A 128,151-nucleotide genomic window follows, 5' to 3' on the forward strand; every position below is an offset into this window, starting at 1 on the left:
TCACTAAGGTTGTACAACTTCGATTTGGTCCAACCGACTACGAGGACCCATCAAAAGCTCTGAATCGCCTTAAACAAATCACAACCGTAGCAGCTTATCAAGAAGCTTTTGAAAAGCTTTCCCACCGAGTGGACGACATGCCTAAAAGGTTTCTAATTGGTTGTTTTATTGCAAGACTCCGAGACGACATTCGCATAGACGTTAAAATTAAACAACGTAGAACCTTGGCAGATACAGTAGGAGTGGCTCGTCTAATCGAGGAATGCAACCAGCTATAGAGGCGACCAAACCACCAACTACTTTCCCAACCAACTTTTGTGACACCAAAGGTCTCATCGAACCCAATAGCAGGTGTGCTAGGACCTCCACCAACCCAACGCATAAACCAAAGCTCCAATACTCAACCAGCAACCTTCGGCCAAATAACCAACCAAGAGGCACGAGAACGTTGAGAGAAGGGGTTATGTTATTATTGTGAAGAGAATTTCGTTCCAAGCCATCGTTGCGAACGACCACAATTATTTATGATCGAGGATTCACCCCATACAGGCATCGAGGATGTTGAGGGCGATCAACCAGAACCAGACCCTCCATAAAGTTTGCCCAATGTTTCTTTGTTCCATACAAAGTTATTGAGAAAGTTGGTCCGGTAGTTTATAAACTAGCTTAAGGACAAGGATCCTATCCTGATTTCATCCTTGTGGACAAGATCCTTAAGCGGTGGGGTATGATATGCCCACTTCACACGGAGCAGACCACGAAGACCACGAAGGTAGTGGCAACGTGGAAGACGTGGCTGGTTCAGTTGTTTGTTTAGTGGTTTGTTTAGTTATTTAATTATTATTTACTTATTGTTCATGTCTGTTTTTCTGGAGCCGTTGTTCCTTTTCCTTTGTAGTTGTATGACTATATATAGCCTGAATGAATTCAATGGAGATATACGATTTCATGCTCAAACAGTTCCTCCTTCTTTCCTAAATTCCTTTGTATCAGATGGCTGTCGAGACTATTGGCCAGGCAGCGTATGAATGAGAGGGAGGTAGTGGCGATGGGAGAGTGCGTGGAAGTCATGGCCGATAGTGTTCGCTCACTCCAAGATTCATTGCGGTGGAGGAGAACTAAGAGACAAAAGTGACCAGCAGACTCAGTGATGATGATCGGTTGACTACTAAACATATCCTAAATCAAGAGAAAAATGATATAACATGTACAACGGAGCAGATTTTTTTTATGAGGATTTGTTCTCATGAAAATAAATGAGGAGAAATTTATTTGTTTACGCACGTACCTCTTTGCGATCAATTGGAAAGGAGGGATAGAGCCTGGGAGCTTATGTAGATGGTCCATCTTCTTCACCTCCTCGGGTATGAACACCACCGGAATATTATTTGCCACGTCCTTACTGGTGCGGCTGCTCCGACGGGCAAATATGAGGGCAAGCATGTGGTGAGTCTGGTGCCCTACGCGGTCCGAAACGGCGCCAGCTCCACCGTCTTTGGTTAGGCTTTCTTTTGGCTTCCGGGTTTGGGGGTTTCCATCCTCTTCAGGATTCTCTGATGCAAAGCTTTGATGACGTCTGAAATGTGATTTCTGCTACTATGATTCACTTCAATCCTGTAGCTTTCTGAACTCCGGTAGATATAGATTTAAAATCTTAGATTATCTTGACTTTCCTTCCGAAATCCGATCCCAATTTCTACTCCATCCTACGGACCCCCTTGAATCTCTCTGATCTAATCTCTCTTTAGATGTCTCTGTGAATATGAATAATAATGCAAGTTAGTGCATATGAATAATTAATGAACACTTCAAAATTTTGAACCATGCACCTGGATGTCCTCGTGGACGTCAACACTTGCACTTTCACCTTCGGCACCATCTAGGCTTCGTCCACCATCTTTTTACATTAATAAGTGCTTCTAGTTTCACATATAAGAGATTTTGCTTCTAGTTTCACATATAAGAAAAAATCTCGTCTCAGTTTCGAAATTTAGAAAAGACATTAATTTTTTTGTGGAGTTTCATCCAAATTATTCTCATGTGAAGGATACACCAGTCAAAAGAATTCTTCGATACCTTAAAGGTACTATAGAGTATAGATTAGTCTTTTCCAAACCCTTCTCCCTGAATATTCTTGACTTTTTCGATGCAGATTGGGGTGGTTGCCTACTAACAAGGTGATCTACCATGGGTCATGCCATGTTCTTAGCATCAAATCTTGTATCTTGGTCTGCCAGAAAACAATCGACCATCTCTCGCTCTACTACTGGAGCCAAATACAGAGCAATGGCTTCCACATGTGCTGAAAGCACTTTGCTTCAATTTCTTCTCAAAGATTTACACATATACTGTACTAAACCTCCATCTCTTCTATATGATAATCTAAGTGCTACTTACTGGGCTCACAATCCTTTTTTTTACTCTCGCAACAAACATATTCCATAGACTATCATTTTGTATGTACTAATTTTTAACATGTAACTACTATCTTTTACACGCACTAAAATAAAATTTGTTTGCAGTAAGCATCAATTACAATTAAATAAGTTTCTGCACATCAGACTCATCAATGACTCGGTATCCAAAGTCGGGTTCTTGTCCAGAAAAAAAAACATCTAATTAATGCATTATATGTAGAAATCAGAGGCTCAAATCCATGGCCTGTTCCATCAAGGGCTTACACGGAACGGAAAAACTCCCAAGGGCTTACACAGTCTGCACTTCCATCAGCTCCGGAACGGAAAAACTCCCAAGGGCTTACACAGTCTGCAGTTCCATCAGCTCCAACAGTGATAGTGCCAGAATCATCAACCGATCAGCTCATTATAAATTCTTACTCTTTATAAATTCCTCTTGGTGCATTATTATTTTTTTATTTTTTTTCCTTCCAGAAAGTTGCTAGCTAGAGCCGACTCAGCCCGTCCGATCCGTCTCAAATCGTCCGAGTCGACTCGTTTTAAAAATGAAACCCAACCTTATGTTTCAATTTTTTTTTTTACCGCGCGCCTGATCTCTTCAACCTCCGAAATGGCCTCGACGACGTCGGCGCATCCAACGCCACCCGGCGCATTCCGACGCACGGTGCCAGGTTGCGAAACGCCGGCCGACGCGCGCAGAGAGCACAGAGCCTGACTCTGTTTTCTCAAAGGAAACGAAAACATGATCAGATTGGAATAAATAAATAATGAATTCATTGGGTTTGGGTGGGTAACAAAGAATGGATTCATTTCCTTTCGATGTTCATCTCTCTGTCTCAAAGAATGGATTCATTTCCTTTCGATGTTCATTTCTCTCTCTCAAAGAATGGATTCATTTCCTTTCGATGTTCATCTCTCTGTCTCTTCTCCTCCGTTCATCTCTCTGACTCTTCTCCTCTTCTCCCTATAAAGGTCCCTTCCATTGATCAATCTGATCTCAGTCTCGGTCACTGTTCATCTCTCTCACTCTTCTACCTATAAAGGTCCCTTCCATTTATCAATCTGATCTCAGTCTCGGCGACAATGACGGTCATAGTTTCCCTTGTCTTTGCTGCCTTTCTGTTACCTTGTACAGTTTTCTCCGAGGAGGTCCATACATTCTCATTTTATGAGGCAAAGAATGGATTTCCGAGTTTGTTGTCGGGTAATGAGACAAGGCTTCTTGAATCACCTTCACCATCTTCTCGCGCGAACCTGGTGGTGGCGCAAGATGGGTCCGGCAACTACAGGACCATCGGGGAAGCTTTGGACGCAGCCGGAATGAGAAGAAGGACCGGGAGGTTTATAATTTACGTAAAGGCTGGGACTTACCAAGAGTATTTGGTAGTTGGTGTTAACCTCAACAATATCATGTTAGTGGGAGATGGCAGAGAGAAGACTATAATCACCGGCAGCAGGAGTGCCGCTAGAGGAGGTCATGGCACTTACGGTTCTGCCACAGTTGGTATGCAATATTCTTACCCCTTTTTTTTTATTTTCTTTCATTTTCATTCATCAGTTTTCAGTAACAAATTTGAGTAAGGATGGATCGTGATCAGGTGTCAACGCAGACGACTTCATCGCTCAGGGAATTACGTTCCGTAACACAGCCGGCCCACAGAATTATCAAGCCGTAGCTTTGCGATCAACCGGTCTTAGAGCGGTCTTCTATCAATGCCGATTCGAAGGATACCAAGATACGTTGTACGCCCACGCTGGCGACCAATTTTACAGGGACTGTGAAATTTATGGCACAGTAGATTTCATCTTTGGTAATGCACCGTTTGTTATTCAAAACTCTATCATCTACGTAAGAAGACCTCTAAGCCACCAGAAGAACACCATTACAGCTCAAGGGAGGAATGGAGCAAGAGAGAATACTGGCATAATTATTCAAAATTCAAGGATCATGGCAGCTGATGATTTGAGGCCCGTCCTGGGTTCTGTTCAAACTTTCCTTGGGAGACCATGGCAAATGTATTCACGGACTGTTTACATAAACTGTGTTATCGATGACTTGGTGGATCCCGCTGGATGGCTGGAGTGGAATGGAAATTTTGCACTAGCAACTCTCTTCTATGGTGAGTACAGAAATAGTGGAGCCGGAGCTTCGACGGCGAGAAGGGTGAAGTGGCCTGGTTATCATGTCATTACAAGTCCATCTGAGGCTTCTCGGTTTACCATTGAACGCTTCCTAGAAGATGGAGGATCATGGTTGCCGTCGACTGGGGTTCCTTTCACACCTGGCCTCTGAAAAATTAATATGAGTGTCTCATTTGCTTCATTTTCTCTTTTAAGGTTACAGAATTTGACAAGCATCGAGGCATGTATCAGATTCCATATCAACATTCACTTCAAACCATTTTCTTATATAATCGGCTGAGTGAAGCGCTATAAACCTTTGGACGTTCGAAACTTTCATTCTGCTTCCAGTTGATCCATATCTAAAAAAGAATTGGGGAATGAACTAAAATGGAGTAGAGAGAGATCGTCTCATACGTTCTATCCCCAAAACTTCTATTCAAAAGGCTAAAATCCGAACTGCTACTACTTGCCCATTTGCCAATTGATGCTTCTCAGTCCTCTAGATCCCAATTCTGTCACTTATAATGCTTTGAAGTTTGCACACAGCACACCCTGGTCAATTGCAAAAGGCTCAAGAGCTTTATTTTCATGCCGTCACTGTTATACTTAAACTTTATGATAGTTTTGTTACTGTAAAATAGGGAAATTAACTCCAGCAGAAAAAAAGTGCTTGAAGCAAGTTATCCATATGGGTTATTTGCCTTGTAAACCTAGGTACAGTTTTTTTATACGTGAGCTCTGCATGGTAAAGCAATTCTCACAAGCCATTGATATATTTTCCCAAACATTTGAGCTTGGCATTCTTCCTGATTTCTCCACTTATAAATTTATAATCACCTGATTGATGGTTTTAGTTCTGAGAGAAGAGTGGATCAGGCTCTGCATGTGTTTGGTGTCATGGTTAGTACTGGGACCAGCCTTCACTCCACTTCTACCAATCACTGGTCCATACTTTTGTGCGTTGAAGGGAATGATAGGTGTTTCATGTAATTTGTTGGAAAAACAAAATACACTAAGAATAAGGGGAGGAGTAATTTTAAAATTTTCTGGTGATGAATAAGGGAAACATGACCCATCAAACACAACATGCCTAGTGATAAAACCTTTATTTTTTTAGGAGAGGATTCAGCAAGACTGCCGTCGTAGAGTATTTTCGGCAAGATTGAAAGACGATGCCAGCGCAGAACGGCTGAAGAGATGCTGAGTGAGGATGATGGAAACAGCAGCAGAGACCGCTAACGATGCACGCAAAACAGAAACTCTCTACTTCTCTCGCAGCTCCCGTCGGTTCGCCTGGGTAATTACAGCTTACTGCTTGGTCTGGACCTGCTTTCCCGTCTTCAAACAGTCTTGTTCTATCCGCCAACCATGAGACCAAAAAAGGACATATTCCAAATAAGGCATCCTTAGCTATCGTTTTTTGAAATATGTTCATGTTCTGAAAGTAAATTATGTCTCCAGAAAAAAAAGTTCGTTATTTTACCACGATATCTGCCACATAAGCTGACACGTCATTAAATAAAAAAATTAAATGTTTTAAAAAAATTAAAATAAAAAAATCAAATACATATCATGCCACGTAAGCCCTCACTTGTATGTTATTTTCTCAAAAATCTCTCTTCCTCGATCTTTCTCCTCGTGTCTCCTCTTGCCCCCTCTCCTCTAGCCGCTTTCGCCGCTCGCTCTCCTACTGCCGCCGCTCGGCCTCGGCCGCTTGTTCTCCTGCTGTTGTCACTCGGCTTCGGTCGCTCCCCTGCTGCCGCTCACTCTCCTGCTGTCGCGGCTCGACATAGCCTTCAATGCCCCCCCCCCCCTCTCAACCGCTCTCTCTTCGTCTCAGCCTCATCTCTCATTATTCTTCTCCGCTCCCCTCTGTTCATCCTCTCACCATCCCTTTCTCAAAAAACGAAAACTATCATTTCATCTCTTCATCACCCTCTCTCTCAAAATCGAACCCTATAATTTCCTCTCAGAGCCCCCTCTCTTATTACCCTATTATTTCACTCTCTCGCCGCCCCTTCTCTCAAAACCGAAGCCCTACTCACCCTCCACACCCGAATTTGAATTTCAGAAACCGATTTAGCAAGGTGATTTTTTAGGGTTTTTGTTAATTGAATCTAATTACTGTGTTTAATTACTGTATTGGTTTTTTTTGTGAATAACAGTGGATTGGGTTTTGTTTCTGAATGGAACGCACTGTTTTCTGATGGATAAATAGTGTTTTATTGCATCGACATTTTTCGATCCTTAATAACGACGGAATCCGATCTGTTGTTCTGTTCAATTTTTTAACCTTCGTAGACTTCGATAAACCCTTTTCAATCTGTAGGCACAATTTTTAAGTGTGGTAATTATAACTAATTATTTATTTTACTATTTTATTCTGTTATAAAAAACTAACATAAATAAAAATATTAATATTTTGTAAATATTTATTAATTTACCCTTTTATTATTTATCCAATAAATTTCATTTTATAAATATTCTTTTCTCCGTATGCAAGTAAAACAATCCTCTCTTTATAAATAGTGACGATTTAGTCTAAAAATACTTGCTTGAAAATAATTTAATAATATATTAATTAATATGTTAACATGACTAATCATATTATTTTAATTTATATAGATTTTAATAAGATTTATCAGGATTTTAAGTAGAATTTTAAAATTTCATTTGTCAAATAATTAATTTACAAAAAAAATTACTTTTAAGTAATCAAAATTATTAATAATTTTGGTTTTTTCTATTTTTGGCTTCGAGACATAACATTTATTACTTTTCCCAAAGATAAATGTCCAATATTGTAGATATTAGGTAATAAAAAATGTATCTGATTTTTTTATTTTGTTTTTAAAAATTATTCAAAATTTTCATTTAATGACGTGGCAGCTTATGTGGCAGATGACATGGTAAAATAATGGCGTGACAGACGACGTGTCGATCTATGTTTACTACATTGATGACGTGGTAACACATAAGTAGTCAAAGCTTACGTGTCGCTTTTGACTGCACACAGGCATTTGACCTGTCAAAGTTGGGTAGTTTTAGAAATATTTTGATGACGTCAGTGTTTTTGAAAATAATTTATTTTAAATGGGTATTTTAGGGAAATTCCTTTTTTTGAAATATGTTCATGTTCTGAAAGTCAATTATGTCTCCGGAAAAAAAGTTCATGTTATGAAGTTGTGGCTTTCCTTTGTTATTTGAATCTGAGACTCCAAAACATGAATTAAACAAAAGAAAGTGTGAGTGTCGTAACTAATTCCAATTATTCTAGATGAAAAGGAAGAAAGGTCTCATAGTTATTAAAAAATAGAAAAGTTGATGATGTGATTATTTATGTATTTTTCGTCAATGAAGTCATCAGTTAAGAGAATTTAATAGTGCAATTATTGTGTAATTAAATTTAACTAATGGAAAGTAAATTCAACAAATCAACAATTAACATAAATTCAATTTAACTAGATCATAACATGAAAATAAATCAACAAATACAATTAAATAGGGAAATTAAATCATCACAGCAATAAAAGTAATAATTTAAAAAAATAACAGATATTCAATATCAATTTCAATTAAAAAAAATTGATTCAATATCATCAACTCAATGAAATAAGACATAATTTATTTATACAAACTAATTCATTATCAATCAATTTTGTTAAAAATTTAGTGTTTTATTATCAACATAATTTATTAAACTAAGCATTCAATATCGACCTTAAACATAGAAATTACAAAAGAATAGTATCGAACAATTAAAGAGGAAACCCTAAATTTGTATAAATTAAAAAAATTCACAGAAATTAAAAAACAAAATCTAAGATTAGTGCTAGAGTACAATACCTTTAGTGACATGTCAGAAGTTTTTGAATTTCGGGTTACAATAATTGAGAGAAATTTTGGGTGGGAATGATAGATTTAGGGTTTAGGTTAGAGAAATTGAGAGAAATATAGGGTTGAGGGTACAAAATAGGGGGTGGTCAAGATGAGGTGAGAGAAATTAGGGTTAGAGAGAGAGGCGGCGAGGTTGAGATGATAGAAATTAAAGGTTAGGTTCTGAGAGGGGCGACAAGAGAAACTGAGAGGGACGACGACGACAGGGGAAAACAGAGAAGAGGGAAACAACGAGAAAAGAAGCCGATTTAAGCAAAGAGGAAGAGAGACGGTTGCAGAGAGGAAGATACGCCGAAGAGGGATGAGGTCTCTAAGGAGAACCAGAGAGAGGGTTAACATGAAGATGAGAAGCGATTGATGGACGACCAACACAGGTAGAGGAGAGAGCAAGAGCCAAAAGAGTGAAATTCGTTAAGCTTCTCAAGGAGAGATTTCAGTTTCACTCGTTTTTTTACTTGTAAGAGTGAAAGTGAAATACCTGTATAATTTACTTCCACTTGCCACTTACACAACGCACTAACGCTTTTGAGGGTACTTTTTTTTTTTGTGAAAATGGATTTACTTTCACTTACACAGTGCACAAAAGTTTTTGGGCCACTTATTTTTCAGTGAAAATAGATTCACTTTCACTTACACAGTGCACTAACATGGCCTAAATATACCAAAGGAACGAACAGGTGTACTTGTCCCAAATGACTGTCAACCACAAGCCCAGTGCACAAATTTGGGGTTCACTTGCTGTTTCAATTTTAAGTGACACCGGGAAAACAAGTGAAGAATTTCTTTTTGCTTGGTCATCTTCATGGCCCTTGTAATAGAAGAAGGTCGGCCATGAGCTTATGTTTTTAAGGTTTTGGTTCATGCAATTTAAACGCATTTGAGAAGATATGTTGGGGATACCAACAATACGGGTTGGATACGAAAATCTGAATTGAAGTTCCTTAATAGTAATTAAAGTAGCCTCAATATAGAAATTTGGAATTTCCCTTCTCAAGTGCCTTAACAATGTCTCTATTAACCACCATTGAACAACAAAAGTAGTCTAATACATAGTTTATACAGTTACACACCACGTCCACTCAACAATCAGTACATGAGTACATAAACTTCAGCACCAATAAAAAGAAAAAGAAAAAGAAAATAAGAGACTTGCATTATTTAAATAAGCAAATCACAGAAAACAAGAAACAGATCAAATCAGCATATGAAATCATTCACAGCGACATATGAAGAGAGATGAGATCAGGGACATGAAGAGGGGTCATCAGGGTGGATATCGCATGCAAATCTAACGACGAGATCCAAAGCTTTATCGGTCAACTGATCATCAACACTGAGTCTACTGGTCACTTTGTCTTTCAGTTCTCCTTCAATGTTAAGTTCTGTGAAGCCGTCTATGCAGGTACCGTGGTCATTCATCGATTCAGTAATCCACTCATTCATATCGGATAATATATCTCTATCGTCTGACCCTTTGACAAGCCGCATCTCCCGCAACGCCGCTCGGAGTGAGCGAACACTACCGGCGAATAAATCCATGCACTCTCCCATCGCCACCTTCTCCCTCTTAGTCATACGCTGCCTGGCGAACAGTCTGGACATCCATCTTGCTGTGTGATGAACATGGGTGGCGGCCACGGATAGCGCAGTATGCGCCTCTTGTCTATGGATGCACACACGTGGGTTACTACTGGTGACTCCGCACTTTGATTTGATCAAGTGGGTTCTGCTCGTTAGAGCCGCAGAGCAGGAACCCAGATGGAAGGAAAACCAAAGGAGACAGACGAGAAGTGCAAGGAGACGCGAACCCATTTTCTGTGTCTGATCGCTTTTCCAAAGGCTACGACGAGTCTAGCTATCCATACATTAAGAAGGAAAACGGGAGAGAAGAACGGGTGAGGAAACAACGAGAGAGAAAGAAAAATAGAGCCGTAGGGGATTGTATTGCTCAACGGATAACAGAGGAATGGAGTAGAAATCGGAATCGGAATTCGGATGGGAAGTAAAGATAATCGGAGATTTTAAATCTATATATCTACCCGTTTCAGAAAGCAACGGGATTTGAGTGAATTATAGCAGCAGAAATTGAGTTTCAGACGTTCCTGAAGACGATGGAAACCCTCAAACCCGGAAGCCAGATGATGTGGAGCCAGAAGAAAAATAGTACTAATTTTTATTTTCATTTCTATTGCATGCATAAAAAAAAACTATATTTCTTTTCTTAGACACTCAAACAAGAATAAAATAGAATCAATTTGAGTTCACATAAAATAGAATCAATGAAATACCCAACTATTAAAAAATAAAATTGACACAAAAATCAAAAAATTTGATAAGACTAACTAAAATATATTGTTAATCGAAGCTTCTTTTTTTGGTCGATCCAGAGAATTGATCTCTATGCAAATGTTGACATAATTGCATGCATAAACATGGATTGTTTGCACTTGGAATTCTTCCAACCGAATAATCATGGGCATGCTCCAGTCTCAGACTGACCCCCTTCTTCTCGACTGCCTCAATGTCACAGGTGGGCTCCTCTTCAAAGCCGGCTCTAGCAACATCCAGCCTGTAAAGGTCGATTGAAGGATTTGTGGAAAGGAGTTATGCTCTGTGTTTTTTTTTCGTTTATGTATATAGATTTTCTATATTTTTTTAGTAGATTAAAAGTGAATCAAAACCTACCTTTGGTGAAGGTTGATGAGCAAATATGTTATAGTTTTACGTGACTCTCAAAATAAGAAGTCTTTTAGAGCCAAAATTATTACGGAACGAGGTTTCAATTTAAAGGTGTTTTAGTTATGTTAGTCTTCTATTTATGTTGAGTTATTTAATAATGCTAGGACTTATTTGTAATTGGAATAAGGGTAGTTTAATTGTAATTGGACTCTTCAAAGCCGACAGTAGCAACATCCAGCATGCAATAGCCATCTCCTCTGGTCGGCCTGTTGGTCTTCTTCACATGTAAAGGTTGATTAAAGGATTTGTGGAAAGGAATTAGGCTTTTTTTTTTTCGTTAATGTATATAGATTTCCTTTATTTTTTTAGTAGATTAAAAATAAATCAAAACCTACCTTTGGTGAAGGTTGTATAGCAAATATGTTGTAGTTTTACATGACTCTCACAATAAGAAGTCTTATAGAGCCAAAATTATTATGGAATGAGGTTTCAATTTAAAAGTGTTTTAGTTATGTTAGTCTTCTATTTATGTTGAGTTATTTAATAATGCTAAGACTTATCTGTAAGTGTTAGAGTTTGGGCATAATTGGGACGAGGGTAGTTTAATTGTAATTAGACTCTACTACTTTCCTCTATTATAAATAGGGGTTTATGTGCTCATATTACATCAAGTGAATGAAGTATTTCTCTTTTCCATAAACTCAACAATGAAAGAGAATTGAAAGACAATTGTTCTTTTTTGTTCCTCTTAACAAAAATGTGTTGATATTGATTGCAAGACCGAGAGAAAAGGCTGATTTTTTTTTTTTTGGGAGGGGGGGAGGGGACGGAGATGATGAGATATACTATGAGCAAGGGCTATATATAATAATTTTTTAGAAAAAATTCAAGATAATTTAATCTTATCGTTCTAACTCAAAGCCAACCTTGGACTAATCTTAGGCACCCCATTTATTGTATTTCATAATTTGTTCTTTTTACCTCTTTTATTCATAATTGGAACATTTTATAATATCTCATTATCTTAGAAAATCAAGTATAAATAATTAAAACTTAAAAAGACATAAATATTATAAAATATAAACATATTAATTTAATTTACAATGTAAATATATTAATTCATATTTTTAAAGTGAGTCAAATTTTATTTAAAAATATTATTAGGTATTAGATGAAAATAATATTGTCCAATTTTTTGTTGCGTGTTTATGCAATTAAGAATAATTCAGCAAAAACTGCTACATAATGGATACATTATACCACGTCATATGACACGTCAGGTGTAAAAATCTTGACAGCCGTACATGTGAGTCTATGTAATCTATTCTTGACATCTTGCGGAGGTCTTGTCTCTCTGCAACAAAGAGTTTCCAGCGAGGCGGTGGTGTCTTCGATTTGAAGGCACAAGGGTGTTACACACGGAGGAGATGCAGCAGAGGAAACCTTCTGCCGGGAGGCCGTCGGGAACTGATGGCTCCGATTTCTCGTATCGAATGCTGGTTGATCAAAGTAAAATAATCGAAAATAATTCTGCCCTCTCTGTTGATCGGTCCATTTCATTTTGGAAATCGTATACTGGGGAAAAGTAGTTTATTGTTTTTTCAGGTTGAATCTGCAATCTTAGTGCAATTGACTCCGGTTTACCTTAAATCGTTTTTCTCTTGCTTTAGGGTACCAAAAGGTTGCTCAGGAAAAATCTCGGCTGCGTGGTTTGATTATTGCACAGGTCTCGTTCTTCTCTCTTTTTACTTACGGATTTACACGGCCATGACAGAAATTATAGCTCGTGCGGTCCAAAAGGGGACTCATCCTTCGTATGCTGTTCTCTGTAGAATCTGTAGCTGGGACTAGAAATGGGCAATGGTGGCAGCCTGGGAATTTATACTTACTTCACCAGCATTGAAAAAACAGATCTTTTATTGTATTTCTTCTGTGTATTGATATTTCTGGTTTTAGGCAAAATTATTGTCTCGCTCATCCTTATATCTTTTTTATTTTTATCCTTTTATCAGGTTGTGAGTCTGGTGATTGGAGGAGCATGGGCTGCGCTCTCAGCTTTACAAGATCATATTTCCAACACGCTGACTATTGTCTCTATCCTTATTTATGCCCTATCTCTGATTATTGGAGATTTAGGTTCCGTGCACAGCATTCATGATTTACTCTGTTTTGATTGTGCTGAATTCTTTTTCTTCCTTTTTTGACAATTTGCTTTTTGTCTGGGAAGGACGCAAGAGGAGCCGTAAGAATCTCTTGAAGCTATACATTGTGGCCTCCTCTGTTGCCTCGATGCTTTCAGCTACCTGCATTGTTACTAGTGATCTTTCATTTGGGGTAACTACCTTTTTCTCCCACATCTCGTGAAGCCGAGTTTATCATGATTATGGTTCTGGAGATTCATGGCTATTGCTGCTGTCTTCAAATTATGGATCTTGATCAAATGAAGATTAGATATTACATAGCAAATCAAGTTGTCATAATCTAGAAATTGTGAGTCTGTTTTATTGCTGAGTGTTGTTTAGAAGGGTTAGTATGACCAATGTTATGCTAAGATGGGCACTTAGATACAAGAAATAAAAGGGGATAAACCAGTTATGGTACAATTAAATCCTAACTTGCAAGACCATAAAGACAGAAAAATCACGTGAAGTACTATTGATTTCCTGCTTATGTTTTCAAGATGATTCTTGGATTATGTTTTCAGTATGATTCTTCTTTCTATTTATTTGTGTGCCCTTGGGTTCCATATTTTATAAAACCCATGCAAGAATAGTTCTTGACAAGTGTAAATGCTGTGTTTCGTTCTTTTACTTTTTCTAGACTTGTTATTGTTACTCAGGCCCTCCAGGATCAGAACGCACCCATGCTGAAGAAGTTTGAGGCGATCGAGGCTGGTCGTGTGCTGCTAAGTGAGTTTTGAGCACTAACATATAATGTTTTATTGTAATCTCTTCCCACCATTTTGGAGCTTTATGTGCAACTATTGTGTTCATCTTCTTTTTGCTTTTAACAGGTATTTTTGTGCAAATATTTGCCATCATAGTTACGGTTTCACTAGTGCACAACATGACTCCAAAAAAAGTTTCTTGAAGGGCTTACACAGTCTGCTGTTCTATCAGCTCCAGCAGTGATAGTGCCAGAATTATCTCACATCAGGGTTCAACCGATCAGCTCATTATAACTTCTTACTCTTTATAAATTCCTCTTGGTGCATTTTTTTCCTTCCAGAAAGTTGCTAGCTAGAGTGGTACTCCTGAGCAGGGAGTCTTTTCTTAACGAAATCTTGGTTCTCTTAGTTATAACAAAAAAGGCTTCCTAACCGTGGTTGTACTCTTTCATCATAGTTATCTTTTGTAGGTGTAACTTGTGCATAATGCAATTAGTTTGTGAAGGCCCTCTACCTGAACATTTGACTTGAAACATCAGCACTCTTGTTTTCTTTAGTCCTACTACAAGTGCAAAAGCCAACGAGTGGCGTTTACCTCCTTATATAAGAAATTACAGATTGCTTGCTTGTGCTTTGGACCTGCATTTTAGATTACTGGCATATTCCATTTCAATTCATTCTTTCTACTGCGTTGTTTGATGAAAAAAAAAAAAAAAAATGAACGAGGTTTTAAGAATTCTCAAGGCAAAAATAAACTTGATCCGCTTATTGGCAACTCGCTTTACTCAAAAACCAAAGAGTTCTAATTACACTTTCATAATGTAAATTGATAACGTAAAACATTGCACACTCTTGGACTTCATTTTTATAAAAGGAAAAGCCACTGCCAGCTCGTGTATCAGTCATGGGAATCAATTGAAATCAAGCAGCAACAGCTTCCTCTTTGGATGAAAGCTGGTTCTGAATGTGCTGCGGAACCACATCAAACTTCGCTAGCTGCATGGTGTAAGATGCACGGCCTTTTGTCATCCCACGGAGTGTACTCACGTACTGAAACATCTCTGCTAGAGGTACCAGAGCATCCACTACCTGCAAAATTCGAGGAAAAAATTGTAAATCATCAAGTTCCTTTCAAAAACCAGAAAATGTCTATTTCATCATCAAGATCCATTCAAGAATCACAGGGGAGCCATTTTTCGTACCTTCAGACCACCAGGCTTATCATCGAAGCTGTTAATTTGGCCTCTCCTCGAGTTAAGGTCACCAATAACATCACCCAAGTGCTCTTCAGGGGTGACAACTTCAACTTTCATTATTGGTTCCAACATTCTAGGAGCTGCCTTTCTCATACCCTCGCGGAAAGCGCCTCTTGCCGCCAGTTGGAAAGCCAGCACACTTGAATCGACATCATGGTAGGATCCGTCGACCAAAGCAGCACGGACATCCACAACTGGATAACCAGCAAGGATACCATTGCTCATGCACTCTTCCAACCCTTTCATCACTCCAGGTATATATTCTTTAGGAACTGCACCTCCCTTTATTTCACTCTTAAATTCATATCCACTACCAGGTTCCAAGGGCTCAAACCTTACTGTAATATCTGCAAACTGCCCTTGTCCTCCTGACTGTTTCTTGTGAACATATTTCACTTCAGATACCTTGGAGATGCTCTCACGGTAGTTAACTTGTGGCGCACCCACATTTGCTTCAACCTGGAACCAAAAGCATGATATTAAAGTAATTGTCATGAAACACACAGATTGAAAAGTAAGAAGGAAGAATAAGTCAAAAATATTAACCTTGAATTCCCTCTTCAGTCTATCAACAATAATCTCCAGATGGAGTTCTCCCATTCCTTCAATAATGGTTTGGTTGATTTCTTCATCTCTTGAGAAGTGGAAAGATGGGTCTTCTTGAGCTAGTTTAACCAGCCCAACTCCCATCTTATCGATATCAGCTTTAGTTTTTGGCTCTATTGCAACTTTAATGACAGGGTCAGGGAAGTCCATCCTTTCTAAGACAATTGGATGGTCTAGATCACATAGTGTTTCACCAGTTATTGTATCTTTCAGACCCGCAAGGGCAATAATATCACCAGTTAAAGCTACCTTAACATCCTCCCTACTGTTTGCATGCATTTCCAGAAGTCTACCAATTCGTTCTTTCTTCCCTTTGTTTGCATTTAGTATATAAGAACCAGCAATCAGCTTACCTGCATACACTCTGACGAATGTTAGGGAGCCAACAAATGGGTCACTCATGATCTTAAATGCAAGTCCAGAAAATGGCTCATCATCACTAGCTATCCTTTCAATAACCAACTCAGGGTTCTCAGGGTCAGTTCCCTTCATTGGAGGCACGTCAAGTGGAGAAGGTAGGTAATCCACAACAGCATCAAGCAATGGTTGAACACCCTTGTTTTTAAAAGCAGATCCACATAATACAGGGACAAACATTGCTCCAATAGTTCCCTTTCTAATAAGTTTTTTTATGGTTTCTTCATCAGGTTCAACTCCCTCTAGGTAATTTTCCATAGCCTGATCATCCAACTCAACTAACAGCTCAATCATTTGTGTTCTGTACTCCTGGGCTAGGTCTTGGAGATCTTGTGGTATCTCCTCATATACAAAATTTGCACCCAATTCTTCTCCAGACCAGATAATGGCTTTCATTGTCACCAGATCGACAACTCCTTTAAAGTTATCTTCTGCACCCACAGGAAGCTGAATCACCAGAGGCTTAGCACCCAAGTTCGAGACTATCATATCCCTTGTTCTGAAAAAATTTGCTCCTAGTCGATCCATTTTATTGACAAAGCAAATCCTAGGAACTCCGTATTTGTCAGCTTGTCTCCATACCGTTTCAGATTGTGGCTCAACACCAGCAACACTATCAAACAAGCAAATAGCACCATCCAGCACTCTAAGAGCTCGCTCAACTTCAAGTGTAAAGTCCACATGTCCAGGTGTGTCAATAATGTTGATTCTGTGTTTGTTCCAAAAGGTGGTTGTGGCAGCAGAAGTTATAGTGATGCCTCTCTCTTGTTCCTGTTCCATCCAGTCCATTGTTGCAGTTCCTTCATGTACCTCACCAATCTTGTAATTCCTTCCGGTGTAGTAGAGAATTCTTTCGGTTGTTGTAGTTTTCCCTGCATCTATGTGAGCCATGATACCGATATTACGATAATCTTTTAGTGGCACTGCCCGCTTTCCATCTGACAGGATATGAGAGACGCAACTGTTAATACCTTGTACATTATCATACTTGCAGTACTATAAAGTAAGACAAGAATAGCCCACAGGACAAACAGCAAACAAATATCAATGAGAAAACTTCATTCTTTTGTTTAAAACTCTTTTGTCAAGTGGGGTCTGGTCCAGTGAAAGGTATGCTGGACCTTTTAAACTTGGGATTCACACAACAGAGTGAGAAAATATATAAGATTCTAAACCCACCAAGAAGAGTTATTTTGGAAATGCTCTGGCTTCAAATCTAGCAATAGATTTCTTTCTGTACTTTCTTAATGCCTTTATTACATATCATAGGAGACTTTCTTTCATTCTCTTTCAAAAGAAATAAGACAGATCACTGTGTCTAGCTTTCCATTGAACTATTATGGGAACCTTGTTTTACTATTTGAAGTTGTCTCTTGAGGTTGGCGTTGGGTTTTGTCCGAAATGATTGTGTTTTCATATGCAGCCATAAGAACTGGAACTCATCTGCTGTATTGTGGACCAGAATTAACAGACTCCCTACCGCCAACCAGCCACCCTACCTGCCCTTCAAATATTTCGCATCTTAGATTTTTTGTAGTGATTAACACATAAATAGGGGATTTTAAAATCTTTGTATTTTTTGGTATTTGGGTACATTGAGCAATTTGTTCAAAGGCAGCAAAGACTGACAGCAACCAAGAAAAGCCTGTAGTACAAACAACGGATGAATATGCAGAATACACTTCAGAGATGGGCACTCTCTCTGGGCAGTATTGTAACTCAAAGACTTGGACAAAATTTGCCATGTAGAAGAACAATCATCCATCCAGTACGCAACAAGATCATTAGCAAAAGGAGGATAAAAGACGACAGCTTTTTGTTAATTGTGACAGTGCTAAGCAAAATGATACTAACAAAACGTCTGTGAAGAATAGAGACTGCTCTTGGAGCCATAATTTCTACGAGTTAAGAGTTAAGAACTAAATTAAGAAAGATAAAAGAATAAAACAAGTCGGCAAACTCAGAAAGGACTAGCCTTTGAGTTCTGGGCAAGAATTCATTTCACAGGAGAAAGGAAATCGAAATCCGCAAGAGACACACTGGCATTTGCGCCTTATCCATAAAATTTAAACAAAAATTGGCATTCTGTTGGGCATCATTACCATTTGACAACTGTCAGTAAACTTCACTTATTATTTATCACTGAATAAAGAAAACCATCACCTCTGGTACAGAAAGCAAGAAGAAAATACAAGAAGAACTAACCTTCCGCAGCCATGGCGACAACAGAGAGCCTGCCCTTTCGTGGTTGCAAGATGGGTAAGGACGATTTCGACCTGAGACGCACGTTTCCAAACAATTCCGACTGTGCGGCATGGGGAAAGCCCCGCCCGTAGTTTCTGAGTCCGAGAAAACCATTGGAAGGGAGAGGAAGGGCCCTCCGAGGAGAACGCAAGTTCCGGACAGCCGCACCAGAGGCGGACGACACCGAAATTCTAACGGATTCTGCCGCCATTTTTATGGCTCCCCTGCTCTCTCTGCTAGATAATGGAAACTACGAAGCTCGCCTTTAGCCCATTCGAATCAAGATAGAACGCAAAGACTCGCGCATATAAACCACATTTGGTGATTTGGCCCTGTCTTGACTGAAATACCAAAAATGCCACGTATCCGATTCACGTGGGTCCCAAGAATGTATAGTTAGAAACCAAAAAGGGCCCACCTGAGGGGAAAATTTTGAAGATGGAAAATCGTTAGCCATGGGCTGGCATATGCCCACGTCAGGGGGGTTTCTCTCCTTGGGCCTGGTGTTTTCCCCTGCCCCATTCGTTAGGCTTATAAGATAATGTCTCATTAATTAGCTTATTTTATTTTATTAATTTACTAGATAAAATTAATCCTTGTGACACTTGACCAAATTAATTAACTAATTAAAATTAATCATTGTCACATTTGGCCTTGTGATGCGTTTTAGCATAAGATTGCAATTAGGAAAATTTATTAATATGGTAATTTGTATTATTCTTGTGTAATTACAATGAAGCCTAAAAACTAGGGTTAAGTCTAAGGGATAAATGCAACATCAACAATGTGACACAAGGGAAGGTTTTTGTACCTGCCCGCCCACCGACACGTCAAGGTTATAACGGTTTGCCTTATAAGAAGCTCTCCTCCCTCTTCCCTCTCCACACCCCAGTCCCAGCCATTTTCTTCTTTCTTCCTCTTTCCTCGCAGAAAATGGAAGGTGTAAACAGAGTCGCCAACACCTCTCTTCTCCTTGCGCTTCTCTTCTGTCTCCTTTTCTTCTCCTCCCATCTGGGTTCCTGCTCCGCAGCAGAAAGTACTAGCACCGACTTCATCAAAGCACGATGCGTAGTCACCAGGTACCCACGTCTGTGCATCGAGACTCTCTCCTTCTACGCAGAGAAGATTGAAGAAAACCCCAGACGACTAGCACACACCGCACTTTCTCTTACCACTACCCGTGCTCATTCCACCTCCAGGTTGATGTCCAGACTGCTGGATGAGCAGGGTTTGAAGGCCAGGGAAGTCGCGGTGATGAGAGACTGCATAGAAAACGTAGGCGAGTGCTTTTACGAACTCAGGAGAGCGTTGCGGGAGATGGGTCATCTCAATGGATCAGAGAGGAGGCTCAGAATCAGCAACATACAGACGTGGGTCAGCGCTGCTCTCACCTACTACGATACATGCACGGACGGCTTCACAGAGCATGGGATTGAAGGAGCACTAAGAGATCGAGTGTGGAGCAGAATCGATGGAGATGTGCAGTTGACTAGTAATGCTTTGGCTCTATTCAATAGCTTTGCGAATGGAGCTCCCTGAAATCTGTTTTTCTTTCTCTCTTTACATGTCTGTGTGAGTGATGTTTGTGTGCTGATATGTTTTGGTTTGTTATATGTTTTTTCTTGGTGTAACCAGAGGGCTTCCAATACGAAAAATCATTTGGTGAAAAATATACGAAATGCCTATGTCAACCGTATGATCATGATCAATGGGTAATCGTTTCACACCAAATAGCTTTTCGTATTGGATCAACCATAAGTATGTCTTTGATATATTAATCCACGTAAGGTTTGTCATCAAATTGCTTTGAAGTCTCAATTACCTTAGCTAAATGAACCCTTAGGTTTGAGGGCAGTGATCAAAGAGAACATCACATCACTTCAAATAACCTATTGACATATACCAAGAAATTCAATTATGAAAGTATGAAACCATTAATGGGGATTCATTCTTTTTTAAAAATATACCCTCTTTCAGTATTTGTGGCAATAAAGAGAGTACTTTGATGGCTAAAGAAAGTATATTGGGAGCGTCTAATGTCTCTTTCATGGCATTAATACATGGATGTTTACTTTGTTTTGGTATCTATTAAACCTGAAAGGGAGAGAGTGTACGCTTTATATTTTACACACTCACATACGTAGCCTAGACGTTTACTTCTCTTTGTTATATGTTTGGACCACTACATCCAGCCATTCAATTCTGCAGAGTAGGATTGTTTGGTATAAGGTTTCATATTAGGACCCCGAGTTGTATTGATCCAGCTTGGGTATAAAATTACTTGGTTGAGATATTATCTGTCTTGGATATTGTATCGGTATCTTCTGTTAGGTCTAGTGAGGAACAAACGTTGGGGGTGAATAGGTCTTTTAACTTTTGCTCATAGTTTAACCCATTTCTACTCACTTCTTATATACGTGTATTTATACTTTCAATTAACTCTATGTGCAATATTAAATTTAAAATTCACGCTTAGGCACGAAGATCAAGGTACACGTGGAGACAATTACATACAAAGTAAATACAAAAATTTTAAGTGGTTTGCAATCCTTATGTGGATTGTCAACCACCCTTCAAGACATTTTAGCACCTTGAGACTCCACTAAGCTTGTGTTGTTCTACTATATCTATAGTAAATTGTTTCTAAAGCTAAATACAATACTGCCCACACAAGAATTTATGTCATTATTAACCACAATAACCAATTTACAATAATATATCTTTACTGAGATTTATAGTAACAAACTAAGCACACAACTTAGACCCACAAAGGAATTTTCTTACAATGAATTAGTTACATAAATAAACCTAGACTTACACAATGATTTTTCAACAATTCACTAGGCAAGATCACTTTGGAGCAGGTTACTAGCGTATACAAGGTCTTACAACTTACAACAGCTAATGTCACTTATCAACATCTACTCTTCATCAACAACGACTTCATAACTTCTACAACTCATTTGCAACAACTTCTCAACATCTACACCTGAACTCAAACTATTTCTTTTACACAATTTTCAAAAACTAATGCACCTTTCAGTCCTTAAATTTTAGTATTTGGTAAAAACCCTTTCAAATGGTCCACCAAATTAGAATACTTGCATATATGAAATGACATGAAAATAAAACATCAAACAAGTTTCATCTCAAATGGAAGTCAATTACACAAATACTTAAAAACCACTTTCTGAATCAAATATTATCTTACAATTACTAAGCATATGCCCAACAAAAAGATATCTAAGTATTCAATCAATATTTGAAAAAATAAGTTTTGGAATACTTAACTCAACGGAGAGAACTATCAATTTTGACTTCCTTTGGAGCTTGGGAGATGGCAAAATATTCTCAAATCGTGTGTGAAGGGTTAGGATGCCTGGAAAATAGTTTGACCAAGAGAAACAATCTTTTGGGGTTGAGTTTGGCTTAAATAGAAGGCTCTCCGACGTTAAAAAAATTAGCCATTAGAACTACAAAATGATGTTTTATCTTTTAGCAAAACCAGGTCAAAATAGGTCCAAACATTCTGAAAAAAAAAACATCAAATCCTATTTTTACTAATTAACACAATTATAGGTTACTCACAAAATTTGGGCACCAAATGAGCTCAAAGTGAAGTTCAATAATTAGCCCACACATGTTATCACACAACCGAGCCGACTCCAATGCTAAGGGTCAACTCCTCTCTTCATTTATTCATCTATAAGAATCAAATCTTGTACTAAGAGGTCCAATCTTCATGTTGATTAACTTATAATCGCTTCCTTTTGCTCTTCTGTTATAACAAGGACTTCAGTTCTATAATAAGGGGTCGACTCCTCTGATGGGTTCAATAATAACCTCCTACATAAAAGAGAAGAGGCAGTTATTGATCATTCACTCTTTTTTTCCCCATTGTAAAACACAGCTCAAGTGTGTACTCATCACTCCATTAATGGGGGGCATTGAATGTATTCAATTGTTCAAACATAACTTAAGAGTTTGTTTTAATACCGACCTTCAATGGTGACATTTGACAACCTTCTCTGATTCAATGAAGGACTTCAATTGTGATAAAACTTTGATAGTGATCAGGTCCGTGATAGTGTGAGACATCTTTCTTAGCCCATCTTGCTTATTTTGGCAATGGAACAATCATAACTCTTGAGCATGATCGGTGACCAAACTTTTGGGTGCAAGTGGCTTACTTCAATTTGTTGTTGACAAGAAATAGTTGGATGAAACAAGGGTGGGTTTACCAGTCATACAATGTGTGAAATGGAATACACAGAGAAGCCACCATGGGAAGGAGCTTGATATAGAAGAGGACTTCAAAAACATGCCCCAATCGACGGCAACCATGATCCTTCTGATAAAAAGCGTGCAATGGTAAACATAGAAGTCTCAGATTCACTTTCAACGACGTGATACCCAGGCCACTCCACCTTTCCGCCGTTGACGCGCCGATTAATAATTTTTTTATGTTCACCCCTTTAATCTGTCTCTCTCTCTTATTAAGAAAACTTATTTTGTTCTAAATAACACGAAATTAAAAATTATAGGATCAGAGAGAATGTTCTGGATTTCTGGGTCTTCCATGGCCTTTGCTGCCTATCTTTCAGATCCTCCGGACTGATATCTCCCTTGTTGGTTTTATTTATCTGTTCTATACGTCTGCAATAGAAATCATCAAAAGACACTTCAGCACCAAGTCGAAACCATGAAGAAAAAGAATTATACGTCCACCATACCTTCGCACGCCGTCAGTCAGCTCTTGGTTGCTTGGATCATGCTTTAGGCCCTCTTGGTATGTCTCCAGAGCCTTATCATATTCCTTCATAAAGAACTGGATCGCACCTTTCCTTTTGTACCCCTTTGAGAAAGTCGGATCAAGTTCGATGCACGTTTCAGCATCTTTCAATCCTTCTGGCAAAGCACCCAACTTTGGGTAGCATGCAGCCCGGTTACTATACATCTGTCATCACCACCTCCATTAGAAAGTCTAACAATGTACTTCCTCTGCAAAACACTAAATGGAAGTGGATGGTCTTCACTTCACATAGATATTGATATTTACCCGTGGGTCTTTTGGATTTCTTCTCAAAGCTTCAGTATAATGCTTCACAGTTTCAGGATACTTCTGCTGCTTAAAATACTCATTGCCTGCATGTCAACAAAAAATTTTGCATCAACAACAACAAACCTAATACAACTCCATCTTATAAAAACCACTGCCCAATTGTCAGAACTTCAACAAAATCCAAACGGATTAGGGGTAAGTTACCAATTGTAGCTAGAAAAGCAGTTACCGCTGCAGCCACCATGCAGATAAATGAGTAAACGCAAAAGCCAGTAAGTACCAGAAAAAGAGGCACCCTGTTCCAAATTGTTGCACATTAACAAGATTGAAATTAGGCACATCCAAAAATAACCAAGTAGATTCCACACCCAGCTACATAAAACCTTGACAAGTAGAGCAGAAAATGCACTATGCACATCAGTAGAATGTAGTTGAAGTTGGTTAAATCTCGAAATCTATAGACCTCTCTCAAAGAATGTTAACTCAGTAGACCAAAATTGGGTTACACATGCACTGTAAGGATAACATGGACACTCACCAAGTATAGTTCCAGTGCAGCTAGTCAGATAAACAGCTGCTGCTCATCAAGGGTTGTTTCAGTAACAATGAGAATGAGGATTCTATTAAGAGATCTCCCAAATGAATGCTTATCATCAAGTTAGTACATGTGAAATTACAACAACATGTGTCTAGCAAGAAACACCCATCACTCAGTAATTAGTTAAGCTCCAAGTAGGATCAGCAGCTGCTGATGAAACTCATACAACGAGATCACTGCAAATCTTTTTTATTATCTCTCAGTTTTGTGGCTTGGCTAACCCCCACCCCCCACCCCCCCAAACCAACACACACACACACATGTTTTTGCCCTTTTTGGGCCCTGTCAATGAATTGCCTGTTCTAAGTGCTTTCAAAGAATAAAAAGACCGACCGGTGCCTATAATCTAAAGGTTTAGGGGGTTGAGAACTACTGGATCTTGATTCTATGATCAAGGTGCATTGAATTCAGAAAACCTGCACATGTGTCCATAGTGTAGGTGTAAAAGAGATGTATGTTAGCTCAAGAAATTTGATTGCGTGAGTTTCGCATCAAACATATGTTGTCAACCTATTTATCCTAATTTTGGTATGAAAACGAGTTGCCTAGCTCAGTTTGATGTTCTCGGATCCACATCTAAGTCATAGACCTACCAACTTGACCTGTGCATTCATAAGCAATTGAGCTTTTAGTAATTTTTTTGTTACTATTTGCATAAATAATTGAAGCCCAAGTTCTGGTAAGATCACACAGTTTATCATTAATTACTATAAAAAAGAACCAACCATGCAAATCAAATGCCATTGCACGTGTAAGAAATTTTCTTACTAGTACTTCCGCCTCATGTGTGTGTGTATATATATAAGTATGTTTATATAATGCATGTGTTCGTTGTGTGACAATGAGTGCAAATATATAATGTGAACCAACAAGGCAAAATCACACAATTACCGCAGAAGCAAAATTAGTAAACTAGAAGCCCTTATTAAATGTTACATAGTATCAAGGGAAGAAAAAAGAGATGAAACTACACAAAATTACAGAAATGGGTTAAGCAATTGATCAGGACAGTCAAACAATGCATACAGCAAATAGACCTTGAAAAATATTTACCTTTCTCTCGCTCCTCATCAGCTAATTTAGGATCAAAGTACTCCTGTTGTTCTAACTCCTTTGCTCTCTCTGCTTCATTGAGCTTCTTTAGTGTATCAGGGTTGCGGTGCTCAGTAAGGGCTTTCTGGAAAGTTTCAATAGCTGGCTCATAGTCCTTAGAGCATTTGGCAAGTTTGACCAAGGCTGTTCCTTTCCTTGTCAATGCTCTAGAGATCATTTTAAAGTCTGACCGAAGCTCTCTACCCCTTTCAACAGCTTTATCACAATCCTTGATGCATTCATCATGCTGAAACACAGTAGTAAATAGCTTTAACTCTAGTATAAACCAGAAAAAGAGGCACCCTAGCTACCTCAAAATGGCCACTAATATGGTATAACCATTCTGATCCAATTTTGATCGGCAGACCAAGAGCTTAGCCATTGATCATGAGTTCCCTTTTCCAAATTGTTGCACATTAACAAGATTGGAATTAGGCACATCCAAAAATAACCAAGTAGATTCCACACCCAGCTACATAAAACCTTGACAAGTAGAGCAGAAGATGCACTTTGCGCATCACTAGAAGTCAGTTAAATCTCGAAAACTATAGACCACTCTCAAAGAAGGTTAACTCAGTGCTGCTAATCAGACAAACAGCTTCTGCTCATCAAGCGGTTTTTTTGGTAACAACAAGAGCAAGGATTCCATTAAGAGATCTCCCAAATGAGTGCTTATCATCAAGTTAGTGCATGTGAAATTACAGTAACATGTGTCTAGCAAGAGACGTCCATCACTCAGTAATTAGTTATGATCCAAGTAGGATCAGCAGCAGCCGATGAAGCTCATACAGTGAGATCACTGCAAATCTTTTTTCTTCTTTTTTTATTAGCTTTCAGTTTTGTGGCTTGGATCTGCCAGCTGGTCCGACCAGTTTTCTTGGATTAAACAGTTTTTAAGAATGAAATAAATTTATAAAGGCCGTATAAATTCACTTTCTGAAGATAACTCCTTACTATTTCTAGCCAAAACCAAGGTTATGACTGACCCTCACCTTATCTAATCACCACCACCTTGAAAGGATTTGGAGAAAGACAAATTTCTAAAGCACCTGCCTTCGTGGACCTTCAGCGCCGACCCTCTGCAGCCTCCTTCACCAGATCCAACGATGCCAGTGACCGACGAAGCCAGTCAAATACCCCCAGTGCCACTGCAAAACCTCGTGCTGCCTCAAACTTAAGATGCAGAGAAAAACCACACCCTCTGCCGTTGCATCCGGACCTTCAATTAGCAAATCCAAGATGAAATTCTTTGCCACCAGCACTTTATCCTTTGCATAATCTAGAGTTTTTCTTTTCTTTTTCTTTGCCAATCATATCAAACACAGATAGCTCCACAAAAAGCTAGCTCTCATGAAAAACAATATTATCTTGAACTGGTAAACCCAAGCTGAACCCATTCATCAATATCTTCTTTGTACTCTCATCTAGTGTCTTTCCCTTTTTGAAAACTGTATCACATACTCTGTAAACCTCCTCTAACCTGTTCTCTTCACTTAGAATCAAAAGCAATCTGTTATAACTGAAACTACTTGGTACATAACCATGATCAATCAGCTCGTCAAAAAGATTGAGAGTGAAGTCACTAGGATTTTGACGCTCAAAGAAGCATTCAAGTAATTTACTGTATGAAGTCCTGTTGGGGATAAGGCCCCTCTTTTGCATACATTGTGAAACAGATAAAGCCTCCAGTTCTCTTCCTCCGGTGCAAAGACCCTTAATGAGCGAGTTATATGCACCTTTATCAGGAATACATCCACTTCTGTTCATCACATTGAATAGCTGAACTGCTTGATCAAAGTCACCAAATCTGTTGTGCCCATTAATGAGAATAGTGTAAGTGACTTGATTTGGCCAGCTACCATCTTTCAGCATCAACGCTAGAAGCTTGTATGCATCCTCCATCCTTTTCTCCCTACAAAATCCATTCATAATTGCATTATATATACGTATGTCAGGAGTCATATCAGAATCTATGATCATTTGCAGTATCTTTAGAGCGACATCAATGGACCCTTGAGAACTGAGAGAAAGAATGTCTTGCATTTCCATTGGAACTGCTGTCGTTCGAGGTAACAAACTGAAAAGCCTCTGTTTGGCTTTCTGGTATCTTCTAGTAATAAGAGGGTCTCTCACACGAGTACGTGTAATATTTCGGCAAAGCCCACTGATCAATGATCCATACGTTTGCAGCTGGGGCTCGATCTGATTTTCACCCATCAGATTGACCAAGTTGAAGGCAAAAATAATATCTCCTTTCCTACAGAATTGATTGATCAAAATAGTGTATAAAATAGTGTTCGGTAAAAACCCATCATCCAACATTTTCATAAGATATCGGCATCCCTTCTCAATCATGTTTTTCTTAATCAATCCATTTATAAGGGCACAATAAGTAGGCAAATTGGGTAGGAAACCATCCTCTACCATGGCATCGAATAGATTGCAAGCATCAATGGCTCTTCCATTTTTGGCATAGCCATTAATCAACGTTGTATATATGATCTCATCCGGCATAATCCCTGCTTCTAACATTCTCTTGAACATAAAATTTGCTTCCTGCAATCTTCTCTCATCACATAAAGTACTAATTATTGTATCATAAATAGCAACTGTAGGCTCTATTCTGCTCTCAATCATCTGATAGAATAAACTAAGAGCCAAATCTATGTTTCCATGTTTGCAGTAAGCATCAATTACAATTAAATAAGTTGCTGCGTCCGGGAAAGCCCCTCTGCTGCACATCAGACTCATCAATGACCCGGTATCCAAACTCGGGTTCTTCTCGAGAAAACATCTAAGTAATGCATTATATGTAGAAATTAGAGGCTTACAGCCATGGGCCACCATTCTATCTAGGAAAAGACATGCAATGTTGGCCTTCCCTTCTGCACAAAAGGCATTTATAAGAATATTGAACACCACCTTGGCAGGAACAACATTACTGCCCACTATTTGATTGAACAGGTAGTCAACTTCTTTCTGCGTGGTACCCGTCTCTGTGGAACAAGTCAATCTAGAAATCACTGATGAGTCTATATTACATCCATGCATGGCAATGGCCTTCAATACCTTGAGGGCTAAAATTGGCTCCTGATCTTTTTTGAATCTTTTAATTAGCCGTAGAAACATTAAATGGTCAGGAATCACACCACAATTAAGCATCTTATCAAACAGCTGGTCTGCCTCATTTAGCCTATTCTCTCTGCTGAGTGTAGAAATCAAAGTAGTGTAGCAATGGACATTGGGAACTAACTTACAACTGATCATGGTGTCAAAAAGTTCCAAAGCACAATCAAGCTTTCTATCCTTACAGTACCAAAACATCATGATAGAGTAAGTTACAACGTTAGGGTCAACCCCATTCTCCACCATCTGATGGAAAATTTCCCAACTGGAATCCACATTACCCAATCTGAGAAACCCATAAATCAAAGTGTTGTATACGTAGCTGTCAAGGCCACACCCTTTCTCTTGCATTCTTCGGAAAACTTTTATTGCCTTTTCCATCTTTCCTTCCTTACAATATCCATACATGAGGGAAGTGTACATAGGACGACTCGGAGCAAAACCATGTGAGTCCATTGTGCCACATAGGTTCTCTGCATCCTCAATTCTCCTAAGCATGCAGAAAGTATGGACCAGTGATTTGTATAAGTGGAGTGAAGGCTGAGTCCCAGTACTAACCATAACATTAAACACATAAACAGCCTCGTCCACTCTTCTCTCCGAACAAAGACCATCAATCAGATGATTATAAGTGGAGAAATCAGGAAGAATGCCAAGCTCAAACGTTTGGGAAAATATATCAATGGCTTGTGAGAATTGTTTAACCATGCAGAGCTCACATATCAAAAAATTGTACCCAGGTTTACAAGGCAAATAACCCATTTGGACAACTTGCTTCAAACACTTTTCTGCTTGAGTTAATTTCCCTGATTTACAATAACAAACTATCATACAGTTCAGTATAAAAGGATCAGGATCAATACCTCTATTAGTGATGGCATGAAAATAAAGCTCTTCAGCCCTTTGCGATTGACCAGTCCTCACAAGGGTATGCAATGCATTATAAGTGACAGAGTTGGGATCCAGACCATGGGAAGCCGCAAAACTGATGGTAGGAATCACATCAGGAAGAGAACAGTAACTGACAACACGTGCTATGACTTCATGTGCAGCAGAGAGGTTGCCTCGGGCAATCAAGCATTGTACAAGAGAAATGCAGCGCTCCCGGTGCTTGCTGGTAGAGGATTGTGAAGCATCAATTGGCAAAGGACAAGTAGTAGCAGTTTGGATTTTAGCCTTTTGGATAGAAGGCTTGGGGATAGAGCATAGGAGACAATATCTCTTTACTCCCATTTCAGGAACAAAAATAGTTCATTCCCAATTTCTTTTTTAGAAATGGATCTACTGGAAGCAAAATGAGAAGTTTAGAACGTCCAGAGGTTTAAAGCGCTTTAGATGTAGGACTCAGCCGATTATATAAGAAAATGGATTGAAGTGAATGTTGATATGGAATCTGATAAATCCCTCGATGCTGGTCACATTCTGTAACCATCTCCTGAAAAAAAAAAAAAAAAAAAAAAAAGAAGAAGAAGAGAGAAAATGAAGCAATCAGTAGCTTAAAAAGGATGACCGTCGCCAAATATGCAGTGAAATAGTAGCTTATAATCTTTGTTAGCCATTCAGACAGGTTTAAAAGCCAAAATTGTAGAAGCTGCTATGTTTGCTAAACAGAAGATAAAGAAGAGAAGTATAAAATCGTTCATGACCTAGTCGGTACAACATATTTCTCTCAACAGCTCGTCCCTCTTCTGAAGAAAATGGCAAAGAATAAAGCATCGTTAATGCCCCTGGTTGGAAATTTATATCCCAGGAAAAGCTAGAAATGTTTTTCCTAGGATATACATTTCCAAGAAACCTTCAGTATAAAATCCTATGTTTTACAAGGAATTTTACATGAAGAATTTTAAAGTTTCCTTATAGCTATTTAGTGCATTTTCCAAAGAAATAAATGAAAATTATTAATCAGTCTCATAAAATTAGCTGGAAAAAGGAAGATTTTGAGAAACTAATTGGTGGAAACTCATTTTGTAGCATAAGTCTGAAAATTAAACAGAATAAAGGACACCACAGAAATATAAAAAAGAGAGTAAATTAACGACTCTGCATAAAACATTGAATCTCAACAAATAAACAAGCTACCTGAAAATGAAACTGAGGAAAAAGAGTCCCATGGGAATGTCCAGTTAAAAAATTGTAAAGATGATAAAAGGAAGAAAAAAGAAGGAAGCAAGGCAAATGGGGTTGATTTGAAGGGAGGAAGGTGCTGCGATCCTTCACTTAGCAAAAAAAATGTTTAGCATGGGTCCCCAGTATCAAAGCAGTCTACATAGGAAGATGAGATTGTTGTGTCCATACTCTCCCATGAGCTCACTTACCACTGTTGTGGCTTATGCTGGGGATGTAACTGGATTCAGGCATTTCTACAAACAGTTATGGTTCCTTTCATAAACCAGCGGTTTGCTAAGATGGGACTTAAGTAAGCCAATGCTTTTTCAGAGTATAAGTGAACCAGTATTTCATCTAACCTGGAAAAGACAACAATATTTCATGGCGGATTCACTATTTTAAGATAATTTATTGGTCGTTTCAGCCACTTCTGGAATGGACGAAGACTAGGGGTAGCATCGACCCGAGCCGAGCCCAAACATGCCTATGTTCGACCCGAACTTGATTTAAATATTTCGAACTCGAGCTCGAGCCCAGTCCAGCCTCGAGCCTAAAATTGTTATCGAGCTTAAGACCAATAATTTTAACCGAGTTCGAGCCAAGCTCGAGCTTCAACATACATTAAAAAAAAAAACTTTTCAGCTTGGTTATATGATTGTATTCAATATCTTGGTATTTCAGATTAGGAGCTGCTATACTACATGCCAGTGGGGTAACAGAACTAGTTTGAGTATCTGCAGAAATGCAGCAAGCAATAGAAATGCAGGAAACTAGAAAACTTTACCTCTGACTATTACAGTATCCTCAGGGAAAACTAGGACTCTGCTTTAAAAACACTAAAACCTGAAATAGCCTCTCTCTCTCATATCAGTTGGGTAAGAATTTGAGGATGACAAACTCTTCAAACAATGAAGAACTAACCAAATATTATATTTAGAATTTTTTTTTTGCAAACTCAGGAGACAAAACTAACAGTTCTTACATGCTCAAGGCATCCCATATAAAAAACTTCAACCAGAATATAAATTTCTAGAATCCTTATGGAGACTAAATGTATTGGGTTATTGACCAAGTTCTTACTAGGACATTCCCAGATTCCAGAAAATGCAAATGAAATCCCCAAGTTATTTAGAAAATCACTTGGACCTTGCAAGAAGATTACTGAATGAGTAATACTGTAAACATAAGGTGGGCTAAATCACTTGAGTTGCCAACTAGTTACTGGACCATGGATATGAGGATGCGGTGTATATAAGACAATATATCTTATAGAGAACCTTCATAGACAAACTGTAAAATATTTTTGTTCTCTTGAACAAAGGTACCAACAACATGTATCAGGAGTTTGGTGTATAAGACTTCAGCCATCAGAAATAAGTAATAATAAGAGCTGAAGTTACAGAAATTTGGAGTTGATCACATGCTATACAAATATTTAAAACAACTCTAGATTCATCATTAATCTTCATGCATAAATGAAATAACAGTGTAAATAATCAGCTCATAAAATTTGTGTTAATAAAGAACAAAAATTTGCAGATGCATTTTACAAATTCTAGGAAAAGGGACTTACAACCCAAGATGGCATCAAAGGCCTACGGCTTGTGGCTTGCGTGATAAGGGAAACAGAAGACGTCCCTCAAAGCCCTTAGAACGATCCCTACGTTTACAAATTACCAGAAGCTCTTAGCTACTCTACCATAAAGGCTAAGTGGTCAGTAAACAGATACTTAGTAACTAAGATGTCTAAATAGCAAACTTTGCTGCAACAGGAGATTTCTTGCCAATTCTACCATCCAATCTCTTGTTTCTCATTCTAAAAGAAAGGTAGGACTCTCATCCAATGAAAAAACAAAGTTGTAGATCAAACAAGGTGCATTTGCCAATTCTCTTTATTGTTTTGCATACTCTACCATAATTAAACAAAGAAAGTTCTCAATTTTTTTTTCTCCTTTGATCCTCAACCATATGATATTGAGAATATATAGTGTTGATAGTTAACTATACAGGGTTTCCACAAATCCTTTAGCAAGCCAGCATGCACTCTTTATTTATCTTCATATTAAGTAAGGGCCTACAACACCATGAAAAAGAGTATATACTGGGCTCTAGAAGAGCCCTTCTCCTCCATCGTACAGAGGAATCTATAGTTTCTTACATGACAAACAGAAAGTTATTCATTCTCAGTGCCCTCTTACAACAGACTAACTTCTTCATGTTCAGAATTCAAGAAGCATGTTGTTGCTTTCACTTAAAGAAAAAACTTAATACTATAATCTTTCAATGGTTCTTGCTGAGTCACTACCACGTCCAATTCCTCCTCACGTTATTCAATTAACCCCAAAGAAGAGAATGAAGCTTCTTCCCAATAACAATGTTACTTAAATTAGTGCAAAAAAAAGAACTTCAGACCAAAACATTTCCAAAAGCCTTTCCAAGAATGAAGGAGCGCTGCTGAAACAAAGCGAGAGTTAGAGCTTTTGTATGGTTAGAACGGCGACGAAAACAAAAACAGAAGATTAAATAAAAATCGTACCTCCTTCCGTCGGACCGTCGCTTTCGTCTCGTCGGCGAGGAAGAACTTCGGATGAAGAAATTGAAGAGGAAGAAATAACAGAGGAAGAAATCGTAGACGAAGAAATCGAATAGTCCGAGACAGAGAGTAAGGAATCGAAGAGGGAGAGGGAAAACGAGGGATATGAAGACCAAAATCTCCCATTTCAGATGAATCCCCGTTGACGGACAGCGATTTTGATCAATAATCCACGATTTCCGTGAGAAAATCGCATGGAAATGGCAGAGACGGAATGGAAGAGAGTCCCGCGACGCGACTCTCTTCTCGGTCCCGAGACTCCCGAAATCCCAAATCCCCCGATCTCGAGCTCGGCTCGAATACCGAATCGAACCGAGCAGGCCCCGAGCCGAACTCGAGCTACTAACGAGCCGGTTCGCTTCGAAACCACCCTAAGTCGAAGACCCATACCAGAAAGTTGCCACGTGCATACAACAGTGCCTAATAGGCACATAATGCTCTTACTATTAAAAACTGAAGAAATAAATCAAATGTTTAGCATGGGTCCCCAGTATCAAAGCAGTCTACATAGGAAGAAGAGATTGGTGTGTCCATACTCTCCCATGAGCTCACTTACCACTGTTGTGGCTTACTCTGGGGATGTAACTTGATTCAGGCATTTCTACAAACAGTCATAGTTCCTTTCATAAACCAGCGGTTTGCTAAGATGGGACTCAAGTAAGACAATGCTTTTTCAGAGTATAAGTGAACCAGTATTTCATCTAACCTGAAACGCTCGCATTCTAATCAGCTAATTCGTGTTCTCAGCCAAAAACGACAGCCCCGTTAAAGATTGAAGGACGAATTGTTTAGGATTTCTTGTTCTAAGTTGAGAGCAACCGGGAACAGAAACATAGTGGCCAGTAAGATTACATCTCTACGAATACAGAATGGAAAAAGACTGAAGAAATTATTCTAGTAATCGCACGAACATAGATCCACCTTGGGAAATTACGAAATTATTTTCATTCTCTTCAAATTTCACTAATTACATTTATCTCTATTTTTGAGACTGAAGAGAAAGAACATGCCCATGTTATTCACTCTATTTAGGAGAAGCCAACTGAAATGAAACGATGATCAGAGAGGAATAAACAAAGAATGAATTCATTTCCTTTTGATGTTCATCTCTCTGACTCTTCTACCTATAAAGGTCCATTCGATTGATCAATCTGATCTCAGTCTCGGCGACAACGCTGGTAATAGTCTCCGTTGCCTTTGCTGCCTTTCTCTTCTCCCAGGAGGTCCATCCATTTTCATTTTATGAGGCAAAGTATGGATTTCCTAGTTGGTTGTCAGGTAATGAGAGACGGCTTCTTCAATTACCTTCACCTGCTTCTCGCGCGAACCTGGTGGTGGCGCAGGATGGGTCCGGCAACTTCAGGACCATCAGGGAAGCAATGGATGCAGTCGGAATGAGAAAAAAGGAGCGGGAGGATGGGTCCGGCAACTTCAGGACCATTCATCAGCTGCCATGGACCTTGAATTTTGAATAATTATGCCAATTTTTCGCAGCTGTAATGGTGTTCTTCCGGTGGCTTGGAGGTCTTCTTACGTAGACGAAAGAGTTTTGAATAACAACTGCTGCATTACCAAAGATGAAATCTACTGTATCGTAAATTTCAGTCCTTGTAAAATTGGTCGTGAGAGTGGGCGTACAGCGTATCTCGGTATCCTTCGTATCCGCATTGATAGAAGACCGCTTGATCCATTGCTTCCCGCTCCTTTTTCTCATTCCAGCTGCATCCATTGCTTCCCTGATGGTCCTGAAGTTGGCGGACTCATCCTGCGCCACCACCAGGTTTACGCGAGAAGCAGGTGAAGCTAATTGAAGAAGCCGTCTCTCATTACGTGACACCCAACTAGGAAATCATACTTTGCCTCATAAAATGAAAATGCAGGGACCTCGTGGGAGAAGATAGTACGAGGTAACAGAAAGGCAGCAAAGACAAGGGAAACTATGACCTGACCAGCTTTGTCGGCGAGACTGAGATCAGATTGATATATCGAAGGAACCTTTATAGGTAGAATAGGAGAAGAGTAGGTAGAATAGGAGAAGAGTAGAGAGAGATGAACATCAAAAGGAAATGAATTCATTCTTGGTTGTCCACACAAACCCCGTTACCCACCAAACTCATTACATACATCTCTTGCCCACATAACTTCTAACCAAAATCTGTTCATGTGACCTATTTCTTTCAAACTTCACGTTGCATGACGAAAGAATAACATGAAAGGCAGATTACTAGGTGAGGAATCAAACGAAGGAAAGAACTCCCTTCACCCTCGGACCTGAAATTCCTACCACATGATACTTGATAGACAACTTTGCAAGGTATCTAGTAAACCCAAATAACATGAGAAAATCTGTTTCGTACAGTAGGCTTTCACTGTTTCCCCTCTGAATCACATCAAGCATTACGTAATATCGACCACAATGATTGATCAAACCTCGTTTTAGCTCCGTGAAACTGGGGACCATATTCTGGTAAAAAAACGATAGTGAAGGAAGAGCCTTTCGAATTTCCACCAACGTACAGAAAAAAACACTCTTACAAGGAAGAAATCAGATACTGTTGAAAAGGTCAAATCATTAAATCAACCAAGATCCCACGAATAATGTGTATAGTTCACCATTGCACTCCAAAATTTCAAATTTCAAAGATCATGTGTTGTCTAAATACACTCGTCTAGGCAAGGAACACTATGATTTTCTAGAATTCCGTCCTATCTAAGCTGGACTATCCCTGCACTCACCAACTTCTGAATCTTGTGCATCACCTCAGGATTCTTGAGATGTTTCTGTGCGGACTTGGGGTTCTCCTGGAAGTCTACTAATACCTGCCACATCAAAAAAAATTTAGCACAGAAACATTTCTTATTCTTTTATTAAGAACAAAAAAAAAAAAAACTAGTAGCACATAATCGATATAAGCAGTCCTTAATGGCCAACACTGAACCTGAGAAAAGAGACTATCGCTCACCCCATATACATACCTGTCTCATTATAGGATCAGAGAGAATGTTCTGGATTTCAGGGTCTTGCATGGCCTTTGCCTGCCTTTCTTTCAGATCCTCCGGACTGATATCTCCCCTGTTGGTTTTATTTATCTGTTGTATACATCTGCAATAGAAATCATCAAAAGACACATCAGCATCGAGTCGAAACCATGAAGAAAAAGAATTATGCATCCACCATACCTTCGCACACCGTCAGTCAGCTCTTGGTTGCTTGGATCATGCTTTAGGCCCTCTTGGTATGTCTCCAGGGCCTTATCATATTCCTTCATAAAGAACTGGATCGCACCTTTCCTTGTGTACCCCTTCGAGAAAGTTGGATCAAGTTCAATGCACGTTTCAGCATCTTTCAATCCTTCTGGCAAAGCACCCAACTTTGTGTAGCATGCAGCCCGGTTACTATACACCTGTCATCAGCACCTCCATTAGAAAGTCTAACAATGTAATTCCTCTGCAAAACACTAAATGGAAGTGGATGGTCTTCACTTCACAGGGCGAATTGACAGAGACATTAAATAGATATTGATATTTACCCGTGTGTCTTTTGGATTTCTTCTCAAAGCTTCAGTATAATGCTTCACAGCTTCAGGATACTTCTGCTGCTTAAAATATTCATTGCCTGCATGTCAACAAATTTTTTTACATCAACAACAACAAGCCTAATACAACTCACATCTTTTAAAAACCACTGCCCAATTGTCAGAACTTCAACAAAATCCAAACGGATTAGGGGTAAGTGACTAATTGTAGCTAGAAAAGCAGCTACCGCTGTAAATGAGTAAACGCAAAATTTGGCCACTAATATGGTATAAGCATTCTGATCCAATTTTGATCGGCAGACCAAGAGCTTAGCCATTGATCATGACTTCCCTATTCCAAATTGTTGCACATTAACAAGATAGGAATTAGGCACATCCAAAAATAACCAAGTAGATTCCACACCCAGCTACATAAAACCTTGACAAGTAGAGCAGAAAATGCAGCATGCGCATCAGTAGAATGTAGTTGAAGTTGGTTAAATCTCGAAATCTATAGACCTCTAGACCAAAATGGGGGTACACATGCACTGTAAGGATAACATGGACACTCACAAAGTATAGTTCCAGTGCTGCTAGTCGGATAAACAGCTGCTGCTCTTCAAGGGTTTTTTCAGTAACAATGAGAACGAGGATTCTATTAAGAGATCTCCCAAATGAGTGCTTATCATCAAGTTAGTACATGTGAAATTACAACAACATGTGTCTAGCAAGAAACATCCATCACTTGGTAATTAGTTAAGCTCCAAGTAGGATCAGCAGCTGCTGAAGAAACTCATACAGCGAGATCACTGCAAATCTTTTCTATAATCTCTCAGTTTGAGCCCCCACCCAAAACCAACACACACACACACACATATATGTTTTTGCCCTGTCAATGAATTGCCTGTTCTAAGTGCTTTCAAAGAATAAAAAGATCGACTGGTGCCTATAATCTAGAGGTTTGGGGGGTTGAGAATTGCTGGATCTTGATTCTATGATCAAGGTGCATTGAATTCAGAAAACCTGCACATGTATCCATAGTGTAGGTGTAAAAGAGATGTATGTTAGCTCAAGAAATTTGATTGCGTGAGTTTCACATCAAACATATGTTGTCAACCTATTTATCCTAATTTTGGCATGAAAACGAATTGCCAAGCTCAGTTTGATGTTCTCGGATCCACATCTAAGTCATAGACCTACCAACTTGAGCTGTGCATTCATAAGCAATTGAGCTTTTAGTAATTTTTTTGTTACTATTTGAATAAATAATTGAAGCCCAAGTTCTGGTAAGATCACTCAGTTTACCATTAATTACTATAAAAAAGAACCAACCATGCAAATCAAATGCCAGTGCACGTGTAAGAAATTTTCTTACTAGTACTTCCACCTCACGTGTGTGTGTGTATATATAAGTATGTCTATATAATGCGTGTGTTCGTTGTGTGATGATGAGTGCAAATATATAATGTGAACCAACAAGTAGAAGCCCTTATTAAACGTTACATAGTATAAAGGAAAGAAAAAAGAGATGAAACCACACAAAATTGCAGAAATGGGTTAAGCAATTGATCAGGACAGTCAAACAATGCATACAGCAAATAGACCTTGAAAAATATTTACCTTTCTCTCGCTCCTCATCAGCTAATTTAGGATCAAAGTACTCCTGTTGTTCTAACTCCTTCTTTGCTCTCTCTGCTTCATTGAGCTTCTTTAGTGTATCAGGGTTGCGGTGCTCAGTAAGGGCTTTCTGGAAAGTTTCAATAGCTGGCTCATAGTCCTTAGAGCATTTGGCAAGTTTGACCAAGGCTGTTCCTTTCCTTGTCAATGCTCTAGAGATCATTTTAAAGTCTAACCGAAGCTCTCTACCCCTTTCAACAGCTTTATCACAATCCTTGATGCATTCATCATGCTGAAACACACAAGTAAATAACATTAACTCTAGTATAAACAGTACCAAAAGATGTTATCAACACAAGACCCCCTTTTTTTTAAAAAGCATACAAGGATAACTTTGAACAGAACTAACACATATTGCACATTCCTCTATCTCGTAACTTCCTGATAGGAATGCAACCATCCATAAAAGAAGAGCTTTATGCATAATTTCATATCGTCAATGCACATAGGATTGTAACAAAAATTTATAATTGTTATAAAAGTTGATCATTTTCATGATACACCTTTTTGAACTCAGTCACTGTCTTCCTTGAGAAGAAAATTCTAATCCACAATCAGTGTTAGAGGTCTTATACAACATGGATACTGTTATGATATACAAGTAGGTAAAAATTTAAGTCAGAAACAATCTTTCATTTTATGAGTTACTCATTTGTCTACTTCTGATTTTCTCCATCATTCTTCTCTCTCTCTTCCCCTTAAACCTTTTCTTTCCTTCTTATTGCCTTATCCACATCACCCCTATCAGTTCTTTCATCCTCATCCCTCCCATTTGTTCAACTCTGCTAGATGTATGGGTGTAACAGAATGACTATAAGCTCATGGTCAGCCAGCTGTGAAGGATGGATAACCAATAGGGCAGTCGATACAAGATAAAAAAAATGGAGAAAGAAGGGTACAACTTGCAAGAAAGACAACAGGAGGAAAATTCTAGATTTTCTGCTGACAAGCTTATCGACATAGCATGTCAGGCAAGTGTTACTTCAACCAGCCTTCTTATGTGTAAATTTTTTTGGGCTTATTCACAATGAGATATTATTACAGCTCCCAATGTTTTGTTCTCTGTCCCTCCGTTTGGCATGGCCCGGTTGGTAACAACTGTAAGCAGTATGTGCATAAAAAAATATAAAAAAAGATAAAAACCTACTGTAAGTAGCATGTTTGATATCTGAGAAACTGTATTTGTTTACCACTATACCAATCATTATTACTCAACCTCGAAAGATAGCCCCCCTCCCCAACGTCAGATCATATAAACCAAGAAATCACATTATAGTGTACAAAATAAAACCCATTGGGAAAAAATATTGACTTTGCATCACTCTTAGCTTGAGAGAATCATCTGCTCTCCATTCAAATTTTTTTAAGTATGCAGCGACTAGTATCAAGACGGACACTGGCAGCCTCAATCCAGAAAAACAAGCAACGGTGTTGTGGAGATTATTGACAAAGAGCAACAAGCAGTGTAACAATGATCACCAGAAACATCACTAATAATTCTCATAGGGAAATAATAGATTTTTCTTTCGACAAGAGCATCCAATTCCAATAAATTTTTTGAAAGAAAGGAGAAAAAATTTACCTTCCCCATTTCCAAGTAAACTGCCGCCCTGTTAGTGAGAAAGGAGATATCCCCATCGTCCAACTCCAAAGCCTTCGTGTAATGCTGAATTGCTGCCTCAAAGTCCTTCTTCTTATATGCCAAGTTTCCGGCTTCCTTCTCTTTCTGAGCAGTAGCCTTCCTCACCCTAGTATCCTTCTCCTCCTCGGATATGCCCATAGGCTCCGGCTCAGGTTCAGGTTCCTTGGGCTTCTCCGGCTCCTTTTCCGGTTTCCTCGCTTCAGGAGGCATCACTTCCGACATCGGCACATCCCTCTCCATCTCCTCGGGCGCCGCCGTCTTCATCTTAACATTCAGCAAAACCCCCAATACCTGCATCATCCTCTGGTCCTGCAAGTACTTGTTCAAATTGTTAGGGTTTCGCTGTAAATCCTGTATCATCATCAGAAAATCCGGTTGCTGCAAGTAAGCCCGAGTGGCGGGATCGGCAGTAAGTTTGGCCCAAACATCCGGCCCTTGGAACATATTACCAAACGAATCAGACGGAGGGGTGCTGGCCCGGGCGGCGGCCGACTGCGCATCGGCAAGGCCAGATTTAAGCGCCTCGTTGTTGGGGTCGAGCTCGAGACCCTTATTGTAGGAAGAAACAGCCTCCTCGTAGTTACCAAGGCCGAGGTGAGCAGCTCCGAGACGGCTGTACCCTTTGGACCAGTCAGGCTTCAACTGAACAGTCTTCTGCGCATCCGTTAGCGCTTCGGAGTACTTGTGCAGTGACGCATAAGCAGCAGAGCGGTTGGAGTAGAGGATGTGATTAGAGGGCGCCAGATCAATGGCCTCCGTGAAGAATCGCACGGCGTCGTCGAACTTGCCTGCGGAGAATGCAGCGTTACCTTTGGCTTTCGCCTCGTCAGCCATTGACGTTCCGGCGAATCAACGATCTATTATCCCGGCTTACGAGCAAGAAACGAATTCGAGAAGAAGGTAGGAAAAGAGTGATGACGACGTGAAGCGAGCAGCCCGCGAGGTTTATGTAGAATCGTGAAAAAGCTATGAATGACGCCTACTAGAGACTTCCATCCGAGAGTCAGGTTCTAGAAACCATGAATTTGAGTAATGCATTATCAAAGTTGAATTGCCTAATTAGATGCAAAACAATCATGATACACAGTTAATAGGATTTATGTTAATCACTAAATTCGTTTTAGGAAAAAAGAAGTGACCAGGAGAAGCAATTAAATAAAAGAATTTTTTTATTTTTAATAAATTCTTCATACACTTTACATAAAATTACACTACAGGGAGTTAGTCCACGTAGAATGAATTCCCCCTGTATTTACCTAGTTCATAAAAAACATGGCGTTAGTGTAAAAAGACTTAAATTGAAGTGAGATTACACCATTTCATTCGCTCGGGCAAAAACAGGGAAAAATTATTTCCTACCTATTTTGCGAATCATCAGCTTTAAACCATTAGTTTTTCATTTTTGTGTTAATATATTATTAATTAATAATATGTAAAATATATATTATGTTATTGATAAATTAATATATTTATTTATTTATTATGTATTTTTTATTTTGTATTAAAATAGTGAGTTTTAATGTTAAACTATATCTTATGTTATTAAAAAATTATTTATTTATTTATTATATTCACTTATGTTATTTTTAACTTTTTTTTATTTTAAATAATTTATTCTACTCACACGTAATTAGTATATTAATTTATAATAAATTGTAACCATTGATTGGTTTAATTATCCAATTTTTATAATTAATTAAACCATTAGGTTTATTTATTATATTCTCTTGTGTTATTTTTTAATTTTTTTATTAATTTTATATAATTTATTCTAGTCACAAGTAATTATTATTTTAATTTATAATAAATTATAATCATTAAGTAACATAATATTTTTTTATTAATTAAAATATTAATATATTATAATACTACACATTAAATCACTTATAAATAATAACCACTTTTATTTTGTTAATTATATGTTTAGATATATATTCTATTTAAGTATATTATAAAAGATTACTCTGCTATTATCATATTTTTCATTTGGGGCACTAATACTAGAATCTGTTGTCCATCCCCTTTGAACTCGTCTAACACTCAAAAGTTAAATCAATTTATTTTACTTTATTAATTCAATTATTTCCTTCCGTTCAAGTTCTCGGTGGACTAAACCCCCTAAAATACAGAAAAATACATTTTTTTTGGAAAGCAGACGCAGCATTACGGCTCTGCCTCCGGTTCAAGGGGGAACGACGAAGTCTATGCATCCGTCACCCAACAACTCTTGTACTCAGGAAATCGCTAGGTCTACAATGGCGGAAGAAATCACAAAGGAAGTAAAGGACGAAGACGAACTTGAAACCAAAGAGCGAGTTCTCCAGAAACATTTCCTCCAAGAATGGAAGGTCGTCAAATCTATTCTTGACGACATCGTCGCCAATGGCGGCGTCACGGATCTGTCATCCGTGGGCAAGATCCGTTTCGTTGTAAGTGTAGTTTCCTTGCTTTGTCATCAATTACGTATTTCAGAATAGGTGTTTCTTCATGTGGACGGGTTTCTCAGTTGGGGCGTGGGTAATAGAGTTGATGAACTGATAAAAAGAATTGCTTGTTGGAAGGCCATGGTATTTGTTTATTGAAAGTGATTAGCTTTGATTTTCAGAATGCTCATTTGTTACTGTGCAGATGGATAAGTATCAGGAACAGGGCCAACTGATAGAGCCGTTCCTCGAGATAATGGTTGCTCCAATAATGCAGTTAATCCGCACCAAAACAATTGAACTGGGTGCTTCTGACGAAGTTCTCGAGATAATCAGGCCCTTGTGTATTATTATCTATTCACTGGTGACAGTCTGTGGCCACAAGACGGTTACTAAGTTCTTTCCGCATCAAGTTTCGGATTTGGAACTTGCCGTATCTCTGTTGGAGAAATGCCATGATACGACTGCTAAGACCTCGTTGCGGCAGGAAAGTACTGGAGAAATGGAGACGAAATGCGTTATACTTTTGTGGCTTTCCATACTCGTTTTGATTCCGTTCGATATCTCTTCTGTGGATACTAGTATTGCTACTGCTGGTTCCTATGATGGGGGGCTAGAACCGTCTCCATTGGTTGTGCGGTTACTAAGTTTCTGCAAGGATTACCTATCAAACGCAGGCCCCATGCGGAGAATGTCTGGGCTGTTGCTGTCGAGGCTTCTAACACGTCCGGACATGTCGAAGGCCTTTAGCAGGTTTCACTACTAGAAATGCGTACTTTTCATTCTCTTCTTTGTCATATTGCTTTCTGTTACAAGGTGTAATAGTGCAAACTACATAACTGGGTAATGATTTCGTTTCTCGTCTCGTGTAGAGGCTTCCACACTCAATCATATTTCAGCAGAACTACTGAATTTTTCCCTTTGCCTCCGTCCTCTTTCACTTGACACCTTTTCTTCACTGGTTAAATACTCAGTTGACAGAGAGCCATATGTGTTAGTTGCTCCTACCAATAGCAAAATATGATTAATTGAAGTAAACAGCTTCGTTATTTAATTTCATCTGGAAGCAAATAAGGTAATAGTAAAGCAAAGATGAAAAAGCTGATTCAGATACTATCAATGCAGTGGAAATGATCAAATCTTATCTTTGTCAATCTTAAGAATAAGCAACTTTAGGTGAATGCAGGGACTGCATGTTGGCCATAAGTCAATGATAATGCAAAGTTAAGTTCTTTGTTTGTTTGTGTTTTCTTTTTCTATTCTATATTATTGTTCAAATACTGCTTATGCTCTAGATGATTTTATTTATTTATGTAATCAAACACTGCAATCTGTAACCTTTAAAAGTACCTTCTTTTATTTTATATCATTAATGTCATAGGGCATGTCCATGGTGATGGATCACCCCATATTTTAGGTTGGATACCCTAAATATTTAAAATGTTGCCTTCTGTGGCCTGATAGAACAACAATGAGTTGTCTTGTACCTTGGCTCTTTTGAACCCTCTTAATGAATGCTTTTGCTCATAATTTTCGAAAAGAATTCTCACGATTCTAGTTTTGCATGTAGCATTCAGTTCAACAGTTATTTTGTTGAAACATTTCTTCCTTCCCTACATGATTGTTTATATGTGCAGTAGCTTTCATTAGAATTTAGGCATTCATTTTGATGTCTGAGCTTACATTTGGCCCCTTTTGGAATCTTCCTCAGCTTTATTGAATGGACACATGAAGTTCTATCTTCTGTAACAGATGATGTAGTGGACCACTTTCGACTTCTTGGTGTTGTGGAAGCATTGGCTGCAATTTATAAGGTTTGTTGCTATTTCAGTCCTGTTTTTGTACTGTTCAAGTTGAACATATTCGTCTGTTAGACTGGTTGAATAAATCTTATTATTTCTGTTACCTGTGCTTGTAGTATCTTGTCCTTAGGTAGCAGCTTTGTCTTTTTAATGCAGGTTGGAAGTCGAAACATTCTACTTGATGTGGTGCCCACTACTTGGAGTGATACCTCCACATTGATGAAATCTACCGTAGCAACTAGGAGTTCATTGCTTCGCAAATTTGTAGTGAAGTTAATCCAACGCATTGGGCTTACTTGCTTACCACATCGACCCCCCTCATGGCAATATGTGGTTAGGGTCAGTCTTCTAATTTATTTCACTTGTACATTTTTCTTCCAATTTTTGGTTGATTTCCCACCCTGTTTGCCCCTTTTTTTTTTATTCTCTAACCATATTAGCATCATGATCTTCTTAAACATGCATGCTTTTTTTTATATTCTTCATAATTCTATTTAAATAAATATTCTTCATAATTCATTTCATGTAACCAAATCTCGCTGAATTGTTTTATGATGTAGGGGAAGAACACCAGACTTGGAGAAAATATTTCATGCAACAGCAGTCAAGATGACAACACCCCAAATGATCTAGAAATTGCAAAATTCAAGGAAGAAGAAGATATGGACATCCCTGAAATCATTGAGGAAATAATTGAGCTTCTCTTGTCTAGTTTGAGAGATAGGGTATGAGTATGATTATGTTGCTCTGAATTTTCTTTTGAAGGAGTTGCTTGTAGGCCTGTGTCTCTCTCGCTCTCCCTCTTTTTCTCTCTGTGTTTATATAGTAGCTGTCAACACCCAGAGTATATGGGGTTAGATGGGTCTATGCTGTTCATGGCTGTAGTTTCTGTAAGGCAGAAATATGCAGTTTTTGAACAAAACACGTTCGCTCAAATGTTCCCATAATTACATGCAGTAAGCTCCATATACCATCTTGGTTTTGAGCAAACAATATAAAAGTCATAAATACTCACGGTTGTCGAGTAAAGCAGTGATGTAGATATAACTTTTTAAATGAATGTTCTAGACTTATTTGGCCTTTTATTTTTAACTTTACATTCAAATAACTTTATTTGACAGCACAGGACACAGTTGTACGATGGTCAGCAGCAAAAGGTGTAGGACGCATCACAGCACGTTTAACATCATCCCTTGCTGATGAAGTCTTGTCTTCCATTTTGGAACTTTACTCACCAGGCGAGGTTTGATGCAGCTACCCATGACAACCATTTACTACCTTATTTTTGGTATCAATAGTCAATGCAGCTGGACACATATCATGGTTTTACAGGGTGATGGCTCATGGCATGGAGCTTGCTTAGCTTTAGCTGAGCTGGCTCGTCGGGGATTGCTTTTACCTTCTAGTCTTCCAAATGTTGTTCCTGTCATTATAAAGGTAAGGGTGCCTTTTTCCCTAGAGACTGGGATTTGACCTCAAAAAGTAATAAAAAGTATTGTGTTCACTGAATTTCTATCAATATTTCCCGCTATTTAACAGTCTTTTTTCCACCATCTTTGTTATTTGGTTTTCACTTGTAATACCTGATAGGTATAACCAAAGGAACTGCTTTTGCTCAAGTTTTTCTTTTCTTTTATCATTTAGGACAGCATATCCAATTTTCCTGGTTATATTTGAAAAGAGTAAGGAGAGAGAGATGGAGAGATGGAGAGAGAGAATGAGAGAGAGAGAGTGGAGAAGAAAGAGCTCCAAGAATAGAGCTGTGTTGGGGTTCGTGCACGACCGCCAACCTATTTATTAAAGAGTTTTGAGTAGAATTACAAATATACCCTCACTTAAGTGAAACTCTAATCACCTTATATCTCCCATTCTACATGTTCTATATACATGAAAATTGAACTATATACATAATTCAACATAAGGAACAAGATCACATCAAGACACATGAATAAAGATAAAGGGAAATGACCAAAATGCTACACTCCCCCTCAAGTTGAAGTGTATGTATCAAAGAGTCCCAACTTGCCCCAGAAGTTAAAAAATTCACGCTTCCCCAGCGCTTTAGTGAAGACATCACCGAGTGATTACCAGACCAAACATATGGGGTTGTCACCTCCTTCTTCATCACTGTCTCCCGAATGCAATGACAATCTACCTTATGTAATTCATTATCTCATGAAACACCGGATTGCTAGCAATAAAGATTGTTGCCTGGTTATTACAATTCATAGTCATAGGATCCTTTTGATAGAAGCCTAAATCCTGGGCAACAAATTTCACCCACATTAACTCACTTACAGTGTGGGTCATTGTTCTGTATTCAACTTTTGCACTATACTGAGCAACCACATTCTGTTTCTTACTCTTCCAGTTGATTAAGTTTCTTCCCAGAAATACACAGTACCCAATAGTTGATTTTCGGTCAAGCTTGGAGCCTGCATAATCAACGTTAGAGAAAACCAATCCTCAAATGATCATTAGGTCTAAAGAGAAGACCTTTTCCTAGTGCTGCTTTCAAATATCTTAAAATTCTCTGTCTAGCCTCTAGATGAATTTTATGCGGATGCTCCATGAACTAATTGCAAATGAGATATTTGGTCTAGTAATTGTAGCATATATGAGTTTGTCTACTAATCTCTGATACATTGTTTTATCTTTAAATTCTGGATTTTGATCATCATGGAGATCATATCCTACCTCCATAGGTGTATCAGTTGATTTAGCTCTCAAAAGTCCATACTCTTGAAGCATGTTAGTGACATAATTCCACTAGGTCGAATCAGCTCCCTTGTTTCTTGCAACTTCAATAGCCAAAAAATATTTTAGTTGACCCAAATCTTTAGTCTAAAAGTGATTAGCCAAGTGTGATTTTAATTTCTTCAATGCCTTATATCTCCTTGATAAGATGATATCATCTATGTACACCAATAAGACAATAATCCCATATGATCTCTTCATAATAAACAATAAATGATCACAATGACTTCTAAGAAATCCAAGTACATCTACTAAAATCATCCATGAACAAAATAGAATACCTATGACCGAATTGACTAGTCATAGGACAAGGATTCCAGACATCTGAGTGGACAAACTCAAATATTTTAGTTGCCTGATGAGATGAAACTGGAAAAGAACTATGGTGATGCTTGCCTAGTTGACATGACTCGCATTGAAAAGTAATGCTGGAAGGAAGTTTTGGAACTACTTGAATCAGTTTTGTAGTTGACGGATGACTTAGTCTATGATGCCACTGTAGAAGTGAGTCAGTTGTGTGTAGCGCATGTAGTGTTATCTTGTTTGTGGCCATCCAAATAATACAATCCCCTTCTCTTACGAGCGGAACCAATCATCTTTCTCGTCATGAGATCTTGAAAAACTCAATGAGTAGGGTATAAGGTTAAAGAGCAATTCATGGACTTAGCAACTTGACCGATGGACAACAAATTCAAATGAAATTTGGGAAATGTAGATTGAGGTGAAAGAAAAGAAGTAGACGTGACATTTCCCACTCTTTGTATTAGTGAAATTGATCCATCAACAAGATTAACATGCTTAACAAGGAGAGACTCTTTTAAGTCAGAAAATAAGGAAGACATACCTAACATGTGTTTTGTAGCTCCGGAATCAAGTACCCAAGATAGGGAATGAGACAAAGTAAAAACAAACATACCTGTGAGAGGAGTAGTATAAGCCAAGGATGCAAAAGGAATGGAGAGTTGTGCCATATGCTATGAAATCTGTTGCTGCTGCTGAATTTATTGCTACAATTCATCTGTGGCACCAGCTGAGACAGGTGTTGTAATTTCGGGCACAGGGACAATACCCTTGTGTGTAGTAGCGTGTGCCCATGCAGGCTTCCCAAACATTATCCAACATCTGTCCGAGTAATGATTAGTGTGTTCACAATTAACACACTTTCTTTTAGATTTGCCATCCACTCGGCCTCGGCCCTACCATGAACCATCTCTACCTCTGCCTTTGCCAGTCCCTGTGCATTCCCTGGATGACTCAATGGAACCAGATGCTGCAACTGATGTATTAAGGGTAGTGGTTTCACCCACTTTAGCATCTTTCCCTACTTTAGACACAATTGTCTTTTCAACTCTCATTACCCTATTAAAGATAGTAGGGAAGTTAGGTATTTCATAATAGGCTAGGACTTGTGCCTTTATATTATCAAATTCAGCACCCAAACCATCAAGGAATTTCGCCAGTAGGAGCTGACTTTGTTGATTCATGAGTTCCTATTCATTTGTAGTAAATGGATGATAAACATCGATTTCTTGCCAAATACTAAAAAAAAAAACTATAGTATTCCGTCATTGTCTTGTTACCTCGCTTCAAACCGAAGAAGTCTGTATATAATTCATATACCTTGGAAGATTGCTCTCTTGAGCATATAAAGCTTCTAGAGATAACCACAGTTTTGGCAGTTTTAAAATTCATAACCTGACTCTTAAGAGAAGAGTACATGCTATTGACAATCCAAGTTATTACTTGGCTGTCTTCTGCTTCCCAATCATCATCTTGAGGGATAGGAGGATTATCCCTAATAAATTTCAGTTTCTTCCTGCCTTTTAAATATGTTCAAACAAACTTGGACCAAGTAAGATAATTATAACCATTCAATTTTTCTGAAATGACCATTTCAAAAAAAAAATAAAAAAATTCTGAAGTGATAGTGATAATATTTTTCCCATCAGAACTATAAGTTTCTTTAGACAGAGTGTAAATTTCACCAGAATCAGCCATAACGAGTATATAGAAACACCAAATAGTTCAAATAAACCTTCTACTAAATTCAATATGATCTGCTTAGGTGGTCCCACCACATGGAAGTAGGGTTAGGGCAGTTACTATGATGTGTGCAGATAAAAAAATACCAGAATTCCTGATCAAATAGTGCAAAAGATCATCAAATAGGACGGACATCAGCAGATGCTGAGGATGATGCCAGCTCAGGTAAGTTGGGAGTTGGCGTATTTCTCAAGATCAGCATAAAAAACCCTTTTGGGATGAAAATGATTTATTAAGATCTGTTCTAGTAAAACAACAAAACTAGTAACCCTAAGGTTATGGCAAAGAGAAAAAAAGAAAGCCAGAAAACCTGAAAAAGATCATTTTTTTATGTAGACGTCTGCTTCAAAGAGATGAAAATGATTTATTGCTATGATACCATGAAAAAAGTAAGAAGACGAAGGGAGAGAATGAGAGAGAGAGAGAGAGTGGAGAAGAAAGCTGCATTGGGGGTCGTGCACGACACCCGACCTATTTATTAAAGAAATTTGAGTAGAATTAGAAATATACCCTCACTTAAGTGAAACCCTAATCTCCTTATATCTCCCATTTGAAAATTTGAACCATAGACATAATTCAATATAAGGAACAATATTACATCAAGACATATGAATAAAGATAAAGGGAAATGACCAAAATACCATTGTACTTTTTTTCAACGATATATTTTATTTATGAAGATCATTTTATAAGTTAGACCTGTTATTTACTGTCAATTCATTTTCCTTAGGCGCTTCATTATGATGTTCGAAGGGGCCCACATAGTGTTGGGTCCCATGTACGTGATGCTGCAGCATATGTATGTTGGGCATTTGGTCGGGCATATTCGCATTCAGATATGAAAAGTGTCTTGGAACAGCTTGTGCCACATCTTCTGACAGTTGCATGTTATGACCGGGAGGTTCTAATTTCCTCTTACACTACCAACTTTTACTCTTTATTTAGCTTAGAGATGTATTTAGTTAAAATTTTCTTAATTAAGCTCAATGAAAATAAAAACCATATTTTGCAGGTTAACTGTAGGAGAGCTGCAGCAGCTGCTTTTCAAGAGAATGTAGGAAGACAGGGGAACTTTCCACATGGGATTGACATAGTGAATACTGCAGATTATTTTTCCCTCTCCTCCCGAGTGAACTCATATATTAATGTTGCTGTTGCCATTGCACAGTACAAAGTGTTTCTTCGTCCTTTTGTGGAAGTTCTGGTGTCCAATAAAATTTGCCACTGGGTATGACAATTCTATATATGGTGCAATTGTATCATTATTTTTCTGTCAGCTGGCATTTGTCTTGGATATTGTCTGACATCTGGACCTATGGCACCTTGATAGTTTCTCATATTTGTGGATCTATACAATTAAATAGTTTAAGGAAAATGTTCAAAATGCACTCTCAATGGTACACGATGTTCCATGGCTTGAAATGACTGTTAAATTAACTTGTCCAGGTTGAGGCTTAGCTACTTTTTCCTGCTCTTCTGTGCTGGTCTTACTAACTAATCCTTAATGACCTAGGACCAAGGCTTGAGAGAGCTGGCTGCGCAGGCTATTTCTGCTCTTGCAAATTATGATGTTGAGTACTTTGCTGATGCTGTTCTCGAGAGATTAGTTCCGTGCACCCTCTCTTCTGATTTATGCATGCGTCATGGGGCTACCCTTGCTGCAGGGGAACTCGTTTTGGCTCTCCATAAATGTGGCCATATCTTATCTATAGGTTGGTAATATCTGTTACTGTTTTATGACATACCCTTGGTTTGGGATGAAAAATAATAGTAGTTGGATACTGTAATCTAATCTTTTGATTACATTCTCCATCATTTCTAGTTATTTCATCAGTAACTAGATTTTTTAAGATAGTGTCGTTCTCTTTGTGCAAAAACAAAAAAAGGAAAAATATTTGCTAAATTTAATTTTTAAAATTGTTTTTCACCCCCCCAGAAAAGCAGAGATCTGTTGCCGGAATAGTTCCAGCTATTGAGAAGGCTAGACTTTATCGTGGGAAGGGTGGAGAGATCATGCGTTCGTGTGTGTCACGGCTTGTTGAATGCACAGCTATTGTTCAGATCCCCTTGCCAATTAGGATTAGAAAAAGTTTGCTTGATACCCTTACTGAGAACCTAAGGCATCCCAATGCACAGATACAGGTACTCACTTCTTCTGTATTTCACTTCTTGAAATAGTTCTCATACTTAAAAAGAAAAAAGGATGAATCTCATAATGCAACTATACTAATGTACTTCTAGTATTAGATGGATGTCTTATAAAAGTCTATCATAATTGAACCCCTTCTGTTGACATACAGGTTTCTGCTGTTGAAGCACTAAAACACTTTGTCCCATCCTACCTTTCTGCAACAAATGGAACAGGGAATGATATAATACATAAGTATCTAGAACTCTTGGGTGACCCTAATGTGGCTGCAAGGCGTGGAGCAGCACTGGCTCTTGGTGTTTTGCCTTTTGATTTTCTTGAAAGGAAATGGGAGGAAGTGATGAAAATGCTATGTAACTCTTGCTTAATTTCGGTATATATTAGTTTCATGGTTTTAGCATCAGTCGTTCCATTTCATGAAGTACTGTAAATCTTTGTACTGCAGATTTAGTGTATTAACAATCTACACTGCAGGATGATCCCAATGATCAAGATGCTGAAGCACGTGTTAATGCCGTTCGAGGTCTTGTATCTGTTTGTGAAACATTAGCTGGGGCAAGTGTTAATTCCGGTCTTATAAATATGGATGCCAAATCTCTATACCAGCTTATTAAAAATGAAGTTATGCCTACTTTGTTAAAAGCTCTTGATGATTACTCTGTGGACAACAGAGGGGATGTGGGCTCATGGGTGCGTGAGGTTGCTATGGATGGGCTTGAAAGATGTACATATATCCTGTGTAATGAAGAATCTCTCAGGCTAGAAACAGATGGGACTTTTGCTCTGTTTGATGAAACTCTAGTCACCAATGTGATTGGAGGTATTTTGAAACAAGCTGTGGAAAAGATCGATAAACTACGAGACATGGCTGGGAAGATTCTTCAAAGATTACTTTACAACCCTAAGTATTTTGTTCCATTCATAATTGAGGAGGAAAAGCTGGAAGTGATGGTTCCAAATGATGCAAATTTAGAGTGGGGTGTAAGTATATCATAACCAGTCATGTCTGACACACGTTTAGTATAAACTATCTGATGTGGTTTATCATTCCAATTTATTTTCGCAGGTTCCTAGTTTCTCTTATCCACGGCTTGTGAAAGTACTTGAGTTTGCTTGTTATAGCAAATCACTGCTTTCTGGGCTAGTCATCTCAATTGGTGGACTGTAAGAATCCTTGAGAAAGGCATCACTTGCAGCTCTTTTAGACTTCCTGCAAGTTTCAGAACCTGATAATAATGATAAAAGAATTGCAAGAGAACATTTGTTGAGTAACGACTTCCTTTGGGTACTCCGCCAGTATGAAAAATGTGATAGAGTTGTTATACCCACTTTGAAGGTGTGGAAACTTTCCTTCCAGCATAATTCATGCCAATTGCTTTTTCGAGTTTGCTTCTCTATTACCCTCAGTTTCATTCTCGATTTAATTGTTATGTTGTAGCTAAAGAAGATTCTGAAACCATAATCATTTCATTGGCATATATGTATTCTATTGAGTACTCGGAGTTTTAAATGATTCTTCTTGCCATCTGTGCATGAATGAGTTCAACAATCTGGCATGCATCAGTACTTCCATTTCTTCTGATGATTGGTGATTTGCTTTTTGAAAACTCTTATTAATGTATTTCTTTTTTCTATTTTTTATTTTTTTCCAGACCATTGAGATTCTTCTTAGCAAAAAAGTATTCATGAGCCTGGAGGTCAGTTCATGTTTTATACACTTTTCATTATGTTGTTGATTTGCTTCTCAGTAAAAATGAGCATTGCAAAAGTGGATGGATAGTAACGAACTGGGAAAACTGAAAGAGCAACTGAGAAGCATGCTCAAATGATCTCTGTCATTGCTTTTATTGACTTGCAATCACATATGTCGCTTCAACTGTGTCATCCAACAGATTCGTACTCACGACTTCGCTGCTGGTATATTGGCTTCGCTGGCAATTGAGTTGAAGGGATCAAGGGAATTCTCTAAGTTGCACTCTGGTATTTCTATTCTTGGATACCTGACATCAGTCCAAGACCCCATCAATTCACAGGCTTTTTCACAGCTTCTGTATTTTCTAGGCCACCGCTACCCAAAGGTACATGGTCAAAAGTGGTTCCGTGGAACCTCATGCCTTTTTATTTAGTATTGGATCTTTCCTAATTTTATCTTTTCTTTGTTATTTAAGCTATTTACTCTCCTCAATCATGTTGATGTAAAACTACTTCTATCTTGTTGCTCAGATACGGAAGGTGGCAGCTGATCAAGTCTACCTTGTCCTCCTCCAAAATGCCAAGCTTGTTGCTAATGATAGAATTGACCAATCACTTGAGATACTCTCGGAAACTTGCTGGGACGGTGACATAGAAGAAGCAAAAGTGCAAAGGCTACAGTTACGTCAGATGGCTGGTCTGGAGACCAGAGTCCTTGGCAAAGTGAACAGCTCTGAACCAGACAAAAGAGGTGCTGGAAAGAGAGCGAGTGCTGATGAAAACGAGTCCTACGCTGCATTAGTTGGTTCCACTGGCTTTTGATATTCTCGAAGCAGATTGGAAAATATTGTTTTTCTGCTTGCATACCAGTCAGATTCTTATCCTTTCATGTGAAAAACAGTTTATACAATTGCACATAATGTTAAGAGTAAATGTTATTTGACTTACAAATACGAGAATGTGAATGAATGTAGCTGAATAATCCGATCCTGTTACTGTCTTCACTAATATAAATAGGTAAGAGATTAAGAGGCAGCCACATCCTCTCCACTGCTAAGGTTGTAACATCCAAGAAATTGCATCCAAGAATCTAAGCACTCAATTATCAAGTCAATCGGCCAAAAGATTCGGTGCAAACGAAAATATTCTTGAAGATGATCATGGGCTTAACCAAGGGAATATCTTAGGTGAAGTGGGTAGGCGAGCAGTGAGCACCTCAACTCCACTTTCTGTCACCTGCAATAGAGTGGTTGATGACTAATTAAGATTTTGAGAGAGGAAGAATACAAACTACCCACAAGTAGAGAGATCATAAGCTGTGCAATAGTGTTTTACATTATTAACAAGCTATGGAAATACCAGAAGGTGAAGCCATCAGTCAACTTAAGGACTATGGATGACAATAGCTCCATTTGTTAATAATGTTCCTTTTTTATTTCTGATTCATGATGTCAGTCCAAAAACTCAAGCTTCTTGCCCAAGTTAAACTTGTCTCCTTTCAATACATATGACTTCCATCATTTGCCTATACAAGCATTGCATCACTTCGACTTCTACTAAAATATAAAAAGATCATGGCATGCATAGAACATTGAGAGAGAATCTGGTCAAAATAATGTGAAAAAAAAGCTTTACCAACAGAGTATGCTCAAAATGAGCACTGCGCTTGCCATCCGCAGTTACATCAGTCCATCCATCAGGCCACATTCGATCATGCCAAACTCCTAGAAAAAAGTTCTCTTCAGGATATACATCGTGATAGGGAAGTCATTAATGCAAAAATTAGCTAGCAACAACATAAAGAAAAGGAATTCCATTACTGCAAACTAATAGAACCTGCATTAATCATTGGTTCAATTGTAAAAGTCTGTCCCGCTTTCATCACACCCACTGCTTTATTTCCTTTGACAAGTTAAGGAACATAAAGTACACTTGCAATATAATAAATGGCATGAGTATGAAAAGCGTCATGCTTCCATCAAATTTTTTTTAGACTTTTCACCTATATTCCAGTCTTACTTGAGTTGCATTTGTTTGTTATTTTATTGGGTTTTCTAGTATGCAAGTTGGGCCCTGAACTTTCACAAAGGATCTGTAAATTTGCCTTGTCATGAGAAAGTTCCAGAGCCACTGACCCAAGCTCCACTTGAGATCTGAAACCATGAACCAAAACAGAAAGAGCTTTCAGAAAGGATACTTGCATAATGAGGAATATTTGGAGCACAGTGAAACAGTTCACCAATGCCATGCCCACAGTAGGATTTCACCTGCATGCATGAGATCCACAGTGAGGATATTTCAGACAACTATCTGATGAAATAAGGGAGGATCTCTTATGTCACAGTAATTTTAATGTGTATGTCAAAAGACATTTAAGTTACCACAGATAATCCAGACATTGATGCATGCCGGCTAATCACTTCCCCAACTTCACGGAATCGGACACCTGGTTTAACTGCAAAAAGGAAAGAGTATATATCATTATGAACTGAAAGATTTATAAAGACCAGAACTTTTCAGAATAAAGATTGCTTATAGATTTCAACTAGTACCTATAGATATAGCTTTCTCTAAGCACTCATATGTACATCGAATCAGCTGCTGAGATGCTTCATCAACATTTCCCACAAAGTATGTCTCATTTAGATCACCTACAGATTTTGACTTACATAGTGAAACATAAACATCTCCATATACAAAATATGTTACAAAAGTTAGAGCCAGAAGTATTGCTCACCATGAACTCCTTTATAGCAGACAGTCACATCAACATTAACAATGTCACCATCTTCTAATCTCCTGCAACAACATAATGCCAGTTTAAAAATTGTCTATCACGATAACAGAGGGTAATCCATTAAAGGAGAAGCCAACATAATGAGCTAAAATGTCTATATTTAAAGAACATCAACAATAACAAAGTCCACATTAATGATGGCAAAAATTCTGAAAAGAGTTATGGATGCTAGGGGTGTGTTTGTATTGACTTCTGAATGTTAATTTTTTACTTTTCATAATGGATCATCATCCTTGTAAACTTATTTCTATTATGCTGGTTCCACCTTTTAAGCTAAAAGCAGAACTTAATTTGCTTAGTACATACCTAGCATCTGGAATTCCATGGCAGATTACCTCATTAACCGACCTGCAGAGAACAGAAACATGACTACAAGCTCCAGAAAAGGAAAATGAAGATAAATAACATAATTTTCTTTTAAACATGATATTAATGTTTAGCATGCCTTTAAAATACCCACAAGTTTGAGAACTTGGGCTGTAGCTCAGTAGTCTAATGGGGAGGGAGATGCGGTTGTAGATTGTGGTGGTTTGGGTGGGAGGGATTTTCTAGGGAGGCCTTGAGTTCATTGTAATGAATTGAAAAAGAAAAAAGAAAAAGCCCACAAGTTTGATGAATATTTTAAAGTTTACCTGGGGTTTCACGTATTTTAGCTAAATAAGGCTCTAAGTGACCGCACTCTGACAGGATAACACTTTTGGATTAACAAAGTGTGTGTTTTACCCTTGATTAGGAGTCTATATTTTTTAATAATAAAAATGCAATTTGAGAGGCAACATTTTTTGAATAAGAGAGACAAGGAGGCAGTAGAAAATTCCTCATTTTATTTTATATATCCATACAAACACATGAAGAGTAAAATGTTCATTTCTAAGTCATAACAACCTTCGGCTGATTGCCAGTTAGTGCAGGATCAAACCCTAGGCCATTTAAAAAATAATGAAATTTGTTTCCTATTTAGATAGGAAAAAGGCAACATAAAAATAAGATACATAAGTACCTACGTGCAGCAAGACTTTGGGAAGAAATGATAGTTCAGAGGAGAAGGATACCCGCCTGCAGAATGAATTTGTGATTCAAAGACCAAATGATTAGCCTGAACACAAAACAACAAAAGGATAAAAACAACACCAGTTTTGACAAAGACCAAGTCCCCAACAAATCATATAAAACAAGAAGCAGGGAAGTGTAACTAACTTTAAAAAAATACTCCAAACAAGACACACACAATTTGAAAATGATATTACCATGATCATAATAATTTTATTAAAGTTAGTACAGGGCAATGGGAGTGCTCAATCTTCTAATGAACAGGGTATGGAACCTACCTAATAAGTAAAAACTATTGTGCAGAAAATACCCTACCAGCAGCAATTGTGGCCTGATGGACAACCTCATCAATTTCATCAGTTGTCACTCCAGGATGAATCACACGAGCAGCAGCATCTAAAACCTCCCTTGCAATCTGAAGATCGATAGCTTTCAGGAAGAAAATTCCATATCCATTGAACAAACAAACCAGCAAAATCACAACCATATCTCCAGATAAGGTGGATCAACAGGAAAGAGCAGAATAACAGTCAGATCAGCTCCCTTTTGATTAATATTGAAGGGTAAGTACATGCTACTCATTTCACCATTTCTTGAAACTAGTTCATAAAGCCAGTAATAAATTTCTATGTAGTAGGGATGAGGCTCTTCATGATCATGAGATTATAAAGCAAGCTAATCAATGCTGAATATAAGTCTAATTTCCAGTTATTGTAGTGCATATGTGCTCAGACATGTTATTAATTTTCCTAAGGCAAAAAATTCACCCTTTAGATTGCATAGAAAAAAATTGTGCAAAATGAGATGTACAACACAAAAGTAAAAATAATAAAAACCAATTTTATGGAAAAGAAAGGTGAACATTATGGCAAAACCAAGTTAAAAGGGAAGTGTTAGAATCTTCGTGAAACCAATACGCTCAGTACTACCTAAGGCTTTAGAAATTGCATACTGATAACAGTTCAATAATGATAAAATTAATTACACCAACGCTTTAGAAACTACATACTGCTAACAGTTCCATAGAGGTAAAACTAATTACACAAGGGCTAACAGAACAAAGTAAAAAATTCAGTGGTATAACAATTGAGTATCAAATAACTTTAGCCAATGTAAATTACGTAATAAAGATTCACACTTGAACCTGGAAATTAAATAGAAAATAAAAAATGACACAAAGAAGTACCATTACATGAAGTCATTATACAACTACTTACTCGACATGTTTCTCTCATTCTTTCTATCTGATCTTTTGTTTTGATCTGCATAAATTGCCACAATAATTGAAATCAAAAGAAATCTCATCTCAGCAATAAGGTAATATAGAAAGGATGTTGCATTTGAAAGGCAATCAGAAGTTGTTCACAGCTGAAGCTTACCTCCGCAATATTTTGCAGGTCACTACTGGGTTCACTCTTTGGAATTCCCTGCAGCAGTTGAAAAATTGTTTACATTAAATGGTATGCATGAAGTGTCAATGAGCATGCACAATAAATAAGAGAGATCTTTGTGCTAGAAACAATGGTATGAAGAGAAAGCATTGAAAACAGGTAAAGAAGTAATAGAACTCAAGTAAATGCCGCTAACATCAGAGGCCCAATCAGGTTTCTCAATATTTGAAGGTACAGCACGTCGACTTGAAATTGGATAGGGCCTTAGCGGCCTGCACATGACAAATAAGAGATTCAAATAAGCACAAGTAGAACAGCAAGACACAAACAAGTTGGAAGGAAAAAGGAATACTGAATAAGCATCGCAGTACAAGCTACAGAGAACACAAAAGGTTGTCAATGTCCAAACACATATAATATGAAATCCACAAAATATAATTTCTAGCAACAGTGAATTGTAAGAAATTCAGTCAGACCTATTTAAAAGAGCATGCAGACAATAAATAACTGAAGGAAGAGTACCCAGTCCAATCAAAATGAGGGAGTTTTGATGCTCGAGCCTGGCCCTTCTTTAAGCAGTAAAGCCAACCGTTATTTAATGCTGCTAGAATTTGCTCATCTTGGGTACTTGCAACAAGTGCAGATAACTTTGACTTCACATGAACAGACTTATGAGAGCTCCATGATGCCTTGAAACAATCCTGAGTGCTGTAACGCCGAAATACATAATATACATAAAAACATGCAATTGCCAGTGCCTAAAATTTCAAACTGAGAAGAAACAAGACATTAGAAGTGATAAAACATACTAAAAGAATATTTTCTTTTATCTATTGTTGATGAACACATCTTCCCCTACAGCTTGTTCCGTGCACAATTAGCTGCATTACTTTTAAATCAGCATTTCTCAAATTTACTTACTCTTAATCTTACCTATATCTTAGGTATTGCTAGCAATCAAACCATGGTTTTTTATGACTCCAATAAGAACCTGTTTTTGAAGATTATCTGTATAAACAATTCTTGCAAGTTGCCTTCTTTTACTTACATCAAAATAGAAGACAAGAAAAGAGGTTCATCAATTAAGTTTCTATCCCTTAACACACACCAGTAAAAAGCTTAGATATGGTTAACCATCCCATGGCCGAACAGAGGAATCAAACACAGCAAATGATTACGAACCAGAAAGCAGAATCTTCCTTAGACAGCTTCAGCTCTATACACTTGGGACATCTGCATACGGGAGTAACAATAGATTTACAGGGGTAAGAATTTTTTTTGAAGAAGCATAAGTAAAAACTACTGCCAGAGAAGATAAGAGTCATACCAAACAAAATAAGAGTTATATTTGATAACTTTTACAGACTCATAACCTAGTAAAAAGTCGGGTAGATAACTGAATTTTAGGCTCCAAAGATTCATTTGTTCATGAAGTCACAAAAAGTTCCTACACCATAATTAAGTCAAAATGGTAATCTCTAAATGCGTAGAGAAAACCATGAACGCAATCAACTCCAACGATAACTAGCAGAGAACTCTGTGAAATGGATGCTCATTCTTCCAAATCACCAAAAGACGAATCATTTCAGATAAGTCTCAAACTGAATGTGAGCTTCACAGTATCGACTTCACCACTTAATGAAACTTTTCCGTTTCTGGGTAAACCAGAAAATGCAGCTACCGAAATACCAAGGCCAAATTAAGATAAAAGTCACAAGCATATAAGAACGTACTGAAGATGAGCTGGCTTGCCACAGCGTGCACACGATACAGTGGACTCCGCCGAAACATTTGAACTCCCATCCATTTGATACAAACTTCCCCGTTGTAAAGACCTCTACAGAAGACATAATGGTAAGCGGAAAAGATCAACCATTAGCTCGCAGGCGCGCAGTTGACATATCCAATCAACAAGGAACAATTTAACAGCTGTACGAGAAATTGAAACTTCATGCATGAAGAGGTGATATAGATTCGGGGGGAGGAAATAAAAATCGCAGGCGGCAGTTCCATACTTGCCTTGAATGGTGGAAGATGGAAGAGTTGAATTACGAGAGCCGAGCCCCACGGAGCACGCTGATACACAGAGAGAAGAGCGCAGAGGCGGACGCCTCTAATGAGGGTTTTACTTATGCCGGTCAGCCGTTGACCAGGTGAGGTTCTGACAATAGATGGGGCGCAGGCCCGTTTAGGCCCGATACGATTAATGTCTGGTTCGTCCTTTTATTTTAATAATTAAATAATAATAAAATAATTATTTTAATTCTAATTATTTTCGAGCATAGGAGTCGGGGCGATCTGTTTGATAGCGAAGCTTGCCAATTTCCAACTCTCTTATTATTCCAATCTCTAACTCATACGTATCGGTTCCGATACATATCCCCTGATACGCGATACAGCGGTATTTACTTGACTTGCTTCTACAGCCCAGCGAAGAAGGGAGCCCCCGTGCCTGGTATCCATGACTCTCCATCGATGAACTTACTAACAGTGAAGCTACCCGCATCAATGGCGTCCTTCAACACATGAAATCCGGGCCAGTGAACTCTCTTCTCTGTCGCCACTCCCACTCCTGTGTTCATGTACTCGCCGTAGTACAGCGTGGACAATGAGAAGTGGCCGCTCCAGGGTGACCACCCTTCAGGATCGATCAACCCGTCGAGGTCAGTCTTCATCACCACTGTCCTCGAATACGTCTTCCAAGGCCTTCCCAGGTAGGTCTTGAAGCACCCTTTCACTGCTCGGAAGCCCGACGCTGGGGCAACTCGGCAGCCGTGGATCGAGATCCCGGTGGCAGTGATCATGTTGGCTTGGTAATCCATGGGCCTTCTGACGAAGATGTCGCAGTTCTGTAGCACAGTTGCAGCGTCGCCGAAGATGAGTCGAAGGTGCCGTAGATGTGGCAGTCGCGGTAGAATTGTCTCTGGGAATGTACTAGGAGCGTGTCTTGGTAGCCGCGGAAGTTGCATCTATAGAAGACGGAGAGGTCAGAAGCCGCGCTTAGCGCTACCGCGTGGTGCTTCTTGGGACCTGCCGTGTTCTCGAATGTCATTTCTCTAGCCCAGAAGCCGTCCCCTGAAACACCTGTCGTGACCAGAAGTCAACCATTGAAAATTTCTCTGGATAGCAGGCGATAAATCGATGATAAATCGATGATAAATCGATTGATGGAGTGGGCCTCAACCAAAGGTGGCTGATTGCAAGGTGACAACCGTTCTATCGATTCCATCACCGATGAACGTTATATCTTTCACCTCACGGTCTATCTCTACGTTCTCTACACACTAAAATCCAACACGGTTCGTCTTCTCTCGAGGGTCCGGTAGTGGAATAAAGGTGATTTAGTTCAAGAAGATCATCAAACCATTCTTCATTCTTGTCGCAATAATTTCGGAATGGATCCAAGTATGTATCCTGAATCTTAATATTCTAACGAGATAAAAATTTTGGATTATGATTTAAGATTACGGTTTTCTAACAAATATCCCTAGGTTGTTACGAAGATTTAACATAAGAGTAAATTTGGATTATTTGTAAATTAAATTCATATGTTGTATAAGCCATAGCTTTATATTTTGAAGAATATTTAATTAAAAATTCATGTAATTAAAAAAACTTTAATTTGAAAAAATATTCCCTTATTTCAGTTTTCACCTTTTTTTTATTTTAAAAAAATATTAAAAAATATTACCTTATTTTAGTTTTTCTATTTTTTTCTTTAGACAAAAGTGGCGAGGACACACCATTCCTGCAAAAGTCTAAACAGACTTTTGGACTTGCGCGAGCTTTTTCTCTCTGCCACTTCAGCTTACGGAAGAACAAAACTTACGTGAGAAATAGGCAACGTAGGGATACCGTTGATCGTATCTACGGCCAGAAACGTAGGGGGCCCGCCGCTGAGGAAAACGGCTTGAAAGTGACAAAGCAAAAGTGTCGAAAAAGCAGAGGTGGGACCCGCGCCTAATTTCGACGTGGCGTTGTCTCATTTCTCTTCTTTGCATGGCGCCCTTGGCTTCTTTTGATTACAAATAGTGTTTCTTCTCCTCCTCAACTCGCCTTTCTCCGCCTTCCTTCACGCCATGGAGAAATCCAGAACGATAAGGCTCTTCTTTCTGATCCTCTCTTTTTCGGCGGCCGCAGCCTCCGGCAGGATTAATCCCTGGGACTTGACGATACGAATGCCGTCGGAGGTTGAAGATGAACAAGATGAAGTTGGCACCCAATGGGCGGTGCTAGTCGCCGGCTCGTATGGTTTCGGGAATTACAGACACCAGGTAAGTGACTGAGCTGTCGGGTTCTTTCATTTATTTCATAAATCAAATGATGAGGGATTTTTATAAATTGGGTGTCTGAATCTTGAACACTGAATCGCAGGCAGATGTTTGTCATGCGTACCAGTTGCTTAAGAAAGGCGGTCTCAAGGATGAAAACATCGTCGTCTTTATGTACGATGATATAGCCAAGAGCGAGTATAATCCGAGGCCCGGTGTAATTATAAACCATCCTCAAGGCGAAGACGTCTATGCCGGCGTGCCCAAGGTAACACGATGTTCTTGTTCTTCTATCTTCTGTCTTTTTGTTCTTTTCCACTTTCTTGAAGGGGGAAATCGATGGAGAAGTAATTGTGGTGTATTTGTGTAGGATTATACAGGGGAGCAAGTGACTGCCAAGAACCTTTACGCTGTGCTACTTGGGGATAAGAGTGGGGTTCAGGGCGGAAGTGGGAAGGTGGTGGAGAGTAAACAGAACGACCGAATCTTTATATACTACTCTGACCATGGCGGTCCGGGAGTTCTTGGTATGCCCGACATGGCTTTCATCTTTGCTGGGGATTTGGTCGATGTGCTGAAGAAGAAACATGCAGCTGGGACCTATAAAGAGATGGTGAGGAAGGATTGTACCCAGATGGGTTAATTCGATGAAAAATGTCTTCAAGTCCCTAATGGAGGTTGCTGATGAGTAAATTTAATTAAAACCTATGCAGGTTATATATGTAGAGTCATGTGAGAGTGGCAGCATTTTCGAGGGATTGATGCCGGAGGATCTGAACGTTTATGCGACGACTGCGTCGAATGCAGAAGAAAGTAGCTGGGGCACTTACTGCCCTGGAATGGATCCACCTCCTCCGCCTGGTTATCTGACTTGCTTGGGGGATTTGTACAGTGTAGCCTGGATGGAAGATAGGTATGTGAGCTCTTTCTTCCTTTCTTGCTCTCTTTCTGTACGATTTTATTCAAGAAATCTATAGCCAGTCACAGTCGAACAAATACTTTTTATCAAACGATCAACAAATAGATTTCGAGGAGAACACGATGCTGTTCAAAGCAAAAAAAAAGAAAGAAAAAGAAACAGTCATAAAAAGGAAAAGGGGAAAGGAACTCGAAAGAATGATGCCTGTGGTACGGAAACTCTTCGAGGGTCCCTCAGAACTCCGCAGAGCTTGTCTAATTTGATATGTAGAAGATCTTTTCGCTTTACTGAATGTCTACGCTTATGTAATTCTGATAAATGCTTTTTCATTTGCAGCGAGACTCACAATTTGAAGAAGGAATCATTAGAGCAACAGTATATAACTGTAAGATTCCCAAAACTGAAATAATTTGGAAATTCAGCATTATCTGTTCACCCTTCTGAGGCACTTCTTTAAACTGATAGAGATGTTGAACATAATTGTTGCAGGTGAAAGATAGGACTTCCAACTACGACACATACAATGCTGGGTCCCACGTAATGGAGTATGGGAATAAAAGCATCAAAGCAGAGAAGCTTTATCTCTACCAAGGTTTCGACCCTGCTAATGCGAATGTTGATCAAAATGTTCTTCATCGCTTCAGTCATATGGAAGTAGTAAATCAAAGAGATGCAGACCTCTTATTCCTTTGGCATACGGTAAACATTTGAGGCTTTCAACTTCTTACGAATGTTAATAGAATTAAAACTGCTTCTTCCTTTCACCTTCTTTAGATTATTGAACTTCCAGAATCAGTGCTTAAAAGTGATGTTCATTGGGAAATTTACAGCTAAAATTCTTACATTGCTATGTTCTCTGTTTTTTATTACTGTTCAAGCGCTGCAAAATTGTACTCTACTTATAGTTCATTGTTCTTCTTTCAGTTTTGATATTATACATAAAGAGTGTTCGACTACCAGTGACCAATTTTTTCCATCAGTATTTTATCCTGTAGTAGTTAAGAATTTTTTCTCTTCATTACTAGAAGAGCTGTAGATATGCTGTTTGATCTTTTTAGTTATTGGGCAGACAAGTTGAAATTTGGTATGAAGAAGCAAACTTTCCTTACCTCGAGTGAACATGTTTGAGGAATCAAACAGACAAACTTGGGACAGGACTGAACTTCTTTTATGGAGTTTCAGACGTCTTTTATGGAATTCGTTTCTGACTTCATTGTAATGAGAACGAAGATTCATTAGTCCATACAGAGATAAAATAGAAGAATTATTAGGAATATGATGAGGCAGGTAAGAACATAAAGCTGCCACAAATCCTTTTCCAATTATACTATAAGAGATATGGTCCATGAGGAATCTTTGTCTTTCTTTTCTGCCTACCTTTCATTGAAAAATGTGAGGAGGGCCCTCTGTAAACAAATGTGCCAAACGCCCTCATATGTAATAGATCATCGGCATGAAATAGGAAGTTACTTTGGAGGAAAGAGACTTAAATCTTGTCTGCTGATTCTTAGAAACTCAGTATTTCATTCTGCTGCCGTAGCATCTCTTAACGGTGGACAAAAGGCACTAGTGATGTTAACCGATAAGTCCTTGATAGTGTCTCTTCAATCCATGTAATTACTGTTCTGCATTTGTTATCTTCTTGTTCTGTACGTAAGTCTTATCGTTGCTTGTTGGAATCTCCAGTACGAACGACTAAAAGAAGGATCTTCGAAGAAGAATGAGCTTCTGGAGGAAATCACTCAGGTGATGACACATAGGACGCATCTTGATTCTAGCATCGAACTTATTGGAAAGCTTCTCTTTGGATCAGCAAGAGGTCCTTCCATCCTCAAAACTGTGAGACCATCTGGTCAGGCTCTGGTTGATGATTGGAGTTGCCTCAAAGCTATGGTATGTCTTCTTTTATGCTTTCAATGGTTAGTCTCCAGGCAGTTCAACATTGTTGTTGAATTCGAGCAGGGATCTCCTGGATCGTGCAAACTGCTGTATAATGGATACCCATCCATATGGGATAGGTCCCTTGAGTGCAGACCTTTCCTTCTGAGAGTGAAAAGGTCCTATGCATTCAGGAGACCAACCCTGTGAATGGGTTTCCATAGCAAGTGATGTTAACAAATTGGCTGAATTCTGAAATACGAGGCACTTGAACAATCTTATCCAAGTCCTTTTTGTAGAAGATTTAGTGACGATGAGGCAACAAAATTTGGAAAACAGGTTCAGGTATTCGAGTCTGAGTGTGGGTTACTAGCCCAATACGGGATGAAACATATGCGTGCATTTGCTAATATCTGCAACGGAGGAACCTCCAAGGAGGCCATGAAAGAAGCTTGTAATGAAGCCTGTAGCAGCTCTCTCTCAAGGTCGAGGAACCTCTCTATCCGTGGTTACAGCTCGTAATAATACATGATTTCTAAGACTTGGGTTTGTCTTTTTGGTTTCTTATAGTTTATGTAATTAGAGTACTATACATTAGTTATGAAAGCTCGTTTACTGTTTCATGAATTCTCGAGTATTTGGAGAACTAATGCAAATGAGTAGCAGCTTAATTTGGAAGAATCCCGTCTCTGCTCCTGTTGCACTATCTTAGAAAATCCAGGTGAATAATTGCGGTTTCATACCTTGTACTAAAAAACAAAAATGTCATAAATTTGGAAGGAATTACAATCCAGAACTTTCTGGCACATAGAAAAGCAAGAAAGCTATCTCTTAAAAGGACTGGTTTAGCGAAGACTAATGCAAGTTGCAAACCAGCCCTTGATAATGGATAACTTTATCAGGGATAAGCATTCCTTTTGTTAAGGCCATGACAGTATAAATAAATGGCATGATAGATAAAAAGAAGATCTTTTGGCATAATATTCAACACAACCCACCAACTACATTGCCTTCCAGAGGTGAAACCCAACATCTTTTGCCCCTCTAGCCTGCACGAACAGAATCAATTTCTTATTCAGGATGGATAGTGAGAGCAGAAAGAAGAAATGCAATTTAAAAAGGAGAGGCGGGAGTTACCGATTGCTCTTCTGAGGAAAGAAAGAAGAACAATGAAAACCGCCAGTCCGGCGAGTGAGCCTACAATTATTGCCACCGTCTTTCCCACTTGGTCCTCGCCGGTAGAATCTATTCGCTCAGAAAGCAAATGAGTTTTCAGTCTAGCTACAGATAATAACGCATAAAATATTTGCAGTATTCAGTGCAAGAGCGATCACTCCTGAAACGGAGTTACGTTATGATAAGCCATTTTCCAGATTTCCATCTTGTGCTGTTCGAGCTGTTCGGGCACAGTTTTCTACAGTCGACACAGCCCAGAGTTTACAGACCAGAAATGCCGAGAAAATGGAAAGAAGTTAACCTGAATTTCTCGTTTATGATCTTTAAACCCAGGTATCCTAATGATTTACCGAGCAAATGAAGGGATTTTCTGGTAAATACAGACAAAAATGACAACAAATAACAGAAAAAAAGAAGAAATTACCATCTTTAGTTCTAGTATCTTTTAACAATTCAAACACTGCAGTAAAACAAAAGAGAAAATTTGCTGAGAGGAGAGTGTTTGCAACCTGCGTGAGAGTAATACCCAGATGCCCAATATCGAGCATAACACTGCGACAAGTAGACATCAGCTGCCACTGCGGAGCCACAGACGTTTTTGAGCTTTGCTACAGCTTCCGACAGGCATTTGGAGCAATCCTCTGAGCTCAAATCCCCTAGACACTGCGCAATTCCTTCCACCACCCCGAGACTTCTAACTCTGAAACCGATTCCTGCTTGCAAGTCAGCAAGAACATCATCTCTCCTTCTGAAGAACTCTTCTTCGTCACTGGTCTTGGGACTGCATTTCTTGTGCACAAGCGTCGTGTCCAGGTTCCCCAAGAAGACCATGTTCTCGTACCTGACATAGCAGCCGTCCAGCTCCAACCGAGCTCCAGTGGAGTCGGCGCATACCAATCCCAGTTGTCCCACCGCGTTCTGTACACAGTTGCTGCAGCTGTTCAACTTTAAGTCTCCTCGGCATTGGTAGAGGCCGTATGCAGCGGCATCAGGAGGTCCCGAGGTGCCATTACCGATGGCAAAACTGTTGTACAAGGACTGACTGGAAGAACTCACTATGGAAGAGAGTAAAGAGTTGAGGTTGCCTTGAAAAGGCGAGTCTTGCTGGACTTTGGTCTGGGAGCAGCCAACGTAAACGAAGGGTTGAGCAGAAGCCAGATGGGTGCAACCATGGAGAAGAAAAAGAAGAAGAAGAAACTGAAGAGATGGGAAGAATTTCAGAGCTCGGTTGAACCTTGCTGCGCAATGGCTGTGATGGACCTTGAGCATTTTTCCTTCTTTATTGGTGATGTCTTCTTTATGTCTCAGCTTTGCTTTTTAAGGGGAAGGAAGCTGTTCTTGAGGGGGGTTCTTTACTAGAAAAAGAACTTGCCATGAGATAATTGGAAAAGACTAAAGAGAACAGAGGAAGGAAACACACCTGCTGTTCAATTTGTTGTACAAACTAGTCCATAGTCAAAAGGGCCACCATAGGTGTCAAAGGGAAAAGGGAAAGTTATTTCTTTTTCTTTTATTATAGGGAAAAGAGAAAGATGTGAGGGTTGAGATTGGAATAGAGCTTTCTGACACTAATTCAGGTTTTCAGTGGTGTCAAAGATGAATCTGAGTGATACAGAGAGAGAGAGAGAGAGAATAAGGGAATTCCATCAAATGGGCATCTTAACAAGTGTTTGGGAGATTTCCTTTTCCAATTTGCCACTAAGACATCATCATTCGAATGCCATAAAAGAGTAAAAGAGTATAAGGACCACTATTCTGTAGCAGTTTGTTTTGTTCGTATTTGCTAAATTTTCACTTCCTTTTACTTAAACATGCTGGTTGCAACTGTGTTCTTGTTGGTATTCAATTCTGTATATCGGTATTTTATCAGATACAGTCGAGTAAAACAAATAATGAAAGAATTAGAACATCACCTCAAAATCCAATCTATCATTTGATAGAGGGAGGAGCGTCTTCTCCCCATCGCAAGATCTTCTGTGAGACCATCAGAGTTGCGAAAACAATAACAAAGCATGGGATTGCGAAAGAGATCCTCAGAATGCAAAACGCTGAAGAAAATTTAATACATAACATCGAGATAAAAACCCAAGAAAACAGTCAACAGAGGCCTTTATCTGCATGGAATTCCAGGCGCTATGAATTCCACTAGTTCTGTAAAAGAGAAAAACTTCTAATTACAAGCATTTTGATAGTTTCTAAATACATGCCCAACAATATACCTAGCAAAGCTGCATTCCAGTTGGATTACAATCTCTTCTCTTTACCCTTTTCTTCATCATGTCAGCCCACCTTGAAAATAAATTTGCATCCTCAAATTTTCCTGCAAACTTCATTTTCTGTGACAACTCACTGAGAACATCAGGTTTCCCTGCTCTAGAAAAATCGGCAGCAAACTTATTGTAATCAAGTTGAGGAGCCTTCATCCCTTTGTTTAGCATTTCCTCTATATATTTACAAGCCTCCTCTGATCTCCCATTGCTTATAAGCCCTGCTATAAAAACCGTATAAGAGTTGTCATCAGGGCAGCACCCTTTCTTACCCATCTCCTCCCAAACTGCACTACCCATCTCGCAGTTCTTCATTCGGAAGTATGATTTCATCAACATATTGTATGTGTGGATAGTGGGCTCAAAACCATTCTGAATCATCTTTTTATAGATCCTAACAGCATCATCTGGCATGTTTCGATTTGTCATCAGTTTAATTAAAGCATTGTAAGTCCGACCATCAGGTGGGCAACCTTTTTCTTTCATTTCCTTTAACAGTCCATAAACCTTGTCCATCTTCTTCTCATTTCCATATCCCACAATCAAGCAAGTATAAACTGCAGGATCTGGTTCACAACCACGATCAAGCATTTCATTGAAATAATTAACAGCAGCTTCCATCTTCCCTTTCTTGCACAAATCCCTTATCACAATAGTATAACTTCGGACATTTGGACCTGGGCCTTTGGCTTTCATTAGCTCAAAAAGCTTGATCGCTTCAGGTCGTCTTTGACCACTGAACAACCCTTCCAGCAGGGTATTATGAGTAACAATATCAGGTTTCAAGCCTTTATCAATCATCTCATTCCAAACTTGACCTGCTTCCATTAAGTTCCTCACCTTGCACCAGCCAGAGAGAAGGACGGAATAAGTTCTCAAATCGGGCTGGAACCGATCCTTCAACTTTTCAAACAAAGCCTGTGCTTCCTTGGCAAGCTTTGCTCTCCCAAGTGCATCAAGTAAACAATTAAATGTATCAATTCCAGCTTCAAAATTATACCTCCTCATCAATTCAAAAATCCCCACAGCCTTTTTCATCTCTCTTGCAGAAGCAAAAGCCCTAATGGAGATGATAAATGTTTCAATTGTTAGGAAGCCCTTCTTGCCCATCTCCTCCAACATCTCTACCATGCTCTCAAACTGCCTGGTCTTGCCAAGGATACCCATCATTAAATTGTATGTGTCAGAATTGTGTGAGAACTCGGGTTTTTGGGCAGCCCAACAAAAGAACCGAAATGCAGGTTTCCTTGCATGGCGGAATCGGGCCAGTATATCCACAACAAGGGAATGGGAGAGATTGATGTTGCATTGATCTAGAACAGCTTCCATATTACGGTCTGACGCAAATAAATCTTCAATGATTTTGTAAACTCTCTCAACCTCTTTAGGGTCAGATCTAATATTCTCCGTACAATCAGAATTGACCTCATCATAGTCATCAGCTTCTGTTTCTGACCCAACATTGGAAGTGTTAGAGAAAGCCCTACAATTGGAAATTTGGTTTTTTGTTGTTTCTCTCCTGTGAATCTTAGGAAAAGCCCATGAATTCAGAACTTTTGTTTTTCCATCATATGAAGCCCAGTGAGGGGGTGGAGATCTGGAAAATGTAAATTTCCGTATTTCACCATTTGAATTTCTCAGGAGTACCCCATGAGTCAAAAATTGCATGTGCTTACCTTTAGGAACCCTTACTAAATTCCAGCCCAAAGGTGTCTCTTCTTCTGCATTTTCACTGGTAAAACTAGAGAATTCTCTAGAACTCAAAGATGACAACTGCTCTAAGTCTCTAAAAGTAAACTTGGCGAAAATCCTAAAATTCCAACAATAGATTTTGGCTGCTGGTCCACTCAGAGCCATTTATTTAGAAATGAAAATCCTGAACTTTTCAATCAAAACCAAACAGAAACTCTCAGACTTCGTTGAAACTAATTGTTTTAGTAATTGCAAACCCCTCTTTCTGACCCAGTAGAGGAGCAGAAACTCTTGGCTCCACCAAAATGTCCGTGTGTTTTGGAATTTCAGATGAAAATCCAGAACTCACAAATACTGACATTTCTTTTTAGAAAACAAATTCTGTATACTATGCAAAGGAGTGTGACAAAAGATATGGAGTTTCACCACGAGAACAATTGTAACAACGATGAGTGTAATTATTATGATCACAAGGCAAGGGCAGAGAGCTACTATACAGAAAGCACATTTGCTATCTGTGGAATCATCCTTGTCATTGTTCCGACTATCTGTTTCATAGCTTGGGAGAATAGAAGATGATGCCATTGAGTTTGGTGGAACCAAACTGCTGTTGCCTTGTCCTATCCCTATTCACTCTATTACCATTAGAGTGGTTAAAGTTGGGGCTTATAGGGTTTATCCAGACTGATCTGCAGAAGAGGATACATACAGAGCAGACGAGGAATAAAGCATCGGCTTCAGATGCATCAAATTGAGTAGTCCTGCAAAAGACCATAGACTGTTAAACAACCAACACCCTAAGGCCATCTTTGATTTAAGGAGAATGACAAATAAAAGAAGCAGAAGAAAAAGAAGAAGAAGAAGAAGAAGGAAAGAAAGAGTTCAAGAAATGAAACAAAATGAAATTGGAATTATTTTCTCTCAATTAGTCTGACAGTAAAAACTAGAAAAAATATGTACACTAACACTTTTAAATCATCAGCTAAAAAGTCATACAGATTCAAACATAATATGTACGGTAAACAATAACAGACAGAGAATGGACAGTGCTATTCTTACAATTTAATACATCAGAAAAATAAAAAAAGTCTCAAACCGCATACCATAGAAATTTAACAAGAAGAATTTGCTACAGGATCATGCAATTCATACATACGCTTATCACCATGTAAGCCCCACCCAGTGTCAAACATTGTTACAGAGAAATAGGGGGAGAGAGAGATTTTGCAACAATGAAGAGAAGAAAAGAGATCACCACTGATCTACGGTGGGCGTAACGACAAAGGACACAGATCGAAGCTGGAGAAGCCAAACGTCCTGCTGGCCAAGGCAGAAAGGGACGATCTTGAATGCTTAAAAACTGAAGAGCCAGTGATGCTAGACACCACCACAGATCTCTACTTCCTCCGAGGAAACAGACTGCTGGAGTCGAAAAAAGGGGTTTTGGGAGTTCCTAAGAAGAGGGGCTGACGAAAACCGGAAAATGAAAAATGGCTCCTCCTCATTTGCCTGCAAATCTATAAATAACTAAACAAAACCAGGCAAACCGACCTTAGCTCAGTTGGTAGAGCGGAGGACTGTAGTTTGTTTGGTTAGTAATCATTCAGAAATCCTTAGGTCGCTGGTTCGAATCCGGCAGGTCGGATTTTTCTTTGTCTTTTCTTTTTGTTTCCCCCACCTAAAAGGCAGCTAACAACCTCTGTGGGTCCAAAGGAGGGATTGAGATCTCCATTATCCTTTATCCTGAAGCAGCCTAACAAGATTTATAAGCATGTAGCTGGGTTTGCTTACAGACTACTACTGCGTTTTCGATTACGAGCCCGCAAAATTCAATTTTTGATGTGGGCGAAAGAGAGGAATTCGGATTTCAGCGTACGGCGGGTATTCCCGGAGCCAGTCTCAGAGGAAGGAGTTGCTTACCGTCGCGGTTGAAGACGTAAGTGAGAGACGTTGGTTCGCACGTCGTCCGACTCCTGAAGTAATCCGTTTCAGATAATTCCAGTTTTATTGCTCACCGCTGTAGCCTCCGAATGACAATCCCTAAGAACAGAGCCGTCGATCGTGTACTTATCCCTTCACTTGCACTCTAATCCCTACCTTAAAATACAGAAATTACTCAAGTTTAAATCAATATATGACATAACAAATTGACCTATTTAACTTACAACTATTAAATATAACAAAGCAAATTCCCTATTTAACTTATTTAGCCTTTATGCCAATAAGAAGAGTTTTCCTGTGTCACTTTTAGGTGTAAGTGAAAGTGAAAGTGACTCCAAAAGCGTTAAGGCCCTGTTAGTGCCCAGCGTATTTCACTTATGTTGGGTAATATATGCTAAAAACTGTTAGTGCCCAATGTAAGTGTAGGGGGGAAAGTAAATTACAAATATATTTAACTTTCCCCCGTTTTAGGCAAAATGGGAAGGAAAGTGAATTCAGAGGGGTCGAGCTCTGAATTCACTTTCCCTCCCTCAAGTACATCGGGCTCGTACTGTTGGGGAGGCTCTGTCGAACGAGGGTTTCAGAGAAAAAAAAGATTTCTCTAGCTCACGACCAACCATCGGTGATTTCAATCGCCCTCTGTGTGACCTGTCTCCGGTGCTCGACTCCATTCCTTTTGCCGTCTCTAGCACCGACGACCTTCTACGATAACTCTTTTCACTCAAGCTACTAGAAGAGACTGAAAAATAGAGGAAGAAAATAAACAAGGAAGAGAAAGCAGAGGTGTTGAATGTGCTGTCGTGTCAAGAACCGAATTATCGGCTCCAACAATTCGTGATTTGCTCATTTTTAGCGTCTTCTTTGCCGTAAATCGGTGACATATACATATAATCAATTAGGTAGATAATGAGCAATTAATATGCACACTTTCACCCTGTCAACAAGGACAACTCTGTGCTCTTTCTTTTCTTCTGCACTTCAGCCTTCTGATTTCGTCCATCACAATATGAATGCCTTAAAACTGGTCTAGCCTTCTCCAACAATTCAATAAATTTTAACAATTAACAACAACCTCACCAAAAATAAAAAAATGGAATACATTGGATTATAAATTATTATGTTTGGGAAGCATTTTTAAGAAAAGAAAAACCAGAGAGTTGAGGGAATGGTGTAAAAGACAAGAGGTAAACAAACCACTACCTCTGAGTCAACAAATGTCACCTACAAAGATATTTTATTTAATAAATAATTTATCTGTACTTTAGACCACAATTTCCATTGTGCACACTAATACAAACAAGTACTTTACATTATACTTTACCTTGTACACACTAACACAAACAAGTACTTTACATTGCGCACACTAACACAAACAAGTACTTTACTTTCCCTTTTCATTGCGTACACTAATACAAACAAGTACTTTACTTTCCCTTCCACTTTCCCCCTGCACTTATAATGTGCACTAACCCCCCCCCCCCCCCCTTCCATTAGTGTTAGATAATTCACTTTCACTCGTTTAAGTGAAAAAATGAGTGGAAGTGAATTCACTCCATCTGACTAATGATTTCACTTCACTAGACACTTAATGGTGAGACTCCTCTTTCTTCTTTTAACTCGTCTATAATAGTCACCAAATCCAAGATTCTGAACATACACACCAAAAGCATAAATTAATAGGCCCTCGGCCGAAAGAGTAATGAAGATGAGCTTCTTCCCTTCATCACCAGCTCCATCACTTGCTAATCCTCCCACTCTGTCGAGTTGTCCCAAAAAAATCATATAAAGTGAATGATAGTGCAGTGGAAAGTGAAGATAAAAGTCAATTACTTTTTTATGTTAATGTGTTTGATGGAAAGTGCACTCGAAAGTATTTTCTTGTATTAGTGCACAAAATGGTAAATGTAGCGGAAACAAGAGAATGCATTATTTTTTATAATATACCTAAACAAATAATAAACATAAACAAACATGGTTACTTTTATAATTAGTAATTTAATATAAAATTAAAATATATTAACATAATAAAAAATTAAGTAGGGAATTTTATTAATAAATTAAGATATATTGTAATTTACTCTAAATTAGTATAATAATTACAAGTTAAAATAAAATTATTAATTTAATTAAGTATAAAATTGAATACTTTAAGTAAAAATGTTTACTTTTACAATGTCTAAATACTTGATCATAATCTTACTTTAACAATATCTTAATTATCACGTTAAATTTTATATAGTATTAACAGTAATAAATATAATAAATAAATATAATAAATTAATTAAATAATTTATTGATAACATTAGATAGATTTTAGTGTAGTATAAATTAATAATATAATTAAAAGTAAAATAAAATTATTAGTTTAATTAATTATAAAAATAACAAATAAAATACCTAAACAAAAGGAAGAATGGTAGGAAGAAACAATAAAATGTAATTAATTTGTCTTGGGAGAACGAGGAGAGTGGCTTGATTTTCCCAAGTTCATTTGATTCACAGGACACCTACAGGCTTAAACCCCATGTAGTTAACCTGTACTCATAAACCCTTCCCCCTTTCCCTAAAAACTCAGACCGAGTGAGCCAGCCAGTCGCGGTTTCTTCTTCCAAGTTCCATGCGAGCCATGACAGGGGGAAAGAATCGGTAAGAAGATGTACCCACTCATTTGCAGTAGTAGCCGCAGGAATTTATTCTCCAATCTCTCCGGTGGCATCTCATTCATCGTAAGATCTTTCAACAAACCCCAAAACAGCTCCAACGAATCCGCTATCATACCTTCGATAACTACATGGATATCAACAAAAAGATTATTAAAGTCCTCAAATTCCAGGATCTGATACTCTCCCAGCCCAACCGGTACATCTCCATCTCCCGTGTCGACACTCTAGAAAACGCAGGTTCGGCTTCAAGCAGTACGAGGCCGGGGCCATTTTTCCTTAAATTTCCTCGTATATTCCACATTTACGAGCACCCAGTTCAGCGAATTCTCTATTGTCGCCTCTCGCCTGATGCCCACCGGCAAATCGCAGACGAGAATGCGGCGCTGGATACCCAAATCCCTGATGCAATCACTCGCCTCCGGAAGCTCTTGATGCCGTCCAACTCGAGTCGGCTTCGCCTTGAACACATACGGGTGGCGAGGAAGGATTTCGGCCTACAGTATAGTACTTATTCTTCGGCATCAGGGAATAATCAATTCTCCCGAGCCAGAGAAATTCATTGATGGATTTCTTATGAAGAATAATCAGGCGAAAAATATCACAAATCACAAAACCCAGTTCTTCATTACAGTCAACTACAGCACTTAGCAATAAAATAGAACCTTTGAACTGTCAACTGTAGAATGTTCTTGTTTTACTTCGCCTGTTATCTGCCATATGTTTGGAAAAATCAATCCTTGCTTCACACGGTCATTTCAGAATTTCAGATCAGCTTTCAGGAAGGGATTTCATGGCAGGTCCACTCCTCTGTTCCATTAATTCCTCCGAGTTTCAATGATTTTACTCTATTTCCATTCCCTCCACGTTTTATTTTACTTAAAGCAATAACTGATTCTGCAAATCCAATCGTTTGAGTTGATAAAGCTAATTAGAAACATGGTTTCGAATTTGAATCTGAATGATCCATTAACCCACAGCTGAGCCGGGTTACAGGTTACAAGGAAAATGGTGTTTGAATTTTGGTTTATTAAGTAATTATGAGCACCAAGACAGCCAACTGACCTCTGTTTACAGCCTTTTCCTCACTTGCTTTTCCTAGTAATGGCACTGACGATCAAATTTTTGATGACTGGTTTATTGTTGTCTCTGTGAGGACATGGAGGCCTACAGGATGAAAAGAGTCCACCACGATGACCCCGGAAAGGACTTTCTTTCATTCAGCAGGAACTCATGAGAGGTGGTAGAGAATTAGCACAGAATCGACTCAAGCATGTTTAATTTTTTTTTTCATGTTATTTAGGTGTGGTAGAGAAATAGCTTCGGTCGAAATTGTTTCTAAATATTACGTGACGTGGGGCACTGTCACAAGTCTACTTTGGCAGTTTCTGCAAAAGGATGAAGGGATCCCTGTGGAAACTTTGTTCGTTCAGTGACCGTTGCCAGAATACTTTATCCAGCTCCAGACCACTGCCAATGTCAGCTTTCCCGTCTCCCAGAAAGCACAAATAGACCAGCTTCTTCTTGGCTGTCTATTCAGAGACCCAACAAACCCAATTTCTCCTGGACCACTTCCCACCCCATGCTCAAAGCATCTCCATGAAACAGGCAAATTTCTTCAGAAAACAAACCCCTGCATTATCACTAAACAGCTCTGCTCCACCTCAAATCCCATTAAAATGCCACTTAAAAGGTAAACCCCGGAGACTGCCCATCTTACAATTCCTCCATCCCAATCTGCAATTCTGAACTGCCTGCACCCACTATGCAAACTCTGTCTCTTGCTTGAAGAGACTTTATTATCTTTCCAGAAGAATCCAGTCAAGGATATCAAACAGTAATGGCCAAGAAATGGAGCTCATAACATAATTCTGCTCTCTGTCTACTTCTAACTCTCAGACCCTGTTATGTTCCAAGATGAATTTCAAAGCCACCACCATATTTACCATTTCTTCTGTCCTCAAGCACAAACAGAACTTCAGTTGTCAAAATAGAGTCACTAAACACTCTGATTAGGTAATGAGTTATCAAACATAACAAATGCAAAGAACCCGATGTTGTGTACAGATGGAAGACCATCTGTCTGATTGGAACTTGTAAGTAAAGAGAAAGGAAAAGTGATGATGGAGAAAAGAAAGAAAGAAAGAAGAGAAAAAAAACAGAGCTAATATAGATGCAATAATCAAGTAATGAAATTTTCTTATAATTCATTCTTGACTTAAACAGTGTGTGTCTTTCACTCTTGTCTCAGCAAGAAATAAGAACTTTCCTTTACAATCAGCTCTACCTTGTTATTTCTTACGAGTTTCAAAGTAAAGCTTGAGGAGAAGGATAAAAGAAAACTCTGTGGTATATTACAAAAGCCACAACACACTAAAGCTATCTGAGTGTCTTCTCGGTGTCAGTCTCCAACTTCAAGCCAGTTAGATACACATGAGACTGGATCACTGTCATTCCAACCTTAAATCCTGGAATTACAGTAAACCCAACCTTTGCCCTAGTCTTTCCACCGACCGAATCAGCCGGAGCTATCCTTTGGGTAATATTTTCCATATAAACCATAGAAAAATCAACTCCCTTCTCAACCTGAAAAATTCCAACAGTGGGATCAAACGAGAATGCTAACTTGTGTAGCATCCAAACCATGCTTGCCATGTTTACAAACGCCTCATATAAGGAGCCTGATGGTTTCCAAGAATCCAAGCCTGTCTCCTCCTCATCTAAATTTCCCAACAGAGAAGACTCCATGTTTGAGTGGATGAGCTTCCGGTACTTCTTCTCGCAAAATTGTGCAAAGTCGCAATCAGGATTTGTCTCTAAGAGTTCTAAGGCATCAATTGATCCATGCTCTACAAACTGTAACAAAAATTTTCTTCTTCGATTACCGTGATTGATTTGCTCAGACTTTTCATTCCCTTCTAACCCGAAATTCTCTGAACTGAAACTTCCAAACATTCCTAAACAAACGTATGATAGAAAAGCATACCGGCTATGCCCCTTCTTGGCATATTCAATCCCAGGATAAAATGAATTCGCTGCCAAATCCAAATCCCATCCCGCGTTCTTCATCAGATCGATCAACAGTTTCGTAAAGCTATGAGTTGACCGGCAAACGTCCTGCAAAACAGAACGGAAGAGCCCGACAGATAACAGAAGCTCCGGCGAAGAAGAGTCAAAGCAGTCCAATCGCCTCTCCAGTCTCCAATTGCCAGCTTCGAGTTTCTCTAATTGTTGACTGAGAGTCGACACTTCAGCATCTTTGCGGTCAATCTCCGACTGCAAGCTGTCGACCATCATACCGAAAGTGCGGAGGAGGCTCTGGTTCTCTTGCACCTGAGCTTCGAGGTGTGAGGCGAGAGGGATATTAGGGTTCGGACAGTCAGGATTTTTAAGGTAATCTTGATAGAAGTGTTTCAGCTCTGAAAGCCTTTGAAGTTGTGATACGGCGGTCCGGTCGGCAGCTTGAATGCTCTCACCGTCAAACGGCGCGTGCGCAGTCTGCAGATGAAGATATGAGGCATTCAAGGAGGAAACCGTGGCGAAAAGCGAAGAAACTAGGGTTTGAAGCGTTTCAAGCTTGTCCGGTTTGTCAGGCTTGATAACGACGACTCTTTGACCCGTGATAATTTCTTCAGAGGAGTCAAGCAGGGAGAGATCAATGGTATCATCCTCCTCGTCACCTCCCGCCGCTGCCGCTGCCGCTGCTTCGTCTTCCTCCGCGAAGAATTCGAAGGTTTTTGTTTTGAAAGCGAGGGCGAATTTCTGGAACATTTCGGAGATTTGAGGAGTCTTTACGGACCCCTCCATTTCTACCATTTCTTCTGATAGTGGAGGGATCTCTTCCTTCTTTCAGCAAATTACCAAGACATGAAGCAAGAGCAGGAGAAATCAAAAGGGTATTCTCCTCTCTTGCCTTTATTCTTTCGGTTATTTCAAGCAAGGGATGTCTATTCAGTGGAAGAGAAGGAGGAAAAGAATTCGGAAAGGATGTCTACAAACCTGACCACAGACGTTTTGGGTCTACTTCTCCTCTTCAGGCTAAGCTCTGAATCTTTTGCAGGTCGACAGTATAAGTTCTGGGGATTATAACAATCATCAAATTAACCTCTTTTTCCTCCTTTTTTTATGTTTCCGCTTCCAGAGAAAGCCTTCGCAACAGAACTCCACAGCTGCTACATTCCCCTTTGACACCTTTTAACCATATTTTCAACCTTTTAATCGATTCCTTTACTTGAACTAAAGCCAACTTTAATATTCTTTGATCAACTGCTTTCCGGACACCCCACCCTCTCTCTCTCTCTCTCTCTCTCTCAAACCCATATTAAATCCTTCCAACAGTGAAAGAAAACCCAAAAAGAAAAGGAGAAGATGAACCTACTCCTACTCACAGTAGTTTTATAATGGAATCACTGAAAAGAGAAGGAAAGGTGGGATTAGTGGAGATGATGGTGTTCTGGGCATAAGAGTACCGACCAAGGCAAAGTCAAATGCTTTAAACAATGCATCAGAGCTCATAAATTCCAGTATTCATCTCTAAACTACTTTTCTGCAAATTGCCGAACTGGGTTTTCACAAGAGTTAAATTAACTACTAGTATTAAATATGGAGATGATGGCCGTCTTGGTGAGAGTTGGGCCGCGAATCAAGGGCAAGTTCTATATTGGTCTGTACAGCGCTAATCACGGAAAGAAACATCAAATTAATGGCCGTCTTGTATTCGTTAACATTTTAACTACCCGAGTTGAAAAAATGACTAATGATAAAGACGCCGGCTCATCTTGAGAATTGGTCCTGGATGTTTTATTCGTTTTGTAGGCCTACTGGGTGTCTAGAAGGAAAAAAAATATACAGAGTTTGATTACAGTAGCGGGGATGGCGTCAATGGAGGAGAGCTGAGAAGGAATGATCGTGTCTGCTCGAGCAGGGAAGAGTGCATATGAATAATGATGACAGGACGAAAGCAATTGAAATCGTCACTGGTAAGTGAAGACTCCTTTCTTCTTTGTTTTTTTGGCAATCTCACCGAATGATAACAATATGAAAGGCCCATCTGGTTAATATTACACTCAGCTACAGGGGGCAGTAATTGATATCATGAGGTCCAAATCTTTCAGTCCATTAACTAACACTGAGACTAGTCTGTTACAATCATACAATCCACTGACTAACACTAAAACTAGTTTCTTACTAGACAATGAGTGAGCCTATTTACGTTTGGAAGGATTAGCCCTAATACAGATCTATGGACTTCCCAAATGGAGGAATACAAGGAACTGATCGATGTAGTATAAAACTTTCTCACAGCTACACTGCTTACAAAATTTCACGCACTGGATGGTATGTATAGAGATTGACTTGTTCAAGATTTATAACATGGGAGATCAGGAGTAAATAACACATTTGAGACAGCAGATGAAAAGGAACCTAAAAATCAGTACACACTCCCCATCTTTGAATCAGAAGATTCTATTTCCATTTCTGACCGTACAAGAACCAGAATTCATTACAAGGTGCTGCTGTACTCAAACTCCAAAATAGGTAGTGAGACCCATTAACGAACCTTCTCCTCCAGACAACCAACAAATAACGCAATTCCATACCTGGCGTTAGCACCTCCCTTGACCACTCAAAATACCAACAAGTAACATTATTTAGGACTTGGAAGAGCCAGGAGGAAAACGGAAAAAGAAAAACATAAAAACATTAAAAGAATTCACAAAGAGCATAGAAACTGGGTATATGCAGTCAGTCAAATAGAAATGAAAGAATGATGGATTCCTCCTAACAACACAAACAAAAAGAAATCCAGGAGCATCCCTAACATGGGACAAACAACCATGTTAAATCACAGAACCTTCATATTAACAAAAACCAGTTCACACACCTAGCATTCTAAATTCATATCCTCATGGTGGAAAACCTCCCCGCAAATTAAGTAAGAGTTCACTCAGTTGCCAGTAATGCTCATTAGAAAACGGCAGCAAAGAGCAGAAGTGCACAGACAACCAACTTAACTTTTCCGGCCATCATCAATGAAGCAGAAGATTTTGATCCATGTGGTGTTTGAGCTCTGGAAAAACAATAAAGTATGAACTACAATCAGTTGGAAGAACAAAAATAGACTTAAAAAAACCGAGTAGGTTCAGCAATTGCAGACTCACTTCTGCAAATAGGCGAGAGCCCCACATTTGAGGGCATTTTCTGGCAAAGGCAACTCAGTTTTGTTAGTAGCTTCTGGATTGACTACCCTTAAATAGGTTTCCTGACCTAGATACCATGTATCTAGATTCTCTGTCCGAATATTCCACACACCCACATTATCTAGTGAAGCCAAAACTGCAGTCCATGCTCCTGGAAAAACCTATAAATGAAAACTTGCGATTTAGCAATCCTCCTCTGCCACCCCCCCCCCAAAAAAAATGGCTATGAAGAAATTAAAAGTTTACCAATTATCTCATGATCCAAAACTAAACAAACATGCATAAATAAGCAAATATTGATTTTTTAACCACCGATCTCAAAACAGAAAATACTGTACATGCAAAATTTAAAACATTCAGTGTTAAAGACAAAAACAGATAAAACATCTGGCAAATGCACTTTTCAAATCATGCCTTACGGAATTTCTAAAGCACACAATACTTGTTTCTTTTTATACATAATACTTGAGATCAGTCAATGTAAACTGTTTTTGACTTATCTAAAAGAACCAGGCTCAAAAATATGACTAAGAGATTTTTGTTTTCCGAAGGTAACCAACACAAATTTTTGGAACCAAAGCTAGCATATGTGCTAAAATGGTGGGTCTAGTAGGCCCCTCTACAGAAAACAAAATAAATCAGGATTGCAGGATTGCTCACCATTCCTTTTACCTAAAAATCAGGTTGTATCAGACTTTTGTTTCGTAACATTTCTAACTCAGGCATCTCCTAGAGAGTAGGCCAAGTTTCCCATATAATTCCATGCATCAACTTATTCAACCTTTATCTGGCATTGTATTTTTTAAAAACAATTCCCAGCATGCATATAAGCACATGGGAACCTTGGCTATCCAGGCAAGTTACAATTCGAGTTAAAGGTCTGACTCAGATTTATAATACCTGATTTTAACCAATAGTTTGTACCTACAATCAGACTCATACTAGACACGTAATAATTTGTAATTTCTGCATTTTAAATGATTTAATTAGAGAACCATCACATGCTGCAACCATAAAAATTTTTGCCTAAATAAACTAAAATAAGGTTTCCCTTATGTGCTTCTTACAGTGAGCCTGCCTTCCCTAAAATATTCATCCGAATATAATTCTTTTCAAGTAAAACCATCTCTTATCATGCAATCTACAGGAATAAAAATTATTGTTAAAACCAATAAAAGGAAGTTCTAAGTGATCCAAACAACCAACAAAAATTGAAATTATCTCCAACTAGATAATTGAGGTTTTGGATCTAAGTAAAATTGTCAAATCTAAGGGCTCGCAGATTTTTTTTTTATTTTGATATGGTGAAGTTTAATTGATAAATAATAGCATTATACAAATGAAAGAGCAGCGAGCAATTAACCCACAGTGGGTGGAAAATCTCCCAATAAAATTAATCTAAGGGCCCATACAATTAATACCATATAATCCAAATAGATGATTAAAATGCAATCTCTTAAGTGATTAGAACTACTATGTGATTTTAAAACAGCGTCAATTAGATATAGCAAAATGTTTGGAATGAAGAAAGAAATTGATTAGATAAAAGGGTTATTTATTTCAAAACTCATCTGAGTATGTGCATTTAAATTCCTTTTCAAAATTTTATTGATGGGTTTGATGAAGTAAGACAAATATTATATCAATGGATCAACTTTATTGTTTACTTCTATTGGTCTTTCATAATTTTCAATAGTTTCTGATGATGTTTTGAATTAAGATGTAGATGCCTAGTCAGTCTTGACTGAGGCACCAAGACATCTTAGATTTTGGGCACCCCAATAAGGTACCCAACGCCTAGATAGTCAATCAACTTTGATACCTATAAAAATCACATAGAAAACTTGGAAACATCCATCTCACCCTTACTTCCACAACACATATATGTAAAGACGAGCATTACTGCATAATCGTCCATATAACTCTTAACTTATGCAACATAATATGATTTTTTTTTTTTTTTTGAGAAAGATAAGAAATCATAAAAGATACTTTCAAGTGCAAAACCCATATGTATGTAAAAATAATTCACAAGCTCTCAATCAAACAGCAAGATGGGGAAACAAAATCCTAGCAGAAAGACTAAAAGCAAAATATATCCAAATATACCTGTATTGTACAGCGTGCAACTCCATCCCACTTGTTATATGTGCCCCTACTGTTCTCTGTCCACTCACCATAATCCATCCTGTCATGCAAAATAATAGTTGACTGAGAAAAGGATAAAAACAACCAGTACATTTAAAAAATGAAGACTTTTTTTAATGAAAAACATGAAGATATCAGTACAAAAGAAGAGAGTCATACCCAACCACAAAAAAAGCATAACCATCCATGTGGTAACTCTGGACAATTGTATCATTGTTCTGGAAAATAATTTCTATAAACCCCCTATAAGTACCATTAATCACAGATGTTGCCATCTTCGGCGGCCCTGTAAGGGGCCTGGTTGGGAAATCAAGCTTGTAAACATTTTTCACATTAAAATTGTCAGCAAGCCTAATGGGAGTAGTAGGATTGACATATGAAATTCCATTGAGTGTAGTTCTTCGCTTTCCATCAATCATCACTGGTGGTTTGTTTTTCAATACATAAACTTGAGTTACATTTATTTGCCCATATTTAAAGGATCCCTGTGGGTTGGGACGAGCACCACTTGCAGAAACATTCCACCTGGTGAAATTAAAAAGGACAAAGGTAAATCAGGCTTCAGCCTACTCAAAAGCTTGTTGATTTTGCAATCCAAACACATCAATGATAATAAGTGTAACAGGTAAGCACTATCATCTTAAGCATGAAAACAAAAACTACAACACAACAGTTAGTGTCCTTTTTTTTTTCTTTTCTTTTAAATAGGGATCAATAATGATTGTAATCTTACAGATATAAAACTGAAAAAACACAAACGAACCTGATGGACCTTGCTTGGTTCATCGAAAATGTTTTGTCATACATGTCATTTGGTGGATCAGGTAGAGGGCCACTTGCACTACCCTTGGAATTAGAATATTTTAAGATGGCAACACCTGTAACTCTGGTCCAAAGTGATTGATTCACAAACCTAGCACTTCCTACAATATAGTAATCACTACTGGCATTTTGGTCCATTGTGACCAAGAAAGAATAAGACTGTCCAACATGGATGTCTAGATTGGTATAGTTCTGCTGCACGGTGTAAGATCCTTCTGTCTCCACAAGAAGCAAGTTGTGGTTCTGGATTCTGAAATTCAAACTAGTAGAGATGCCGACATTATGTACTCGAAACCTATATGTTTTACCTAAATAGAGCAAACACATTGTCAGCAAAAGCACTACCAAATACCTTACCACATAGAGGCGCAAGAGACAAAAAAACCCATCACATTAAAAGAAAAAAACTGAACACACCAGTTTCAGATAAATAAGCCAGAAACTAGAACTACCTCTGGATAACTTGCAGATTCCTATAGTCACTTCAATATCTTAAAATTACTTAATTATACATGAAATAATCTCCAAAGAAATATTTTAGTATGAATATGCACATTAGTGTTCAGAAGATACTAAAATCTGTACATGCAATGGAAATTGGTTACATAAACAAGCTCTAAAATAGTTAAAATTACAAACTTTACCTGGGTGGACGTTAATGGTTTCATAATCAATACCATCCGGAACAAGTGTCGAATTGTAGCGATAAGGACCCTTTCCATTCATGAGAACTCCATCAGGCATGCCAAGGTCCTTACCCGCATCTAAGGCCTTCCTAAGATTCTAAAAGAAAAAAAGGGGAATAACATGCAATCAGACCAATATTTCAACTATAGCCAGTTCTTCCATCAGATTGAACAGGATGGGTCAACCACAGGGAAGATTGTATATCCAAGTTTTATTACAGCTCTGATCTTGGTTAAAATCATTAGATAACACTAACCGTATGGTTCTTGTTGTACCAGTCGCCTATGAAAAGAGTGATGTCACCTTCAGGCTCACCAAATGGCACCGAGATGACTATCCTGTTATTAATAATGAGGCCTCCATACCCTCCTACAGCTCTCTGAAACTTGAGAGAGGGAAAGTAAAAGAAGCTCCCAATCTGATCCTTCACCTGAAACTCGTATGTCCAGTTCCAACCAGAAGGAATCGGGCAGGTTGTACCCAGAACTCCATCTTGCCAAGAGTTTCTCCTATGCTGAACTCCGGGCCTGCAATATTCACAACATTAAGTACAGTCTCCCTAATCCTTTCCACAAACAACAGCCAGAATATTACCAGACTTACCAAGTAATTAGTAAATCTTCGTCTAAACTGTTGAGAACATTGACTACTACATTATTATTTGTAGTCACATTAACAATGGGGCCGGGAAACTTTCCGTTCACCGCAATCACCTATAATATCCATAACATCCGATCGATAATAATTAGAATAAGAAATTAAAAAAATGCAGTATCCGAGAGCCGAGAACTTCAACTAAAGCTCATTCAGCTAAAGACAGCAATAAGCGTTAGATAAATTTAACTACAATAGGAAAGCCATCACAATCCCTTCATAAAGGAATGAAATATTCGCATGGAACGGTACTGCTGAGAAACGCGACATTTTAAAGAATAAAATATTCGACAACGAACACTTCAAACACGGTGAAGCATGGGACAGAAAGTAAAATCCAGGAACCAGGACCCCGAAAACCATAAACATAGGAATGCAAAACAAGAAACTACCAAACAGATTAACTCCACCGTTGACTACCAAGCAGATCCGTAGAAGAGAACACCAAAATGCGGCGAAAAAAGTATACCGAGAGGCCAAATCCCACTTCAATGAAGCAGAAAAGCGCAGAACATAAGCAGATCTACTGCAATGCTGTACTCGCAACACTACCTCCGGTTACTTATCCACATAATCCTCCCGAAAAAGCAGAGTAGAAGTAACATCCAACAGACAGTGCTAACACAAAAGTAGCGGGAGTAAAATACAGCAGAAAGAAGCAATGATAATGAGAGAGAGATCCAGCGGACGGCAGACCTTCTGCTTGACGCCCAACGGAGCGACCGTTAAGTAACTAACGTCCCATTTATATGAAACAATCGGATCTGCCGCAAACGAGAGCACCGCGATTTGAAAAACGCCGAGCAAAATCGCCGCAAAGGACCATATCAAAGCCATCAACTTCTTTCTTTCAGCGAAAACACAGAATCAAACTAATTTCCTGACCGGTCTCCTGGTTACATTATCGGAAAAAGAACGTCGGAAGACGGTCACAGAGCAGCAGAGCCGAGCAGAGAGAGAGAGAGAGAGCGGTGCGAGATGCAGAAGTGCATTAATGCTTAGGTGACCGTTCAGCGTGTCAGTACTAGGGTTATTTCGGTTGCCCTAAACAATTAAAAATTGTAAAAAAAAAAAAGGCGAAAGAGTGAGAGGATTACTTGCTGTCGGTCATAAGATAATACCAGAGAGAGAGAGAGAGAGAGAGAGAGAAAGGGCGCCAGCCAATCGCCAGTCAGTTAACACTCATTTTCCGTTTTCCGACATCCACTCTGTGTCTCTCGCCACGTGCATGAACAGCGTGTGGGCCCTCTTCGGTCCCCCTTTCATACCCAAATCTTTCATGTCCCTACGTGGGCCCCACCCCTGATACGCATCTCGAGTGTACTCTATAACAGATGAGACGATACGAAGATACAACCCTTTTTTAATCCACGCCGGTCAAATATTTCCAAAATATCGCGATCGCCCCAAAGTGGGCCCAAAAGTAAAGGAACTTTCACGAATCACGATTGTCCTTAGCGGGGACCACGTTTCCAAAAGACTTAAAGAACCGGCGGTTCCAGAAGAATTGTCTGAATTACCCTTGCCGTTAAGCTCTTTATTCTAGTAATGGCAAAAAAAGAATTAAGCGGAGGCTCCATGATTTTCTTTCAACGACACGCTCCATTAGTTTTCTCCTTTTTTGGAAAATACAAAAAGAAGAAAAAAACTGAAAAAAGCAAAAAAAAACCTCAGGACAGATGTGACTTTTCACCTGTCGGTATCGTTTGAAACTAATAATATTTGGCCAGATAATGGTATCATTTTACGAATTTGCCATCCTGCGGGAGCCACTGGCTAAAAAGAGAAGCAGCGATTGTCCCTACGTAGCGCTGGAGTTTGAATTTGAGTGGGCCCGGGAATAATTCCTGCTTTTGGTGATTTAACTTTCCGAACGGGGTCCTACATAATTCTCAATTTTTCACATGATGGATGTTTCTAGAGAGAGCGGGCCCACGGCCAGCCGTTCTGTAATATTAAAATAAAATAAAATAAAAAAGATTAAACAAGGGAAGAAAGAAATCAAATCCAGCTCAGTCGAGTTGTCTGAACGGGTGAGAAGACAAGGGAAAGAGATCAGATCCTTTGTTCAAACGGGAGAGGCAAAAATTCTTCGAAGAGGGTTCCTTTGCGGGAATTCCGATGCTAACGTGCACATGGGGATGACGTGGATGATGCGAGCCCGCCGTCCGATGAGGATCGAAATTTTCCCGGCGACGATCAAGCAGTCGATTGCTCCAAGCGCCAATGAGGTGGCCATGTTCGAAGGTCAAAGTCGTCTACCGAAGCTGGGAAGGGAACTTAGGATGCCAGTATAAATATGGCTTCTCTCTTTTTGCTTTTTTGGTCAAAGACTCCACCAACTGCCGGTGCTGTTTTTAATAAAGCCAATAATTAAGAAGAGTAATAAAGGAGTAATTGGAATAATTCAATGGGTTTAAATGTTAAAGTGGCCTTCATCAATTTAAAAAAACTAAATAACATCTTTATGATGACATAATTTTAAAAAAAAATCAAAAAGGCAAAAAGAATAGTATTGAAAAATATATGTTATTTGTTGAAACAATTTGTTCTAAAAGATCGAACAGTTAGAAAAGGCGCGACGTTAATATTAAACACATGAAGTCAATTCCAACACTCTCCCACACATGCGACACCCACAACACGGGGCAACCCCCATAAATCGAGGGACCAAATTCGTCAACACAAATATTGGAGGTAGCGGGATTTGAACACACGACCGACCTGCTCTGATACCATATTAAAACCATTTGTTCTAAAAGATCGACCTTTTAGAGAAGGCGCAACGTAAATATTAAAGACAGGCAGCTAATTCCAACATGGTCTCAATATGGTATCAGAGCAGGTCAATCGTGTGTTCAAATCCCGCTACCCCCAATATCTGTCTTGACGAATTTGGTCCCCCGATTTGTGGGGGTTGCCCCATGTTGTCGGTGTCGCACGTGTAGGGGAGTGTTGGAATTGGCTGCCTGTCTTTAATATTCACGTTGCGTCTTCTCTAACAGGTAGATCTTTTAGAGCAAATGGTTTCAATATTATTTTAGGAAAAATATGATTTTAACATAATACTTTCAATTTGTTTTGCAATATCAATGTTCGTTCCACTTGGACTAAAGACTTGACTTGGACACATAAAAATTCAAGTTGGATCGTATTTGTTGGTCCAATGACTTGGGACAAATCGGAAGGGATACAGTTTGAACAAAAAATCGAGTTCCTCACTACAATGAATCAGAAAACCATGCTCTAAAACAAATAACACTTATTGGTTTTATGAATGGGACTCGTTCACTTTACACCGATGACATGACGACTATTTCAAAGACACTCGCTTTTTTTGTTTCAACAAGTTGAGTTTCTCAAAAGATCTATAAGTTGCTTCCAAATATAAGCATTCCTATATTATGGAATTATTTTTCCATTCAAACCTCATTTACAACCAAGGATACAAATGAACTCATTGAAAGACATTTAGGGGGGGGGTGGGGGGGGGTTAGTCCACAATGAAGTGGAATGAATTTTCCCCGCATTATTTAGTTCATTAAATAATGACGTTAGTGTAGAATGAATTACATTGAAGTGAGATTACACCACTTCATTCGCTCAGGCAAAAATCGGGGAAAGCTGATTCATACCTATTTTGTGAATCAACCGATTGAAAGTGCGCGACGCACATTGTTCCTTCCCCTCTCCCCCCCCCGCGATCCTTCAGCAAAGTTTTTTTTCTCCTCCCTCGTCCCCCACCCCCGTTCGCCTTCCTCCCTCTTGGCCTCCCTCTCCTCTCCCACTCGACCTCCATCGCAGAGCACGAGAGGCCGAGCCTCTGTCGCAGAGCCTCTTGGCCTCCCTCTCTTCCCCCCCTCCCCACCCGTCGGTTTTCCTCCCTCCTCTCGCCCTCCCTCTCGACATCCATCGCAGAGCACGGGAGGCCGAGCCTCTGTCGTAGAGCATGTCGGTCTCCCAATTTCTCTTCTCTCTCAGCCTCCCTCTTTTCTCCCTCTCGGCTTACTGTCGGATAGTCGCCTCCGTCGTCGTTGCCCGCTGGCCCGCCGCTAAGGAAGACGATGTTTAATTTTTCCTATGTTATGAAAAATTAAACCATCGTCATAATTGGTTTAATTATCCAATTAATTAAATCATTAGTTTTTCATTTTTTAATATATTATTAATTAATAATATGTAAAATATATATTATGTTATTGATAAATTAATATATATATTTATTTATTATGTATTTTTTTATTTTGTATTAAAATAATGAGTTTTAATGTTAAACTATATCTTATGTTATTACAAAATTATTTATTTATTTATTATATTTACTTATGTTATTTTTAACTTTTTTATTTATTTTAAATAATTTATTCTAGTCACATGTAATTATTGTTTTAATTTATAGTAAACTATAATCGTTAAGTAATATAATATAGTTTTTTCATAAATTAGGATAATAATATATTCTAATACTACACGTTAAATCACTTATAAGTGTAGTAACCATGTTTATTTTGGTTAATTATCTGTTTAGATATATATTCTATTTTAAGTATATTATAAAAAGTTACTCATTCTTTTATTTATATCATACTTTCATTTGGGGGCACTAACACTGGAATCTATTTTCTAGTGCACTTGAACTCGTCTACACTAACACCCAAAGATGAGTTGAAGTTGAATCAATTCATTTCTTCACTTCAATTCAAGTTCTTTGTGGACTAACCCCCTTATCATCAAAAGTATCTCGGTTGAAGATGATGACTCAACCTTAAACTATCAGTGCAATAACAACAATATTCTAATTTACTATGAGCTTCCAAAATGATTTATCATATTTTTTCCTTTCAAGACATATCACACTTGAATTGAAAACATACTATTAGAAAGTTCTTCTTTGGGACTTCAAACTGAAAAGGAAACATATTGTTTCTCTCATGGTTGAAAGAAGAAGGCTATTTATTAAGGAAACTAAGAGTTTATGCAAGTTATTTCCATTATATTTGTAGAAATGTTGGTGTTCATATATTACTCACAAGAAAAGTAAAAGATATGAAATTCAATTTTACATTCATGAACAAGAATATTTAACCTTGAATAGGGACCCTTGATGTCAACATTTTAAGCCTTTCCAAAAGGGAACAAGGATGATTATCGATCAAACTCATATGTGGTGAATGATTTGGATTGAGTTAGTTCGAAGTTGCTATAACAAAATTTCGATATGTATCCCCAACAAAAAATAAAAATAAAAATGAGGATGAGCTTTCCCTTGGGGAAAGGGGGAGGACTTGGACTATTACTACTCATTAAGTTGATCCCAAATGGCATGATTGAAGCCTTTCATTTGTTCTTGAATACCTTAGTGCAACATTTGCATTCAACCATGATTGAGGGATTAATTATTACTCATTGGGGGTCACATTAACTTCTTGGAAATTAAATGAGTTACTAATCAATTGAAACAATAATCTAAGTAGGAAAATAGTGGAATTGAACACCACTAAGGGAAAACCATAGGGCGTGTGTGTTTTGCACAAATCACACATCCACTTCTTGCACACAAGCCCTAAAGCATGTGTTACCCTAGGGCTTTCACACATGTTGCTTCTAGTGCACAAGCCCAAACTTGGGGTCGGGTTTTCTTCCTCACCCACTAAACTCAACCCGAACTTGACCCTATCTGAACCTAACTAATTAACTAATATACAATTTTTTTTAAAAAAATTACAATCATATATGTATGTATATATCTAATAAAAAAGAGAACTTTCTTAGTTTTTTGGTAGAATTTTATTATTTTATACTTATATAGTATAATGCTTTTTATTATATAGACAAAAAAAATTATAATATTAAATGAATGGTAGGTTGAGCCATGGACCAAAGCCGGCATCGATTTGGAATACAAGGACAAGGCAAAAGATAAGGTTGAGGTTGAGGGGATGAAGATTGTTCAGTTTTTTCAATGTATGCGACCCGAGTCCACCCCTAGTGCAAAAGGAAGGAGAGGACCTCCTCCTTGTTCTCTGCCTGAAACCATGGTGTAGAGTGTAGAGGGAGGGAGAGGTCCTTTTCTCCTTGCTCTCTGCTTTCAAGTCTTGTTTCTAAGTGATAACACCTTGGTTGATAATCTCTTTCATACAAATAAATGTTGATTTTCAGGACTTCATTAATTTAGCTCAGGGAAAAAAAGGGAAAAAAACTCATTGGGAGAAAACTGGAGGAAGAAGGGTAATGAAATTGAAGCTCTATTTATAGATTTATTAAACTACTATAATACAATAATACCCCCCCTGAACTTAGTATTTAAGGTTTTAACTCTAAAACTTTAACATAATTACATCAATGTCATCTCTATGAGATGACCCAATATTTACCATCCTTCCATCAATTCCATCAATGTATGAACGCTTATGGGCCTTCTCCTTGATCTGTGGGCCTTGAATCTACTATCTCTTGGTTCCATGAGTCTTCCTTGGTCTTATGATCTTCTTATACACTTTGATATGTGAACCTTCCTTACAGAGAGAAACCTAACCCCTTGTTTAATCCATTTTGCTAATGTTTCAAAAATATTTCCTTATACTTTTACCTTAATTCTAAATGCTTATTCAAATGCAATTTGGATCAATGGTGTCGTTGATCATCCTTCTCCCACTGGCTTTTTTTATTTATTTATTAAGTCTCCTACTCTCGAAGAACAATCAAAGGCACAGCAAGAGCCACATACATAAAATAGTAGAAGAACGATTTCTAAGCTTTCATCTAATCTATTCAGTCGGGAGACGAGACAATGAGTATAGGCCACTCCCTGACATTAATTTTAAATCGTTTCTCAAGCAGATTGGGTTTCGAATTTGTATGGGCGAATGAAGGCTGAAGTCATCTGCCATATCTTGACTGAAGTAGCTGTGATCTGGGTTCCTGTGGCATTGTTGAAGAGGAAGACTCGAGCCGCACCGTAGATTGCCTTGGTTGGGTACACTCGGGATGTGATGCAGGTTCTCCCGCCTTGTGCGAACGTTTCCACTATCGAATGATCCACCTGCATGAACAGTTGTGATCTCGTGTAAATAATCGTCATCACTGTGCCCTTTTTTACAGGATTCATTTCTGTATCGGAACTTACCAGAACCCTCAGTGCAAATTTTTCACCGTCGAGGACGGGGACGACGCTTCCGTATACTCTCTTGATGAGGTCGTTTGCTCTTGAAGACCTGCCCATCAATGGAGATTGTGGTTTGTTATAAGTTTGGTGATCCTGATCTATGTGATGAGATTTGAACCAGAGGAGCAGAAAACCAGAGCTTGCCTTAGCGTATCTTGGCAGATGAAGGTCTTAAGGTTGCCGTCAGTGCTCTTTCCGATGTAGAAGTACACGGCTGTCTGCTCGGTGCGGCTCTCATCGGCTAGAACCAGTAGACCAAATGGACCCAACTTGCTTCTTCCCGCTGCACCATCACTGGTGCTGCAGTTATAACCAACATCGGCTTCCATTATCTCCTCCAACGCTTCCTTCGATACCTCGAACTCGGCATTGATGTCCAACTGTTTCGGTCACCGATCGAGTAAACAATTCGATCAAAATGCGTACTAGGTACGTAACAAATTTCTCATCAGAGCACTTAAATCGATCTTTACAGGAAGAGGAGTGATCGGAGTAATCACCTGAGTGGCTGTGCTAACGTCCAGTGGAATGACCAATCCTGGGTTCACCTTAACGTTGTTGAAATCTGTAACGCCCTGCCTCAAGCTGTCGACTTCCTCCGCTGGCCACTGTAGGAGATGGGTTCCGGTCTTGTTGTCGAACAAGACGATCCGAGGCATGGTCATGAGGGAGGCCCAGCCCTTCCTGATGTCGTTGCTCTCGCTGTCGGTTTCCCCGGTCCATCCCCAGAGCACCCTCCGCTTCTTGTTCTGATCATAGAACGACTTGGACGCATAAAACTTGCCGTAGTCGTACCGGATTCCGATCCCGACGTCGATCTCCGGGTCGTCCGGAGTCCAGGAGTTCGCTTCGAGGTCGTAAGTCCCTATAGCGTAGTAATCGTGTTTGTCGTCGTCCAGGCTCGCCTTGAGTACGTGCTTCACTCCCGGCCCGTTCGCAGACGTATCGAGCCCCTCTTTCCCGGACGTCGACACCGGGTAGAAGTCGACACACTCCCACATGCCGGTGCCGGGCACCGCGTGCAGCACTCCTTCCAAGAGCTCGAACGTCTTGAAGTCCTTGGTCTTGTACACCAGCGCGAGGCCGGTAGTGTTCACCCTGGACCCGATGGAGAACCGCCATGTCCCGTCGGGAGCCAACCAGCCGGTGGTGGGATCACGGAAGTCCTTGGAGCCGATGCCGGGCGGCGGGAAGAGAACTGGGTTGCCGTCGTACTTATCCCAGTCGAGGAGGAGAGGATCGTTCTCGTCCTTCGGTACCGCTAGGTTCTGAACCTGGACGGATTCTTTGGTGGAACCAGTGTAGAGCATGACGAGCTTGCCGTCAACGAGGAAGGTGGCAGAGCCGGTCCAGACTCCGTTGATATCGTACCAGCGGTCGGCAATCATAGCCAGCGGGAGGTGGTACCAGTGGACCATGTCGCGGGAGACGGCGTGGCCCCATGTGATGTTGCCCCACACTGCGCTGTCCGGGTTGTATTGGTAGAAGAGGTGATACCACTCCTTGTAGAAGAGAGGACCTACATCAATTCCGCCATGATCGTCAAAACAAAAGCATCCTAAGATAACACGACACCATTCCAAAACTTTCAAAATCTGCAATCACCCAAGTCGCCATTGATGTGACTGCTGCGTTTGTTCTCATCGTTTTCTAATCCCGTTTCTTCAATAATATCAAGGGCGGCGACTCCATATATCTTTTCCTGTTCAATGGCACAGAAGGCAGCATCTGGACGGCCATTCCATCACATCGATTTTGTGCATTATTAATTAGAAAGTTACAGTTCAGAGTATTTAAGGAAACCACTGAGCATTCATCTAACCTGGAAAAAAGGCAACAAGCTTTCGTGGCGGATTCATTAGTTTAAGATAACTTGTTGGTCATTCCGGATATTTCTGGAAAGGTAGAAGACCCACACCAGAAAGTTTCCGTGTGCAAACACACACAGACTAATGGGCAACATAGCGGTGTCCTTTCGTTAAAAAAGGCCGTGGACATAAATTAAAACTCAGAAACAGCTTTTCCTGGATACCTTCAGGCCATAACACAGTGAAGGGCATATAAGTATTCCTGACAAGCTCTCATTCTACAGCTAATTTTCGGTCTCGGTAAAAAATAACAGCCTAATTAAAAGATAAAAAAAGCTAAATGATTCAAGGGAAAATTGATTAGGATTTCTTTTCTAAGTTAATAAGTTCCAGGAAAAAGAAAAATGGTGATCTGCTAGTTTACAGCTTACCCAAAACGGAGAGGAAAAAGGGGCAATACTGCTTGCTATGTCAAAAGCCAGGAAAACCTTTTTCATGAACACAAGTTACTACGTGATAAATATTCCATCCCATCCTGCTTTGCTTGAGTAATTTGCTTGGAAAAAGATATAATTTAAAGCAAGTAGTGATTAGTTTGCTTTCTTACCATCAGGATCTGCAGCAGAGGGAACCGATCCAGCATCGACGACAGAAACAAAAAAGAAACGGAATCAATAACAAAAAAAAGAAAAAGGCTCGGTATATCCTTCTCTTGGAAAATGAAATACTTATAAAAGAGAAGAATCATAAAGGAAAATCGTGAGAGAAGAGAGAAGGATTGATTAAGAGACAAAGGATGGTACCGTTCATCCAGTTCTTTTCCGGCTGAAAATGGTAGGCAGTCCTCTGCCACAAGAGCATATCATTAGTCCAATCATACTGTTTCACGGCGCCCAGAAACGGACGCACCGACTTCTCCGAAACGCCTTCAGACACCCCTCGCGACCATGCGTCCGACCCCGACACTAGTCCATCACCACCCCCATCCCTCCCTTCCACGGGTTCGTCATTCCCTTCAAAAACGACAACCAGCAAAGCGAACAGCCCAATCGCGGATACAATCCCTGTAAAAACTCCGAAAAACCTCCGTTTGACCGGGGCCTCGAACCCGGCACCATCACTGGAGGGGAGAGGCTCGTAGGAGCAAGGAACGGTGCCTTCAACGTCGTGATCGGATCGAACGGAATCGGGGCGGCTACCCATGATGCCAGAAAGTAACAGAGTTGCAAGAGGAAGGGCGAATGGCAGGTGGAGAAGGGTGGAGGGGTTCAAATAATGGAGGAGGGGAGCAAGCGTGTCAGAGAATGTGTGACGGGTGTCAGATCCTGGTGCGGTAGAGACGGGGAGGGTGATGCCGTGAGCAGAGGTGGGTTCATGACTGCGGCCTCCCAGTTGGTCGGAGAGGGAGACAAATCAGGAAGAAGTTCATTACAGACCAAAGACAACGTTACGTGTGGCTGCTCCTTTCGGATAGGGGTGGGCAAAGGTCGGGTTTGATGAAAACCTGACCCGGCTCCCCTGGCAAATAGGCGAGTCCTGTGAGTTCTGTACTTGATGACCTAACTCGGATTTTATAATTTGAGTGACTCAGGCCTCTGCTCCATTCTTAGTTGAAAAACTTCTATATCGTGATCAGGGAAGACTCCGATTTTAATACTGACTCGGATCAACCATGAATTAAAGGTAAAATATTAGGGGCATGAGATTCCCTTGTAGATTTGGCGAGTCCAGGGTAGCGTATGGGGAAGGGGCCCCTACATATGAGTTAGACATATTCCCTCTCAGGTGTTTTTTTGTTTTTTTTAACCCATTTCGATACTTAATGTAGACTGAATGGAATGGAAACGGGTAAAGAGCATTCTGAACGCCATTACCGAGTTACCGAGTTAGCATTCGCTTAGAGCAGTGACCCCTAGCTCTTTTCGACTTGGGAAATCTGATAAGGGAAATGAAATATTGACGCTGGGCGTTAATCTCTTACATACCTCCTTAAGATAGAAAAACTTGATTCTTGGTTTTGTTTTCTCACTTCAATTGTTGATTTCCTTTTGCTGATCCTTCAGACGTATTAAAAACTTTTCCTGCTTTGTTCTCTCATACGCGTACGCGTGGATAGATTGCCTTTACAAATGGGTTTCTTGAGTGAGACCTGATGCAGTCACTGCGATAAGAGAATAAAATCAAACTTAATCAGTTTACGTCTAATCACATGGGTCGATAAGAACTACTACCAATTCTTATCTTCTGCTTCCTGAGTGTCCTTTGGCACAGGTTCAGATGGGAACGAGATTCTGCCTGCCCATACTCGCCTTGCAGAGCCACGTGAGATCTATTTTCCGACAGGAATGCGTTGGAGTTTCATTTAGTAAAAAGATAACGCTTGAATTCTCCCAAGTCCGGACAAATCTTGGTCTGCTTGAATAGTTGCAGGTCCATGCTCCCACATGCACCTGGAAGAAGCAATTCAAGTTCGAATGATAAACAAGATTTGGATCTTATGAGGGTTTCTTCAATTTCAGATGTCAGCAGTCTTACAAAATGATAGGAGGCTCGAACCTGTGTGCACAGCAGATCGACTCAGCCTAGTGGGCATTTTAAAATTTAAACATTTGGGGGTGGCCAAAATTTTCCAAACAGTTCCTCCACTCTCTTCGTTTGATTCATGTATCCTTCCAATCCAGCCCCCAGCAGCTCTTCAGCTGCGGGTCCCATTGCTGATGCAAAAGTTAACCGGTCCCAATTCACAAGCTGGCGCCAAGCAAAAAAACAAAGCAATTCATAAATGTCAGGAATGGAGACTACATTTTCTTTTAAAGCAGTAAAGGGAAGAATTTGAACATGGGTTTGATTGGTTTTGCAAATATCAGGTGCTCAGGCTGACTTGTGTTACCTCTTCTTTGCTAAAATCATAGGCCATGGCTGAGCTAAGAGATAGCCTCCTCATAAATGAATACTTCGTATCTGGTGGGGTAACGGATTCTTTGAGTGAGTCCAAAATCTTCAATGGTGCAATGATATGATCTACCCTATACAAGAAAGGCATTCAAATCATATCTGCAGACTCAGCATAGATAGGTTATGCATAGGCAAAGTAAAAGTATAAGAGAGCCAATCCTACCATATCAGACTTAATATATCCTGCTTGTTGCGGATTGCAGCAGCCATCAGCTTTGATTTATGTCCATATTTGTATGCCTTGCTTACCTGCTAAAAGGTACCACTTGTGCTTAAGTACAGACTTTATACAGGATTTTTTTAATTTCATTACTGTCAAATGACTGATATGCATATTGCATATAAAGTTTTAACACATAATCCTAATATTTCAGGATACTAATTTAGTGCTGCTTATGGTTAGTCAAAAAGACTAACTTATTAAGCTCAGGATAATTGGCAAATGACAATTCCTGCACATGTAAAGTACAGCAAGATGTACTTCCAGATGTTTAGTTCTATTTTTCCTAGTTAATAGAAGGTTGTGGGTCTCCTCAAATTCAGACCCCCAAATAAAAAAGTTCATCAGCTAGAGAAAATTATCTGGTTGATTAGTGTTGTGGAATGTCCCAAGATTCCACGAAAGCAAGAGATGTTTCAAATCACTGTCATGTGGAGCTAATCAAAGCCAGTCTTTACTACTTTGGAGAAGCTTTTAATTTTATACCATACATGACAATGCAGTGTAAGGAGCCAACCAAAGCTAATCATGGTTCTAAGAAGCTTTTAATTTTATAAGATACATGACAATACAGCATATGAAGCTAACCGAAGCTAATCCTGGATCCCCCTCTTTTGTGCAGCTTCAATCTCAGGATCACCAGAATGATTTCGTGCCCAATCCTGTGGAAAAATAATCTTTCTATCATAAACATCACAAGCTAGAGACATAAAACTTTTCTTTTCTACATATAAAAGAAGTTTACCCTTAATAACTGAAGCACCAGCCTGAGCTGCAGCTGCTGCTCAAGAAAAGCTGCAAAGGCATGACCGAGTTATCACAGCATTTGGTACTGTGGCTAAGAAACTGCTTTCACTTTAGCCCATGAAACAAAAGGTAACAAATACAAATTAGGAAAAAACATGGATCGACCCTTGTTGGTCAGCAGTTGTATTAAACACACACACACACACACACGCATGCATACATATATTGAATACACTGAGAAGTACTAAATATATAGGAACAACAGAGAACAGATGTCTTTATTCTGAAAAGCGAAGATTTTATCTTCATTATTGCGGAACTAGGAAACCATCTGCAGCACATCAGATGGTTAGGCTATGCATGAAATGCCAATTGGGTGAAGTCAGACACAATATAATATACTCTTTTGTTCGAAAGAGGATGTAAAATGTTAATAAATTTTTTTAAAGAAAAATAAGAATTTCATTAGGAGAAGAAGAGAAAATAAACATCATGGTCGTCTACAATTCAACCAATGAAAAAGAAAACATAATCATCCTAAATTAAGAGTCCAGAAACAAGGTGATGAAGAGAGACAAACAAGAATCGTGAAACACAATAAGTACTAAATAATATAAACATGACACATATGCTAATTATAGTTCGACATAAATTGAGCTGAGCTTCAAATTGTAAGCCAGTATCCAGTAAGCAAAAGGAAAAGTTTTTTTTGAGCCAATAGAATTAAATAACACTTGGCTACCTATAAACAAAGGTTAAGTGTGTCTGTATGCCTACAGATTCCAGCACTATTGAAGCTTCTATACCCTGAACAGGGAAACAAGGCATAATGAGGTTAGCTCGAGAAATGTTCACTAGTAGAAATTGCTATGATCTTTTTTCCAAATAATGAGCTTGAAATCATAGTATAACCTCATCATTCATAAACTTACTTGCCATGTTGAAGGAATTTTGAATAACAGATGCTCTGGAGGGACTTCTACTTCACTGTATAGCTTTAGCAGTTCATGCACCTGCACATAGTGGAGAATAATCACCTTCAATCAAGAGCATGTAATGATGTGAGACACAAGAAACCTGACATTCCCCCTCCCATACTTCACAGTAACTATTGTAACCATTGTGAATTGAATGCTCAATAGATAGCAGTCTAATATCACCATTTCTAGTTACCTTCGTACCGGCCATTTCTAATTACCTTCATATCAAATGTTGTTTAGATGCTTACAGTAAAAAGTAATTTTTTTCGGGAAAAAAAAGTCTCCCGATACATTAGCTTGCTATCCAGTGATTGGGCAAAGTATTTCAAGCATATCGTTTACCCAGAGGTTTCGACCAACATTCTCAGAACCATATAGAATATGGTAAATACTTCCATTTCTAGAGTAGATAAAAGCTTTAAGTTGTATATCTAAAAAACAAACATGCTGGACGCTCCAAAACTGATTGAATCACATAAAGCTACCGTTGAACCAATCCGAAGCCTACAAGCCAGATTAATCTCCATACATACATAACTGTCCACCCTACTTTTGCATCAACGTCCAAAAAGGCCCATTCAAAGGTTGCTTTTACTCATAAGATCATATAGTCCTTCACCTTTGTGATGGCTATCACTTTGGCACCGAGAAACCCTTTCCATAGGTCACCTCATCTATGATTCAAACACGTGAAGAAGAAATTGCTTCGAAACCAAATGTCACTAGCTAGGCGCTACAACAAAAAGCTCTAAAACTGATGAAACAATTAGTATTAGGCCCATAACCATTTCATACTAGGTTGGTCCAATCCAATGCACATCCATAGGTTGAGCCCAGCAACCTCGTAATGCTGGTGAAGAAAGTACAAGAAATGAGAAAGATGGACTCCAGTCCATGAAATTTAGGTGCAGTAATTTTCTAATTCATCCATTAGCTTTTGATCTGATGTCTCAAATTTTCGTATTTCTTATTATTTTTCATTTTTGAATGATAAATGGAGGTAAGGAAATGCAGTAAAAATAGCTGAACTGGTGGGATCCTAGTAATATGATGATCATTTAGAGTGTGAAAAAGGTTGATTTATCCATTGTTGAAACGAATGTGGATTGCCTGGTCCAAATAGGTTAAGCTGGAGCCACGGTCCTGTCCAGATTATAGATCTGTAACATCCATTCCCCTGAGAACCAGAATGAACTTGAGCACAAAGCAGCCTGGTCAAAGCTGTCCGAATTGGTGTAGCTAAGATTTTCCTCCTCTATCATTTCAATTTGAAATTAAAAGTTTGTAGCAAGACTCCGACCTGTGACCTCTGAAAACAAGATAAGGACTTCAACATCACTTGACAGCTAAATCTTGTAAAAATAAGAAAAGTAACTATATAAACCCCAAAAATATCTCTTTCCCATAATTATGTAATAACAATTTAACCACTAGTTGAATTGACCCAAATGAAACAGTCATGCCCTGATTCAATGGCTGGTCCGGTTTTTGTAACATTGGGTTCAGCTATTTGTCCAGCCTACTTTCCCTGAAAAGCAAAATAAATTCCTGTCACATCCATGTTTTTATATGAACCATGAGGCCAAGTCTTTTCATCATCATCATCACTATAACACCTTTGTCTTTTTCTTTTCTTTTTTTTTGGAAGCCAAAAGCCTTGTCTCAATTGTCTGTGTAGTCAGCTACAATATGAATCATCCTCCACTTTGCCTTATCATTTACTAGTTCCACCTCATTCATGCACTATTGGGCCTCCTTTGAACACATCCAAACCATCATGGTTCACCTCTATATTTTCTTCTAATGCAATCTTTGCTGATCCCTAATATTGTAACTTGTATCCTTGTGTTTCTCAGTTTTTTCAATGTGTTCACCCCAACATGCTCATGCGTGCCCACCCTGACCTTCTGTGGATGGTTCTCCTTCGGTGGCCAACATTCTACTTCATAAAGCATGGCTAGTCTAACAATTATTCTTGAAGGATTTTTTTTTTTTGAAAATTTATTCTTGCAGAAATTTATCTTACTCTTTTCTACATGTCATACATCAATTATATCTCTGATAATGCTTCATTAGTATAAATCAATAGAAGAAAATGCCATCACACTTGAACTATCAACACAACCCATATGTTAAATTTATCAGAAGTATTTAGCATAAAACAAGCAATAATATTTGCAAATATCAGCAATTGATAGAAACAATGATGATGTTAACCTTCAAATGACAAATTTAGATAGGCAAATAAATGTGCCTGAAACCAATCCTTGAGAGATTAAATACTTGTTCTTTTAAGTAGAACATATGAGACAAACCTGCAGGGAAAATCCATACAGATCAACACTAAGAGAGACTAGATGGAGCTTCCAATATCTAGTAAACCATTACTCCTATGAGGCCAAGTGGAATAATGCAGGCAGTGCAGCTGTATAGGAAAATCTGTTGACAGCACTACCTTTCGAATAATGTCATGTGTGTCATAAGCCAGACAAGCATCAACTTCAGTGGACACTCGACCAGGAACCAACTTTGTCAGGTCTGCTCAAAGCCTGTAAAAAAAGAAATTATGTTTAGTAACAAAATGAATTCTAATAAGCATACAAGCTAATTGCACAATGCTCACAACTCTAACCTTATTGTAGAAACAAGACAGACGAACAGTGGGATCTTCCTGTCTATAACATTCACCATCCGCAAGAGCAGTTTCAATAGCATTCTGCACCAATTTTTCTTCTACATTAAGTTGTTCCATTAAAATAAATGAATCAACTGAAAGAAGAAAGAGATCGAATTTCTTTCTGTATTCTGTACAAAGTAAAAGATAAATGGTGTCTTTTATATACAAAATCAATAACTCACAGTCCCCAACCTTAAACTTTGTATCGGAAATTCCAAGAAGAACAGAAGAGCTGACAGTGGCAGCTGTTGAGGGAAACCTATACTTCATGTAAATTTCAGAGGCAAATGAGAACATAAAAAGAATAAGAGAATTATACATTAAAAAAATACGAAAAAGGGGATTATCAGGCATCCCAGCAAGAGCTGAATTCATGAATTACATCTCGAAATCGTAAAAACGACAGTGTCCGGAACAATCTCACTAAAGCTAGATACAGCATCAAATTCCGACCTCGCATCTGCAAAAACAAATAAAGAAAAATGATACGCAACAAAAATCTACAGCAGTGAAGATCCGGACACCAATTAGGACAGCAAAATACCAGCACGGATTATCGGATAAGATGTCTTCACTTTGGCGAGCAAAATGAGGCAACTAGCGAACGGTCAACTTCCATCTTCCACCCTGCTAAAAACAAATAAAAAGGTAAAAATCAAGAGAGAATCAACAGGAGGGAGAATGATACAAAGTGTAGAAATAAAATAGCGAAGAAAAACCTGAAGAGAAGACTTGAAGAGAGCAGAAGGGGGTGAAGAAGGCCCGAGGTAGACATTGTTGATCTGTTGATTCAGAGGAAAACGATGCCCCTTTTCTGGAGCTGCGAATAGAGGCAATCCAGATTTATAGAAAAGGAGAATAACGAATTCAGTTCTGAACTGATCGCAAGCAAGCCGATAGAGTGTCGATCTTGAACTGAGAAACCGAGTCTGCTGCGAGATCAAATTGGTCATCGGAGCTCAGGGATTAACAGGGAGCCGCTGTAGGGCCAGACGGGTTGATCAGCGCGGTTCAGCGAACAAATTTGAAAAGGGGGAGGCTCCTTTCTCAGCCGTTTGATCAACAGTTATCTCAGCCGTCATAACCGTTTGGCCGTGCATCCAAGCAATAAACAACGATACATAATTCAGGCAACGTGTCGCGTATCGGTACGAGGTATTGAAAGCGATATGAAAACATCCGACATACCGGACATGCCCTTTTCTGTGTTAGATTTTATTTTCTATATTTCTTCAGTAGAAACTATAGAAAAATAAACGAATAATTTGTAACTAGCTAATCGACGTCATGCTGAGTAAATAAAAAAAGTTTCTTCTTGTTAATCTGACATTACCCTGAACTTACCACTTAATGACGTCGAGAATGACTCCCGTAAACGACCTTCTCAGGTAACCTCAGCATAATAATCAACCAACACGGTTGATTATCATTGCCGTCGTCATTATCGATTATCATTATCGTTTTCTGGTACTCACCAAGTAGACGCATTTCTGGAGAGGAGGTCCCGTCGCTTGCTCATGCCCAGATGATTAATCAAACCCGTCTGGCGACTGCGATTCAAGTGTGAACAAATGCAGGTGCTGGGGCTCAAGGAAGGCCACCAGATTTCTGGCTTTGTTTATTCCTGTTTGAGAGGAGATGGGTCACCCAATCCATGGCTCAAGGATTACAGCAGCAGCACTACTGTATAGCATCATACAACGCGACCATACCATGTCCGTAGTGCTTCACAGAGGGCACTGCAAAGTGGGTCCAAATTTACAGATTGGCCAAAGGCTGCTTCAGAGAAGAAGAAGAAGAAGGAGAAGAGCAGACGATGGAGAGTCCTTTTATCCTGTCGAAAAGGTTGAGGACATAGTTGTGTTTGGCCTTCCAAGAGTGTTTATACTACTTACCATCAATTTACAGATTGGCCAAAGGCAGATTCAGCAAGGAAAAAGGAGAGTCTTTTTATCCTGTTGAAAAGGTTGAAGAAATAATTGGGTTTGGCCTTCCAAGAGTGTTTTTACTACTTACCATCCTTTTTTATTCTTCATGAATATGGTCCATGAAGATGGTGCTCTTTATTTATAACAGGACAAATAGTCTGCATGCGCACTAGCTACTCCAAAAGTTCTGCAAAATAATGCCATGGCTCTTACCAGATAACGAAAGTTTTTCCACAAATACACAGTAAAAATATGTCAGTTATTCATTATTATCTGGTATCATTTCCGTTGGTAATGTCATTCTTAATCAAACTTTCTTAAGGTAATTAGAATGTAAAGATGCAATTATATTACCTTAAGCTGGACTCGAAAATGGCATGTAATCTACCGATAATGCTGAATCATGGACTCTCACCTATGATCTCATTTACTAAATAAGAAAGTAGGTTGGTGTTCAGGTCATTATATTAGACACTAATCAGTTACTTTTCACCTTGTTTTTGCTTTGTAGAATAATTTGCATGCTTAACCCCCCTTTGAATAGTGATACAGTATCTCACATGGGAGTAGAATGAAACTGATGAATACTAGCTGCCCTATTGAGTATAAACATAACTGATCAGTTGTAGGACCATTGTGAACATATCAAGCACAAAGAGAGATCATATAAACACTTGTAAGCTCATTTATAGACTTGAGTTCAAATATTGGAACTGGACAAGTTATGGGTTCTGTTACAAATCAACTTTTTGCTATGTAGCAAGTCAGTGACTGAAGATGGGTGTACTTGATTTTCTCAACCTGTAATCACGTCAGTAGTCCTCCATATCATGCATTAGTCCTTTGCATTTGCTTTAGGATTGATTTTATATTTGAAACCCATGTAGAAGAAGCCGAACTAATGAAGAACACCCCGTCCTCTAATTAACTCTAAAAAAGCTTTGGAAAAATGAAGTAGACCCCCTTGATGAAAAAGAAATTGCAAGGAAAGTGCCCCCCACCCCAATCTTCTTCGTTGACCTCCATCTCGTCTCTTCCCTCCCTTCACCTACTTCAACAGTTCAATCCTAATCATGGCAAACAATAAAGCCCTCTTGAACATATTGAGTAAGCTTCCATGGCCTTCCCTCAACCTACCGGTAGCCATTTTCATCTCTCACATCCCAGGCTCAGCAAATCCTCCCCAACACGATCCTCATCATTAAATTTCCCACTTCCTCGCTCTTTATTGTTCTTATTTCCCATTCTTATTATTATTGTGATAATTGACATTATTATTTTGAAGGGGACGTATAAACCAAAGGCAATCATCATCCCTCTTATTATTATTATAATTTTCTTTAGGTGAGATTTCATCTATTTTCCCCGACTCAAATAAACATCACACACAGACTCATGAAGTTGACATAACAAAAAAGACCCTGAACTGCAATTAAAGTGACCATTAAACCTCAGGCATACCTCTGAAAGGTCAGGGACTGTTGAGTTGACGGGCGTTTCTCAGAGTCAAAGCCTCCCCCACCTCGCTTAATCCAATCCCAGAAAAGCCATCTCCCATCTCCCTTCTGCAAAAGCTAGCTCTTCTGCTTCTGGGTTTTGAACCAGTGATGGTTCCCTCTCAACTAACATGAAGCGACGATCATTTTAACTGTTGAAGATGGCCAGGTTTTGGGGTTTTACTTTGGAAACAAAATCCCACGTGAAAGAATGAGAAGAAGATGGAAGGGGAAGAGAATGATAAGGGAGGGATACGGTTGTCTGGCGCGTGGTGTGGCTGTGGGAGCGAGGCGGCATTTTGTCGAACAGCTTATGTGCATAACACGTGCTCTCATGTGTCTACCGCTTTTGGCTTCCAGTCTGGAGCAAAGCTTCAAATTACTGTTTTCCCTCCATGGCTAACTTAAACCGTCCGAGGAAAGGGCAGCTTTGTCATTTTCGGTCTCCTCCCCGCGACTTCTCCTTCACGCCTGTAAGTTGTAACAGTACTTAATTAAAAATAATTAAAAACTAAGCCAAAATTATTTTTGGTTTGGTGGATGCTGCAATGGGACTCCTCCACGTGTCCATCCACTGGCCCTAGAGTAGAAGACATGATGGTGTACCGCGTGGGGCCCAAGATGTATTAGAGAAACCGCATTGGTGGGTTGCGGTCGGATACAGCCACCTACTCGGGCCCACCGCTCTTTTTGTGACCGGAGCCCGGAACGTGGCCGACGGAATCAATGATGTGTTCCCGTCCGCAATCATTATTCATTACATTCCCCGCGAGGGCCCACACTTACACCCGGTTTAACCTCCTCGCGTCAATTTTTATTTATGAATTAATAATTAGAATTTTCATGCAAATCGAGATAATTATCATTTTTATTTTAAAAAATTAATTATCAATTTATTTACACTATAATATACAAGCAAGAAAAAGATGACTGTTGGATCACGTGTGAAACTTTTGCTTCACTTTTCTACCACGTATAACATAGTCTTAAAAAACCATATAATATACAAATTCTTATATTTCCATAAGCACAGGCCAAGGAACGGCCGGGAACGAGGGACAGAAAGAATGTTCCACCCACCTGTCACGTGCCACGAGCCTCCGTTCGCTGTTCGCACGCTTGGAGAGGCTTGAGGAACACGTGTGGAGGAGCCGAGTGAAGCTTGCAGGGCCCACGTAGATGGACCAGGAATGGCCTACCAAATTGCGATTCATGATCGGGGTAAAGCCCACGCCGGACCGCGAGCCGCCACGTACAGGTCGTGGACACGAGACATCATTTGATTTTTCCGTGGGCCCGTGGGTCTTGGCGGCTCGAGCCGAAGCCAGGCTTTGTGGCGTTGTTTTTTGTTCGCATTTGGAGGAGTGTCGCTTTCTTTATGCTGAGGGTCGGTTCGTGTGGGCCCAAAGCGTGAGGGTGACCACTGAGAAGCTTAAGTAGAAGAAACCCTAAATGGACCTTGCTATAAATATTTAAATAATTTTGAAGCGACCAACCGGAGGTCTTCCACAGTACCTAAACAGCCCTTAACAAAACCCTGATTAATATTAACAAAACGTGATTAGTTTGGAGAGATTAGGGATTCCGAGATGAGATTTTATCTGAAAGGGATAGGGAAGTGGGGTCGGAAGAGGGGGCCCACAAGCGGGTGAGCGGGAAAAGGAGAAAGAAGAATGAACTGGCTTTTTAGTAGAGGCTGACGAGTTACGTCACCACCAGAATGCTGTGTGTGTGTGTCTCTGAGCTCGATCGAGCAGATATAATACTCGCTTTCCTCTTTCTTTTTTGGATCTCTCTGGTTTAATTTTGACGAGGATTTTGGAGGAGGAAGGAGGAGGATCGAAGAGGAAGACGGTGTTTGGGCCGTAATCTGTGGTGGTCTCTTTCAGTGGCGGGTGGCGGTGACGGTTGCCGCCACGCACGCTGGGCCTTTTCTCCCGCCGTTTTCCCGCGAGGCGTTTCTCTCTCTGGCTTTCGCTTTTGTGGTGCCGAAGCTTTTCCTGCAATCCAGCGCGGGAGGGAGGTGTGATTGCTGATTAGAAGGGGGAGTGGGGCGTTTGTCTTATTTAAGCGCGTTGTCTAGCCGTTCTCCCATTCGCCAAACTCGCCTTCCGAAGGCCGCCTTTCTGGTTTTTATGTTCGAGCTCTCTCCGATTGAGCTTCCAGCTGGTTCCTGGCCTACCTTCACGTCGTTCATTCTCGGGATCAGATCCCGACAGTCTTCCTCCGACAAAGTTCGACAAGTGTACGGAGCTTTCGGGGAGTTCGATTCCCGAGACCTGTGTTGTCTTTTCGGGGCTTCTTTTGGTTTCGGTTATTCCCGACTAAGAAAGGGACTGCTGCCTGCTGCTGCTCTTCGACTTTTGTCCAGTCTATCTCTCTCATCTCACCCTATTAGCACGCGTTGGAGCTTACGCAGATCTGTGGAGTCTCGTTTCCAGTTAGGGTAAAGAACTAACAGGACCGAAGAGATTGTTTCAACTGTGAGGTTCCACATTTCTTTCTTCTATCTTTTTGGTATGGACGTCGATCATGTCTTCGGTTTTTCTACGATTATTTGACTCCATTATTCTCGTGTTGTCAAGCATTCTCGGTTCTGACCCTCTACTTCTAACCTAGATAAACTAGATCTAGGATGCTGCAACTTCTACAATTCTATGCTGCACAGATCTACGACTACGTTCTCCCTCCATGACCAATCACGAAGAATTTATATACTGTGTCGTTACTGGTTTCCGTTCAAATTGTCAGCAAAAAAAGGGAAATTTTTCTTGTGGTTTTGATCATGAGTTATGTCTACAATTCCCTCTTTAAATCTTGCTTTGAAACCAAACAAGGGCTTGATAAACCAACGTCGAGACAAATTCTTCAAATAGAGTTATATATCTTCGAGCTGGATTCTTTCTGCAGAGTCAGAGTGATTGTCAACCCTCACATATACCTTCCTTTACTTCAAGTTTTCAACACTGCCATGATCAAGGCATTTCTTCCAAATCACTCATCTCTTTTCTTCTGTGAGGAAAGACGAACTTGAATGAATTCAACTGAATGTTACTTTTGAGACTCTCCTTCTTACTGCAATCTTTTCCCTTTCTCAAGATTCTGGAGTTGAAATCATATACTTAGGGGATGATTAACTGCAAGCTCCTGTACATATTTTATGTTTGTACTTGTCTTTGAGAAGAGCATTGGCTAGGTTTTCTTTACTAAATGTCAATTAGAAGCAAGAATATAGGCATGGATTTTTGCTCAGATTGTCTGTTTTGTGCATGTTATTACAGTGGTTACAGTGGGTTCTGAGAAACCTAAGGTTGATGCTTCATACCTTTGTTTGATAAATAGGGTCTTATGTGAAAAAATTACTATTACATTTAATCCTAATCAGTAACCCTAAATTAAGGAAATAAATTGTATCTCTCATGGTTGTAAACATTACTTCCAAGAACAATGATATAAGCATGGTGAGTTTAGAATTTCAGACCACAAGGATGGAATTCTTGATTGCTTGACTTGATTTAGTAAATGTAAGTAGCAGCCTAGTTTCTCGTCCATTTAATGCATGCAAAACCCTTTGAAACCCTTCATTCAATGCTTGGGACGCTTATCTTCCATGGACCAGATTTTTTTCATGCAGAATAGCATTCACTTGCTTTTTATATATGTATAGGGATACATTTTAAAGAGTTTTTAAGGAATCAAGAGTTCTATAAATGATAAAAAAAAAAAATGCATGGTTTTCCTTCTTCTACAAAATAGATCCTCACTACTTGTTGAAATAGAAAACTTAAGCACCTGCAACTCATTTTCATGGGCAGATAATACATGAGAGAGGAAAAACATTATGGAGTATAATTTCCAGGTGTTAATGTAGATGAGAGAGGATCTACCGGTCCCGAAGGGGATAGTCACCTCCAACGACAAGGGGAAAGAGTGCCTATGATCTATCTCTCCCATGAGAATAGGTCTCGTTCTCCTTGTTCGAGTGATTTGAGCCCTCGTGATGCTCTTCGATATTTGTACCTTATGTACCAATTTTCCATGAGTAACTGAATAAGTGGTTTTTCTTTGTTTACCTCTCAAAACACTCATACATTATCTTTCACTTCTTTTCTCTATTTTCTTATCCAAAAACGACCCATGCATATGCACCAGGCTTTGCCAATTTGATCCCACACTTGTCTTAGATGAAGTTTTTGCAAACCACTTACTACCATTGCAATGCTAATGTTCTTTACCATGTGAAATGCAGGTTTCTCTTCCCAAGGAGAATATGAATACCTTTTCACATGTTCCCCCCGGTTTTAGGTTCCATCCAACAGACGAGGAGCTTGTTGATTACTACCTTCGGAAGAAGGTTGCCTCAAGAAGAATTGACTTGGACGTCATTAAAGATATCGACCTCTACAAAATTGAACCGTGGGACCTTCAAGGTAATAACCAGTGCAGCTATAAATCTTCTCTTTTCTGAAGCAGGTAGCCTTTGATCAATGTTGCTGACATTTTGTGCTTCTTTGTTTGAGCAGAAAAGTGCAAGATAGGGACTGAGGAGCAGAGCGACTGGTATTTTTTCAGCCATAAAGATAAGAAATACCCTACTGGGACTCGCACCAACAGAGCCACAACAGCAGGATTCTGGAAAGCAACTGGAAGAGACAAAGCCATATATTCTAAGCATAACTTGATCGGCATGAGGAAAACCCTAGTATTCTACAAGGGACGAGCTCCAAATGGACAAAAGTCGGACTGGATAATGCACGAGTACCGCCTCGAAACAAATGAAAATGGGACTCCTCAGGTAACTAACTCAACTCTGCACTTGTTGCATGTAGTATTAATATTGTTTCTGAAAACGTTTGCACTTTCTTCTGTTTCTGTCTCTGATAACTGAAGAAGGTGGAGCAGAATGAACTTTTTTGTTTCCTGCGAGCAATTAAGGAAACGAGTTATTAGTAGTTTAATTGAATGCCTCTACCATTAGCTGAGAAGCTCTTCCCTTAAGTTGCCTGCAAAACCCCTATTTATTTTTTTCTTGAATATCGCTAAATTAATTACTGCAGAGGCTTTTTCTCTTAAGCTGTTAATTTGATTAATAGTTCATGTTTCTATACCTTTCAGGAGGAGGGGTGGGTGGTGTGCCGAGTGTTCAAGAAGCGATTGGCAGCAATAAGAAAAGTGAACGAGCATGAATCACCCTGCTGGTACGATGAACAAGTTTCCTTCATGCCAGAACTCGATTCTCCAAAGAGGATGTCTCAGCCTGAGATGGGATACCATCACCCATATGCTTGCAAGCAAGAGCTTGAGCTACACTATCACATGCCGCATGATCCATTCCTTCAACTCCCCCAGTTAGAGAGCCCCAAACTTCCCAACTCCGCTGGCACTGTAAGCTGCAGCTCAGCTGTTGCTTATGGCCTTGATATCAACCAGGGAAGTACCCTCAATTCGTCGTCTCTCACTCAAGAGGAGCAGTTACAGCAAAGCCACCAGAATCACTTTAACTCAGTATACAACAACAACAACTCCGAGCAAGCAGTCGATCAGGTTACAGACTGGAGAGTTCTTGACAAGTTCGTTGCTTCACAACTTAGCCAAGACGATGTTTCAAAAGAATCCAACTACTCGAACACGGCCAATGCTTTTCATGTCTCCGATCACATGAACCTCCTCCGGCAATCGAATAAGACAGAAGCGGCATCGGATTATGCATCGACCTCCACCTCCAGCTGCCAGATTGATCCGTGGAAGTGAAAGCCTGCACAAGCTCTTTAATATATACTGATCATAGGATCCCGTACATTCCACAATCCAAAAAAGAAAAAAAAAAAGGCATCATCCAAATTCCTGTACATAATAAACTAAAAGTCTTAGTTCATGGGATACTTTCTACCCTTGTAATATTAGATAATACTAAGGCATCTCGTACCTAATAAGATAATGTCCAGGAGGTGCACAGCGCATCGTGGGTGTTGCTGTAATGCACGTCGGTAGCAGCTGCGTCTGCAAGTAATGGACTTTATTATGCGGTCCATTGCTCAACAGCCAGGTTCGCTGTTGGTGAATTGATGTCTGCAAGATCTGTAGATGTCTTTGCTTGTTTTACATTCATAGAGTTAGAATAATATTTTATTTCATATGTATACATATTGTTTTCTTGCCTCTTTTCTTCAAGAAATTTCTCAAGTTCTACATGAATGTTATTTTGATATACACAAACAAAATAAGAAGTAACAGGAGTGGTTGATTTGAGGATTCTCCTCACAGTTTCAGTTCACAGAGTTCAGAATAACTAAATGAAAAACCATACAAGCAATTCAGGAGATAAAAAAGTTTTTTTTTTTCTGAAACGCAGATTCAAATGCTGGTGATGGACTGAAGCTTCAAATGATTTATAATTGACAGTTATCACATAGACATGCTTGAGCACTAAAACAGGATAAAAGGAAGGAAGAAAGCAGCTGTTACAACTGATATGTTATTATGATAACATCTGCTATGAGACTGCTGAGAATTTCAAGTTTCCAGGCAACAGATCTGTAGAACGAATCGTGTCATTGCCCTTCAACGGCAAATTCATTTGAGGGAAAGAATTATCCCAAGAGAGTTGTTTTAGTAGCTCCATGCGAGCTTCTATGACATTTCCCCTTTTAAAATTCCTGTTATCTGAGAATCAACCAACTTGAAGGGGACATGCAATTGCAGAACTCAACAGTCCAGGACTCAAACTTGATAAATTTCTCAGAGAAGATGAAATAATAGGATGAGAGCTACTTGTGATTATATATCTAACGAGGTTTCCTAAGCCGCGTCTCAGCATGAAAGTAAGGAAATCGAGGATGTCCATTCATACCGGAATCTTATCAAGATTAGTAGAAAGAAATGTATTAGTATGCGAAGAAAACTCATTAAAGCTTGCATGGAATTTCATGAAGACTCGTGTCTTCGTACTAGGAACACTTGCCTGAGCGATGAACCCGTCTAGACGTTAGTTAGAGAACAACACTAAGCATAGAAAAACTGCTTCCTGCTAGACTAACCAGACGAAAAGAGTATAATAGAAAGAAGAGACCAGAAGAACTAGTTCGGTGAAGAGCAGAAAAAAATCTCTTACTAGTTACATAGTTCGGAGAAGAAGCTATTAAGGTGCAACACACGAGAGACAAAAGAAAATGCAGTCGAAGCTAGAGGTACAGACAAGAAGAACTACATTTTCACCGCCAGCACCCACGTTCTGAAAAAAAATATCGTTTACCTCCTTGTAGCAGAGTCTTGGCTCAAGAGAGAGAGCAACGCGGAGGTTGTTTAAAACTGCAATCCCAGAAGAGTGGAAGAAGAATCAGTGGCGCCAGACGAGCGTTTGACCCAACCTTCAGAGACTCCGGCGAGAAAAAAAAAATCCGTCCGCGTAAAACCAGGTGTGCCTAGAAAGAAAACAGAATAAGCTAATAATCACTCCTAGGATCAGGGAGAAACATTCCTTCCCCACAACTTTACGGAGTTAATAGACGAGGGGTAGACAAGGGTAATGAAGAAAGAAAGTCCCTTTTAAGCAACGAGATTTTCCATACGACAAACTCATTTCGCGTGGTGCCTTGGACTTACAAATCATCATCTTGCTTTCTTGGGAGACTCTGCAGATCTCACATTCATTCTGCATATTGGAATCCTAGGCCAAAAGCAAGTCGACGAGTGGGTCTTCCTGACTGGGGAAATTTGACAAACAGCTTCCACTCATCGATATCCCTTTTGCTTTGAGATATCTGGTTTTTCTTATGCGGGTATTTTGTGCCCTCGGTGCGGTGACAAATCCCGCCTCTTACATTCCTCCCATCAAAGCGTCGGTCGCTGCCCTTCTAAGTCAAAGTTTCCCCATATCGAATAATTAGGGTTTCTACTTTGTAAGTGTTGTTTGCGGAAGAAGATAACATCATTCAAGTGTGAACCATTTCATGTGACCTCCATCATGTTTGACTCCGTGTCAACTCCATCTTTTTCCTTGCTTCTGTAAGAAATCTCTCTTACTCGTGGCTTCTCTCGTTAACTTAATTTATCACGATATCTGCAAAGAAGTACTCCAAAAGCATAGATTCCCCTCTGCTGCTGCTTTTCGTAGTCATTGGCACCAGTCCCAACGACTTGCAGTGTGATTCTTTGATTTGTTTAATCTGGGTATATGTCAGTTTCAAATTATTCAACCATGTCTTCTTCGTAACGAGCTTGTTGCTCAGAACTGGACCATATTCTAATTCAGGCGTGATGCGGGGTAATCACTACTGAGCAGTGTCATTGAATGTTCCGGTGCAAGTAGAACTGAGCCTCGGCAAATTCTCTCTCTCTCTCTCCCTCCTTCATCCTAAATGTTTCAGAACTCCGAAATCTTCTTCTTTTCGAATCTAGACCATGACATAAGGGTTGATGAGATTGATCTATCATCAATCACTACAATGCGGGTTTCTCCCGAGGAGAAGAGGAGAGGAGAAATTATGCTGGCAAAGGGAGGCAAAAGAGGGCACATTCCCTGCAGAGGAAATGGATTGGGCACCCACCAAGGGAACCAAAAGCAGGGACCACCATGGTGAAGATGAAAGACAGGGAGGATTCCTTCCCAGGTCGGAGAGATTTCCCTCCCACAAATTGCTTCCTGGTTGATTGCTCCACTTCCAAGTACTTCTCCCACTTCTTAGGTCTTTTCTTTTCAATAACGTCTACGTCTCCGAGCATAATTTCTTGGTCACAATCGCTTCAGATTATGTTTCGTATGTTCATAATGATCGTAGAGCAGTAAGCAGGTGAACGTGCAGAAGAGAGAGCATGTATTAATACCTTATCTACTGTTCCCTCGTACGCGTGGAGTGCAAACAATTGCAGGAGTGGAGACTGCTTGATCGCCATGGCTGTAATTTGGAGCATGCACACGTAAATGAGGGAAGCTCTCATCCCTTTAAAGCTTGTCTCTTTGGACAGATAACTGAGTGCTTGATAGCTTCAGTCGTGAAAACCAATATAATTTTGAGCAAAGACCTATGAGGGTTTGAAATAATTTTTTTCTTTATTATTTTGGCCCCACCCAGCCGAGTTAAAAAAAAAAGTAAATATCAATAAATAAATTAGATAACAAAAATAATCAACTTTCAAACTTAATATAAAAAATACCCAACTACAGAAGAGGGGGGGGGGGGGGGGGGATCACCTAGCCCCTCCCGTCCGCCGCTTTGGCCGCCTCTATCGTCGTCGACAGCTCCTCGCCGGCTGCTACATCCCCTTCCCTCCGATTTCTTCGCCTCCTCTGTTTCCGTCACCACAGCGACGCCGACGACAGGTCCTCGCCAGCGCCGCGCCTTAGCTCTGTGTTGTCACGGTGGAAAACCAGAGTACAAAGAGATACATAAGTTGGGAGAAAATAATTTATCCCACCCCAGCGTGAAGTCGATTTCGCACGTGTGAAAGTCACACGTGCGAGATCATAAACCAATGAAACCCGACGCTAGACGATTTTGCACGTGCGATATCAAAAACAAGAAAAAAAAAAAAAAAAACTCTTTGTCCCTTCCTCATGGCTCTCGAAGAAATTGAAAAAATATTTTAGTATTAGTAGTTTTTTCAATAAATGTTGAAAAAACATTTTTAGTAGAAATATAGGGACCGTTAGTGCCTCATGTTTTTTGGAAATATTTTTCTAATTAGAAATTTTTATTAAAAAATCATATAATTTTCTAAGTTAGATTTTCTAGCCAAGATGAGCTAGAAACCGTATAGAAAAATTTTGAATAAGTATTTAATAGTTGATGCTATAATACTTTTAGCATGAGGCAATTTTCATAGTAATTTTGTGTTTGACATTTTATTTGATTAAAACTTTATCGATAAGTATAGTAATATATTAAATTGATTATTAATTTTTATTTATTTCCCTAGAAGTGGCAATAAGAGGTCCATTTAACTTTCCTAAAAAAATTTTAAAATATTTCTTGTAATTTTCTAGTAAGTATCTAATAGTAATAGGATTGTATTTAAAGGTTTTTTTGGAAATGTGTATCTTAGGAAAAATATTTCTAGTTTTTCTTATAATATAAATTTTCAATCAGGGCACTAAGGAGGCCATAGTAAATTTATGGCCAGATTCAAAAATAAAAAAATAAGCTAGACAACATTTGGGGTAAACAGGATTAGTATTGGTGGGTTCTAATCTATTATCGAGATTCAATCCTGAACCTCCCCTATCATTCTTTTTTTTAAATGTATTCATAATTTTATAGATAATTTATTTGACATATATTTTATGTAGAGTATTAAATGTAGGTTAATCTCGAACTCGGCTAGAGCTCGAGCTCGAACTCGAACTCGAACTCAATTAAAATTATTAGGCTCGAGCTTGATTACAATTTTATGCTCGAGGCTAGGTCGGCTCGAGCTCGAGTTCGAAATCTTTAAATCAAACTCAGCTCGAACATATGAAGGTTCAAACTCAGTTGGATTCGATGCTACCCTTATGCTCAATTTTAAGTAGAGGTCATACCCAATTTTATGTAAAATATATGCCCAATTTTATGTAAAATATATGTATAATTTTATATACAATTTATTTGACATGTATTTTTTGAAAAATTTTAAATGTATGTTGGAGCTCGAACTCAAGACATGTAATTTTTGAAAAGTTTTAAATGAATGTTGAAGCTCGAGCTCGGCTCAAACTTAGTTAAAATTATTGGGTTCGAGCTCAATAACAATTTTAAACTCGAGGCTAAGCTTGGCTCGAGCTCGAATTCGAAATATTTAAATCAGGCTCGCATCGATGCCACCCCTACATATGTGGTACCACGACAGTACGCCGTATCAATAACGGAATGAATTAACACCATGCCACTTTACAAGTCATTGCATTGTCTTGTCATCAAACATGCATACGAATAATTTTTCTATGTGTATTAGAAATTAAATATATTTTTTTGGTAAAGAGTGAAGTGAGGTTGAACTTGATCTTGGATGTAGGGGAGGCATTGGGCCGAACCAAGCTCGTACTTGCATATTTTCGAGTTTGGTTTGATTTAAATACTTCAAACTCAAGTTTGAGTTCGAGTCTAAAATTTGTATCCTAGTTTGAGCTTGAACTCGAGTTGGGTTTGAACTTTAAACTATATTTAAAACTATAAAAGTAAAAAAATACAAAAAAAAAAGAATATTGTGATGAACATAATACCATTGAGTTGCAAGTTATCTCAGAGAAATCAAAGACTTTGTAATAAGCAAATACCTCCGTCAATAGTGTTTATTCAACTAAAAGGGGAATTGAGGAGAGCAATTAGAGTAAATAATATTTTTGTAAAAAAATCTATACTAACAAATCGGTTCAAGAGCTAACAAGTCGAACTTAGAAAATCTCGAGTTTAACTTGTTAAAAGCCTTATAAAAACCGAAGGAGTTCGAAAAGTTTGCCATTGGTTTGGCTTGGATGTACCTAATCCCATACGAATAACGAAGACGAAACATGAACCGTCGGATCAGTGCAAAGGGTGATTAATGGACAAGCTTTAACATCCAAATTGAGTCAAACTTACTTTTCAACGTAACGAAATGGTGTGCTCCCTCGACTTCCCGCCAGACGAATCTCCTCCACCGATCGACACTGTGCCTCCGTCCCTCCGCCACCCCTCTTTCACTAAACTCTCCTCCATCTGTCCAAGTCTTTGTCCTCCGGCAACCCGTTGTCCTTCTCTCCTTCAGCGCTTTTTGCCTTCGTAGTCTCCTTTGCTGCAATGTATAATATTTTCTCCCATTTTCCCCCGTTTACTCTCCTCCTCCCTCTTCCTCGCCTAAATTATTTTTCCGCCCCTAAGAGAATCCTTTTTGCTTCCTGCACTCGCTCCTTTTCCAATTCTCCCCATCGAACAATATTTTTCAGCCTCTTAGACAGATCATGCTCAGAACCCATCGAAGATCCAAGCTCTGGCTTCTGCAAGTGATTTCTATAGAAGAATCTTCAATGTCTATCTTTCCCCCTTGCTTCCTCTTCTCTTCCCCAACTCTCACATCAATAAGCCTCTTTCCTCATTCTCTACGGGTCTTGGTTTCTTATTCTTTTTTATTTTCATTTTCTCTCTGTCTTTTGGGTAATATTTTCTTTTATCGTCTATGTCATGTTTACGTTTGGTTCAGCTTTCGTTCTTGTTGCTCTGAAAGGTACAATGTTGTTTTTTATCTGGGATTTTAGTTTTCTACGCATTTGACAGGGAAAAGTTGGTTTTGGCTGATTCCACGATGCTTAGAGATTTATTTCATTATTGTTATCTTGCCTTTTCTTTTGTACTTTCTTCTTCTCTATTTTTTAACCTTCATCCTTTCGTTGTGTTTTCACGTTAGTTTCTTTTTTCTGTTTGGTAAATAGAACTGGAACCTTTTTCCTCTGGGATCTGTCTTGCGAATTATCTGCTTTTTAATTTTTGTTTTGATTTCAAGTTTTAAGTCTTTTTAATTGTTTTTTATGTTATTTTCATGAAAGTGGTAATGTTGCAATCCATATTAAATAATTTCACTTTTAGCTAATTGTTTTAGATGTTCCAGGTCTTTTAGTATGACCTATTGCAGGTTCAATAATAATTAATGGGAACTTTAGTGTTATCTTGGGGCTCCTACCTTATCATGTTGCTTGCACTGCTTATGCTCTAGTGAAGTGAGTAGCCCAACCATCTGCATTTCTCTTAGTTTTCATGAACTGTTTTTTATTAAGAGTTACATGCATGTCAGTTTTGAGAATTTCATATTCATTCTGGCTGATGGGATTAAATGGATGGGCCCATCTATGTAGGACTCGTCGATTTGATGCTGCACTTAAAGTTGCTCTGCTATTTGCTCTGCCACCACTATTTGGCCTGTGCATGGGACTCAACATTGCTGGCAGTGTCTTGTTGACGTTGGCTATGGATTTTTACACTATGGGTATCAGCTTGGAATCAAATAGGTGCATTGTATTGTGGTAATGTTTTGATGCACTTCACTTGCTTTTCTCAGTTTTTTTGATTCCTTAATCAAGAAACAGTCGTGTGTTGCACTATAGTCTTGTCTTATTAATTCTAATTAATGGCCAGGATGGGACATGGGGTACTATTAAAGGAAGCTTCACTATAGTCCAAGATTTCACTGATTTTTGCTACTATTCATATCCCCACCTCTTGAAGAAGAAGGCTCCAGTGAAATTCACACAATTGAATATGATCTCGGGACATCTCTCTTTCTTGGTTACTGGAAATATAAAAAGAAAAAATAAAAAAAAAGAATTTTGCTTAATATGAATTGAAAATTTAACATTGGCTCTGGACAATGATTGTGGGTCTTATGCTTAGATGATAAAATGAGAGTACTTGTCATATAAAAATTACAAAATTAAAGTGTCAGATTTTTCTACATTAATTTTTTAGGTTCATTGTGGTCCCTGGAATCATTCTTGTGGGATTGATGGGCTTGATTGTGGAGATTCTAGTTTACACAGCAATAGCCCTTTTGAAGAGTCCATACATTGTCTCTCTCTCTCTCCTCTTTTATTTTGACAGCTATCCTGTGATGTTGCTGAATGAGTTGGTACAAACAAAGAGATAAACCAGAAATGCTATTCTATGATGTCATTCAACCCAGTCCATGATGCATGGATGAATATAAATTTACTTCCTAATCTTGTTTTTGTTGCAAGTAAAACATGGAGCTGAGGTTCCAAAATTTGTTAGCACAACATACTTTCAGAAATGCAGGTCTAAGTCTCTAGAGAACACTAGAGTAGGTAGAACAGCTTAGAAGCTTTCAAATAGCCATTGGAATTAGCAAGTAATTGCAAGGTCCCCAGGTTCACTTGCCCACTATATACCGATGAAGTACCTGGAGTTATCTCTGCCTTGGTTTGTATTAGAATGTTGTTTAGTTGGGATTGTTGGCATGTGAGAGATATCATGAGCTTCAGCATCTGAATCTCCTCATGGGTTCTCCAAAGACTTGGTGAGGAATTCCTGGTGATTTTGCTTTTGCTTTTGAAAGTCCTTCAATTGCTTTGATATACTTTCTTTGCTATTCTTGTTTTTATCAGGACTGTTATATCATTTCTCTTTGAGACTTGAGTACTATGACGTTGCTGCAGGTTGTAGTTATTTCTTGGGAATGGTTGTCTATAAGAAGAATTTCAAGTGGGCCTTGGTGTCCACTACTTGAGAAGGAAACACTGAATATGATATCAGTGCAAACTCTCAAAAATGGTGCAATGTTTCATAATTTTCTTTGTTTGCTCCCTTGATGGGCATAATGCTGGACCTTATTCTTATTGTTTTTCTTACTGAAATACTTGTTCTATTTTAATTATATGGTGGCTGCTTTAGAAAAGTTATTGACCTGTTCTCTGGTTTTGGAAAGGGTATACTAGGGGTTCTTTTAAAAGTAGCTGCTGGTCAAACGATAAACAATTTAACTCACTATTACATTGCAAAAAAGACTTTGTGGCCTAATGGACAAGGCACGAGTTTAACTGGAGAATCTAGGTTTGATTCCTAGCACAGCCGTGTATTTCTTGTGGCTTTCGGCAAAGTTGGGCATGACCTTAATGACTGTTATAAGGGCGGTTTATTTCATACTAGTGGCTGTTATGGGTGGCAGTTATTAAGGGTGGTTATTTTATTAAGCATGTTGTTGTTATGATTAAGCCTATTTATGTTGGCTTTGGGAAGAAAACAGAATCTTGCTCAAAATGCATCTTCAAAAGGTTGCATAGGTTGTAAAGCTCAGCCAACTGCTAGGAATGTGAAAACTAGAAGAGGTTTAGTTCTTGCAGGGCTGTGAGGCTCAACTAGCAGAAAGTAGAGATGAATGTAATGCTCACCCATTTGTGCAGGGAGTGCTGCCTTTTACGTATTGTGATTTGCATTTTGGCACCCAAAGCACAACCTTTGGTTTTTCATGGTGATCAGGATGACGCGTTGGTTCTTATTCTTTTTAGTTTTTCAACTCTACCTCTCTTATTGCTACGTATAAGAAAATGATCAGATGGTACCTTTGAGAGAAAGACAGCTTTAGACAAATGCTGGGGGATTTTCCTTAAAATAGCTACTTGTTTGAGAGCATTTTAAAACTGCAAGCTAGTATTGTATTTAGTAGGGGCAGCTTCACTCACCTGTCTCCAACTTCTTGATGATTTTTTATGTTTCAGTGAAGAGAGCTTAATGAGGTCATGGAGAAGAGTGGGAAATAGCAAAAGGCTTGATCCTCGCAGGTTGTATTCTAGAAAGAAAAAATTCCTTTAATGGGAGAATTTTGAAAGCAGAAAAGAAATTTAAGCAATCAACAGTGGCAGGTAAGTTCAATTCAAGCCCAACGAACTCTTTTAAAGTTCAAATCCATCCATGTCTGGCATGTGAACATCACTGAAAACAGATTAACCTTGTCATTGTTCTCTTTGAACATCTTCAGGGCTAAAACTGCCTGATTGGTTGTCACAGATGAAAATATAGTAAAAGAAACAAATCGAGCAACATTGAAGAAAACAGATTTCAGATAAACTATGAAAATTCTGTAACTTACTAGGAGGAATAAAATGATTGAACAACCCATTGATAGAGAGTTTGATTTAAAATATAGAACCCAAAGAGAGGTTTTGTAGATACAATGTCGTTTTCTGGGGCTGATCAACCTTGTCGAATCAGTTTTCTCAAACTGGACTCTGAGCTAGACGGGGATTCGCTGGAAATGTCGCCATGGAGGGGGTGGCTGGGCAGTTTTGGTGTCTTTATCAGTTCTCTCACACCTTCACGGTCAAAACCTGTTTCGTTAATTTACGCTGATGCACTTCTGATCATTTATTTATTCCGTGAAAGCCAACCTTTGGTTGAGCTACACAGACCCAGAAAACACGAGACTGGTTTTCATTTTTCAAACACAATTTACAATCGATTAGGTAATTAGGTAGATCATCCATACTTGAAAAAAAAAACAGAAGGAGAAGAAAGAACTGTACCCTCTTTAATCGTTTCCTGTCTTGTTTGAAGCCGAAGATATGAAAAGCTGAAACCTTGACCTTAGTTTTTTACAGCAAGTAGCAGAGAGCCGGTGGATAAGTTTATCCGAATCTGTTATTTTAGCAGATGTGTTAATATATTAACGAATTAAATTATTCGCAGTCAGATTACCTTTGAGAATCAAATTTCAAGCTATTTCAAACACAAGTGACTCTATTATCCTAACTAGGCAATTCCCATTATAATAATCCACTGCCAGCCACGACTGTACGAGCGTGTACCCTTGGAGTACATAAATAAAGACTCTCATTTTACTAATAAATTCAAAGCTACTAGATGCCAAAGCCAGTCTCCTCCGCCATTATTTATCTTCTGTTGAAGATACACCCTTCTGAAATCTTGGATATTTTAATACGGAAATCAGAATTTCGTCCCTCTGTGTTGCCCAAGAGCTCGCCCCTTCCAGCATTTCGTCTCGCTGATCTTTGAACCTGTGGAGTTGGTAGTCGTACACCTCTGTCTGCTCATCTTTGTCAGCATCTTGTCTGAGAAAAACACGGGAAGAAACATAATTTTCGTTCATTTTTGCGCTTTCTTTTTCAGGCGACTAAGCTTCCCAAATATGGTTTTTGTACCCAACTGGAAAATCTGTAACCAGCCCTGTTGAGGAAGACGAAATTCGATCCGTATCAGAACTTTAATTTCACAGGAGACAGAAGGGTTTGTGATAAACGACTTAAACGACTAACAAACCCGCTCTCTGGTCTCTGAGTCTCCGTGATGATTCGAAGCGAACCGCTTCCGCTCCGAGTACTTTCCGTTAATGGCGAGAGCACGCCGATTTAGAAACTTTACAAAGCGACGCTATGAATTCTAACTGGTCAGTGTCACATCGGAGACGACTACCACCGTTGCCGTTCTTCCACGGCGCCGGTTAACATCAGGGAGAGGTCCCACGTTTTTTTTTTTTTTTTCTGAATTTGTCGCTCTTGAAAAAACTTCCGCTTACTATTCTTGCGGGGGAAGGTGTACGGTCGTCGTACGGAGCCGTTGAGAAGTCAAGCTGATGATTGGCTGCTTCGGCTGGACGCATGAGCCGGCGCATCTGGGGACCAATCCCCCTCACGGTTTTAAGCCATGGCTCAAGTTTGTTAGCGTGCTCGACTTGGACGCCAAACTATTCGGCGGAAAAAATTTGCATATTTTTCTATTTTTGCATTCAACGAATGACAACACCGTAGGCTGCAGCTATAATTGATTTGCGAGACACCAATAGACATGCCTCGCACGTCGCACCCTTATCGGTTTGCTCCTCACCCTTTGTGCGCTTTCAACGTGTTGCAATCATGTCATCTGATCCGCATGCTGTTTACGTTGATAGTTACGGGACCACATACCAGGCAAACCAACGGTAAGGATGACAACATCTAACAAAGACAAAATCTGATCCAAACATCACAACCTCTCTGACACGTGTCTTTCTTTACAAAGGACCACGGTACTAACTACCGCTGCTTGCCCTGGCTCGCGCGAGTTCTGTTACAAGAAGGCTCGAGCGGTTTTAACTTTTCAGGAAAGCTGGGAGGGGCTCCGTGGCTCGCCTCTGAGGTCAGCTCGGCTGGCGGCTGACTGCGCTACTCTTGACCTCCCCATATAAGGGAGCCCTTGTTGCTCCGTTCTTCCCATTTCCAGTTCATCGCGTGCTGATCTCTGAATTTTTTTCTGCTCTGGTTTTCTCTCTTATTGAGTTTCGAAGTGCAGACTTGCCTTCGTCTTTGTATATAAAGACTTTTGGATCATTGATCGAGGGAAAATCTGGCATCTCTTGCGAGCAGAAATTGAAAAAGAATTCGGTTCATCAGGGACTGGGAGAGAGTATGGGGGAGTTCGTGGTTTGATTAAAGAAAAGAGTGGGTGGAGAATAAGAGATTGAAGATGGTGGAGAGGAGGAGACGGGGGAGCTGTAGGAATCCAAGCTACGGCGGAGTGATTTCTCTGCTCTTCCTTCTCCTCTGAGTTAAAGGCTTACCATGTCCAACATCCCGTCTCCCCTTTCCGACGTTTGTCTCACCCTTTTCCGTCTGGCCATGTCGGTTGCAGACCCGTGGCCATTCTCCTAAGAACACCGGAAAAAAAAAAAAAAAAAAAAAGCCGATTTTCTCCTCCCTTTTCCTTCGCTCTGCACTCCTACAGTAGGAGCCTCGGTTCGCTTGCGTTGAAAACCATGAGGAGGATGAGAGGTTTCAAGCTTGGACGAAAGCTCGTCAAGGTCTGGAGATGGGCCCTGAAGCGGAAATCTAGAGGTTATCTTCGATTAAGCACCTGCGATCACGAGCAAAAGAGCAAGACGATGACGAAAATCTGCAACTGGGGCCGCCGCTTGGGAAAGACGCTGTGTCCTTCGAGACGCCCGCTCCTCTCCAACTACTCGAGCCTCGAGGAGACCCCATTAGACGCCAAACCGGTGACCGTCCCGAAGGGCCATTTGGCGGTATACGTCGGCCGGAAAGAGGACGACACCCAACGTTACCTGGTTCCAGTGATTTACTTCAATCATCCCCTCTTCGGCCAGCTTCTCAGAGAAGCAGAAGAAGAGTTCGGCTATCACCACCAAGGCGGCATCACTATCCCCTGCCGCGTCTCCGACTTCGAAAACGTCCAGATGAAGATCGCCGCCGGCCAAGGTTTTCCCAAATCTTCCCGGAAGCGCCTCTTTTGACTTGAGAATCCCCACAAGCTGCATTTTTTTTTTTTTTTTTTGTTACTTCGTTCTTTCCTCTTTTTACCCTGTCCATATAGATTTAGCGATGTAATTAGGACCTATAATAATAAGAATATCGGCTTTCGGTGTCCAGATTTTTTTGTTTCTGTAACATTTTATCGTCACCGACGTCGTCATCTCTTCCCGGCGGTCCTTATCGACGGTTGAGGGAAAGAAGACAAAGGTGTGAAAGGAATCTTCTCTTTTTCCATTCGATTATGTAGTTGATTTAACGTCGATAGGGGCGATGTGGCGCTGTGGAAAGTCATCTTCGTCTCCTTCTTCGCGCCATGAATCAAGTCCTTCCTGCTTTTCGACTTTTTCGATTTAGAAAATGCGGCACGTGCCATCTGCGATTGCGGCCGCAACAGCTGTCGCGTTTTCTCCGTGATCCACTCTCGAGAGTCGTTAGTTCGTTATTCTGCTGTTCTCAAGTGGCCCACGGAATCGACGGCCAGGATAGTCGAACAAAATGAAAAGCGGACCCGCCGCTTCTGTGTACGAATAACGACCACTTCACGAGAAAAAAACGTAGAAAAAGTAGAGAAGTCGCAAATTTTCTTTCTTTTTAAATTAAAGCTTTCCTTTGAAGAAACCCTAATCATGGGTGCCAGAAGTGATCAGTGGTGCAAGCTTGAGCGTGGAAAGAGGGTGACAGGGAGGTCCCAGCGGATGAAGAAAGAGGGTACAGAGTGATTTCCGATAATCTCGACCTCTTCCTTATCTTTGTCTATTTTTGCTTATTTCCGCGGGGAAATCTGTCCATCGGACGATTTTCGGAAAATTTTACCTGCTCAAATTCAAGAGATTGCAGCTTGTGTTTTCTCGGAACCAAACCATATCAGGTGATGGAATGTTTCGGCTTTGGTCACATCTTGAATCGATTTTGTTTACTCGCTTGCTTTTAGTGGCAGATCAGTTGATCCGTCTCCGACCAACTGTTTTTCTCCAGAAATCATTATTTGAGGAGATCATTGGGACTGTACAGGATCAATTTGAGTGATTCAGTCATCCTTATATAATACTGATGAATAATCTATCCACATTCTACAGGCGTTTCTCTGCCACAGTGGCACTTGTCTGAGACGTGGGAGGCACTACTGGCCCGGGAATCGGATACTGGACCTCGTCAGTTCTGGATTTGGTCGGCGTTTGTTCTAAAATTTATTTTTTCTGTTCAACAAAAACTTCTAAGTCAGATGATTCGATCTATTATTGTGTGGATCTCTCTGAAAAGAAACGAAATCTCCAAATTTGCTGTGGAAAAAGACAGATCGGTTTTTGTACCGGAGGCGATAACCATGGCATTTAGTTGGCTTTGTACTGGTACGTAGCCTGATGGGGCTCACAAAAATGGGGATTTCACATTGACAGCTCGAAAATGGTGCGCCTGATCTTCTGCTCAGTGGCGTTGCGTTAAAGAGGACAACGACACATCAATTTGTCAAGTGGCTGAAACGATCAAATTGGGAGCCTGCTCGGCTCCTTCCAGAGCCTGACGACGACAGAGTTGATGTCATGGATGAAGGCCACAGCCTCTTTGGCCGGATTGATATACCTCACACCTGAAATTTGGAATTCTGCAATTTGCGAAGGAGAAAATTAAGGTAAAATCATCTTCTTGGCTTGGGTTTGCGAAGGGTTGAACATTAATTCATCCGAAGTCTTACTGTCCAACTAATTATATAGTGCCATTCAGTCACTGGCTGACCAAATTTTATAAAAGAAATGGGGTGGGAACGTTGATTTTGGGACGGTTTTTGGTAACTCCAATCAGTCCCATGAACTTGACGAAGAAAAGTTCCGAACTTTTGGAGTTCATATTACTGAGAATGAAGCAAAACACAACAAAAATTTCCACCAAAAGTATATTTTAATTTTCTAAATATTTAATGTCAATAGTTTTCATAAAAAAATTTACATTTAAAAAATATTTACAGGAGGAATGATTGATAAAAAAAATTAATTTTAATTTTAAATTTTTCTCAGTGATTTTTTTTTGCTGATTTTTTTCTTTTTTTGCAAATTTTTTACAACAAAAAATTAATGTGCACACTCCCTTCTTCCCTCCAACTCTAACAACTACTACCTCTTGTTTTTTTATCCCATTGCCCTCTTCCCTCCTATGCTTGTGAGTAGGGGTGTTATTGAATCGAGCCGATCCCGAATTTGCTTAAGTTTGAATTGGGTTTGATTTAAATATTTCGAACGTTTGAGTTCGAGCCGAATTTGAGCTTGAATTCGAACTCGAACTCTAATTTATATTTAAAATTTTGCATAAAATATATGTTAAATAAATTATATATATAATTATGCATATATTTTACATAAAATTGGCATGACCTCTACCTAAAATTGGACTTAACCTTTGTACATTAACCCTACATAAAATTATCTATAAACTTTGCATAAAATCTTTTTGTCCATATAAGTATTTACTCAATTATTTACATCTAAATTATTAAGTCGAATAAAAACGAGTAAATATAATTTTGTATCTTATTATACTGTTACTTGATAATTCGATAAAGTGATGGGTAATTTTTGTAAGTTTTAAGACTATGCATAAGTAGAAGCTCTGTCTTTAGAATAACATATTAAAATATTTACTTAAAAATAATTTGGTTGTACTTTAATTCATACTATACATTTTTTATATTTTATAAGATTTTATACTATAATTTAAGCATATAACATTTCAAATATTTTATATACCTATTTTATATTATAAATTCTTTGTACTCTCATCGTCTTGATTTTGTAATTTTTTGTACACTCGACCTCTTCCCTTTTAAAAATAAAATTAATAAATTAATTTATTGAGAAATTTAAGAAGGCTAGACTTCACCTCTATATATGTTTTCTTACTTGGAGTAGTTGGCCTCACTTAGAACGTAACATGGTTGGATTTTCAATCCTCTCATCTGGGCCCATCTCCAACAACAATTTACACCTTTTTGGGCTTTACTTTGAGGTGGATCCCAAGTTCCTAGCCCAGATGACTAAGTCTAGAGCTCTGCCAGCAATTTAGGTTGCAGCTACAGAAAAGAAACACTCATCAATAATGGAGAACCTCCCGCTGGTAATGCCTTTTATGTCGACATCTGAATCAGACCTCTTATCTTCATACGAAACCGACACTGGATTCTTTCCATATTCTGAATTGCGGGGGTGGATGTAAAGCAGCCTCAACTGTTCATCTCCGTTGGGCTCACGGATTCCCAGTATTCTAATGGGGGACAATGGCGATGAGAGCGACGTTAGCCCTGTCTGAAGGGGAGGCATGGTAACTAAGATATGTTTCTTACATCTTAGTATGGGTAATAGTCATCGTCTTGACACGGATGATAGCAGTGCTGTAGCAGTCCGTTGGCCACTTGATGATTGTCCTTATCAAGAAGAAGCCGATCAGCAGCCCATCGATCATGGGAGAGATGAGGATCACCATGGAGGATGTTCATATGGTCCCCTCAACCAGCTCAACAGACGATATCTGTACGGATATTTCTGAAGCTCGAATCAGATATACTGATCCTCCTCGAGTGCTTGTTTCAGCGACGGAGAACAGCCTCCGGGAACCTCAAGCAGGGAGGGGACATACACAAGAAAACGAATCAAATGAAACGGGTTTTCTAATGAGAAGATAACTTCTGTCATTTTGGCCTCCTTTGACGGGACTAACAGTTTCTAGAAAAAAAGACCTGTAAATAACTAAATGAACAAGAATTTTGCATATGTAGTACTTCACACAGAAGCGTTTCTGCTGTGTGGAAACGTAATCAGCTCTGAAAAACATTGGAAATGACCTCAAGAAACTAACTGTTTTCATACAGATCAAGAACAGGTCTCCATCACACTCCCCAGTTTTGGTATTAAAACTGTATCTGCTCAAGTCCCATCTACTTAATGGCAAACTTGTGGCAATATAGTAGCTTTTCATTTCTTTGCCATCTAAGACTTTCTCCCAGCTTGCTACTTGGTATAGAACAAACCATCATCCCACCTTCATAAGCACTGGCTTCACTCATTTTCTGTGTAGAGCTTTTTAAGTCTTTGGTTCTCTTAATGGCTTTC

At 39.2% G+C, this 128,151-nt stretch overlaps 21 protein-coding genes, 1 long non-coding RNA gene, 1 other non-coding gene and 1 pseudogene across 32 annotated transcripts; 10 read left to right on the forward strand and 14 right to left on the reverse strand.

The window, feature by feature from the left end:
- The first annotated feature begins 3,322 nt into the window (after nt 1–3,322).
- On the forward strand, nt 3,323–4,710 carry LOC137934272 (pectinesterase 2-like; annotated as a pseudogene).
- A 4,970-nt stretch (nt 4,711–9,680) lies between these two features.
- LOC137934274 (21 kDa protein-like) lies at nt 9,681–10,250 on the reverse strand. Its single transcript, XM_068778555.1, has one exon. The coding sequence runs from the start codon at nt 10,248–10,250 to the stop codon at nt 9,681–9,683; it is 570 nt and encodes a 189-aa protein (XP_068634656.1).
- A 2,227-nt stretch (nt 10,251–12,477) lies between these two features.
- Nucleotides 12,478–14,623, forward strand: LOC137934132 (uncharacterized). Its single transcript, XM_068778372.1, has 6 exons — nt 12,478–12,626; nt 12,788–12,843; nt 13,130–13,253; nt 13,345–13,451; nt 13,957–14,026; nt 14,131–14,623. The coding sequence occupies exons 1-6, from the start codon at nt 12,545–12,547 to the stop codon at nt 14,205–14,207; spliced, it is 516 nt and encodes a 171-aa protein (XP_068634473.1). The 5' UTR covers nt 12,478–12,544; the 3' UTR covers nt 14,208–14,623.
- Nucleotides 14,624–14,780: 157 nt separating this feature from the next.
- LOC137934131 (elongation factor G-2, chloroplastic-like) lies at nt 14,781–18,781 on the reverse strand. The gene is made up of 4 exons (XM_068778371.1): nt 18,489–18,781; nt 15,807–17,221; nt 15,207–15,719; nt 14,781–15,093 (listed from the first exon to the last, which is right to left on the reverse strand). Exons 1-4 carry the CDS (start codon nt 18,736–18,738, stop codon nt 14,926–14,928), a joined length of 2,346 nt encoding a protein of 781 aa, XP_068634472.1. The 5' UTR covers nt 18,739–18,781; the 3' UTR covers nt 14,781–14,925.
- A 679-nt stretch (nt 18,782–19,460) lies between these two features.
- LOC137934275 (21 kDa protein-like) lies at nt 19,461–20,066 on the forward strand. The gene has a single exon (XM_068778556.1). The coding sequence runs from the start codon at nt 19,461–19,463 to the stop codon at nt 20,064–20,066; it is 606 nt and encodes a 201-aa protein (XP_068634657.1).
- A 2,608-nt stretch (nt 20,067–22,674) lies between these two features.
- LOC137935162 (hsp70-Hsp90 organizing protein 2-like) lies at nt 22,675–33,307 on the reverse strand. Of its 2 annotated transcripts, XM_068779845.1 has the most exons (8): nt 33,048–33,307; nt 32,085–32,171; nt 29,269–29,840; nt 25,241–25,526; nt 23,794–23,885; nt 23,587–23,672; nt 23,261–23,484; nt 22,675–23,183 (listed from the first exon to the last, which is right to left on the reverse strand). In XM_068779845.1, the coding sequence occupies exons 5-8, from the start codon at nt 23,831–23,833 to the stop codon at nt 23,066–23,068; spliced, it is 468 nt and encodes a 155-aa protein (XP_068635946.1). In that variant the 5' UTR covers nt 23,834–23,885; nt 25,241–25,526; nt 29,269–29,840; nt 32,085–32,171; nt 33,048–33,307; the 3' UTR covers nt 22,675–23,065. The 2 variants fall into 2 exon arrangements, with proteins under 2 accessions (XP_068635946.1, XP_068635945.1); XM_068779844.1 differs by lacking the exons at nt 29,269–29,840; nt 32,085–32,171; nt 33,048–33,307 and adding an exon at nt 26,272–26,607.
- On the reverse strand, nt 26,621–29,638 carry LOC137934276 (pentatricopeptide repeat-containing protein At5g62370). Its single transcript, XM_068778557.1, has one exon. The coding sequence runs from the start codon at nt 29,636–29,638 to the stop codon at nt 26,621–26,623; it is 3,018 nt and encodes a 1,005-aa protein (XP_068634658.1).
- Nucleotides 33,308–35,585: 2,278 nt separating the features above from the next.
- LOC137934082 (hsp70-Hsp90 organizing protein 3-like) lies at nt 35,586–40,940 on the reverse strand. The gene is made up of 6 exons (XM_068778302.1): nt 39,879–40,940; nt 38,240–38,528; nt 36,635–36,720; nt 36,285–36,508; nt 36,081–36,207; nt 35,586–35,924 (listed from the first exon to the last, which is right to left on the reverse strand). The coding sequence occupies exons 1-6, from the start codon at nt 40,770–40,772 to the stop codon at nt 35,811–35,813; spliced, it is 1,734 nt and encodes a 577-aa protein (XP_068634403.1). The 5' UTR covers nt 40,773–40,940; the 3' UTR covers nt 35,586–35,810.
- A 1,200-nt stretch (nt 40,941–42,140) lies between these two features.
- LOC137967193 (tubulin-folding cofactor D-like) lies at nt 42,141–53,691 on the forward strand. Its single transcript, XM_068813673.1, has 17 exons — nt 42,141–42,367; nt 42,567–43,114; nt 44,073–44,175; nt 44,320–44,502; nt 44,724–44,888; nt 45,290–45,406; nt 45,496–45,600; nt 49,694–49,864; nt 49,976–50,191; nt 50,477–50,675; nt 50,900–51,105; nt 51,264–51,485; nt 51,587–52,093; nt 52,179–52,448; nt 52,765–52,809; nt 53,005–53,190; nt 53,336–53,691. The coding sequence occupies exons 1-14, from the start codon at nt 42,143–42,145 to the stop codon at nt 52,278–52,280; spliced, it is 3,069 nt and encodes a 1,022-aa protein (XP_068669774.1). The 5' UTR covers nt 42,141–42,142; the 3' UTR covers nt 52,281–52,448; nt 52,765–52,809; nt 53,005–53,190; nt 53,336–53,691.
- LOC137934277 (tubulin-folding cofactor D-like) lies at nt 52,798–53,626 on the forward strand. The gene is made up of 3 exons (XM_068778558.1): nt 52,798–52,809; nt 53,005–53,190; nt 53,336–53,626. Exons 1-3 carry the CDS (start codon nt 52,798–52,800, stop codon nt 53,624–53,626), a joined length of 489 nt encoding a protein of 162 aa, XP_068634659.1.
- LOC137967194 (methionine aminopeptidase 1A-like) lies at nt 53,646–60,137 on the reverse strand. 2 transcript variants are annotated; one of them, XM_068813674.1, is made up of 17 exons: nt 60,062–60,137; nt 59,776–59,879; nt 59,225–59,275; nt 58,565–58,750; nt 58,239–58,314; nt 58,031–58,078; nt 57,869–57,913; nt 56,967–57,066; nt 56,606–56,657; nt 55,908–55,949; nt 55,542–55,603; nt 55,357–55,455; nt 55,186–55,259; nt 55,002–55,071; nt 54,641–54,706; nt 54,440–54,528; nt 53,646–54,040 (listed from the first exon to the last, which is right to left on the reverse strand). In XM_068813674.1, the coding sequence occupies exons 2-17, from the start codon at nt 59,847–59,849 to the stop codon at nt 53,963–53,965; spliced, it is 1,212 nt and encodes a 403-aa protein (XP_068669775.1). In that variant the 5' UTR covers nt 59,850–59,879; nt 60,062–60,137; the 3' UTR covers nt 53,646–53,962. The 2 variants fall into 2 exon arrangements, with proteins under 2 accessions (XP_068669775.1, XP_068669776.1); XM_068813675.1 differs by having other exon boundaries at nt 60,058–60,102.
- Nucleotides 60,138–60,406: 269 nt separating this feature from the next.
- LOC137934278 (probable pectinesterase/pectinesterase inhibitor 36) lies at nt 60,407–61,416 on the reverse strand. The gene is given in 3 exon segments (XM_068778559.1): nt 60,407–60,923; nt 60,926–61,126; nt 61,407–61,416. Coding segments are annotated over 3 exon segments (672 nt in total). The 3' UTR covers nt 60,407–60,462.
- Nucleotides 61,417–62,093: 677 nt separating this feature from the next.
- LOC137934217 (vacuolar-processing enzyme) lies at nt 62,094–65,737 on the forward strand. Its single transcript, XM_068778492.1, has 8 exons — nt 62,094–62,316; nt 62,417–62,581; nt 62,684–62,926; nt 63,027–63,226; nt 63,569–63,617; nt 63,722–63,931; nt 64,919–65,125; nt 65,450–65,737. Exons 1-8 carry the CDS (start codon nt 62,122–62,124, stop codon nt 65,630–65,632), a joined length of 1,452 nt encoding a protein of 483 aa, XP_068634593.1. The 5' UTR covers nt 62,094–62,121; the 3' UTR covers nt 65,633–65,737.
- A 158-nt stretch (nt 65,738–65,895) lies between these two features.
- On the reverse strand, nt 65,896–67,658 carry LOC137935110 (plasmodesmata-located protein 8-like). The gene is made up of 3 exons (XM_068779770.1): nt 66,796–67,658; nt 66,248–66,355; nt 65,896–66,159 (listed from the first exon to the last, which is right to left on the reverse strand). Exons 1-3 carry the CDS (start codon nt 67,553–67,555, stop codon nt 66,155–66,157), a joined length of 873 nt encoding a protein of 290 aa, XP_068635871.1. The 5' UTR covers nt 67,556–67,658; the 3' UTR covers nt 65,896–66,154.
- A 619-nt stretch (nt 67,659–68,277) lies between these two features.
- On the reverse strand, nt 68,278–72,247 carry LOC137934676 (pentatricopeptide repeat-containing protein At3g62470, mitochondrial-like). 3 transcript variants are annotated; one of them, XM_068779152.1, is made up of 2 exons: nt 72,166–72,247; nt 68,278–71,006 (listed from the first exon to the last, which is right to left on the reverse strand). In XM_068779152.1, exon 2 carries the CDS (start codon nt 70,408–70,410, stop codon nt 68,506–68,508), a length of 1,905 nt encoding a protein of 634 aa, XP_068635253.1. In that variant the 5' UTR covers nt 70,411–71,006; nt 72,166–72,247; the 3' UTR covers nt 68,278–68,505. The 3 variants fall into 3 exon arrangements, with proteins under 3 accessions (XP_068635253.1, XP_068635252.1, XP_068635251.1); XM_068779151.1 differs by lacking the exon at nt 72,166–72,247 and adding an exon at nt 71,504–71,742; XM_068779150.1 differs by lacking the exon at nt 72,166–72,247 and adding an exon at nt 71,501–71,742.
- On the forward strand, nt 71,792–71,890 carry TRNAY-GUA (transfer RNA tyrosine (anticodon GUA)). Its single transcript has 2 exons — nt 71,792–71,828; nt 71,855–71,890. It is a non-coding gene; the product is annotated as a tRNA-Tyr (tRNA).
- Nucleotides 72,248–74,977: 2,730 nt separating the features above from the next.
- LOC137934280 (protein ROOT PRIMORDIUM DEFECTIVE 1-like) lies at nt 74,978–75,412 on the forward strand. Its single transcript, XM_068778560.1, has one exon. It carries the CDS (start codon nt 74,978–74,980, stop codon nt 75,410–75,412), a length of 435 nt encoding a protein of 144 aa, XP_068634661.1.
- A 1,669-nt stretch (nt 75,413–77,081) lies between these two features.
- Nucleotides 77,082–78,914, reverse strand: LOC137934928 (protein GRAVITROPIC IN THE LIGHT 1-like). Its single transcript, XM_068779520.1, has one exon. The coding sequence runs from the start codon at nt 78,660–78,662 to the stop codon at nt 77,226–77,228; it is 1,437 nt and encodes a 478-aa protein (XP_068635621.1). The 5' UTR covers nt 78,663–78,914; the 3' UTR covers nt 77,082–77,225.
- A 1,603-nt stretch (nt 78,915–80,517) lies between these two features.
- Nucleotides 80,518–86,400, reverse strand: LOC137967098 (monocopper oxidase-like protein SKU5). The gene is made up of 9 exons (XM_068813531.1): nt 86,054–86,400; nt 85,307–85,416; nt 84,960–85,230; nt 84,661–84,799; nt 83,958–84,324; nt 83,354–83,719; nt 83,156–83,234; nt 81,008–81,207; nt 80,518–80,916 (listed from the first exon to the last, which is right to left on the reverse strand). The coding sequence occupies exons 1-9, from the start codon at nt 86,192–86,194 to the stop codon at nt 80,814–80,816; spliced, it is 1,776 nt and encodes a 591-aa protein (XP_068669632.1). The 5' UTR covers nt 86,195–86,400; the 3' UTR covers nt 80,518–80,813.
- Nucleotides 86,401–92,000: 5,600 nt separating this feature from the next.
- On the reverse strand, nt 92,001–95,808 carry LOC137934398 (beta-fructofuranosidase, soluble isoenzyme I-like). 3 transcript variants are annotated; one of them, XM_068778694.1, is made up of 6 exons: nt 95,134–95,808; nt 94,938–94,946; nt 93,023–94,041; nt 92,667–92,902; nt 92,484–92,571; nt 92,001–92,399 (listed from the first exon to the last, which is right to left on the reverse strand). In XM_068778694.1, exons 1-6 carry the CDS (start codon nt 95,531–95,533, stop codon nt 92,190–92,192), a joined length of 1,962 nt encoding a protein of 653 aa, XP_068634795.1. In that variant the 5' UTR covers nt 95,534–95,808; the 3' UTR covers nt 92,001–92,189. The 3 variants fall into 3 exon arrangements, with proteins under 3 accessions (XP_068634795.1, XP_068634796.1, XP_068634797.1); XM_068778695.1 differs by lacking the exon at nt 94,938–94,946 and having other exon boundaries at nt 95,134–95,807; XM_068778696.1 differs by lacking the exons at nt 94,938–94,946; nt 95,134–95,808 and adding an exon at nt 94,345–94,914.
- An 884-nt stretch (nt 95,809–96,692) lies between these two features.
- Nucleotides 96,693–99,440, reverse strand: LOC137934281 (uncharacterized). Its single transcript, XM_068778561.1, has 6 exons — nt 99,426–99,440; nt 99,185–99,265; nt 97,449–97,534; nt 97,221–97,356; nt 96,966–97,078; nt 96,693–96,780 (listed from the first exon to the last, which is right to left on the reverse strand). The coding sequence occupies exons 1-6, from the start codon at nt 99,438–99,440 to the stop codon at nt 96,693–96,695; spliced, it is 519 nt and encodes a 172-aa protein (XP_068634662.1).
- A 2,820-nt stretch (nt 99,441–102,260) lies between these two features.
- LOC137934401 (uncharacterized) lies at nt 102,261–102,900 on the reverse strand. The gene is made up of 3 exons (XR_011109168.1): nt 102,629–102,900; nt 102,454–102,536; nt 102,261–102,369 (listed from the first exon to the last, which is right to left on the reverse strand). It is a non-coding gene; the product is annotated as an uncharacterized lncRNA (long non-coding RNA).
- A 4,614-nt stretch (nt 102,901–107,514) lies between these two features.
- Nucleotides 107,515–111,401, forward strand: LOC137934400 (NAC domain-containing protein 7). Of its 4 annotated transcripts, none has more exons than XM_068778699.1 (4): nt 107,515–107,850; nt 109,583–109,763; nt 109,857–110,128; nt 110,449–111,401. In XM_068778699.1, exons 2-4 carry the CDS (start codon nt 109,604–109,606, stop codon nt 111,082–111,084), a joined length of 1,068 nt encoding a protein of 355 aa, XP_068634800.1. In that variant the 5' UTR covers nt 107,515–107,850; nt 109,583–109,603; the 3' UTR covers nt 111,085–111,401. The 4 variants fall into 4 exon arrangements, with proteins under 4 accessions (XP_068634800.1, XP_068634802.1, XP_068634799.1 ...); XM_068778701.1 differs by having other exon boundaries at nt 107,515–107,821; XM_068778698.1 differs by having other exon boundaries at nt 107,515–107,816.
- An 11,600-nt stretch (nt 111,402–123,001) lies between these two features.
- LOC137967139 (auxin-responsive protein SAUR36-like) lies at nt 123,002–124,170 on the forward strand. The gene has a single exon (XM_068813590.1). It carries the CDS (start codon nt 123,541–123,543, stop codon nt 124,033–124,035), a length of 495 nt encoding a protein of 164 aa, XP_068669691.1. The 5' UTR covers nt 123,002–123,540; the 3' UTR covers nt 124,036–124,170.
- The last annotated feature ends 3,981 nt before the right edge of the window (nt 124,171–128,151 follow it).

This window comes from Aristolochia californica, unplaced genomic scaffold (assembly GCF_029961685.1).
Source record: "Aristolochia californica isolate CCGP_79_NKW_82.1479 unplaced genomic scaffold, dmAriCali1.0.hap1 SCAF_6, whole genome shotgun sequence".
Lineage (NCBI taxonomy): Eukaryota > Viridiplantae > Streptophyta > Magnoliopsida > Piperales > Aristolochiaceae > Aristolochia > Aristolochia californica.

Coding starts and splice junctions, on each gene's coding strand:
- LOC137934274 (XM_068778555.1), bottom strand. CDS start 10,250: ATGGGTTCGCGTCTCCTTGCACTTCTCGTCTGTCTCCTTTGGTTTTCC.
- LOC137934132 (XM_068778372.1), top strand. CDS start 12,545: ATGCAGCAGAGGAAACCTTCTGCCGGGAGGCCGTCGGGAACTGATGGC. Junction 12,627..12,787: donor TCGAATGCTGGTTGATCAAA/GTAAAATAATCG, acceptor CTCTTGCTTTAG/GGTACCAAAAGGTTGCTCAG. Junction 13,452..13,956: donor CTAGTGATCTTTCATTTGGG/GTAACTACCTTT, acceptor ATTGTTACTCAG/GCCCTCCAGGATCAGAACGC.
- LOC137934131 (XM_068778371.1), bottom strand. CDS start 18,738: ATGGCGGCAGAATCCGTTAGAATTTCGGTGTCGTCCGCCTCTGGTGCG. Junction 17,222..18,488: donor TGTCGCCATGGCTGCGGAAG/GTTAGTTCTTCT, acceptor ATATCCTGTCAG/ATGGAAAGCGGGCAGTGCCA. Junction 15,720..15,806: donor GACTGAAGAGGGAATTCAAG/GTTAATATTTTT, acceptor TTTTGGTTCCAG/GTTGAAGCAAATGTGGGTGC.
- LOC137934275 (XM_068778556.1), top strand. CDS start 19,461: ATGGAAGGTGTAAACAGAGTCGCCAACACCTCTCTTCTCCTTGCGCTT.
- LOC137935162 (XM_068779845.1), bottom strand. CDS start 23,833: ATGGTGGCTGCAGCGGTAACTGCTTTTCTAGCTACAATTG. Junction 23,485..23,586: donor GAAATCCAAAAGACCCACGG/GTAAATATCAAT, acceptor TGGTGATGACAG/ATGTATAGTAACCGGGCTGC. Junction 23,184..23,260: donor CTGACTGACGGCGTGCGAAG/GTATGGTGGACG, acceptor TTTCTATTGCAG/ACGTATAGAACAGATAAATA.
- LOC137934276 (XM_068778557.1), bottom strand. CDS start 29,638: ATGGGAGTAAAGAGATATTGTCTCCTATGCTCTATCCCCAAGCCTTCT.
- LOC137934082 (XM_068778302.1), bottom strand. CDS start 40,772: ATGGCTGACGAGGCGAAAGCCAAAGGTAACGCTGCATTCTCCGCAGGC. Junction 36,509..36,634: donor GAAATCCAAAAGACACACGG/GTAAATATCAAT, acceptor TGCTGATGACAG/GTGTATAGTAACCGGGCTGC. Junction 35,925..36,080: donor CTGATCCTATAATGAGACAG/GTATGTATATGG, acceptor TTGATGTGGCAG/GTATTAGTAGACTTCCAGGA.
- LOC137967193 (XM_068813673.1), top strand. CDS start 42,143: ATGCATCCGTCACCCAACAACTCTTGTACTCAGGAAATCGCTAGGTCT. Junction 42,368..42,566: donor TGGGCAAGATCCGTTTCGTT/GTAAGTGTAGTT, acceptor GTTACTGTGCAG/ATGGATAAGTATCAGGAACA. Junction 44,176..44,319: donor CATTGGCTGCAATTTATAAG/GTTTGTTGCTAT, acceptor TTTTTAATGCAG/GTTGGAAGTCGAAACATTCT.
- LOC137934277 (XM_068778558.1), top strand. Junction 53,191..53,335: donor TAGGCCACCGCTACCCAAAG/GTACATGGTCAA, acceptor CTTGTTGCTCAG/ATACGGAAGGTGGCAGCTGA.
- LOC137967194 (XM_068813674.1), bottom strand. CDS start 59,849: ATGGATGGGAGTTCAAATGTTTCGGCGGAGTCCACTGTATCGTGTGCA. Junction 58,079..58,238: donor AACCTGATTGGGCCTCTGAT/GTTAGCGGCATT, acceptor CAACTGCTGCAG/GGAATTCCAAAGAGTGAACC. Junction 54,529..54,640: donor TGAACCAATGATTAATGCAG/GTTCTATTAGTT, acceptor ACTTTTTTCTAG/GAGTTTGGCATGATCGAATG.
- LOC137934217 (XM_068778492.1), top strand. CDS start 62,122: ATGGAGAAATCCAGAACGATAAGGCTCTTCTTTCTGATCCTCTCTTTT. Junction 62,317..62,416: donor TCGGGAATTACAGACACCAG/GTAAGTGACTGA, acceptor ACTGAATCGCAG/GCAGATGTTTGTCATGCGTA. Junction 63,227..63,568: donor GTAGCCTGGATGGAAGATAG/GTATGTGAGCTC, acceptor TTTCATTTGCAG/CGAGACTCACAATTTGAAGA.
- LOC137935110 (XM_068779770.1), bottom strand. CDS start 67,555: ATGCTCAAGGTCCATCACAGCCATTGCGCAGCAAGGTTCAACCGAGCT. Junction 66,356..66,795: donor TGGGTATTACTCTCACGCAG/GTTGCAAACACT, acceptor CTGAGCGAATAG/ATTCTACCGGCGAGGACCAA.
- LOC137934676 (XM_068779152.1), bottom strand. CDS start 70,410: ATGGCTCTGAGTGGACCAGCAGCCAAAATCTATTGTTGGAATTTTAGG.
- LOC137934280 (XM_068778560.1), top strand. CDS start 74,978: ATGGATATCAACAAAAAGATTATTAAAGTCCTCAAATTCCAGGATCTG.
- LOC137934928 (XM_068779520.1), bottom strand. CDS start 78,662: ATGGTAGAAATGGAGGGGTCCGTAAAGACTCCTCAAATCTCCGAAATG.
- LOC137967098 (XM_068813531.1), bottom strand. CDS start 86,194: ATGGCTTTGATATGGTCCTTTGCGGCGATTTTGCTCGGCGTTTTTCAA. Junction 83,720..83,957: donor AACCAAGCAAGGTCCATCAG/GTTCGTTTGTGT, acceptor TAATTTCACCAG/GTGGAATGTTTCTGCAAGTG. Junction 81,208..83,155: donor TTGCACGCTGTACAATACAG/GTATATTTGGAT, acceptor TTTCATTTATAG/GTTTTTCCAGGAGCATGGAC.
- LOC137934398 (XM_068778694.1), bottom strand. CDS start 95,533: ATGGGTAGCCGCCCCGATTCCGTTCGATCCGATCACGACGTTGAAGGC. Junction 92,903..93,022: donor ACGTTAGCACAGCCACTCAG/GTGATTACTCCG, acceptor TGACCGAAACAG/TTGGACATCAATGCCGAGTT. Junction 92,572..92,666: donor ATCTGCCAAGATACGCTAAG/GCAAGCTCTGGT, acceptor ATTGATGGGCAG/GTCTTCAAGAGCAAACGACC.
- LOC137934281 (XM_068778561.1), bottom strand. Junction 97,535..99,184: donor AAATTCCTTCAACATGGCAA/GTAAGTTTATGA, acceptor ACCTTTTAGCAG/GTAAGCAAGGCATACAAATA. Junction 97,079..97,220: donor ATGATTTTAGCAAAGAAGAG/GTAACACAAGTC, acceptor GCTTGGCGCCAG/CTTGTGAATTGGGACCGGTT.
- LOC137934400 (XM_068778697.1), top strand. CDS start 109,577: ATGCAGGTTTCTCTTCCCAAGGAGAATATGAATACCTTTTCACATGTT. Junction 109,764..109,856: donor TGAACCGTGGGACCTTCAAG/GTAATAACCAGT, acceptor TTGTTTGAGCAG/AAAAGTGCAAGATAGGGACT. Junction 110,129..110,448: donor ATGAAAATGGGACTCCTCAG/GTAACTAACTCA, acceptor TATACCTTTCAG/GAGGAGGGGTGGGTGGTGTG.
- LOC137967139 (XM_068813590.1), top strand. CDS start 123,541: ATGAGGAGGATGAGAGGTTTCAAGCTTGGACGAAAGCTCGTCAAGGTC.